The sequence below is a fragment of the Aotus nancymaae genome, unplaced genomic scaffold, assembly GCF_030222135.1.
Source record: "Aotus nancymaae isolate 86718 unplaced genomic scaffold, 86718_ANA_hifiasm-v0.15.2.pri h1tg000040l, whole genome shotgun sequence".
Classification (NCBI taxonomy): domain Eukaryota; kingdom Metazoa; phylum Chordata; class Mammalia; order Primates; family Aotidae; genus Aotus; species Aotus nancymaae.
In genome coordinates this window covers 114,302,737-114,420,404 of record NW_026988454.1, presented here as the reverse complement: position 1 = coordinate 114,420,404, position 117,668 = coordinate 114,302,737, and the positions used below count along the sequence as shown (strand labels likewise).

Here is a 117,668-nt window from a genome sequence, read left to right as displayed (position 1 = left end):
TTTGCTTATCAGTGTAAATTGGACATGTCCTTCAACGCCTGGACTGTCCCTGTATTCTCCATGAAGTGGTTCCCAACCAGCCCAGCCTCCATTAACTCCTCCCTTGTTGGGACTGACTACCTCAGCTATTAGTAGAGAAGATCTTGTACGTTTTTCATATTTATGTGTTTTCTTCTTCTAACTAGAAGTATGAGCTCTGGGAGTCTAGGGGTCATATTTTATGTAAATTGTTACATCCACAGATGCATGGCACACTGGGCATTTTGTATATACATTCTGACAGTGTGACTGATGAGGATGTGTTAGTGTAGGTTCATCAGTTGTAATAATGCATTACCTACTGCAAGATGTTGATAGTGGGGGAAGTTGTGTATGTGTGTGTGGGGGGGCGGGGTAGGGATATTTGGGAAATCTCTGTACTTTTGCCTCAATTTTGCTGTAAACCTAAACTGCTATATATGCTTTATTTTTTAGAGCAGTTTAGGTTTACAGCAGAATTGAGGCAAATGTACAGAGATTTATATATATATATATATATATATTTTAGACAGGGTCTTATTCTGTCACCCTGATTGGAATGCAGTGGCACAGTTTCCACTCACTATAGCCTCAATCTCCCGGGCTCAAGTGATCCTCCCACCTCAGCCTCCTGAGTGGCTGGGGCTACAGGTGTTCACAGACATGCCTAGCTGATGTTTTCTATTTTTCTTTTTTTAAGTAGAGACAAGGTCTCATTATGTCCCAGCCCCAAGCATTCCTCCTGCCTCGGCCTTCCAAAGTACTGAGATTACAGGTATGAGGCACTATGCCCAACTTATATTTTTTAAAAGATAGAATTTTCCCATCTGAGGACTAGACTTGAGTGGATTTTAAGAGGGGGAGTATTCAGCCCTCAGGGCATTCACAAACCTAGAATTAGAGAAAAATGGCATTCACTATTAGAGAAAAATAGTATTCACAGCAGCTGGGGACTTTCCCATCATTCCCTGGATACTTCCTAAAAGATCAAGACCAGCCAAGGAAACAAAATGAGGAAGGGAGAATGCTGGGATTAAAAAGATATGTCACTGACCATGTTGCTTTGTGAGAGTCTTTGTCCTTATATCAGTCAGTATAGGGTAGGTTATGCTGAGGTGACCAATAGCCCCCAAATCTCAGGGACTGAGAATAGTAAGAAGTAATCTTTTCCTATGGTCATCATGTGTTAGCAGGGAACTCTGCTCATCATGGTCACTCAGGGACCCAGTCTGGTGAAGTAACCACTATTCCGAATTGTCAGTCACCATGCAGAATTACTTGCATGGCCCCACAGACCACAAGGAGGTGAGGAATCATAATGTTACCTTGTGCTCGCAGGTGGGGACCAATAGGAACATCACCACCACAATCCTAGTTGGGAACCATACCACCATAGTCCTAGTGACCAGAAAGCCAGCCAGCCAGTACCAGAGCCCCAAGCATAGGCACTTGTGGTTTCCAAATCTTTAGGCTCAGACTGATTCGTAAGAACAAAGTAGCTACAGCCATGTATCACACATCCTGTGCTACCACCACAGTCTTGAATCCCTTGCCCAAGACAGGAGCGTTTGCTTTTTGTGAGAGTTTGTGTCTGTCACCTAGTGTGACTCATCCATTCTCCAGTGCTGTGCCCCTCCCACTGCAGGAGCTACTCCCATGCAGGACTTGTCTGTCAGGCTGCAGCACCCATGCACATGGGGCTGACTGCCTGTGGGAGCGCAGGGCGCCCAGCCTGACTGCCTCAGCCTGGGGAGCTGCCATTCGGTGCTAACTTGACTCTCATACGTACAAGAGGCCAGCCTGCTGATCTGTAGCAAGATATGACAGAGGAGAGCCACTAATGCCCACATCTCCAGCTGCCAGGGTGTGGGGCAAATTTGCCGGTGACTTTGGCCAGCCACAGTGAGTAGTCCCAGGTCCTCCTTCTCCTTTTAGTGACTTTCTTTGGAGAGGAATTTTAGAGATGAGCAGTCACTTATGAGTCTGTATTTGTGAGGCTTTGGTAATTTGAGTTTTAATAAACAACATATTTAGTCAATAAGTGAATTTATACAGTGAATAAGCTAATATATACAGTGAATAAGAAATTTGTTAACTTTGAGGCACTCTATAATATAATAATACCACAAGTCTGTACAAAAATATTTTTGTTTTCATTTATTCTTCTTTGTTCTTCTGTGCTCCACTAATTTTATCCAAAGATCAGAATACAGGAAGTGGGAATCTCTAATTAACTTTTTTTTTCTGATAATCTGCAAGTGACTAGGTGTAAATACAAGAGTTAATGAACATTCTTATCATTATTTTCCCTCATCAGAACTTGTAATGTTTCATCTACAGTTGTGGCTTATTATGACAGTGTCACTAGCCTCAAATCCTTCTTGAAACTGAGGAATATTTTCATACCTTCTCAAAAAGTCCTGCACCAATGACCAACCTGTGGCAATGAAAACTGTTGGCCTTACACATTCTTCTTCTCAGATGAGACTTTCTCAAGAGGATGGTAAACTTTGAGATTTCTCTCAGTTCTGAAGATTGTCTTCGTTGTGTTATTCTTTGTATTGTGGGGATGCAGCTACACTCCCCGTCTTTTATACTATTTCTTAAAAGAGTGTAATTGTTACTTTATTCTTTTCTTTTTTCTGAAAGATTCTGTCAGTATCTGTTGAACGTGAGTTTTAAAAGTTTAGTTTTGCTTAAAAATGTTTATCCTGGCCAGGCGCGGTGGCTCATGCCCGAAATCCCAGCAGTTTGGGAGGCTGAGGTGGCGGATTGCCTGAGGTCAGGAGTTCGAGACTAGTCTGGCTAACATGGTGAAACCCCCTCTCTACTAAAAATACAAAAAAATTAGCCGGGCGTGTTGGTGTGCACCTGTAATTCCAGCTACTCAGGAGGCTGAGGCAAGGGAATTGCTTGAACCAGGGAGGTAGAGGTTGCAGTGAGCCAAGATCACACCACTGCACTCCAGTCTGGGCAACAGAGGGAGACTCCATCTAAAAAAAAAAAAAAGTTTATCCTTTGGGATTTGACAAAATGTGTGTTTTTCCTTCTTTCTTCTTCTTCTTCCTTTTTTTTTCTAATAAGGCCCTACACATTGTGGCTGCAGTCATTTCTCAGATCTCATTTACTTCTACTCTAACCCCTCTTCTGTCCCCGATGCCCTGTGCTCTAATAATATGGGCCTCTTGCTTTTCCTTGCATGTATGCTCTTGGCTTCAGACCTTTGCATTGACTGTTTCTTCTGCCTGGAATTATCTTTCCCCAGTTATCTGCATAGTTTACTTAATTACCTTCTTCATGTTTTAGCTTATCCTGTTTAAAATTGCAACACTCCTACCTCCTTTCCCTCAACCTCCAGTATTCCTGTTCCCCTTCTCTGCTTTATTTCTTTCTTTCTTCCTGTAGGGCTTACCACCTTCTGACTTACTGCATTTTTACTTATTCAGAGATATTCTGGGCTCACTACAAGCAGGGACTGCCGACTCATTTATTGCTGTATTCTTAGGACCTAGAATAGTGCTTGGCAGACAGTAGATAATAATTACTTGCTGAATGAATTTAAGAAATTAACTAATCCTCTCTGGAACTGAGAGCTCTTTATTTTTATTTTTTAAATTTTATTTTATTATTTAAGTTCTGAGATACATGTGCAGAACAGGCAGGTTTGTTACATAGGTATACACATGCCATGGTGGTTTGCTATACCCATCAACCTGTAATCTACATTAGGTATTTCTCCTAATGCTATAACTCCCCTAGCTACCCACCTCCCAACAGGCCCTGGTATGTGATGGTCCCCTCCCTGTGTCCATGTGTTCTCATTGTTCAATTCCAAATTATGAGTGAGAACATGTAGTATTTGGTTTTCTGTTCCTGTGTTAGTTTGCTGAGAATGATAGTTTCCAGCTTCATTCATGTCCCTGCAAAGGACATGAACTCATCCTTTTTTATGGCTGCATAGTATTCCATGGTGTATATGTGCCACATTTTCTTTATCCAGCTTATCATTGATGGGCATTTGGGTTGGTTCCAAGTCTTTGTGATTGTGAACAGTGCCACAATAAACATACATGTACATTTATATAGTGGAATGATTCATAATCCTTTGTGTATATACCCAATAATGGGATTGCTGAGTCAAATGGTATTTCTGGTTCTAGATCCTTGAGGAATCACCACACTGTCTTCCACAATGGTTGAACTAATTTACACTCCCACCAACAGTGTAAAAGCATTCCTATTTCTCCACATCCTCTCCAGCATCTGTTGTTTCCTGACTTTATAATGATCGCCATTCTAACTGGTGTAAGATGGTATCTCATTATGGTTTTGATTTGTATTTCTCTAATGACCAGTGATGATGAGCTTTTTTTTCATGTTTGTGGGCTGTATAAATGTCTTCTTTTGAGAAGTGTCTGTTCATATCCTTTGCCCACTTGTTGATGGGATTGTTTGTTTTTTCTTGTAAATTTGATTGAGTTCCTTGTTAATTCTGGATATTAGCCCTTTGTCAGATGGATAGATTGCAAAAATTTTCTCCCATTCTGTAGGTTGCTTGTTCACTCTGATGATAGTTTCTTTTGCTGTGCACTTTTTAGTTTAATTAGGTCCCATTTGTCAATTAGGTCACTCTTTAGTTTAATTAGGTCCCATTTGTCAATTTTGGCTTTTGTTGCCATTGCTTTTGGTGTTTTAGTCATGAAATCTTTGCCCATGCCTATGTCCTGAATGGTATTGCTTAGGTTTTCTTCTAGGGTTTTTATGGTTTTAGGCCTTATGTTTAAGTCTTTAATCCATCTGGAGTTAATTTTTGTATAAGTTATAAGGAAGGGATTCAGTTTCAGTTTTCTGCCTATGGCTAGCCAGTTTTCCTAACACCATTTATTAAATAGGGAATCCTTTCCCCATTGCTTGTTTTTGTCAGGTTTGTCAAAGATCAGATGGTTGTAGAGGTATGATGTTATTTTTGAGGCCTTTGTTCTGTTCCATTGGTCTATATATCTGTTTCGGTACCAGTACCATGCTCTTTTGGTTACTGTAATCTTGTAGTGTAGTTTGAAGTCAAGTAGTGTGATATCTCCAGCTTTGTTCTTTTTGCTTAGAATTGTCTGGGCTATACAGGCTCTTTTTTGGTTCCATATGAAATATAAAGTAGTTTTTTCTAATTCTGTGAAAAAAATCAATGGTAGCTTGATGGGGATAGCATTGAATCTATAAATTACTTTGGGTAGTATGGCCATTTTCATGATATTGATTCTTTTTATCCATGAGCATGGAATGTTTTTCATTTGTTTGTGTCCTCTCTTATTTCCTTGAGCAGTGGTTTGTAGTTCTCCTTGAAGAGGTCCTTCACATCCCTTGTAAGTTGTGTTCCTAGGTATTTTATTCTCTTTGTGGCAATTGTCAATGGGAGTTCACTCATCATTTGGCTCTCTGTCTGTTATTGATTTATAGGAGTGCTTGTGATTTCGACACACTGATTCTGTATCCTGAGACTTTGCTGAAGTTGCTTATCAGCTTTGAGAGAATAGAGTTTTCTAAATATACAATCATGTCATCTGCAAAGAAAGACAATTTGACTTCCTCTCTTCTTATTTGAATATGCTTTATTTCTTTCCCTTGCCTGATTGCCCTGGCCAGAACTTCCATTACTATGTTGAAGTGGTGAGAGAGGGCATCCTTGTCTTGTACCTGTTTTCAAAGGGAATGCTTCTAGCTTTTGCCCATTCATTATGATATTGGCTGTGGGTTTGCCATAAATAGCCCTCATTATTTTGAGACATGTTCCATCAATACCTAGTTTATTGAGAGTTTTTAGCATGAAGGGCTGTTGAATTTTATTGAAGGCCTTTTCTGCATCCATTGAGATAATCTTGTGGTTTTTGTCATTGGTTCTGTTTATGTGATAGATTACATTTATTGATTTGGTATGTTGAACCAGCCTTGCATTCCAGGGATGAAGCTGACTTGATGGTGGTGGATAAGCTGGATTCGGTTTGCCAGTATCTTACTTAGGATTTTCACATCGATGTTTATCAGGGATAGTGGCCTGAAATTTCAGTCTATCTATTTTTGGATGATCTTTTCAAAAAACCAGCTCCTGGATTCATTAATTTTTTGGAAGGTCTTTCTTGTCTCTATCTCCTTCAGTTCTGCTCTGATCTTAGTTATTTCTTGTCTTCTGATAGCTTTTGAATTTGTTTGCTTTTGTGTCTCTAGTTGTTTTAATTGTGATATTAGAATGTCGATTTTAGGTCTTTCTTGCTTTCTCTTGTGGGCATTTAGTGCTATAAATTTCCCTCTAAACACTGTTTTGGCTGTGTCTCAGAGATCTGGTATGTTGTGTCTTTGTTCTCATTGGTTTCAAAGAACTTATTTATTTCTGCCTTAATTTCGTTATTTACTCAGTAGTCATTCAGGAGCACATTGTTCAGTTTCCATGTAGTTGTGCGGTTTTGAGTGAGTTTCTTAATCCCGAGTTCTAATTCGATTGCACTGTGGTCTGAGAGACTGTTTGTTATGATTTCCATTCTTTTGCTGAGGAGTGTTTTATTTCCAATTCTGTGGTCAGTTTTAGAATAAGTATGATGTGGTGCTGAGAATAATGCATATTCTGTCAATTTGGGGTGGAGAATTCTGTAAATGTCTATTAGGTCCCCTTGGTCCAGAGCTGAGTTCAAGACATGAATATCTTTGTTAATTTTCTGTCTCATTGATCTGTCCAATATTGACAGTGGGGTGTTAAAGACTCTCACTATTACTGTGTAGGAGTCTAAGTTTCTTCATAGGTCTCTAAGAACTTGCTTTATGAATCTGGGTGCTCCTGTATTGGGTGCATATATATTTAGGATAGTTAGCTCTTCTTGTTTCATTGATCCCTTTACCATTATGTAATGCCCTTTTCTGTCTTTTTTGATCTTTGTTGGTTTAAAGTCTGTTTTATTAAAGAGTACGATTGCAACTCCTGCTATTTTTTTTTTCCTTTCCATTCACTTGGTAAATATTCCTTCAACCCTTTGAGCCTATGTGTTTCTTTTCACATGAGATGGGTCTCCGGAATAGAGCATACCAATGGGTGTTGACTCTATCCAATTTGCCAGTCTGTGTCTTTTAATTGGGGCATTTAGCTCATTTACATTTAAGGTTAATATTGTTATGTGTGAATTTGATCCTGTCATTATGATGCTAGCTGGTTATTTTGCCCATTAGTTGATGCAGTTTCTTCATAGTATTGATGGTCTTTACAATTTGGTAAGTTTTTGCAGTGGCTGGTACCAGTTGTTCCTTTCCATGTTTAGTGCTTTCTTCAGGAGCTCTTGTAAGGCAGGCCTGGTGGTGACAAAATCTCTCAGCATTTGCTTGTCCATAAAGGATTTTATTTTTCCCTCGCTTATGAAACAGTTTGGCTGGATATGAAATTCTGGGTTGAAAATCCTTTTCTTTAAGAATGATGAATATTGGTCCCCTACTCTCCTCTAGCTTGTAGCGTTTCTGCAGAGAGATCTGCTGTGAGTCTGATATGGGCTTCCCTTTGTGGGTAATCCGAACTTCTCTCTGGCTGCCCTTAACATTTTTTAATTCATTTCAACCTTGGTGAATCTGGCAATTATGTGTCTTGGGGTTGCTCTTCTCGAGGATTAGCTTTGTGGTGTTCTCTGTATTTCCTGAATTTGAATGTTGGCCTGTCTTTCTAGGTTGGGGATATTGTCCTGGATAATATCGTGAAGTGTGTTTTCCAACTTGGTCTTGTTCTCCCTATCACTTTCAGGTACACTAACCACACGTAGGTTTGGTCTTTTCACATAGTCCCATATTTCTTGGAGGCTTTGTTTCTTTTCATTCTTTTTTCTTAATCTTGTCCTCACACTTTATTTCATTAAGTTGATCTTCAATCACTGACATCCTTTCTTCTGCTTGATTTGGCTACTGATTTCCCTTTTAAAGTGAACTTACAGATAAAAGAGAGAGGCTTGAATTTTTCTCATATTACTTTTGGTATATTACATTTCCTCTTTCAAAAGTCATTCATAGTCCTATAGTTTGGAAAAATTCACTTATTAGTAGCTCAAATAGGTAACTTCAAATATATTTCTGGGCAAGTGGTTAGCCTTAAAAGACCACAAAACTTGTTCTTTATGTCATTAAGGATGGTATCCTAAAATCATATAGCTACAATCCCATTCTAACAATATTTGCATAATACAGAGTTACAACAACATTATATGTTTTGGAAAAATGAATAGAAACTTGTAAACAGAAATCAGAACTCTTATTCACAGATAACAAGATCAAGGGACAGCACAAGGTGAGGTAACTGGTGGCTCTTTCTAAAATTGGACATGGGAGGAGAGCACAGGCGTTGTCAGTGGAAGTCATTTGCCCTGGGTTCAAGCATTAATGGGGTGCAGTTCCTATACAGAATAATATTTCTAAATATGTCTAAAAGGTAATAGAACAACTGAAAATCAGTCTTCTTTATCATCAGCACATTCTAGTAATTCTAATCCATGTCAGTGATATGGGTCAGTGATACGAGCAGTCCAGGCCCATGTCCACCTTCCCCTCTTGGTACTGCTGTTGTGTGTGTGATATTTGACTTAATTCACTAGTGGGAAACAGTCTACCTTAGGAGAGAGTGGCTACTTTCAAAAAACCATAGTTTAGCACATGGTCTATTAGTCCCATTATATTGGGAATTGATGGCTTCTGGGTTTGTTATGTTTATATATTTCTCTTAACATAAAAGCCATCTCTCAGGCCAGTAAAACCCCAGATTTTATTTTTATTTAGAGATGAGGCTATAGAAACTACTGCCTCTGCATATTATTCCTGAGTCTTTTGACGGCAATGAACAACTCCTTAACTAAAGCTCCAAAGGTGATTTTATTTTAATAATACTTGGAGATCTCATAGAACCCAGGGCATGAGACACAGGGGCCCGAGTGGCCTCAGGACTCTCTTTGTGATCTTTGCCCGTCTTGGTGCATCTGCTTCCTTTTGCTCTGTCCTTCTTTCTACAGTTGGGTTGTTCTCAATCACATATTAGTATCACCTAGGGTTTTTCCTCACTTCTGTATATTAATATCACCTGTAGAATTTAAAAGACCACTTATCCTAAATGTTAACAGCACAATCTAGGTGAAGGGATATGTAAGTGTCCACTGTTCTATTCTTTCAGTTTTTCAGTGGTAATTAAATTATTTAAGATAAAAAGTTTGGAGCAACTTATTAGTGTCTGAGCCTCACCCCCAGAAATTCTGACTTCAGTGGTTCTGAAGTGGGGCCCAGGCACTAGTGTATTTTAAAAGCTCCTCTGGGAATCCCAATGTATTACTGCCATGGATTGCTGGGTTTCTCAGCTTCTCTCGGCAAAGAGAGTGAGTCCCATCTCTTTTCTCTTGTCCAAATTTCAAAATTCCTAAGGTGGAGACGCATGGGTCCAGTTGGATCAGCTACCATCCCCTAATGCAGTCAGCTCTGGCCAGGTATAACATTCAGCTGGCTGCACACACAGGAAACATGTACAGGGTAAGCAGTTTCCAGATAGGCATGGATGGACTGAGGGGGTGGTTAGGGAAATAAAGGTAATAATGATAATAGGAGTCCAGTGTATTCCTCCAACAGAAATGCAAAGTGAGTCCTGAACTGCTGAATTTGAGAACATCTGGCTGTTGATAAGACAAAGCCATTGTTTATTATGATGGCTGTTTTTTCAAGTTATATCTATTTTAAAAGCATGAAATAACAGAGAATTGGTCTTTGTTAATTTGAAAGGTGTGTAGTGCAAAATACAAATTAAATATATTTGATAACAAAAACAAAATTCCTATCCATATTAGAGTAGGAACTTGTAAAAGTTGCTCTGCATTAGATGATGTATATTAGCAAATACTACGAAGGTCACTGCTGGCATAATGTTCTAGTTGTAGCAAGTATAAATTTTATCTCATAACACATCTGGTTTTTAAAATATCACATTTCCTCAAAGATTCTAAATCAGTTATAAATCAGTTAATAGGACGAGAACTCCCTACTGCCCTTTGATTTCCTACAAATAGTTTTGCAGGAAATTCCTCTTGGTGTTGTGTTTGGAGAGGCTATCTCCTGCCAAGGATCTGGTAAAAATTCTGAGAGTCTAAAGCAATCTCAAGTCATCATTGCAGCTGGAAGAGAGTGGCACTATCCCTTCTGTGCAAGCTTGGGCACAGAGAGATTTTATGCTGGTCTTTAATGCCTTGGCTCTAAAAGTTCAGTTCTCCCCACACATTGAGTCACCATGAATATCTTCTCACTTCTACAGGCGTGGGTGGTATAGGAGCTGATACCTAGGGAGTTTGTATAACCTCTTCCCTTTCTCATACAAGGAGGAAAACTCTTCTTCCTTGCCCCAAATCCCTGTTTTTTTTTTTTCCAGTATTTGGAACATCTCTTAGGCCAGGTGTTTATACAAGAACAAAAGCTTGGGTGGGAATTGAATTTTGGGTACTTAGGAATTTCTTCTTTGGTTGTGTATCACAAAAGCCTTTAATAATCCTTTGAGGTAGAGAGTTCAGGACTTAAAAAATAATGTTCAGAGAAGATACCTCTTCATTGGCCCATTCTTCTATAGCAATGAGACAGACAGACAGAAACACACACACACACACACACACACACACACACACACACACACACGACTTTAAGAGATGATCCAGATACTGGTATCCATGCCCATGCCCAGAGCTGTTCTGGAGGGCTGTGAATCGTGTACTTTGGTGAGGAGGAACTGCTAAGGAAAGACAGGAGAAGCCTAATGCTGATGCCAAATGCCCAAGTCATGACATGTTTTCAGCTGGTTTCTAAAGGAGAACTGGCTTGCTGTAGCAAGAACTGGGCTTTGGGAGACAGAAGTTCTATGAGTTCTGAAGGAATCAGAGCAAGAAGAGAGAAGGAAGAGCACAGAATGAAGGATGGGCAGTTTCCCATACCCCTGAGAAGTGGTGGAGACCAGGCCTGACCCAGGCAGAGAGTCTTTGGCCATTGAGAAAACAAAGAATCCATGCAATGTACGTGGACCTGGCTACCAGAAAGGAGAGTGGGACACAGTTATTCTGGTGTGGGCAAAGCAGGGCTGAGTACTGATGTCCAAAGGCCAGCAATGATTGTACATCTCGGCAGAAGCTACCACCATGGAGACTTCATCTATGGATGTCTTTCTCCTGATACCAGAATATCATCCCAGGAGAGAAAGAAAGAGGAAAGAAGGAGGAAATTCTGAATTGACCACAAGAGACCTAGTTTAAACTGAAAGTCTATGTGTTACCTTGCATGGGTTATAATGCAAAAAAAAAAAAAAAAAAAAAAAAGAAGAAGAAGAAATAAAGCAAAAACAAAAACAAACATTTGCATTCTTGCCTCGCTAGTTTCATGGCTGCTAGACACAGTCATGATCTGTGTGTACTTGCTTTAAGTTTAGACTTTAAGTATGGATTCTTATTTGGTTTATTCAAATGGCCATGCCTTCCTTCAACATGCTGGCTATGCCTCTGAAACGCAATCTTTTCCTGAGCCTCTGGGTCTCAGTTCTCCTTTAGTGCTGTTTTTCTGGAATCTCATGCCAGAAAAGCCATTTCAAAACTTCTTTGGTGCAAAACTCTGTTCCTGCTCAAGAACCAAACTGTAAACAAGTCACCCTTTGAATAGAAACACTGATACCTTGACCATTTTCTCATTTGTTTAGCTATCCAGAATGAGAGTAAAATACAGTATTTTCAAACACACCAAGATTAAGAGAGTTCTCAGCCACAGTTGTTCATTTAAAAAGTTGGAAAGGATGCATTCCAGCAAGAAGTAAAGCAAATACAGAGAAAAGAGATGTAATACTAGCAAGAATGTAAAAAGTAAGAACCAAAGGAGGAAATGCAGTTTCAATATGGCGAACTGCAAAGGATGGAAATATCTTTTGGTTTTAGGAGTTAGATAGCCCCTTATTTTCATATTGCTTTTCGCTCTTGAACATCCATTTGGGGGCATTTTAATCTCTTCATTTATAAAGTAATTAATGACAAATAGTGATTCATAATTCTCCTGTATCTATGTCTACTGAAAGAGACAGCGAGCATGCCCAACATGGGCTGGAGCTAAAATTCATAATAATCTGAAACTCCAACTTGCAAAATGATTTTAAAAGATCACTGATTGGGTGAGTATGCATATTTTAGTGTAATTGTTTAAGCCACTGAGGCAAGAGGTCCACATTTTTAATTCCTCTACTGCCATGTGATCAGAGTAGAGATGCTACCTAAAATTTCTCACTTCAATATCCTTATTTCATCAAAAAGGAAATAGTTATTACTCATCAATGAGCACAGTTATTATAGTTCATACTATGTAAACATTCAGATTTAAAGTTTTTAGAAACATCTGTAGGTCAGAAATCATTCTTTTGAGATGAACTGTTATAAGCTATCCATAACAACTTGTTATATATACAAATATATATTTGCATGTATTTTTAGAACTATTATGTATTTATGTTGGGCTTTCTCATTTCCAAGTCTTCACTCATGTGAATGATGTAATGCTGGGGTGCTTTTGCAGAAGTAGAAGGCATCATGGCACAATGTGTCCTGCAGTCGTGATAGCCACATGGCTTTTATAGAAAAAGCAAGATGACGTCTATTGAAATATGAACAATAGAAGTGCTTCAGGAAAAAATTTGCGTAATGAAAATACATATATCTCAAAACAAATATTTCAGGCTAACTGCTACCTAAATATCAGCTTAACTCTCTTATTTTTCTGTTTCCAGACTTGCTCCTACTTCTCTATTTCATCTCCTTATTAACAGCTTCAAAACAGTTTAAAAACATCAATATCATCATCTCTTTCTGCTACCTTTTCACATATGCTTCCCCCCCAAACCATTGTCTTTTTCTCCAAGCTTAATAATAGCCTCTGCTCTTCACTCCTCCCTCTTGCTCATTTGGACATCAGGTCCCATCATTTTTCTTCTTTCTATCCATCTCCCTGCCATTGCCTCGGTTTGGGTCCTTGTTATTTTTCACCTGGACTAAGGAATGGCTTCTTCACTGATGTCCCGGTTCTGGCATCTGCCTTCTGACTTACCCACTGCATTGTTGGCAAAATAATCTTTCTAAAATGAAATCTGATCATGTCATTAAAATACTTCTGCTGGATTACCTCAAATCTTCACTTTATATTGATACTTTGCTTCTATTGATGCCTCTTTACTTCAAACTCCTAATTAATTTATGAATTTTATGATGGTATTTGGACTTTTTAAGTGTTATCTTGATCTGTTATTTTATCTTTTCTTCTTTGAACTCATGTATAATAAAAAACATGCTCATATTTTCTTGTTCTGTATCTTAAACTAATTTTGAAGAATTTCCTTGTTATGTGTATGTGTATGTGCATATGTGTGTGATACTTTTATGTTGGGTTCATTGACACAAGCTCTGCTTCTTTGTTTTTCTTCAAAACACTTCTCTATAATATGTTCACATTGCAGGATGCATCTCCTTTTATCTTGCTCATGTGTAAATTACTCTGATGCACAGTAGGTGACTTCTTGACTCCTCTGTCTCCATATCTGACACTACTTCAATCTTTACCAGGATAAGGTTTTGAGGTCTGGTATTTTGTGCTCTATCTACTTTTCTGCAATATATGGGAAGAGCAGGAACAAGAGGAGCTCTGCAGCAGCACTGACACCTGGTATACTGGGCAAGCTCCCAGGAACAAATAGCCAGCATTCTCAACTCAATAGGATTTTCCTGAAAAATATTTAGCTGAAAAGAAGAAACTGAAGTGAATTTAATGAAGAGTTTTTTTTTTAATAAAGTTATAGGCAGGGCTAAAGGACCCAACAAGGCAAGCAACAGGATGCTGCAGGAGTGGAAAGCCATCGTGATCTGTAGGTGGGGGGTGGGGGGTGGGGTGTGGAGTGGGAGGGGGGCAGCCCAGAGGCAGGAATTACTAGAGCCAGGGGCCAACTGAGGCACGAGAGGGAATGCCTAACAGGAACTGCAGTCAGAGAAAAGCAGCCACTGCCAGGAATGTGACCATGCAGGGAGAGAGAATGAATACATCTCCTCATCTCTGTATCCTCCCACTCTCTAATCTCCTGCCAATGACTCCCATTGGAATATTCCAACTGGAAGCCAGAGTCAAGACAGTCTGCAGAAGCCAGCTTTTTGGAGCAGAGAGTAGGATGTGGAAGAACAGAGAATAACTCCAATGGGTGATAGGGGGCAAATGGGGGCAACCCACTCACCCGTGCTCAGCTCTCTGATATTGAGATTTTGTTAAATGCATGGGTTTACTCCATTTTTGTGGGCTGTATATGCCAATGGCAGATGTCTTAAGGTTCTGGGTTGTTTCTTTGACTCCAGGTATAGCCCTAGCGGCTTCATTTCTACCAGAAAGAGGCAGTTTCACTGTTCCCTCTCCCCACTTCACAATGTATCCCTAACATCCAATTCTCAAATCCATCAGTTAGATGTGGAAAAACAAACTAATTGTTGTATTTTGCTTCTTTCTAGATTTCTAGGTATTAGTGACATTTCTGAAGATTTTGTCTACTCTATAGTATGGTTATGGGGAACAGAAAAAGAGAATAAACTTTAGGATCTGTGCCCTGCTACTACAGTCTATTCCATTTCAGAATTTTTGATTTCTTTCCTTTAATAGTTTTGGATTGTCTCTTTTCTCATTTTCTTACAACTAAAGTGATTTCAATGTTTTGTTAGATGCTGAAAATTTTCTACAATTTATTTATGAGGTAGGTGAGAAATCCCACTAGTGTTTTTCTATGGATGAGCATCTGATAGACTGTTTTTCTTATTCATATAATAAAATAATATAATATAATAATATTTGATAATATGATACTGCTATCTCATACTAATATATTATCAAAGTACTTCATAAAGGTTTTTAAGGTTTGTATAATATTTATATAGATTTATAATAGTTTATTATCCACTTTATTATTGTTTATCATCTATACTGTTTCCATATTGTTTTTTGCTACTCTGTATACAACTGCCATCAGCAGCCTTATACCTTTTGCTTTTTTCTGTGCTTCAAGTTATTTTTATATGACACAGTCGTAGAAATACCGTAAGTGCCGTAAAAGTTTGGCTTTGCCTGGTTATTTAAAGTTCCTTACCCAGTTTTGTATATTTTCCTAGTTTCCTGGCAGCCTCTGACAGTCAGATGAAATTCTTTGGTTTTTTGGTGAGTCACAAGGTGGATGAGTCTCGGGCACACCTTCACCAAGTGCTGGACACAGATGCCAACTGTACATGCTCATCCTTATTAACTGTTTATGTTTCTGATGTGAGTCACCATCTGTTTCCTAGCATCACTTGAAACCTGCATGCATAAATGGAAGCGTCCAATGCAGAAGCTTAAGAGAAGCTGGCTAACCCTAACAGGAACCAATGAACATGATTTAAAGTTTTTGTTTGTTTGTTTGTTTTTTTCAGAGTCTCACTCTGTTTCCCAGGCTTTAGTGTAGTGGCATGATCTTGGCTCACTGAAACTTCCACTTCCTGAGCTCAAATGATCCTCCAGTCTCAGCCTCCTGAGTAGCTGGGATTGCAGGCGTGAGCCACCGTGCATGGCTATTTTTTGTATTTTTTATAGAGACAGAGTTTTGCCATGTTGTCCAGGCTGGTCTTGAACTCCTGAGCTCAAAATGATCCACCCACTTCCCCCTCCCAAAGTTCCGGAATTACAGGCATGAGCTACTGCACCCAGCCAATTTACAGTTTAAAAAAACTGGGATTCTGGAGGAAACTGAGGGCTTCCCCAAACATGAGTAGGTAGTTCTGGAACATGGAGAGTCAGGCTGATTGTCAAAAATTTGATCTACTGACCTGAGATAATGTATTTCCTACTGCTAGAGAGGCTGCCTCTAGAAAATCCCTGTTAAAATGTACACTTGGGATGATGAAAACCACATCTTTAGTCTTCTCCTTCCCCCTTCTTCTTATTTCTTCCATTTTTCCCTCTCCCTCCCCTTCCCCTTCTTCTTTTTCTTCCTTTTCCCCTTCCTTTTCCTTCTCTCCCCCTCCTCCTCTTCCTCCTTCTTCTTTTTTCTTCCTCCTCCCCCTGCCTTCCCTCCCCCTTCCCCTCCTCCTCCTCCTCTTCCTTCTTCTTATTCTTCTCTTCCCCCTCCCCTCCCCCTTAATGAAGAGTATTTTTTTTTTTTTTTTTTAAGCGAAGGTACAGGCAGGGCTAAAGGACCCAACAAGGCAAGCAACAGGGAGCTGCAGGAGTGGAAAGACATCGTGATCCATAGGCCTGAGGAGGCAGGATGCCAGAGAAGGGAATTACTCCCCCCTGCCCCCCTCCTCCCTCTTCCATTTCTCTCCCTCCTCCCATCCCCTCGCCCTCCCATCCTCCTCCCCTCCTCCCCTTCCTACTCCTCCTTCTTCCCCTCCCCTCCTCCCTTCCCCCTCTTCCCATCCCCCTTTCCTCCTCCCCCTCCTTCTCTCCTTTCCCCTTTCCCTCTTCTCTCTCTCCCCCTCCTCCCCCTCCTCCCCCTCCTCCCCCTCCTCCCATCTCTTTCCCCTCCTCCCATTCCCCTCCCCCTCCCCTCCTCCCATTCCCCTCCCCCTCCCCTCCTCCTCCTCCTCTTTCTCCTCCTCCTCCTTCTTCTTCTTCCTCTTCTACTTTTTGCTAGAGATGATGACCAGCCTTTTGCCTGTCCAATGAGGACAGACAGGAATACCTGGAAAGTATGATATAGTTAAAAGAGCCTTGAATCAGGAGTCAAAAGAGAATTTGATTCTTCCAATAACTTGAGGTATGACCTTGAGAAAACCACTTAACATTCGAATCACAAATTCCTCTTTGATGAAAGAGGAAAAATTATACCTTCTATGCCTACCTCACAAAACTATTTTGACATTAAGATGAAAGTTACACGAGCATAACTCATTTTACTGCACTTTGCTTTATTGCAATTTATAGATATTGCATTATTTTTATTTTTATTTTATTTTTTACAAATTAAAGGTTTGTGGTAACCTTGCATTGAGCATATATACTGGTGCCATTTTTCCAACAGTATGTGCTCACTTAGTGTCTCTGTGTCACATTTAGGTCATTCTTATATTTCAAACTTTTTCATATTATATCTGTTATGGTGATCGTTGAACAGTGATCATTTATGTTACTATTGTAATTGTTTTGGGGTGCCACAAACACCCATATTAGCTGGTGAACTTAAGATTGTGTGTATTCTGACTGCTCCACTGACCAGCTATCTCTCGCCCTATTTGAGGCCTCCCTATTCCCTGAGACACAACAGTATTAAAATTAGGCCAATTAATAACAGTCCTACCAGTTGGCTGGGTTCAAGTAAGAGAATCACAATCTCACCTTTGGGCTGTGTCAAGAAATAAGAGTCACAATCCCACCTGATGGCTCCGTATAGGCTGGAGAGACACAATCTTTCCTGTGACCCTTGTCCATGTATGAGTTTCACAATCTTACCTGTTGATTAGGTCCAGATATTAGAGTCAACATCTCTCCTGTTGGCTGGGTCCAGGGAAAGGAATAACAATCTCACCTTTGGTCTGGGTCCAGAAATGAGAATCACAGTCCCTCCTGTGAGACTGGTGTTACTGTGGGAACACTTCTAAGTGTGCATGTGAAAGGAAGAGTTGCTTGTCCCTCACTTTAAATCAAAAGCTAGAAAGAATTAACCTTAATGAGGAAGACATGTGGAAGCTGAGACAGGCTGAAAGCCAGTTAGCCAGCTTGTAGATGCTAAGAAAATGTTCTTGGAGGAAATTGAAAGTGACGCTCTAGTGAACACTTGAACGATAAGAATGCAAAACAGACTTACTGCTACAGGGAAAGTTTGAAAGATCTAGATAGATCAAACCAGCCACAACATTCCCTTAAACCAAAGCCTAATCCAGAGCAAGACTCTAACTCTCTTCAATTCTATGAAGGCTGGGAGAAGTGAGGAAGCTGCAAAAGAGAAATCTGAAGCTAGCAGAGGCTGGTTCATGAGGTTTAAGGAAAGAATCTATTTCCATAACATGAAAATGCAAGGTGAGGCAGCAAGTGCTGATAGAGAAGCTGCAGCCAGTTAGCCAGAAGATCTGGATGAAGGTGGCTACACTGAACAATGGATTTTCAATGGAGACAAAAGAGCCTTCTATTAAAGAAGATGACATCTTGGACTTTCATAGCTGAAGAGAATTCAGTAACTGGTCTCAAAACTTCAAAGGACAGGCTGACTCTCTTATTAATGCAGTTGATGACTTTGCATAGAAGCCAATGCTCATTTAGCATTCTGAAAATCCTAGGGCCCATAAGAATTATGCTAAATCTGCAATGCTTATGCTCTATAATTTTAATTCTATGGAATAACAAAACCTGGATGATAGCACATCTGTTTATAGCATGGTTTACCGAATATTTAAGCCCAGTGTTGAGATCTTCTGCTCAGATGAAAAGATTCCTTTCAAAATATTACAGCTCATAGCAATGAGTAATGCATTTGGTCACTCATAGAGCTCTGATGAAAATGTACAAGGAGATTAATGTTACTTTTATGCCTGCTAAGATAACATGCATTCTGTAGCTCATGAATTAAGGAGTCATTTTGACTTTAAAGTCTTATTATTTAATACATTTTGTAAGTCTATAGCTGCCATAGACAGTGGTTCCTCTGATAGATCTAGGCAAAGTAAATTGAAAATCTTCTTCAAAGTATTTGTCATTTTATCTTATTTTATTTGTGAGACAGAGTTTTGCTCTCGTTGCCCAGATTAGGTGCAATGGTGCGATCTGCCTCCCAAGTTCAAGTGATTCTCCTGCCTCAGCCTCCCAAGTAGCTGGGATTACAGGCACTCAAAGCCACACCCAGATTTTTTTTTTTTTTTTAAGTAGAGACAGCATTTCACCATGTTGGCCAGGCTGGTCTTGAACTCCTCACCTCTGGTGATCACCCACTTGGCCTCTCAAAGTGCTGGGATTACAGGTATGAGCCACTGCACCTGGTGGATTTGTCATTTTAGATGCCATTAAGAATATTCATGATTCGTGGGAGGATATCAAAATATCAACATTAATTGGAATTTGAAATAAGTTGATTCCAACCCTCATGAATGACTTTGAGGGTTTAAGACTTCAGGGAGGGAGATGGTAATGTAAATATGGTGAAACTAACAAGAGAGCTAGAATTAGAAGTGAAGCATGAAGATATGAGTGAATTGCTGCAACCCCATGAAAAACTTTAGTAGATGAGAAGTTGCTTCTTATGGATCAGAAAAGGAAGCAGTTTCTTAAGGTGGAATCTACTGCCAGTGAAGATGCTGTGAACATTGTCAAAGTGTCAACAAAGAATTTAGAATATTACATTATTAGTTGATAAAGCAACAGAAGGGTTTGAGAGGATTGATTCCAATTTTAGAAGAAGTTCTGCTATCAAACAACATAACATGCTACAGAGAACTCTTTAATGAAAAGAAGAGTCAATCAATGTGGCAAACATCATTGTGGTCATATTTTAAGAAATTGCTTTAGCCACCCCAATCTTTAGCAACCACCACTATGATCAATCAGCAGCCATCAACATTGAGGTAAGACTTTCCACCAGGAAAAAGATTAAGACATGCTGAAGGCTTAGATGATTGTTAACAATTTTTAGCAATAAAATATTTTTAAGGAAGGTATGTACTTTTTTTAGACATAATGCTATTGTTGCACACTTAATAGAGAACAGTATAGTGCACTCACAACTTTCACACTAGGAAACAAAAAAATTCTTTTGACTTGTTTTATTGCAATCTTACATTATTATGGTGGTCTGGAACTGAACATACAGTATCTCCTAGGTATGCCAGTATGTGAAAATGCTCTGAAAAACTTAAACCCTATTCAAAGATCAGCTCTTTCACCAAGATCGCACCACTGCACTCCAGCCTGGGTGACAGAACAAAACTGAGTCTCAAAAAAAAAAAAAAAAAAAAAACCAACCAAACAAACAAAAAAACCCCAAAGATCAGCTCTTTCTTATTTTAAACAAGCCATATGACATACTTAAAAAAAAAAAGTGACCAGGCACAATGGCTCACTCCTGTAATCCCAGCACTTTGGGAGGCCGAGGCGGGTGGATCACAAGGTCAGAAGATCAAGACCATCTGGCTAACACGGTGAAACCCCATCCCTACTAAAAATACAAAAAATTAGCTGGGCGTGGTGGTGCACACCTGTAGTACCAGCTACTTGCGAGGCTGAGGCAGGAGAATCGCTTGAATCTGGGAAGCGGAGGTTGCAGTGAGCTGAGATTGCGCCACTGCACTCCAGCCTGGGCGACAAGAGCGATACTCTGTCTCAAAAAAAAAAAAAAAAAGTTGCAGATCTGGGTTCCTAAAGAGTAAACAGACAACAACTGTTTGTTTTATTTTTCATTTCCCTTCCATAATGTCTGTATTCAGACAGTAGGGATGGACTGAAGGGAAAGCAGTGGGATGTTAATGACAGACACTGAGATCTTCCACCCCTGAGATCATCTGAAGTGAATACCCACCTTCTGTCTGGGAATTTCTACAGCACTTTGTGAAATCTCACTTGAAATCTCAGTAATTCATTACAAAGCCTAATTATGCAAGTAGCAGCCGCAGACTGTCAGCTTACCAAGCTGGTGATTGAAATCCTTCTGGTTGGCTGATAAAGTTCTGTCTGGAGTTTTATTTACCTTTTCGATTACTGTGATTTGTGACTTCTATTTTAATACTTTTTTCTTTTTTCTTAAGGCAGAGGAGTTTAAGTTGTAGAGTTTTAAAAATTTCTTTGCAAAATTGTCATAAAATTGCTTGTCTCCATTGCTCTGTGTATGCGTGTGTGTGTGTGTGTGTGTGTGTGTGTGTATTTTTCAGTCAAGCAAATGTTTTTTTTTCTAAAGGAGCCAAACACCAAACATGTTCCAGCCTGCAGCTCAGATGTTTTTCTTTTGCCTGGTTTGTCTTACGTTCAGGAGCTGGGCCTGTGGTCAGTCAACTGTATGGCTTTTAGGTAGAGAAATTCTGTATAGAAATAGGAATAGATATTCTGAAATGAAATTGCTAACAAAGATGAGACTCAATTTGTGGAATCTGTAATTCTGGAATGTTTTCTGTCATGCTGATTTGATTGGCTTTGATTCTTAGAGTCTTACCATCTCTAGGGCGAAAGCCCCAGTCCAAGTTCCCAGCCCCTTGGGTGTGCCTCAGATCTCTCATACTGTAAATTCCCAGAGCTATGAGGGGCTGCGGGAAGGAAGCCATCCTTGTTCTGGCTGTTAGGACATTGCTCAGACATAAGGGACTCATTTTTTGCTTGTTGAACAAACACGTAGATTAACATCTTAAGTACCTTCTTCAGTTTTGGAAAGCAGACAGCAGAGAATGGGTTGGAGGGTTCGAAATGTTATTTCTTTATAGATCCAGCCATCCTACTGGTATACTTTGCTGTTCCTCTTTTTGCTCCAACCTCCCTGCCTTTTTTTCAAAATAAGGGAGAGAGAAAACAGTTTCTTAATTTTTATTTAAAAAAAAAATTCTAATACTTTTATATTTGGCATTTTTCACCTTAGGACATTTCAGTACTAATGTAATTGCTTTATTTTTCTTAATACGAATAACATGAAGTGACTTATTTTTAGGTTGGATGTTCTTGACAGGTAAGCCTTTTCTGAGATAAATGTCTATAATAAAAGTTTTTAGCTTAGGATATGTGAAACCAACATTTCAAACATTTGTTTTAGAGGCAAGAGTTACACTCCAGCTACCCCTGATGACCTGGGAGAGGGAGGTCAGAACCACTAGACACCTGTGGCTTTTCAACAGAAAATGAGGACGGTGGCTGTGGCGGATGGGAGGTGGGTGGGACAAAGATTAGATTTGAGCTACTGTTTTGCCACTACACGCTTTTACTTCTTCTAAACTTTCTGTTTCATAGAACTGGAAAAAAAGCTAATGACTATGGTTTAATGTCAACAACTCTGAAAGAAAAATAGTTTTATTCAAGCCCAGATTAAAACATGCCACTTAAATTAAAGAGCAAACAATTTTATAGGCTGAGTTTTTTAAAAAGTCAACTTTAAGAAATGTTTCTTCTTAAAAGAAATTAGATAAGGCTAAAAAATACACTAAAAATTAAAATCACACTGTTGCTGAAACATGGGAAAAGATAGCATGTTAGAGTCGTGATCCTCAGTTATTTTATTACAAGGTAGATTTGAGAAGTAAAGAAAATGTTAGAAACTTCTGGACTCTGAGCAGGAGCATAACTATCAAAAAAGGCTATCCTGCAAAATATAATGAAAGTCGCTTCCACTGAGAACACAAAGCCCTCATTTGGACATAACAGAAATGTAATTTTAGTAATAATCAAAAGCATTTTTGATAAAAATTAATATTTAAAATGGAAAGCAAAATGACAATTTAGTAAACACATTTTCAACATATTACATTAAAATTTTAAGCAAACAGAATGCGTTTCATCCTGATTTGCAGAACTCAGCTGATCATACAACTTCCTTTATAAAAAATCTGCTTGAGTTTCTGAGCTGACTACTGCTAACATTATGAAAGTTTGTTGTCTGTATCATTCCCTAAATCATTTTTTAGATTTAGTTTTAGTTAAGAAAAAGAACATTCTGTATGATGAGAATTTTGAAAGATAAAATCAACTTGATTCAGAAAAACATGGAGTCTTAGGTTTCATGAGCGTTATGTCATCAAATTCGTCAATGGCTTTAATGTTTTCCAATTTTGATTATTTTGTCCAAAGCAGTAATTGCATTGGTGGTAATTCTGATAGGTCAGTTTGATGATTTTTATACCATAATTTTCATCTGTTTGAATAACTTAGGAATAAAGAATGAAAATATGGCTGGAAATTTTACTTGAAATTGTGTGTCCCCTCTGTGTTGCTACAAAATACATTTAAAGTGATGAGTAACAAAGTGGCCTCCTTGTGCAAGAACTACAAATGTTTGGACAGCTGTATTAATAATAGGCCGAGATAGGCAATATGAAATATTTTAAATAATCATTGGATTTCTGTGAAATTTTAGCTAGGCAAGTATTTCAATGGAGGAAACATGATCGGAAAATGCATTTTGCCAAGTCTTTAAAGTAATGACATTGTTTCCTGTGGAATTATGCATGATAGGGCTAGAGTTCTTCTTGGCTGAAAATGGTTAAATAGCAAATATAAACCATTGTGATTGCTTCTGGCCTTTGTTGATGACATTCAAGTCTTCTGAATCCTTTTATCTACAAGTGAAGAAACAGCAAATAGCTTTCAGGGATGATCTCAAGTGAAGATTAAAAAAATAACGTTATTATTAAAGTGTAATATTAATCTTCTTAGCTTAGGTGAGTCGTCTATAGAGCACAGACCCAGATGCAAATTATTAGCTCTTCTGACACACCACCCCTCCATCCTTCCTCCCTACCTTCCTCTTCCTTTACTGAATATACTGTGTGCCGACCATGTGTCAAGCACTGTTCTAGGTGTCAAGAAATAGCTTAGTTTTGATATCAGTTCTGGTAGAATTAACGATAAGAGACCATGTGCAAGATCAGTTTTGAAGAAATCACCGGTTATCTATGAACATGTAGCTCCAGAGTTAGGTGAGAATGAGGAATAATAGGCCAAACCTCTTCAAAAGATATTTCTAGGCTGAGTTTGCCCATAGGAACCCCAGCTCATCTTCTACTTTAGCCACCCACACATTTCTCAGCCCTGCCTAACCCAGAGACTGAACCATCATTCCTGATCCCTGAACACAGGCTGTTATTTATTGTATCCATTCAGGCAAGGTGAAATCTGGCAGGCAGTACCTACCTTTGGAGGGATTCCCATGTTAGGAGTGACATGCAAGCCAATAGCAGAGGGTGGGGAATATCTCAGCAATTGCCTGTGTCTCCCAATGCTTCCTGTGCTGTCACTACAGCCTCCTAGAGAATGAAGTCAATGGGAGGCCACAGGACACCACCTCTGGAGCAGAGAGATCTTAGTAGACAGCATGGAAGGCAGCCCAGTCTCACAGGTGAACTGACTGGGTCTGCAGTGGCATGGAACCTATGAAAGCTCCAGGTTGGAGACATTTTGCCTTTTTATTTATTTTTGTAGAAACAAGAAAGTCAGCTGTGTGGAAGACAATGACTCATACACTTGTGCTGTACTACTTGGTGTTTCTTTTGCCCACAGAGTCCTGTAGAACACTGTACCAGGTAAGAAAAGGGGAAGGGATGGAGGATGAACTGGTGGGGAAAGCAAATGGACAATAAAATCTGTCAGGTAATCAGCTCTTGGTCACCAGAGAGCTGAAGTGTAGAGAAGAGATGGTGATAGAGTGGCCCAGCCAGAAGCAATTGTAACTACAGCTAACCAAAACCCACTTTAGTCAATAGCTACACATTGTTTTTCTCTCAAAATTTTACCATGAGTTCCTGAGATGCAATGAGGCTCAAGTGATTTAAGAGTAACAAACACTTTGTTCTGTATCATCTGATAGTGAATGTTTCAGTTGCTTATAATCAGGGTGGTACCATTTCCTGGTGGCACTTGAAAATGTGGGGGTGGTAAGTGTTGTCACAATGACCAGGAGGTATTAGTGGCATTTAGAGGCAGGGTGTAGGAATGGTCTGGCAAAATGAAGCATTGTCCCATTCAAAATGGCAATAGCATCTCCTATAAGAAACCTGATAGTGAACACCATGAATGGGCTAGAAGGAGCAATGAGCAACTCAGGCAATAGTTAAGCAAGGTCTCACTGGGACGGAGTTTGTGGCAATGCACTGTTTTAAATTTTGTAGGACGGGGCCCTATGGCTCTTTCTGAAATATTTTCCCTCACACCATAAGTCATTTTAATTTCCCTGTTAGGTACTCATTAAAATAAGGTGTGGAGGAGCACTGAGAGAGAATACATGAGAACATTTTGAGCATCTTCTGAAGAGAGTACAATTATTTGACCACAAGTTCTGGAAGGGAGCTTTGAGATTGACTGGCGAAGCTCCACTCCCTTATTTTGCGGTTGGGGAGATGGAGACCCATGGTGTGGGACGTGATTTGCTTGAGGTACATACTTATTCAGTTACAGGGCCAAGGCCAGAACCCCTGTTTTCAGATTTTCAGCTCTTGATCTTTCCATTTTAATGTATGTCTTCTTAACAAGAGCTTCCTTAGGAAAAAACGACTTTGGAAGTTCCTTCCGAGAGTTTTTCAAATGATATTTACATTACCCTCAAGTTAGTTTGCCTTTGCTTAGAAATCTTCTCCATGGCTCCCCTTCCCTGCTAATACTAAACAGGTACCTGGTTTCTGGGAGAAGTTAGAAACTCTTGGAAAGACCATTTCCTGAAGACTATCCAACCCTACAGCTTGTTCCTATTTCCTCCTTTCATTGTGTTTCCACATTCACGCTTTTCTACAAGACAGAATGTGGACAGAAGGCAGAGCATGGGAGATTGGCCTTGTTTCTCTTGATCACTGGGATTTACCTTACTGGGAACATTCTATCCTTCTCTTCTCATTAGACAAGTTGCTGGGTGCTGAGCTGCTTATGCTGCTGGCTCCTGACCTGCCTATGCACCCAGGCAGCTCAGCAGGTTGAGCAGGTGGCAGGTTTGCAAGTACCTTTTTTTTCACCGTATTAGGTTGGGGACTGTTGATATCCAAAGCTAAAGTGATATATACTGGATGCTACACTAGAAATGAAATAACCAGAGGAGTATGTGATGTCCTTTGGCAATTTAGATGGGAAGAAATTAATCAGGTCCTTCCCTTAAGGAAGCAGAGTTTTCAGAACTCCAGGTAAACAGAATATCATGGCTTTCTGTCCACATACATGATAAATATAATGTGACTTGACTAGAGTTTGTTTAATGGACCAAGTATCATCCAGAGGTGTTGACTTATAACCGCATTTATCACAGTATATTGAAGACCATGGTCTTATCAAGGTGGGTTTTGAGTAGCTTGAGATGCCTGTATTTCCTTCCACTCATCCCCTCTGCCTGTTGCACTTGGACACAGGCTGGCTGTTTAGAAAAAGCAGTATTGTAAGAATTAGGAGAGCTAAGTTCTAGTCCTAGCTGTAAGAGGAATTTCCTGCATGGCCTTGTGCAAATCACCGCAATACCAAGTCTCATTTTCCTTAACTATAAAATAAGAGGGCTGGATTGGATGATTATAAAGTCTTGCAAAATTCTGAAACTATTATTTTAGTGTTCTTGTTTCGTGCAAGAACTTTAATTCTTCCACCTATAAAATAAGACTTGATTCTCTGGACTGTAAAATGAAAAGTCATCTTCTGTCAGTTGATTTCATGGATATGAATCCTCAGTGATACTTTCTTGACGTTGGAGAGACCTCAATAGCTTAATTCAGATTCTCCTCAAGTTCTTATTTGATAGAGAAAAGAGGGAATATTCAGCCTTGTTTCTTGATAACATATAGAGAAGTAAGGTTGTGATGAAGAACCCCATGAGTTGGCATGAACCCCAAGAGTTAGTCACAGAACTGCATCAGTGAATTTCCAATTTCTTCCTCAATGGCTTAGAACTTAGAACTCACGTTGGATTAATGGGGCCAAGGCTCTGCTCAGCCACTAGGAAACACTATTCTGGTGCAGAAACAAGAAAACTGTCTTTCTCTCTTTCCTCACACACACATACACACATGAACATATATGTCAGTATATATATGCATATTAAAATGTATAAATGCATACACACATATGTATAAGACACTGAACTAGCTACTTGGAGGAATATAACGAAGCACAATACACAGTCTATGTTCTTAAGGAACTTGTAATTTAATCAAGGAGTTAATATGTTTCTATAAAAAATATTAGATAGCAAAATGGCAGATCAGGTGAGAATACACTGAACATTGAATGTGTGTATGGCTGCATGGCCGATGATTCCTATAGGAGCCAGAAGAAAAGATGTATCATTATAGAACTGGATCAGGAAAGACCTCTTGAAAGGGGGAAACTTGAGCTTTGTATGTAATCGACATTCAGTAAGTTTATTTTCAGAATAATAACAGTAGTAAACTCTTAAATAGACTTATAGTATTCTTAGAGCCCACTCCTAGTGCTTTTCATAGATGAGCTCATTTATTCCTCATAAAAATGCTCTAGGGCAAGTATCATACAATTATAGCTCTGTAGTTCCTACTCTACTTTATGGAAGAGGGAAACTGAGGCTCAGGGAGATGAACTTTCCCAAGGTCTCAGATATTGATGTTGAGATTTGAACCCAGGTTGTCTGCTCCCGGAGTACATCCCTTGACCACTATGTGACACTTTCTCAGTGAAGGGTCAGGTGGTCTCGATGGATGGGACAAAGACGCGGTTCTAATCAGGAGTAACGGAGATCCTCACAGTATGGGGGAGCTAGGTTTTGGGGGAGTCCTAAGGAAAAAGAATACAATATTATAAATACAAAACTAAGGGGAAAGTGAACATTTATTTAGAATGAGAAAAGGAGTCATAACAAATTTCGAATTTAGAAATTCTGGATAGTATTATTTAGCATTTATTCAGTAATAAAACAATATTTTTATTAATGAGATGCCCACCTTTTAGTTCCTACATTTTTGACTGCATACTTGCATGATCTTATGATTTTTTTCTATAGAGAGAATAGAAATATTGTTTAGTCTTTCCTCTAGGATTATTGATTAAATTTGTTTCTTATTATTGGTAGTTTAGAAAAGTATCTTTCAGTTTCTAATTTATTATTAGTAATTTCATGTAAACATGACTGTTGTCAAATTTGGGAAAATTCTATCCAATTTATTTCACATATAAGCTGCAAGATATCAGGAAACTTAGAATTCTCTTGTTCTGTGAATAATTGTAAATGTTCTTAGAACTGATGTCACTTACGTGTTGATGTTCTCATTGTAATGCAGAAGTGACTGGAAACTACGTAAGTATATCCTACTAAATCCAAACTGAATGTATCCGCAGCGTAACTCGTCCACATTCCGTAAATAGATACAGCTTCTCTAGTGATACTCAAAATGAGGAAGAGTACGAAGGAGGCAGAATTGAAATGGTAAAAAATGATGATCTTAACAGATGACAGGCGGTTAAAACATTTTGCTTTTGAGAATTTAATAAAATATATGATCATGTGAACATGTGAGATGATCTGCTCATTAAGCATGAGAGGAGAGCAATATGCTCATTGCTAGATCCTCTCCCAGAGCTTTAAAAGGTCCTATATGAGTGAGGGACTTGAGGCTTAACCTTCATCAAGTTCCTGTTGAAACCACCTCTGCTTGTAACATGTTTCCTGGATAGAATATAGACCCTTCTTACTGGAGAGAGGAGCGCTCCTACTAAGTAGCAATGGGAGAGAAAGTGGTCCAGGCTGAAGGGAAAATGGGGTCATGGAGGGGCCATAACTCATGGACTCAGCATTGGGTGGGCTATTCTGATATCATAGTTAATTTAACTGTGGTTGTTTGTGACTAAAGTGAGCAGTTGGGCTGGCATATCAACAATTGATTTTGATATGAATTTTGATTTTCCCTTTCTAGGCTACCAGCAAAAGCAAGGAGAAGGTGCATGCCAGGCCACATGGTATGTTGGCAGCAGTTACTTATCACATGGAAGTTTTACTGTCCATCTATTGAAACAGAGGACCATTCTCAGCCCTCTGTCTTATGGCATGGCAAGTGGAATCCTTGATGACTTGCATGTGGACTCTGATTTTTTTTCCCTTCATATTAAATTGTATCTTTGTCTTTAGTTTTTTTCTTTTTGACTTTTATTTTATGTTTGGGGATACACATGCAGGTTTGTTACATTGGTAAATTGCATGTCACTGGGGTTTGGGGTACAAATGATCCCACCCAGGTAGTGAGCATAGTACCAGGTAGCAAATTGTACCTTTCACCCAAGCCCTGTTCCTCTCTCCTCCCAGCACCCTCTGCTCCATCCTTGTCTGAGAATTCTTTGCCGTAGATCCTTTGGATTGAGCCCATTCAAACTGGGCCAGTGGCTAGAACAGGTCTGAGAACTCATTGATGATGTGACTTATTATAGAGTTCCTGAGCTGAGAGGCCTTTTAGAGAACATTGGGAGCAGTTGATTCCAAACTAGAGCTGATCTGGGGAGCTTCAGGGGTCTGAAGAGGTATTTGGGGGTTCCTGGGAGGGCGTGAGTGACCTAGTGGACTGCATTGTGGGTTCGGCCCTCTCACTTCACCTGGGACAGTTCCACTTTTATCTATTTTATACACTAGAGTTCAGGATAAGATTTTGTTGGAAACAATAAAATTTTGTTGCTGAAATAGATGATGATCGCTGATCCATTTCAGTCTTCCTCCACTTTAGGAAGAAAAGACACTGATGTCTGCAGGATTTATGGGCTGTCACTGCAGTGACACCTTGGTGATTGGCCCAGTGGGCCCAGAGCCCAGACCTTCCCATCTAATATGGTCTCCTTTCATTTTCCCAGGTGTATGCGATGGTGTCTGTACAGATAACTCCCAATGCACTCAACCTTGCCCTCCAGATACTCAGGGAAATATGGGATTTTCATGCAGGAAAAAGACATGGCACAAGATCACTGACACCTGCCGGACTCTAAACGCCCTCAACATCTTTGAGGTAATATCTTCTCTTTTGCAATATGGATTCTAATGTGGGCTCTACGAGAACAGTGGAGCCTCCCATTAGCAGTGGGTATTGCCCTCAATAAGAGAGAGGATGAGCATGGGGCAGGGCAGCATGTAGGGATGATCGTAGGTGAATAGATAAGCACCCACTAGCCTTTCTATGCAAAAATCGCCTTCTAAACTTTGGGCATCTGAAAGTCTGTGCCCAGGGACTCCTGGCCATGTGAAGAAGCAGGCTGCAGGAGGGCCAGAAGGGGGTCCTCTAAAGCAAGGGTCAGCAAACTTCCGTAAAGTTCCAGAGAGAAATATTCTAGGCTTTGTGGGTCACATGGTCTCTGTTGTGCCTACTCAACTCTGCCATTGTAGCATGAAATCAGCTGTAGACAGTATTTAAATGAATGGGCTGGTTGCATTCCAGTAAAATCTTATTTACAAAACCCAGGCAAGCAGCCTGGGTCTATAGTTTGCCACCCCTGGTTCCCCTTAAAGTGTGGGGACCAGAGTCTGAATCTATGGGAGGAATTGTCTATTGTAGTTTTCAGTCTTAGTATTCTAGTTGATTCATCCAAATCTAGTTTCAAATTTCTATTTTTAAGATAGACTCATGTCTCATGATTTGCCCTTCATAAATATTACAAATAAGCTTAAATGGCACAAGATATTTCTATATATACAGGTTATCTGAAGTGATATGCTGAAGATAACAGTTGTTATTTGGGGAGAGGGGAGTTAAAGAGTAGGAAGATGGGAAGTAGGGACTTTTATTTGCTGGTTTGTACAACTTGGTATTGGTCAAGTTATTTGACAGCAGATATGACACTGAAAATGTAAAAGAGAAAAACACTATGTTAGGCTGTCCTAAGTTTTAGTAAAGGTATTTTTACATTTAACACAAAAATAAAAATTATAAAAAATTCTTTATTTTTGCCATATCTTAGGAGGATTTATATTCGGTTCAGCCATTTGCAGAGAATGTAAAAATAAATGTATATCATGGAAAGCCTGACACCATAACAGATATATTACTACAAAAGTGTCCCACAGATTTGTCCTGTGTAATTAAAAACATTCAGCAGTCTCCCCGGATACCAGGAAACATTGCCATAATTGTGCAGCTCTTACACAACATATCAACAGCAATATGGACAGGCGTTGATGAGGCAAAGATGCAGGTGAGTGTCCCTGAATACTTGGTAGGGCATTATCTCAGTGGGAAAGGAATACAGGTTAGTTGGAGTATTCTGTGAGCTTCTTAGGGACGAGAAACCATGTCTTTCACATCAGTATTTCTAATGTCTAGCAAAGCAAGTGTTCAATAAATCTTCATTAAAGAAAGGATGAATAAATGAACGGGAAAAGTAAACATATTTAATTAACAAATATTTATAGAGAGCAGCATTTACTTAGTACTGTAGTAAACGTTGGAGTATGATCTACCAATGTATCTTTTGGCTATGGAATACATTTAAGAAAAATTCTATGTTCTGGAGAAAGACTTTTCTTACTTTCATTTGTAAGTTAGCATAGGTTACTAAAATGGAAAATAATTGAATGCAAAGAAAACAGCCATACTTATCCACTGCAGATATGTGAAATAGAACTAGATCCATTTTGTTTGGTTTTGATCTTCAAAGCAAAGGATAGTAAAAGGTAGATTCAGACTCCAGGGTGAATTTCCAATTTAGTATGTTCTTGTACAACAGAGGTTAATCACATGATGGGTTCTCTGAGCAGAGTAAGCAAGTTGCTAGTCTTGCCTAGGTGTGATGTGGAGGGGATGATGAACATGAGCACGTGAAAGGCTACCCAGTGGGCTGGCTCACAAGAGGGCATTGCATAAATGGAGGAGGGCATGGTGAGGCAATTCCTTTGTAGCTCTATCATCTAAGTCAAACTTCAGTGTACCTGCAAGTCACCAGGGGAGTAAGATGCAGATTCTGATTCATTAAGTCTGGGTGTGGCCTAAGATTCTATATTGCTAAGAAGTTTCCAGAGTATGTCTCTGCTGCTGGTTTGAGGAGCACACTTTATAAAAGTGAGTGTTGAATGCGCTGGCAGTTTCAGAGAGTGGCTGAGTACTAATGCTGATTCTTCATTTGCAGAGTTACAGCACCATAGCCAACCATATTCTTAACAGCAAAAGCATCTCCAACTGGACTTTCATTCCTGACAGAAACAGCAGCTGTGTCCTGCTACACTCAGTCAACTCCTTTGCGAGAAGGCTGTACATAGATAAACATCCTGTTGACATATCAGATGTCTTCATTCATACTATGGGCACCACCATATCTGGAGATAACACTGAAAAAAATTTCACTTTTTCGATGAGAATTAATGATACCAGCAATGAAGTCACTGGGAGAGTGTTGATCAGTAGAGATGAGCTTCGGAAGGTGACTTCACCTTCTCAGGTCATCAGCATTGCATTTCCAACTATTGGGGCTATTTTGGAAGCCAGTCTTTTGGAAAATGTTACTGTAAATGGGCTTGTGCTGTCTGTCATTTTGCCCAAGGAACTTAAAAGAATCTCACTAATTTTTGATAAGATCAGCAAGTCAGAGGAGAGGAGGACACAGTGTGTTGGCTGGCACTCTGTGGAGAGCAGATGGGACCAGCAGGCCTGTAAAATGATTCAAGAAAACTCCCAGCAAGCTGTTTGCAAATGTAGGCCAAGCAAGTTGTTTACCTCTTTCTCAATTCTTATGTCACCTCATGTCTTAGAGAGTCTGATCCTGACTTACATCACATATGTAGGCCTAGGTATTTCTATTTGCAGCCTGATCCTTTGCTTGTCCATTGAGATCCTAGTCTGGAGCCAAGTGACGAAGACAGAGATCACCTATTTACGCCACGTGTGCATTGTTAACGTTGCGGCCACTTTGCTGATGGCTGATGTGTGGTTCATTGTGGCTTCCTTTCTTAGTGGTCCAGTGACACACCACAAGGGATGTGTGGCAGCAACATTTTTTGTTCATTTCTTTTACCTTTCTGTGTTTTTCTGGATGCTTGCCAAGGCGCTCCTTATCCTCTATGGAATCATGATTGTTTTCCATACCTTGCCCAAATCAGTCCTGGTGGCATCTCTGTTTTCACTGGGCTATGGATGCCCTTTGATCATTGCTGGTATCACGGTTGCTGCCACTGAACCTGGCAAAGGCTACCTACGACCTGAGGCCTGCTGGCTCAACTGGGACATGACCAGAGCCCTCCTGGCCTTCGTGGTCCCAGCTTTGGCCATCGTGGTAGTAAACCTGATCACAGTCACACTGGTGATTGTCAAGACCCAGCGAGCTGCCATTGGCAATTCCATGTTCCAGGAAGTGAGAGCCATTGTGAGAATCAGCAAGAACATTGCCATCCTCACACCACTTCTGGGACTGACCTGGGGATTTGGAGTAGCCACTGTCATCAATGACAGAACCCTGGCCTTCCACATTATCTTCTCTCTGCTCAATGCATTCCAGGTAAGTCCAAATGCTTCTGACCAAGTCCAAAATGAGAAAATTCATGAAGATGTTCTGTGATTAGGAGCTTGTGGCATTAGATTTCTATGTAAAAGCCAATATTTGGAATAGCATATAGAGTAGGGAATAAACTTTTGTTCCAGAAAGATGTGGATTTGGATCCTGATTCTTTCATTTACTAATAATGTGTAACATGATCTTGGACTATTTACTCAACTTTTTCAAGCCATATTTTTCTCATATATAAAATGAGTGCAATACTGTCCACATTATAGGGGTGTTTGGAAAGTGAAAATGGTGAATGGGAAAGCATCAAGTACTAAAATGATCTAAAGATCATAGACAGCCTAGTAATAGGCTGAGTTGTTATGGTTTAAAAATTAAGGAATAACATCTTCCCCAAAATTTAGGTATGTAACTGGAGGTACTAAAGTTTGGACATCTATTACATTTCCTTCCACTTAAAATTTTTAGCTACCATTGAATTTTTAGCTACAATTGGTAGCTAGAATTTTTAGCTACCAATTTTTCCTACCCTGGAGGCCAGGGGAGGGCACTGGGCAGTGCTGTGCTGGAGCTGCCTTGTACTGGGTCACAGGAGCTACCTATTATATTTTCAGGATTTTTCTGAGCTGGTTGTGAACACAGTCATCAGTAACAATTAAATCATATAGACTTGCAGTTAAACAAATTGGGTTAAAAGCAAAGGTGATGAATCCTCAGAACTCATCACTTCCTAATTATTTGTCTACCTTTCCTCTTGAGGTTCTTGCATCTATTGTGTCCGCATGGTGGAAACTTGGTACAATGATGTGCTACTGCCCATCTCTTCCTAAATCCATGCTCAGCGATGTCACAGGGCAAGATTTAAATAGGCCATGGTGGGTGTGATTATACAGATTGGCATGCACTACAAATGAGGAGAGCTTATTGCCATTTACTAGCATATCGCTGGATCAGGGAAACCTCTGTGTGAGGAGAGAGAGGAAACATGGATCTACTGAGATGGGAGACACAATTAACTGGGTGGAAAAAGCAGGAGAAGTGGAGTCTTAGGATAAGAAGAGATGGGGGCAGCAGAGGAGGCTGATGAAGCAGACAGAGGGGCGAGAATCTAAAACATATTGAGAGGCCTAGACTATTTTTTATAAGGAGTCTTATAAGAATGATAACTTTGTAACCTAATGGACCATGCCAACAGTCATATTTTTGTAGCAGATACAATAACAGATTTCAGTAATTACCTTGTAGGCTCAGAGTGTTACACAAAACAACCTCATAAAAGCTATATGGAGATTAGGGAGGAAGACTCTTGTAAAGAGTTCCTGGTTTTAGCCACAGGGGACTATCTGCACTGGTTTCGAAGCCCAACCATCCCCTTTTACTATGGAAGTTTTATAATGGAGTAAATTGCTGCCTCAACTGCCCACCTTGTCCATCCATAACTTCTGGTTGATATCCTACTCTTGTATTTACTGAGAGGAACTGTGGGCTGAGTGAGTTTTGGGGACCCTCTCATAGCTGCTTTGGTGGGAAAAAAATAAAGCACATATACCAAAACCTTGGAGAATACCTTTGAAATTTACCTGTCCAAACTGTGCTTTACCTACTGAAAGAAATGCAAAGAAGCTGCTACTGGTGAATTGTTTGTTAAGTACATTCTCTCTTCCCTTCTCAACCAGATACTAAACTTTATGACCAATTTTTTATCCAAATTTTCTGAAATATATTTTGCATAACTTTCTCTAAGGTGGCACAGGCCAATGAAAAGTGATACCAGTGGTGTATTTCCTGGTTACATATTTATGACTATGAAAGTGCAGGTTGCATAATAAAGAAATTAAACACATACATACACTCAAATGCAGTGACACCACATTTATTACTTATTTTGTGCGAAGCATTATACTTAATATTGCACAAGGCTGGCCGCTGTGGCTCACTCCTGTAATCCCAGCACTTTGGGAGGCCAAGGCGGGTGGATCACGAGGTCAAGAGATCGAGACCATCCTGGTCAACATGGTGAAACCCCGTCTCTACTAAAAATACAAAAAAATTAGCTGGGCACGGTGGCGCGTGCCTGTAATCCCAGCTACTCAGGAGGCTGAGGCAGGAGAATTGCCTGAACCCAGGAGGCGGAGGTTGCGGTGAGCCGAGATCGCGTCATTGCACTCCAGCCTGGGTAACAAGAGCGAAACCCCGTCTCTAAAAAAAAAAAAAAAAAAAAAAAAAAAATTGCACAAATATAGATAGACCAACCTCAAGGATTTAAAAATCTTATAAGGAGAGAAATTCCTCTTAGTTGTTTAGCCAAAGAATATTAGCCATTAGTGTATTTGTGGAAAAAAACATGCTGGAATTGTGGTTCCCAGATCTTTAAAAAATACAATTCCTGGGCCAATTTTATGGAGCACCTGAGTTAAAATGTATTCCTAGTACCAAAATCAGGCTAGACTATATTTATCCCAAGGGGTCTTATAAGAATGATAACTTTGTAACTTAATGGACCATGCCAACAATGATTTTTTTTGTAACAGATATAATAACAAATTTCAATACTTACCTTGTAGGCTCAGAGTGTTCCACAGAACAATCTCATAAAAGCGAAATGGAGATTAAGCTTTTGAGGGTTGGACTGGCTGAATAGAAAGGTGTATTTTAGTGTGTCTGGGGGACTGGATTAGCTGCATGGATGTACACTGGTCCCTGTAAGGTCCTCCACCATTCATCTGGGCTTTTACTTAATAGTGGTAGCAGTAGATTTTCTATGGTATTGTTCCCAGTGATGAATACCAGGTTGTAACATCTTTATGGTGCCAGTTGTATAAAACCCATGCACCTTAACAGCCATCTGGGTAGGTAAGAGTTCAAACTCACTTACGAAGTCAGAGCAACTTAGCAAGAGTATTCCTAAATAAAAGGTCATTATCTCATCTCCCTTTTCGGGTGAGCCATGTACCAAGTAACTGCACATTTAGGAGAGATATTGTCTAATGAATGTTGCTGTCTATCACATTTTGAATGCTGAATCTCAACTTCCTTTTCCTTAACTGAAAAATGGAACTACAACCTACCCTTCCTTCCTCAAGGGTTTTTTTTTTTTTTTTTTGCCAATGTATGTGAGAAAGAAGTAAAAACTTCAAATGGACTATAGGTATAGAGGAACAGCCTGTTTTGGGTTTTATATATTTTTTTGGTATGGAAAATAAAAGATATAAAAGCTAATTAATTCCTTCTATTCGTCACATTGGGAATACTTGTCAAGTGCTTAGAAATTCAATCTATTTAATGTTTATTAATTTTTTTGAGGATGTATACACTTGACTTTTCTTTGCAAGTTTTATAATGTTCTTTGTAGTGGATGAAAGAAGGAGGTTAAAGGTGTTATGGGAAGCTGAGCAACAGCTGTTTCTGCTCTTTTCTGTGGAAGCTTCTTCTCTTACTTACTGTTCAGGAACTGCAAGCCTGCAGTCCATTGCCTAACACTTCCTCTGACTCTTTCTTGGATCACTATATTCAGATGAGAGGCCCAGCTCCTGCTAAGTGCAAACACTTTTAATTTGCCAAACTTAAAAGGAAATTTAAAAAATATTCCTGTATGATGTAGGGACCTTGGTCTCTTTGGTTTACTGAGGTATCTCTACAGTGGCTGGCACATGGAAGACACTCATCAATATTTATTGAATGAATGAATGTAGGTGTTGTGATCTAAGAATGAAAAATTAAGAGATTTTATAAAATTGTTTTCTTTTTATCAAAATAAGAATTGATAACAACTGGGAGTATATATTATTATCATCATTATTTTGTAAATGGCTCTTCTTCCCTCTTCCTTGCTTCCCAGGGCTTCTTCATCCTAGTGTTTGGAACCATTCTGGATCCAAAGGTACTGAATATAAATTTTTCTTGTTGCTTTTCCTTTATTATCAGTTCTTGGCCATATAAAGGCTTCTAAAGGCTATTTATTGAAAAGCTTTCACCTCAATCATTTGTACAGATGCATGAAGCCTGCATCACTGCTGTTTACATTGCAAATGATATTGACCAGCTTTCAGGTTCTTATGGAAATAAATGTTTTATGTACATTAGTGGTGATTCTTAAAACAATTGTGGATATTACTATTTTCAATTTTACAGATGAGGAAACTGAGACTCAGAGTGAATAGCTTGCTCAAGATCACTACAGAAACCCACTCTGATTAGTTGAAGCAGAAAAAGAACTTACTAAATCTCACAATACTATCTTCGGGAGGGTCTCTTCGGCTTGGAGTTTTGGAGGCTCTACTCCAAGAATAGTTGCCAATGCACAGCACAGAAATGCTCCACAAGAGATACCATTGCTCTTCCCCACTTTGATGGGCACAGATAGCACAGCTCACCAGGCAGAGTTGCTGCTACTGCTGCCTGGGAGATCACCTCACCCTGCCTGACTGGTACACCAGCACCTGTATTTATACATAGTCATGTCTGATTGGCTGAGCTCAAGTCACATGGTAAGGTCTTACCTGCAAGTTTGGATAGAAGAGTGAGTTCCTATTTCTATCTTGAACAACATTGGAGTCAAGAAAAGGAACTCTTCAAATACAAATGAGTCTAGATAGATGATGAGTGTAGAAAACAAATAAAAACCAAGCAAATGAACAAACCCTCAAACATTTATTCAGGCTTCTAAGTTCACCCTCTTTCCATTGTACCATACTACCTTCTGGAAAAGGCAAAGCAAACAACCCTCTCAGATATAAATACAAATCCCTTCTGTCAATTAAAGTAAATAAATAAATAAAAATGAAAAGGAGCAATGCCAGGTTGGATTTACAAAACAAAACAAAAAACCAAACAAAAAACCCCAAACAAATAAAAGCATAATTCACTCCCTCCTCCAAACACCTCACCTTCACTGCAGAGTTTTTTGTTTGTTTACTTACCTGTTTTTTACTAAGAAGAACACCTGTATTCAGCTGGCAAGACTTAGAGAAAAGAGCATGTTAATTTTTTTTTTTTTGAGACAGGCTTTCACTCTGTTGCCCTGGCTGGAGTGCAGTGGCACCACTACAGCTCACTGCAACCTTAACCTCTTGGACTCAGGAGATCCTCCCAACACAGCCTTCGGAGTAGCTGAAATTACAGACACATGCTCCCACCCCCAGAGAATTTTTATAAGTTTTTATGGAGACAGGGTCTCCCTATGTTGCCCAGATTGTTCTCTAAGTCCTTGAGCTCAAGGGATATACCCACTTTGGCCTCCCAAAGTGCTGGGATTACAGGAATGAGCTACTGTGCTTAGCCTACCGCCTTAATAGTCTATCAGATTAATATTAAAGTTTTGTGAAAAGGTCAGGAGATTGAGACCATCCTGGCCAACATGGTGAAACCCTGTCTCTACTAAAAAATACAAAAAATTAGCTGGGTGTGGTGGCATGGGCCTGTAGTCCCAGCTACTCAGGAGGCTGATGCAGGGGAATCGCTTGAACCCGGGAGACGGAGGTTGCAGTGAGTTGAGATCATGCCACTATACTCCAGCCTGGGTGAATGAATGAGACTCCATTTAAAAAAAAAAGGTTTGTGAAAGAGGAATTTCACTATGGTCCTTTCATTGTCTTATGTGGATACCATATAAATCTAGTAAACATTATTCAGAGGAGAAAAAGTATTTGTCTTGGCATTTTTATGTTCTCAGTTGGGATGCAGAGAGAATAATGCTTTCTCTGCCTTCTGCATTAGTTTATGGCAAAGCACAAATGTAATTTTGAGGGTAAAAACACAAAGCACTTAAACTATTGCCCGGTCATCTGCCACAGGGCTCTGTTTCTATTATTCATAATACCACAGCTAATATCTGTTGCCAGAGTACCAGCAGCAGCATTTTTACTTAGTTTACCAGTGTTAGGTGAGATGTGCAAAGAACTCCAAGCCATGGAACCTTCTATCAAGATCAAAACCTCTTACCTTTACAATTATGATATAAAAGATAAATACTCAAAACTGTCACAGGCCCATACATGATTCATCGACCAAAAGTTGTATAAACCAGTAGTCTTCAAACTTTCAGGATTAGTAAACTACAGTGAGCATAGTCCCCAGATGTGTTCATTATTAACTTAAAAAGTGTTATGTACATTATGAAACCTAAGAGTAAAAAAAGGGTGAGTACAAAGAAATGTTAGTAGAAGTGCCAGTGTATCTTCACAAATCCCAATGGGCCCTTGAGTGCACCGTCCTCCAACCCTGAGGGGTAGTTTGAGGTCTGTGTATAACAAAGAATATGGCATCTGCAGGGAAGGGAGAAGGCACCCTGAGCTAAAGGACTTTGGCATATGTGAATTGTGAACGTAGAAATTTTACAAGGCCTTGGAAGGTGAATAGTAATTTGTATAGCAGAAAGGAAAAGAGAAAAGAAGAGGGGCCTGTATTCAGCAGATAAGACATAGAGAAAAGGACACGATGATCTAGTCAGGGAACATGAATTTCATGGACTATAGTTATATTTAATAGCACTTTTTTTTTTTTTTTTTAGATTGGGTGTTACTCTGTCACCAAGGCTGGAGTGCGGTGGTGAGATCTCAGCTCACTGCAACCTCCACCTCCTGGGTTCAAGCAATTGTCCAGCCTCAGCCTCTTGAGTAGCTGGGATTATAGGTGCCCATCACCATGCCTGGCTAATTTTTGTATTTTTAGTAGAGAGGGGATTTCACTATGTTGACCAGCCTGGTCTTGAACTCCTGACCTCAAGTGATTTACCTGCCTTGACCTCCCAAAGTGATGGGAGCACAGGACAGGAGCCACCATGCCCAGTTGTAGAGTACTTTTTTCCTCTAGAAAAGGTGGTTTGGAATAATCAACAAACTATGAGAAACAACTACTTAAGTGCGCCATAAAAATAATGCCAAAGCTATGTCAAGGAATCCTCAAACTTGTGGCAAACTATTTCTTAGCCATTGGGTTCATATTTAAGGCCCTGAAAATGAGTATCCTGTGCCACTTCCATCTCTCTTGTCTCTCCCCATCTTTCCACCTTTTTCAGGACTACTCCACCAGGTCACTGATCCCTCCATATCCCTCCAATAGAACCTAGCTGCTAACACACAGTACCTGGCCACAATATCTGCCAGGCCCAAGCATATGTATTATCTTCTTACAGTCTTTTAGTTCTTAACTTCTTTTGTTAAATATCCAGATAAGAGAAGCCTTAAAGGGTCGAGTAGCCGCTGCAAAATGGAGCTCCAGAGTATCAGAGGTAAAGTTTTCATATTCATTTTTGTATTTAAAAGTGTAACGAGATAACAGTCTTGGAGTTTCTGCCATGTAGATGTTGCTAACACTCTCTCATCTTAACACTCTGCAATGTGGATTTCCCAGAAGCACTGGGTGCCTCTTGAACAGTTCATTTCAAGACTTTCTGGAGTATGGGGGGCACATCCGAAGAGATGCAAGTAAACTTACATGAATTTAGAGGAGAGTGAGAAGATGGCAGGTGTTGGAGGGTGAACCTCAAACCACATAGTAGGAGAGCAGGTGATGAAAGTAATGAGAGAAGTCTTAGGTTCCCGTGACATCTCACTTGTTCTCTATGACTCCAATCAGTTGGCCCACATCCAACATGTACAAGCTCCAGGGAAACAAATTCTGATCTTACACAGAGAACTGCTCAAGAGGGGCCAGCTGCCATGGTGACTGAAGTGGTTTAAGTGGGCTTGGGGCCTGCTCTGGGTTGCTGTAGAGAAGACTCAGTCATTGGACAGCAGGCTGGACTATAACAAGGCCTCTAACTTATCTTCTATTCCTGTGACTTACAAACAAATTATTTTTATGAAAAGAATGAGAGCCATGAACTGTTTTGAGTGAGGGAAAAACTTGCTCAATTTTTAAAAAAAAATCTTTTAAATGGCAGCAAAAGGAGATTCAGGGTTGGCCCAAGGAATACACCTGCAACAAGTGAAGAGGTGATCTAAAGCCTCCGATGCCAATGTCTGATAGGGTCCACACCCCCCATCATGGACTGGGGCTTCAGGGGATCTGCATGGAGAGGGGCTAATTGATGGGGCTGGGCACCCTGTAGCCCTGAGAGCAGTGTTGCCCCATCCTTGTTCTTGCCTTTCTGTTCCCTCTCGTTGATTTCTTTAGCCTTCCTCTTCTCTTCTTTTTCTTCCCTTTCTTTTCCTATTCCCTTTTTCCTCACTCTTACCCAACCTTTGGTCTTGTTTTAAGTCTTTGGTCTCCATACCTGGGAGTCTGCTGGTTTCTCTGTACTCCTTTCAGCGTGAAAAAAAAAAAAGAGCCAAAGTTTAATGCAAACAGACATTAATAATGTCTAAAGCAATGGTTCTGAACTTGGGATACACATTAGAATCAACTGAGAAGCTTCAAAAAGTGGAGTTGCCTGGGTCACATCCCTGGAGATTCCCATTTGATTGGTCTGGAGTGTGGCTTGGATTTGGGGGTTTTAAAAGCTTCCCAGGTGATTCTAGTGTACAGTCAAGGTTGAGGGTCATTCATCTGAAGCCTTCCTGAAGTATCCTGGCATTGTAAATATTTGTGTCCAACCAGCATTCCCGATGTAAGTACTCTCCTCCTTCACTCTGGTCTGCCATGGTGCTCTCAAGAGAGAGGCCTGACTCTCTCAATCCCTTCCAATTTAGCTTTGCTGCTTTCCTTATGTGTTTTCAGGATTGATCCATTGAGGCTGTCATAGAGAAATTCTGCTCTTCAGTGTTATAAAATCATAGTCATTTCCTCCACTTCTCTTGGGTTTTATGTGATTGATAAATTAAAATAATATCCAGCATTTTATGAGTAGTTGTTGATTGTCTGAGTGTTTTTGATGCTGGCTGTACCTTAGAAACACCTAGGGAGCTTTAAAAATATACCACTTTCCAGGCCCCAACCAAGAAAAATTAAATCAGAAACTCTTGGAGGTAGGGCCTAAGCATTATTTTAAAGTGCCCCAGTGATTCTAATGTGCTGCCTGGGCTAACAATCACCAGCCTAGGTACTAGGTAAATTTATCCTAATTTCATGCAATTCCCCCTTCATTTCTTGCTCACTAATGTTAGACCACTGCCTGCAATGAGTTTTATCAACCCTGCTCAGAGGACAGAAGTAGGTGTTTCATCCATGCTCTTCTCTTCTGCGTTGTAGGCCTCTAATCCCTAGGGAGCAATCTTCTGTAGTCCAGATTCAATGCCCCTCCTCAGGCACCTGCTTGGGTAGTATCAGTCCTGCTCCCCAAACCCAGCATAATAAATTGCTTGTCTGTGTTCATTTCATATCTGATGTGATGAATTGGCTGTGTTTATGTGGTAGTAATTCTACCAGTGAGTTAATGTATTAACTCTTAGGCAACACATTCCTAAAACACAAAGACATCCTTTGGACACAGACGCATTGCAAGGGGATGACATTAATGCTGAGGATTTCAGCAGACCAGCTGAGAAGGAGCTATTTGAGAGCTTGGAGCCATTTTGCTGTCTTTCTCTCCATGCCACTCAATGCCTTCCCCACCATCCACCACCCTCCCAAATTAGGTGCTCCTTCAGTAGGCAGAGCCAGGCCAGGCCAAGGAGGAGGAGGATCTCTCACAGCAGTCTGTTCCCATATTGTCAGTGGTTCTGATATAAAGAAGGAGAGTAGAGAAATAAAGTGAAGGAATAAAAGGAATTGCTGTCAATCACAACTCCCCAGGTGCTTTGAATAATTGTGAAACAGACTAATAATTACATAGTTGGTCATTGGACAAGAGGCTGGACTATAACAGGGCCTCTAACTTATCTTCTATTCCTGTGACTTAGAAACAATTTATTTTTATGAGAAGAATGAGAGCCACGAACTGTTTTGAGTGAGGGAAAAACTGTTGCTCAATTTTTTTTTAAAAAAATTTTAAATGGCAGCAAAAGGAGATTCAGCGTTGGCCCAAGGAATACACCTGCAACAAGTGAAGAGGTGATCTAGAGATCACCTGTGGACCACCAATTGTGTAATTGAAAATAGACTAATAATGATACTTAATAAATGCAATTATACTTTGTCTCCAACAGAATATTTCTTCTGAATTCTCTTGTCATCCCACCAAAGGGCCAAGTTAACAAACCAGGCTGCATCCCTAATCTGGCAGGTGAGTGCAAAGCAAGGGGTTCCCATATATGTCACAGATGTGACATTTCTTGTAAAATTGCAACTTGATTAATTATAATTAGAAATGATTTCTCTTCATTAAAAGGATTCTCCTATACAGTCTATTCTCAGCTAGCTATGGTTGGAAATATGTTCAGACTTCAAATTCTTAGGCTACTGAATTGTTTTTGTCCCTGAATATCAAGCAGGCATGTCTGAAAATGCTTTTAAATTAGACTAGCTAAAAACTAAAAAAGATATCTAAAAGGTGTCTTTTAGATGGGAGTGAGCAGAGGTGCCTGTTCTACTTATCTGCTCCCACTCTTCAATCTTCTCTCTAGTTCTCTATCCCAGGACATCCTATATGATATCAGCAGTATCCCCAAATTTCCCACTGTGGCCCCTTCCTTTTCCCTAGCCTCAAAAGATTAAGGTATTATGATAAATAATATCTGTGAAAGGCCTCAGAGATGATGGAGAAGTTTATTTACATTTGAGATCTCAGAGAAAGAAAAAGATGTATAGAAAAACAGGTAGAGAAAGGAGCCACAGGGGGAAACAGAAATTCAGTCATAAAGACAGAGGGACATGGTGACTCATGACTAGAAGAGAGCCATCTAGATACAAAACATGTGTAGACAACGTCTTCCAATCTGGTGTCTCCACGTCCCTCTGGATCTAGAGAGAGAAGAGAGAGGGAGACAGAGGAACTCACATTGAGATATTCACATTTATAGGGAGACAGAGACAGAGAGATGCAGGGAGAGGGTAAGAAATGCATTGGGACACCCAGAGAAATGCAGGAAAAAAAACCCAAAGAGATTGACTCACAGAGACACATACAGAGTGACAGAGGCAGAACAGAGAAAGATGCACTCAGCGCTATGTAGAGAGGGCCTCCCACCCCTCATCCCAACACATCTAGGCTCCAGCAGCATTTGTGGCTTTCTACAGTAGTCCAGGGCCTTGTATTAAAAAAATGGGTCTTTTCCAAGAAGTGTTACAGTGAAAAGGAGGTGGTCCAGCTTAGAGAAAGACAAGGTGTGTAATTCAGCAGTTTTGGGCAACAGGAAAGACTATTCTCTGGATTCCAAGGTAGCTTAAATGGAGGAGACTCTTCATTGGCCATAAGGGACATACCCAAATGGGCTCATTGTTCAAGAGAGTAAGCTTATAATGCAGGTGTTGTAAAGCCTATGAGTCTTGCTGCTTGTACATTAAAGCTGTGATCTTCTGTTCTTGACAAGGTTGTATATTCCAGGAATGGCAGAACCCAAAGGAGAAATGTGCTCATTCCTGTCTTCTTGCCTCTGAAGAATATGTAGGAAGCTCACACACTATGGTGCTGATGGAGGAGGGCGTGATGTGCAGAAAGGATGAAAGGCTCCTCTGTCTAAGCTGTTCTGGGCTACTAAACATTTCTCGTCCATCAACTGTACATATCTACATATATGTCATGCTGGACAGCCGCAGTGAACAAAAAGACAAAGGAGGCCACAATTGTGGTTTTTGTTGGGGCCTCCATCTCTATGCTGTTGGTTCACATTTGTCTTCAGAAAGCAAGCTCTGGCTTATCTTGGCAAAGATGGCCTGGGATTTCAGCTGGCTGGATTCTCTGTGTGTTGCTGAAGGAGGAACACTCATGAATACTCACAAAGAGTTGGGCTGACTCTAAGTAGGTCATTGCTGATTTTTTTTTTCTCAAAAGGAATCCACTGCCAGTATATTCCACTTTTTCAAATTTAAATTGATTGGTCAACCTGGTTTGGGCTTAGATACAACTTCCTTGGCCATGAACCAAGGGGAAAAGCGTAGAACTTTTGAGACAGAGAGATGCCTGTTTTCGGTTAAGGAGATGGAAGGCTGGAGTCGTGAGTCAACGCTAATCAAGGACTGAGCCAGCGGTAGAAACCCAGGTCTGCTGACTCCCAGCCATGGACTTCCTCTTCAAGACCATGTAGCCACTGAAAGGCCTTCTGCCTACACTGACAACGTAAGCTCAATCCTCACCAACAATATGCTTTTTTGATACATGGATTTGGGGAGAAGAAATATCATGTTTCCAATTCAGAGCTCTAATTTTCTTAATTTGTATGTAAACAAATTCAACATTCAAACTAGGTGTTACCTGATAGAACAGTACTGCAGGTAGAAGCTCTTTGAGGAAAAAAAAAAAGCCTCTTTACAAAACAAGCACACAGATGACTGCAGCGGCATCTAACTAGCGGATAAAGGCAAAGGGGCAATGGGCAGCCTCTAATTATCCCAACAAGAAGTCAGTATTAATGATGTTTCATTACAAAGGAGAAAGTGAGACTTACTTTGTCACTGAGTGCAGTCTCTCCCTTCCTCCTCTTTCTTTCTTTCTTTTTTTCTTTTTCTTTCTTTCTTTCTCTCTCTCTTTCTTTCTTTCACAAATTATCTTCCTATAAGTAGGAAAGTTTGAGAAGACAAAAAGCATCAGTCCGAGGTTTAAAAAAATGCATCAACCTGGAGAAAGTCATTTTTCAAATGGCATTGCTCATCTTGGAACAACAAAAGCATCCTTCACAAAGTCAGAGAGTGGTTTTAATTTACCATTTACCAATATATCTGTACGGTTTCTTCAAGAGATGGGGTGATAGACATAGTTCTGTTTTTTTCTCAATGCAGAGACTTAGGTACAAAGAAATGTCACTTACCCAGATTCCATACATTGAAGTGAAAGTGGGATTTCATGAAGCAAAAATAGTTATAGGATGATAAATCTGGACAAATTATATTAAAGACTAACTCCAATTGCCTATTTCACAGATAACAGCTCTGAGCACTAGGGAGAGAGGGAGGGATCGGCCTAGCATTTGCTTTGTGCTTGAGCAATCACATCTAGTATGGAAGTACTCACTACTCAGGTGTACTCACTTCCTGAGATAGGATGGTGGGAAAGATACTCCACCTTTGCCTCATCATTAACCAAGAAAACTCAAGGTTGCAGAGAGAAAAACTCTGGAATTATTTGTGAATTCCTGGAAGAAGCTGTGCCCTCTGTCTTATAGTTCAAAGCCCACTCTACACCATCTTGAAAAATGTCAAGGAACTGCATGGATTAGGTTGACTCTGGATGGCCCTGGGTGGAGACACATTCAGTTTCCTGCTGACACCTCACCAAGAAAGTGACTTGGTCAGGTGACCCAAGGAGAAATTGGTACTGATAGTGTCAAGGCAGATTTGTAGGTATCAGACTTAATACATAATGATTCTTGGGAAAGCCATTTAAATTCCTTAGACTTTAATTGGATAAATGTAGGTAAAGTACTTAGAATAGTACTTGGCAAATAATAATTGCTCATTCAAATTCAAATGTTGGTTTTTTTTTTAATTAGAGTCCTTGAATACATGAACTCACCCACCCACACAAAAACACAAGCAAACATACAGCCATGACCCTGTGCATAAGTTTGACTGTAGATACCCTCATGGGAACTAGTTCACTGACTTCTGAATAAAAGAGTTAAGCAATTGATTTGTTCTGTTCAACATTAGGGGTATCAGCCAGAAGAATCTGTTGAACTTACCATTGAAAAATCCTTTCATTCAAGGTTACTGTGGTCATAATACACAGTTTCCTGGCCAGGAAAGAGGAGTACTTATCACAGGGCTCTGCTCAGTGCTTGTGTTTCTGAGCTCTCTCTCACTTTCTGCCTTCTTCAAGAAGTCTTCCCTGATTGGTCCAACCAGAAGTGCTGATTCTCCCCACCTGATTTCCTGTAATTTTATAATCTGTGCTCTTCACTTTATTTTTGCATTTACTATTATATTGTTTATTTCCTTTTGGTCTTTTTGTGTGCATATGTATATGTTTTGAGGGATGGGGTTACTCACTTTTGTTACTGTGTTACTCACTTTTGTATGCCCATAGTGCAGAGCATGGTGCCTTGTACATAGAATAAGTTCAGTAAATATGTGCAATAAAAAGTCCTTTGATTACACAACGGCTTGATATTGGCTTTTCTACTTCCCAAATGACCCAGTTCTTAAATACCAACCTAAATGGAACTGACCCATTTCCATGAACAGCACCTCCTTGACCTTCATTGCTGTAAAACCCATAACAAAACTGCCTCTTACCTCTCCTTATTGCACACATTTAGAACATACAAATAGCTAAACGGGGATTTGCTTTAGATCTTTGGGGAAGGAAGGCCTGTGAGTAGACAAAAGTAGAGTTGGGATGTGTAGGACTTTTAGGTAGTAAGCAGAATAATGCAAACTGCTCCCCTGTCCAAAGTCAAATTGTGTGTGTTCCCCACAAGTGGACACAGTGCTCTCTGTCTTAATTACCAACAGCCATGTAGTGGCTCAGTAAGAATTCCGTGTCCCGGTCATTAAAAAAATAAAGCAGAAATTTCTGGTGCTAAGTTAGGAATTAGATCACAATTTATAGATCAGTTTGTCAGCCAATTTTCTCCAAGTTCAACATCAGAACATGCAAAAAAAAAACAAAAAAACAACAAAAAAACACCACCTTTTAAAATCATCATCAGTAGTGGCATAATCTTACATTGTATCACCCTCATTCCAATTACCCCAGTGCAGCAGATGGAAGCAGACTCTCATGTGATCATCTGAGATAAGGATGAAGAACTGAAAGACAAACAAGTGACTCACTTTAATGGATTTGCTTCAGACAGGAGAAACCTGTAATTTCTCTTAGGCGTGCTTCATGGACCCATAGTGGAGTGAATCACAGACTTGCACAAGCCTTGAAACTGTGGGCAGCTTTACAGTTCTCAGACTGGCTTCTCACAACAAGTGGTCAGTTCTCACTGGGGCCTCTTGGACTTCCATTTCAAAAATGGAGAAGACAGATCACAGCCACTGACTGGGGACTGTGGGAGGTGCCACGTGATGGTGGGGCACCATGCTGGGGAGCTGAGCGCTGACCTTCCTGCTGGGTGATTCTCCACCTCTGGGCTGCTAGATCTACTTCCTGGATGTCGTGAGTACATGTCCCACACCAACACCACTTTCCTGTTGAAGAAAAGTTTTTTTTTGCACATACTCCAGAATGGGAGAAATGTGACTTACGATGGTATTTTCTGGAATGCTTGATTCTCCAGGAAACTTCCCTAACATGATTTAGAAATCGGCTAGCTCAGGTTGGAGTATTTCCTAAGCGTCTTTTACGTTTGTTTTTCTTTAAGAGTCATTCGTCAGGCTTTAATGGCTCATTCCTAGGAGTGAAAATGCAAAGTATCCTGTCAGGCAAATAAACTCACTGTCCCCTTGCTTGATAAATTTCAATACCTGTGTTTTAGATTGAATGTAAAGCTGGATGTTTCTTAAAAGCGTTCTTTATTAGTTTCTTCTTTTAGTGAGCCTAACAAAACTGTCATTATATCAATTCAAAAAACAATTTCTCCAGTTACTGCCAACACATTTTTGCAAAGGCATCGTCCCTTGTTTCAAGTGGCCAATTCTATGACATTTGAAGGTCTATATTCCTTATATTCTGAAGACAGTTGTGAGAGCTCGAAAGTGTTGCATCATTAGGTGCTGTTTCTTTGCTTGTTTGTTTTCAGTGTCAGCACTCTATGAGCTTTCTTCATAGAGCAGAGGCAATTGCTGGGCCTATCAATTTCCTTAAAATTATATAAGTATCAAGATAGTTCGTGAGATATCTGGATGTCTTCCAACTCTGAAATTATGTGATTCTTGAAACCTATCAGAATGGGAATCCAGATTCCAATTTTTAGAAAAGATACTGGGCTACAAACAGATCGGCTGGAAGCCATCTAAAACAGCCAAGGATGGGACATTTCTGATTTTAATAGTTCTTTTCTTTCTTTCCCCCAAGGCTCCATGTGAAGCATTTCATCCATGGCGAGGGAGAACTGCTAAGGGTGACTAAATAAATTTCAGGCCAGGAGATACTGGGTCTTAAAAACATAAACAACTCGTTTATTCATCTGATGTTATAATCAGAGTTCTAATTATGCTACTGCAGCAGAGAAAACAGTTATAGAATTAGGGGAACACACACACACACACACACACCCCAAAATGTGGGTCACTTAACTCTTAAGTTCCTCACCCTCTAGTTAACCTCTTTGAATTGGTTGTTCGCATCAGACAATGATCTGGCCTAGGAGTATGAGGCTAGTTGCCACCTTGAAGGCTGGCAAACAAGTGAGAATAGGTGCTTCCTTTCGCCTTGCGGTATAGTTCCTTTTGGAAAAGTATTTCCCTGATTTACAAATATTCTTGGCCACTCACCTTAGGGTGTTTTGAATGAACAAGTTTCAGAGATCACACCTTCCGACGCATTCCTTCTTGACTGACTACATTTACAGTTCGCAGCTGACCTTTTTTTATTTTCTTTGGGAGTCCCGATGTCAGGCCACAATTAGCGTGTTCAGTCAGGTAGAGACTACGCAGTCTGTGTGAGTCATCCCGTACAATTCCATCTAGTATGTTTCAGAAAGAAGCTCCAGTATCCGGACAGACTCACTGTAGTTTTAAGTTCTAACTCATTCAGAAATTCAGCTCCAGGTACAAGGAAGTTGGGACAAATAGGAGATGGTGTTCAAGAACAGCTGAGGTCATCTGGGTCTGCCCAGGGAAACAGGGTTTTATTAGTTCTGACTTACGGAGACAGTGTGGAAAGAGACACATGCTTTATCACGACACCCTCTTCTGCCATGGCAGACATCCCTAAGCTAGCGTGGTATTATTTTCTGCTCCATTCTTTTTCACGTTAGGCTCCAGGTAGTACAATAAAGAGGAGGTCTACAGTACGACTGGCATCCAGGAGCTTTTCTACTTAAGTCATCAGGTTCCAAAATTATCTAGAATTGCAAATGTACTCACCTGCCCCTCTGAGATGAAAAAGTTGCCTAATGATTTTAAAGCATAAACTTCAGATGCTGATGTCACTCTGCAGGGATCATTTCCTAATTCATTCACTTATCCAACAAATGTTTACCGAGTGTCTATTCTGTATCTTATCCTTTGCTGGGTAAGAAATATCCAGCTGAGAATAGAGAAATAATCAGGTGTTTACATTCTGACTAATGACAAGCTGACTTTTTTGTCTGTTTCACTAGGTGTGGCCTAATTTCTCAGGCTCTGAGGCGAAAAGCACAAATTGTGCTCTGTGTTGTGATTAGAATTTAGGCAGTGGTGTGAAAGGTGCAGATTGCTGTAAACTTGATGGAGAGGTAGATCCTTAGACGCATCCCCTCTGGGACAATCAGGTCTAGCTGCTGTTTTCCTATAAGCCTCTGAGGCCAGCAACTGTTATTTTCTTTGTAATGACCAGCAAATGTTCTCTTTTTCTATGTAATGACCATGTTAGAGCAGGGAGCCTGGCCTCCATTCAGCAGGCTTGAATTGCTTTTTAGGACTGTGTGAAAAACAAAGTTGAATGGTAGTGGGTAATTTACACTTTTATAATCATGCACAGAAAGACGTGGGTTATGGAAATGGAGGAGAAGGAACCTGGGACAAGATTTTTGCAGGTCCTGAGAAGCTGCCATTCGAAGTGGCTTAGTTGCTTTTATCTCTGAAATAAGTCATCTTGCAGACACCTTGGGAAGGAGATGTGGAGCTGCCCTTATTGGGTGACTAGTACAGAAATTGGAGGGAATTTATAAATGAGTGATAACTCTTTATTTACCTCCTTGCCACAGATAGCCTCAGGCAAGAGTGCTTTTGCTTATTGTTTTCTCTTCCACTTTTTAAGTCTTCGTTTCTGAATCTGTTCTCCTTCTTGTGGTCACCAAGCTTTGCTGTGAATGACTTAAAGAGCTCCTATGAATGCATTAGCACTGGGACGGGCATAGGGTAGATGGCTAGCAAATACATGTGAAGGCTAAGTCTGGATAGATTAATGTGTTTCCCTCCAAGATAGCATATTGTGATGGAATAGCAGCTTGAAATTCCCCAAAGCAATTCTGATTATCTACTTGTTTTTATTTTTTAATATTTTTTTGCAACAGAGTTTCCCTCTTGTTGCCTAGACTGGAGTGCAATGGTGCAATCTCAGCTCATGGCAACCTCCGCCTCCCAGGTTCAAGCAATTCTCCTGCCTCAGCCTCCCACATAGCTGGGATTATAGGCATGTGCCACCACGCCCGGCTAATTTTTTGTTATTTAGTAGAGATGGGGGTTTCACCATGTTGGTCAGGCTGGTCTCGAATTCCTGACCTCAGGTGATTCACCTGCCTCGGCCTCCCGAAGTGTTGGGATTACAGCTGTACGCCACCACACCTGGTCTAGCATTTCTGATTATCAAGTGAATTGGTAAAACCTAAGTGAAACACTCTTCTTACTACAAGAAATCTCAGAACCTTTGATATGTGTTTGTGCCTGTGTGTGTGTGTGTGTGTGTGTGTGTGTGTGTGTTGGGGGGAGTTGTAGCAGTGGTGGTACACATTGTTTCCCAAACTGATTTGATCATGAAACCCCTTTGTCTTTTATGAGACCAGTGTTCTACAGAAACCCATTTGAGGACACAAAGCCTTGGTCAAATACAGCAGACACCAAAGCCTCCATTGTTTGCCTACTAAAAGTAGAGCAGGCTGACTTCCCGAATTCAAAGAAAATTAGGTCAGTCTATACAAATGCCCTCAAGGTTAAATTTTTCTTCTGTTTCATTTCCTTTAATCTTTTTGTGCCTGCTACAAATGGTTGCAAACAAATGGTGGATAATTTGCATCAACCTCAAACACAAATATGCCTTCTTCCAGCATTATTCTGTCATGATTACTGCTTGTTGTTTTTGTTTCTCCTTACTGGGTACTAGGATCTTGATTTAAATGGTGACATCTTTTCCCAACAAAGCATTTTTATGCCACCATACACAGAGGGTTTATAAAGGTAGGGAATATAAGAGAACACACAATTTTGTTGAGAAACTGAACACAATGTAGAACCAGAAGTGAATAAGTGGAATAAAGGTAACTTAAGCAGAATATGCTTGGAACAAGTCTGGATTCTCCACATAGGATATGATCTAGCATTGGCTCCCCACTCTTTACTAGAAGCTGGTATGCCCTCACCTGGGTGAGTTAGCTTCTGTCAGGCTCTCGTGTGGAAGCTGTTTCTCCATGTACTGACCATGGTTTGCTTATATCCATCTGGACAATTCTCACTTTTCTTGTTACATTTAATTTAATATTTAGGTTTTGCATGCTTGCTCTTTTCTTTCCCTCATTCTTTCAGGAGACAACTCACTACATGTAGACATGTGCTAGGTGCAGGAGAGATGCTATATTTGTATTTACTGAAAATTTTCAGTTTGGAATGTTGAAAAACTCTAATTCTCTTTAATTATTAAGTCTTTATCAGTGGTAGATCTAAGGATGTGCATTTCCTCCATCCTTAGATCCTGTAAAAGACCAACCACAGATGAATTAGGAGGATAAATTATGCTGCCAAAGCCTTTTAAAAATTTTTAAATTTTCCGTTCTCAGAGCCCTTAAGCTCTTCTCTGCAGAGCACTCTGGCTTTTGGCTTTGGCCACATTTGAATTCTGACAGGAGGGATCCCATTCAACTCTTTCTGATGAGAAGAAAACCAACCAAATTAGGGCCAACCTGAAAATATTCATCAAATCCATCCCTGCCAATCAAACTGGGCTAAAATAAAAATGCTATGATTCCTCTTAGGTAATGTCACTGAATATTCTCCCCCAACATTTGTAATAACTAAAGGAAATTTACTATATAAATTACCATCCCAAATGGGATATAGTTACATATGGCAGACTACAATGACATGAATGGTCAAGTAGCAAATTAGTTAATCAAAACCCTCCAGCCAATTGTCCTCATTTCAAATTTGTGTATTCTATGATTATGTTTATTATTTCATATTACATATATATTTTCTGCTTTTATACATATATGAAATGTATCATTAATCAATATTGTTGCACAAAGAATGATTTACAAAAAATGCCATAGTTGTTGGGTCCTTTACTTCCTGACTTCCTGGACACATTCAGGAGCTGTGTGGAGTTGGAGGTCCTAGCATTAGTCGGAGAGATGTTTTAGACTTCATGAATGACATCACATTATTATGCCAAATGTCTGACTTTCTTTCAACAAGGTTAGCTTTAAGCAAAACTCCTATATTGAAGGTAATGGACAGTATACATGACCCATCTCCTGAAGCCTCAGACAGCAGGTGCTATTCCTTTTTTTTTTTTTTTTTGAGACAGAGTTTCACTCTTGTAGCCCAGGCTGGAGTGCAATGGCATGATCTTGGCTCACTGCAACCTCCACCTTCTGGGTTCAAGAAATTCTTCCTCAGCCTCCCGAGTAGCTGGGATTACGGGTGCCCTCCACCATGCCTGGCTAATTTTTGTAGTTTTAATAGAGATGGGGTTTCACCATGTTGACCAGGCTGGTCTAGAACTCCTGACCTCAGGTGATCCACTTGCCTCAGCCTCCCAAAGTGCTGGGATTACAGATGTGAGCTACTGAGCCTGGCAGCGTGTATTCTTTATAAATGCCTCCCTTCCTCTTGCCTTCACCCATTTTTAGTGCACATTTCAGACACTAATCTGAAATGTGGAGAGGAATTGGGTTTGGCTTCAGCAATGGTCCTATTATTTGGCCCTGAAAATAGGTTTCTTTTCTCCTTGACACATGTACTTCAGTATAATTGTGAAGATTAGCAAACGGAAAGGTTTAAAGTAAACACTTTAATGAGAGAAGTGAACAATCTTCAGCTTGATAATCAAAATGAATCTTATAGTCTGTATCTGTTTTTCAAACCGCAGGTTACAATCCATTAGAGGCTGGCGAATTAAACTTAGTGGGTGGCAACTAGTATTTGAGAGAATGTTAAATAGAATAGAGAAGAATATAAGATAAAAATATTGGACATATCAGAGTTCTTGCTTGTAGGTAGCAAGGATAAGTGTTTTTACATAAAAAATTGTAAATATAAAAATTATGGGTTTTTTTGGTTTTGTGTATAGACACTGATATACATACATAGATACATACCTATGTATGTCTATATATAATGAGTCATGAGATCTGTTTTTTATTATGTCATTTTCAAAAATTTTTGAACACCAAAGTCATATATGTGAAACATATGGATACTTTTAAAACAATTTATACTGGTTCTTCTGGTACTTTCTTTAGTGATGATCAGTTAAGCATCTATCCTAGAAAATATTCATATTGCAAATTGCTTAGTGTACCCATTCATCAATTTATGGCCTACCTGAGGACTTCTTTCCACCCACACTGTAAGATCATGAATCCCAACCCCTATCAAATCCATTAGCACACCTTGCCTGTAATGCTGCCATGCTCTCTTTCCCTTGCTCAGACTTGCTCTACAAGATGATGTTGTAAATAAAAATACTTTCCCCTCCATTCATTGGTTAGAAACTTTAAACTCAAAGATAGTTTGGAAGCATTTCTGTAAGTGCCTGTGGCTTATCATCTCAGCTGAAAGTTCACTGGGCGCATGAAAGTCCATCTTATGCTTGACTCTACCTAGAAAGGGTCTGATGTCAGATCAGTGAGTTCTGTCTGCTCCCTGGTCATCAATTGCCTCATGGACCTAGTTGGATCAGGGCCTAGTTCATCTCTACTAGATTATAAGAGAATTTATGTTTGCTAAGGGTAGTCTTTGCCTGGCTGTGTTCACTGAATGCAAATGTGTACATGATCCCTCCTCTCACTGTTAGTTTTACTTGTCTGTGTTACCCACCGAATATCCTTTATGGGAAAAACAGCATCTTTTATTTCTATATGCTCAGCATCTGGTACAATTTCTAGCAAATGAATGACGTTTGATAAATGTTGATTGATAGAAGGAATGATCATCTACATTTTATGAAACGGATGAAAAAATAGTCTCCATAAGGGTCAAATAGTTCATCATAGAGATAAGGTTATAGTACAGCTCTTGCTGTTTCTAAAATCAATGATCTTTTTATTTTGCTGCATCTGGACTTCCAGGAAAATCATTTTAAGGAAATTTATTACCAATAAAGGGTCTGAATTGCCACTATCCTGTATAAAAGTGTCATAGTAATGATCATGATGATGTTGATAAATCTCAACTGTTGTAAGGATATTTTCTTGGAGATTTGGTTTTGAAAGGTAGAACTCTCAGGAAAAAGGCAAGAACACAGGTATGGCAAAAGAACAGAGAGTTTTCTTCCCATGCATCTAGTTCCTCTGTATAGTAGTTTATCCATTTCTAAGAGGGAGTCTCAGAGCTTGCTCCAGTAGCAGATGATTGGGTTTATTAATTTCACTTTAAGTTACTTGTCTCCATATGCCTAGACAAGCAGTACACTATAGGATAGTGGTTCTCAACTGGGGAGGATTTTTCTTTCAAGGGCACATTTGACAACAAATGAGTGGGGAGTGAGTGCTACTGGCATCTATTGGGTAGAGGCCAAGGATGCTGCTAAACATCCTACAATTCACAAGACAGCCCTCAGCAGCAAAGAATTATCCAACCAAAAATGTCCACAGCACCATCACAGAGAAATCCTGTTATCGAGATTAAGAATGGCTGTCCAGCTGGACCATCTGTGTTGAACTCATGGCTCTACCACTTTTTATCTGAGTGATGTTGGGCTCATAGTTGCTTAACAATTTGTGCTTTACTTTCCCCATTGATAAAATGAAGATAGTAATAGTATCTTACATCATAGGATTAAATGAATTTATGCAAAGACTGTGCTTAGAACAGTTATTGGCAAATAGATATTCTTGATAAATATGACTTTTTTTTTTTTGAGATGGAGTCTTGCTCTATTGCCCAGGCTGGAGTACAGTGGTGCAATCTTGGATCACTGCAATCTCTGCCTCCCAGGTTCAAGCTATTCTCCTGCCTCAGCCTCCCTAATAGCTGGAATTACAGGTTCCCACCACCATACCCAGCTAATATTTGTATTTTTAGTAGAGATGGGGTTTCACCATATTGGCCAGGCTGGTCTCGAACTCCTGACCTCTTGATCCGCCTGCCTCAGCCTCCCAAAGTGCTGGGATTACAGGCATGAGCCACCACACCTGGCCGATAAATATGACTATTAAATAAATTTGCTAATTAAATAATAAGGAACGATGCTTTGGTGAAACTACATCTTCCTGGTTCTTCCATCATTCTATCTTATTCTGTTGAAAAGTTAACAGTAGAGAGAAATTATTTTCTTTTGTACATTTTAGCTGGCTTGAAAATAGATATTGGTGTGCTTTTCTAGGGCAGACTGCTTTGGTGTGAATATCTCAGAGTATCAGGCAGGTTCACTAAGGGGTTGGTTAGCCTGCTATGTATTGTGTTAGTTGTGTGAAGTTATCACCTTCAGGTGGGTATGCCTTCTTTCTCTATTGCAGGTGAAGATCCTCATGTATGAAAATGAAGTCCCAGGCAACCATGATTTGCTGCTTAATGTTCTTTCTGTCCACAGAATGTTCCTACTATAGATCCAAGATTCACATAAAAGTAAGTCTGATCTATTCCTATGTGATCCCAAGAGAAATCTCTCAGTTGTCCTCGATGTCAAGACTTCTGATAAATAACATGTCATTTTACATACATTTTCAAATGGTTACAACTTTACTCTTGCTGATAGTAACTTTCTAAAAAAAGGGAACAAAGAAAAGTTGACAGGTGGCAGGGACTTGCGTGGAGAGCGACGAATAATCACTTTGCAAGCCTCAGAGAATGTAGATAGACTGCTGCTGAGAGAAGAAAGTACTCGCCTGGCAGTTGAGCAATGAAGAGTCAGATCTTAACTTTGCTTCCCTGGTTGCACAAGTTGTTTCACTTTTCTGAGTCCCAATTTTCTTATCTATAAGATGAAGTTTTTAAAAGATATTATGTATAGTTCTTTATAGATATAATAGATCTGCGATTCTATTAGTGTGCCCTAGTGATTATTCCTAGTATCTACTCATTTCTGTCTTCTAAGGACCTACAGTATCTGTGGACCACATTAACTTCATTTCATCCTTATGGTTAATACAGGCAGAGAACAGATTAGTGGTATAATTCTCATAACTGTATTCTCCCTGGATGCTTAAACTTTTCAGAAGACGTAGCATTTCTACTGACTTCACCTAGAGAGGCCAGGTGACCACCGTTAAGGTTCTATCCCTCGTCGGAGAGCGGTGCATTCTCCCTGTGCTCTCATCCATGTTTCCTTCAGCACGTTCCCACAATACCAGCACATGGATGTGCTGTAGTTTTCTTTCTAGTCCTGAACACATTTTCTTCCCATATTCATAAGGAGCCTCTAAGCTGAGATGAGGGAGCAGAGTCCCACGGTAAAGAGGACCTTTGGGAATTTGTATTTTTCAGGCTGGAGATAAACTTCAAAGCCCTGAAGGGAAACCCAAGTCTGGAAGAATCCAAGGTATGTGGCTATAGAACAGTCTTCATCCATTTGAAGACAGGGAAGAATAAAGGAATGGCATTGATGTTGCAAGCTTGTCCCCAGGCCACAGGCTTTCCAACTGAATAGCAATCTCCAGAAAGTTCTTTATGTTTACCAGTAATAATAGATTTTGTTACATTTATACCATTACCAGTGGCATAGTCAATGAAGTGAGTTAGCAAATATTCACATGTGCTCTAGAATAGTAGACAAATGTACTGTTTTCAAATCCCAAAGAGGAATCCGTTCAAAGTAATAAGTTAACCGGAGGCAGAAAAGGAAAGAGGACAAGATTATTCCTTCCTTCATTCAAAGATATTTTCAGGGTGCTTAAATGTATGCAACACTCTGATGCTGAGAAGTCCATTAAAGCGCTGTAAGATGAACATGATGGTAACGAGACTGGCCACTCTCAAGAAGTGAGACGTGAACTAAGAGGGTACTCAATAGTAGTACTTCAGTGAAATCATGTGGTTCTCACTAACATAGTAGGGAATAACTGGATTCCGCAAAATCATGGCCAGGTGTAATTACATCCTTACACAGACGTGGAAGTGAGAAAGGAAAGCAGAGAGAAACGTAGCTAACATTTACTGGGCATTTAAGACAACATGGATCTAAGTGTTTTACAAGATGCTGTCTTATTCCATATTTGTAGAATTATGACATCGTGCCCAAACTATATGGAAGAAGAAACTGAGAACCACTCTGGTTAATGAACTTGCAAAATTTGATGTACATGGTAGATGTCAAGGAAAGATGCAAACCTTGTTTCTTTTCCCAGTGAATAGAGTCATCACAGAGCCGTCTAAGCCAGAAAAGTTGACTCTCAGGCAACTGGTCACTTCATTTTATTGATTTGAACACCCTAATAGCTCTCAGCATTATTTACTTTCCATTCCCCAGCTGCTATCGTAAGGCAGTTCTCCTGAGAATATTTCAATAGCCTCATTCTTCCTATCCAAAGTGAATTCACTCTGACCCATGGGTCATATTTAGCCTGCCACTAGTTTTGGTAAATAAAGTTTTATTGGAACACAGCCATGCCCATTCATTTACACATTGTCTTTGGCTGCTGTCACACTACAAAGGCAGGGTTGAGTAGTTGTGACAAAGACCCATATGGCTTGCAAATCTGAAAATATTTACTCGCTGGCGAGAGTTGTCATATTTAGCAAATAAAAATACAGAATGCCTGATTAAGTTTGAATTTCAGATAAACAATGAATAATATTGCATGGGTTATAAGACACTAGAAACTTATTTGTTGTTTATCTGAGCATGTACCGTCAATCATTATTTGCAGATTCTATATATACAAATTTGTCTACTTGCTGAAATTTATTTGTAATCCCTAAATCAGTACTCGCAATACTTTTCTGGTCATTCACAGACAGGCAGAGCGCAAAAACTTGAGTTGTCCAATGCATATGTTTTCAGCAGGGGCTGGACAAGGTGATGTTTTATCTTCTTGTTCTAGCTCTCCTACCATAAACAACTGTTCTTTTTTAGTCTACATAGCACCACAGTTTTTTGCATTTTTGTGCTTTTTGTTGGTGATTTTGCTGTTTAAAATAGCCCCCAAATGTAGTGCTGAAGTGCTGCCTAGTATTCCTAAGCCAGAGAAGGCTGGAATGTGCTTTATGGAGAAAATGCATATGTTAGATAGGCTTCATTCGGTTATGAGTTCTAGCGCTATTGGCCATGAGTTCAATGTTAATGAATCAACAATATATACCAAATAAGGTGTCTTTATATAGAAACACACAAAAAAACAAGGTCATATATTGATTAGTTGATGAAAATGTAAGCAGAAGCTTGCAGGACCCTAACCTTATATTACCCTAGGAGCAATTGTTCAGAACACTTAGTGTTCATGGTGACTTTATAGAACATAACTCCTGTGGATAATTGACATTTAACTGGGCTTCCCATATTTTATCTGGCAACTCCGTTTATGTGTTCCTTTACATAAAAGTTTACGGACTCCTGCTCTATGATATCATCAGTTATCTTTCAAAAACAATTCCAATCATGTTTTCTGGTAACTCCCACATTAGCACAGCATCCAAGACCCTGCATGAGTTAACCCCTGCTTTCCTTCCCACCCTTATCTCTTGCCACTCTCCCTTCAGGTGGTCTGGACTAGCCTTTCTGAATGATGCGAAATTCCCCTTTCCAAGTGCTGTTCACTCCGCTTGGACACCAGCTTCACAATCTACCTGGCAGCTCGTACTCATTGCTGTGGACCTAGTTCAATGTCACTTCCTCCAGGAAGCAATCCAAAAATCCCCATGATGAATTTGATGCAAGTGTCAGAGTATGGAAGTCCTAATTGAGCTCCTGTCTCTCTCTTTTTTCTTTTTAGATAAATGTCATGGACCTTGCATCTCTTCCTCCAACTGCAGCCAGCCCTGTGCTAAGGACTTTCATGGAGAAATAGGATTTACATGTAATCAAAAAGAGTGGCAAAAATCAACTGAAACATGTACAAGCCTTTCTGTGGAGAAACTCTTTCAGGTGATGCATTCACAAATTATTGGTGACAGAAGCCAATCCCCCAGGAGACAGTAGAGGCATATTTAATGTGATTTGTTCAGCATCTCAAAAGTCTTAGATCTGCACTTAGAAAAATCTACAGAGTGGGTTAAATTTGTTTCTTGTCCTTCTTTCTTTACGCAAACTCTCAGGTATTCACCCTCCTCTCCACATGCTTTCTATTTCTCCCACTAAGAAACTTTTCTAAAAAAAAAGTATGAAACTCGCACTATGGTGTATATGTTTGCTTAGAAGTTATGTTTTAGCTCTAAAAGTGGGTTTGTATGCTTCTTGTGATAATCAGTTAATCAACTAAATGTATCTAGGATCAAATTTATTTTGATACCTCTTTTTTTTTTTTGAGATGGGGTCTTGCTCTATTGCCAGGGTGGAGTGCAGTGGCATGATCAGTTCACTGTAACCTCTGCCTCCTGGGTTCAAGCAATTCTCCTGCTCAGCCTCCCGAGTAGCTGGGACTACAGGCGCGTACCACCACGCCCAGCTAATTTTTGTATTTTTAGTAGAGATGGGGTTTCACCATGTTGACCAGGATAGTTTTGATCTCTTGACCTATGATCCGCCTGCCTCGGCCTCCTAAAGTGCTGGGGTTACAGGCGTGAGCCACCGTGCCTGGCCTTGATATCTCTTTTTAATACATTCAATCTTGTGACCAAAAGAAAGGAGAGATGTGTGCTTGATCTAGAGGGAACAGAAATTAAATGCATACAACACATCCAGTTAAAGTTAAAGTCTCTTTTATATCCTTCCAGGTAGCAACCATTTCCTTCTACCTCCCCTGTAATCCCATGGAAGCACATGGATCTTTGCATCTCCTAAAATTTTAACAGTGGTTTTACAAAGGGATTGCAGCTGGCTTCTCTGTCACTTAGCATAGGTAATCACATAGAATTCCTTGCAACTATGGTCACACTCAAAAGTGAATGAAAAAAATAAATTATTGTTTTGCTTTATTCAAAGTCACATTCTGAATGATTTTAGGTAAAAGAAACAGAAAATGAGCAAATCACCTCTTCTAACGAGTAAACTCTAAACTCTGAAATTGTAATTCCTTAGCATTCTGTGTTTGACCTGCCAACCTCCAGAATCCACTTCCCAATGAAATTCCATGTGGCTCTTCTTTCCTTTCTGTGTAGAAAATTATCTTGTTAGAATACTTGAGTTAAAATCATTGTCCTGAAAGCAAATTCCAGTAGAAAAGGTCAATATCCTGGTCCCTGGTAATTTGGATGAAATCCCCTGCCTCTTTCTGATCCTGCTGTATCCTCTGCATCCCCCTCTGCATCAAAACCACTTTTTAGGACCCTTTGCTTCTCCATCTGTCTTCCCCATGTGGATTGTTTGTGCTTTAGCTCCTTTAGTCTGATACATGGTAGGCACTTACTCATTTTTTAATGAAACTACATTTATTTTAAACAGGACTCAAGTGTAGAATCTCGCCTTTCAGTAGCAGCACCGTCTATACCTCTGCACGTTCTAGACTTTCGAGCTCCTGAGACCATTGAGAGCGTAGCTCAAGGAATCCGCAAAAACTGTCCCCTTGATTATGCCTGCATCATTGATGTTGTGAAATCATCAGAAACAACATCTGGAAATATTGCATTTATAGTGGAGTTATTAAAAAATATTTCTACAGACTTGTCTGATAATGTTACTCAAGAGAAAATGAAGGTATTCTTTGTTAATCATTAAAAATGGATGTTTTTCTTAAAATTTGCATTTGAATAGTTTCAAATGTACTTTCCAGGGTAAAAATGACAATGACAGCAACCATCACAACAACAGCAGGCATTTCACTTCTGTTTTGGGTATTGATTCATTCTAGTTTATGGAAGTTTTCAAGTAGTTGAAACATGTGTAATACCTATCTTTGTATACACTTCATATTTTCAAGAGGAACATCAGAACGTAGTGAAGGTTGTGAGCAAGATGGAGTCTACACTAGTGTTTCTAAAATTATGTTCTCTAGATCAGGGGTCCCCAGCACTCGGGCAGTGGATTGATACCAGGCTGTGGCCTCTTAGGATCTTGGCTGCGCAGGAAGAGGTGAGCGCAGGGTGAGTGAACATTACTGCCTGAGCTCCGCCTCCTGTTGGATCAGCTGTGGCATTAGATTCTCACCTAAGCGTGGACCCTATTGTGAGCTGTGTATGAGAAGGATGTAGGTTGTTCTCCTCAGGAGAATCGAATGCCTGATGATCTAAGGTGGAACAGTTTCATCCTGAAACCATCCCCACCTCTGCCACCCTGGGTTCATGGAAAAATTGTCTTTCATGAAACTAGTCCCTAGTGCCAAAATGGTTGGGTACCACTGCTGTAGAATGTAACCATTCTGAGAAATGTTAATGGAGATTCCATTTTTAAAAGGGAGATCCGTAGCACGTCAGTTGTAGGAAGCTCTGAGTTAAATAAAGTTAAGCAAGTTTCCATATGGCAGAACTTTTCAGAGCCTTTAATGTCCTAATGAACTTCAGAATTCTTTATAAGGCAGGGGGAGATAGGGACATGGTATGCAGTCTTTCTCAAGCTTAGATTATCCTCAAACCTACCTCCAGTCTCTTCCACTAAACAGTCGTTAAAATTTCATGGGAAACTTGGGTTCTACACACTGCAGTTTGGAAGTGCTGCCCTGGCTGCAACAATAAAGCAGGTGAACCTTAGCTGTGACTTTTTTTTTCTGCATTATTTTAGTTTTCTTCCCTCTGTGTGGCCTTACTAATGTGGGATTCTAATACATAGGGAATTTGAAGAGAAATATGGCAAATAAGAATAGGTAACTTGATCTGTAGAAATTTCAGGTTTTAGAAATCAACTTTGTGCGACAGTGTGTAAATCCTGAGTATAATGTTCACCTTTCTCCATTACAGAGCTACAGTCAAGTGGCCAACCACATCCTCGACACGGCAGCCGTTTCAAATTGGGCTTTCATTCCCAACAAAAATGCCAGCTCGGATTTGTTGCAGTCAGTGAATTTGTTTGCCAGGCAACTCCACATCCACAACAAATCTGAGAACATTGTGAATGAACTCTTCATTCAGACAAAAGGGTTTCACCTCAACCATAATACCTCAGAGAAAAGCTTCAATTTCTCCATAAGCATGAACAGTACCACAGAAGATATCTTAGGAACGGTACAGATTCCCCGGCAAGAGCTAGGGAAACTGTGGCCAAATGCATCCCAAGCCATTAGCATAGCTTTCCCAACCTTGGGGTCTATCCTGAGAGAAGCCTACTCGCAAGATGTGAGTCTTCCCAGACGGGTAAATGGGCTGGTCCTATCAGTGGTTTTGCCAGAAGGGTTGCAAGAAATCGTACTCACCTTTGAAAAGATCAATAAAACCCGCCATGCCAGAGCCCAGTGTGTTGGCTGGCACTCCAAGAAAAGGAGATGGGATGAGAAAGCGTGCAAAATGACGCAGGATATCAGAAACAAAGTGAAATGCCGCTGTAACTACACCAGTGCGGTGATGTCTTTTTCCATTCTGATGTCCCCCACGTCGAAGACGGACGAAGTTCTGGAATACATCACCTGCATCGGGCTCAGCATCTCAATCCTAAGCTTGGTTCTTTGCCTGATCATTGAAGCCACAGTGTGGTCCCGGGTGGTTGTGACGGACATATCATACATGCGTCACGTGTGCATCGTGAATATAGCAGTGTCACTTCTGACTGCCAATGTGTGTTTTATCATAGGCTCTAACTTTAACAGTGAGGTCCAGGATTACAACGCGTGTGTTGCAGTGACGTTTTTCAGCCACTTTTTCTACCTCTCTCTGTTTTTCTGGATGCTCTTCAAAGCACTGCTCATCATTTATGGAATATTGGTCATTTTCCGTAGGATGATGAAGTCCCGAATGATGGTCATTGGCTTTGCCATTGGCTATGGGTGCCCATTGATCATTGCTGTCACCACAGTCGCTATCACAGAGCCAAAGAAAGGCTATGTGAGACTCGAGGCCTGTTGGCTTAACTGGGTCAGTACCAAAGCCCTTTTGGCATTTGCCATCCCGGCATTGGTCATTGTGGCTGTGAATCTCATCGTGGTTTTGGTTGTTGCTGTCAACACTCAGAGGCCCTCCATTGGCAGTTCCAAGTCTCAGGATGTGGCCATAATTATGAGGATCACCAAAAATGTTGCCATTCTCACCCCACTGCTGGGACTGACCTGGGGCTTTGGAATAGCCACTCTTATAGAAGACACTCCCTTGACGTTCCATATCATTTTTGCCTCGCTCAATGCTTTCCAGGTAAGTTCCAAGAGGGAGACTTTTCTGTGTTACTCTAGCTAGACCACACACACAAAAAAAGGCTATGATTTGAAATTATAGAACACACAATGTTCTTTCCACTTCCTCTTAAACCTGAGGGGTATTTGGCTAGGGCACCTCTGACTGTATTGATTGTCAAGTTGAATTTAGCTGACCAGGCAGGTTGGGTGGAAATCTCCTTCCTTCTTTCCTCACTGATCCATCTGTATCCCTTCTAAAGTTTCAATATTAGAAGGAGCTAGCCTTCGCTTGTAGGACTATGTGAGGCGATATGTTAATGCCTCAAAACAAGCACATTTTTTATCCTTTCTCCAGTGGTTTGGGAACTCAGTGAAATAACAGCCATTTTCTATATTATGAAGAGACAGGGCTTGCCATTCACTTTGGCTGTTAGCCAGTCAGGAGTTCTCATACCTCTTCCCTGCTAGTCCCTGTGAAATAAAAATAGTTATTTATAGAAACAGATCTTGCCATATGTTATCTAATCTCGGGAATACCACTTCTCTCTGGGCCTCAGCTTTCTCATCTGTAAAATGAAGACATGACTCTAGAATGATCTCTGTTGTCTTTTCCCATGCCAACATAATAGGTTTGGCAAGACAGTTCCTCTAAAATTGTTTTACTGCCTCTTGGCTACTAAGCTGATACTTTTGGGAAACTATCATTGACCAGACTACTTTTCATACCTATAAGTAATAGAAAATTTGGTGAGCCCATTTTCTCAATTATGCTTTTAATCAGAAAGTGGAAAATTAAATAAACTTTTACTGGGAGCCAGCCATGCTCATTTATTTACAGTTTTCCTTTGCTTCTGACCTACAACAGCAGGTTTGAATAGTTGCAGCAAAGACTATGTGGCCTAGAAAGCCTAAAATATTTACTATTTGGTTCTTTGCAGAAAAATGTTCCCAACAACTACTATTTTAAATAATGTAACTAATTAAACAACCAAGTATTCCTATTAACATGTCATTATTATTCTGTTTAAAAGCATGATACAAAACAGAAAGCAGACTTTAAAGAAATGCCAACTGTAATCAATTATATACTTACTCATAATTTTTTAATAACTATGGAGTACATTTTTTCTACTCTTTCTGTTGCATTGCTTAAAGTGAAATCTTTCACTTGAGGGATTTTTTTTTTAAATCAAATACTTTGGGACTTTTGATAAATTTCCCAACTCTTGAAGTTACTCTGGTGAGTAATGATCTTGTCCTTTCTTACTTTGCAGCTTAATTAAACCCCAGGACATTTTACTCTGTATTTCTTTTTCAGTTCATTTGTGTTTCTCTCTTCTTGATAGAAAGAAAAATACCCAATGCTTTTAGTCATATACATTTCTCTTTTCTCAGCAGGCTCTCCCTGTGAATTAACATCTAAAATTTTAATCTGATGGGTGTTTCTTCACCATGAATTATCCTTAGATTGAGAGTGAAAAGACCCTAGCCTTACAAATGTCTGTAGCATTCTCGTTCTTTTGTGCAAATTTTTTTTTCCCACCAGTTTAAAGAACTTGGCTATTTACTGACTTTTAACTCCAACTCAAAGTAGACTAGAATATAAATTTTGTTTTCTTAAGACACCCTCCATGATTGTTATTTTGGATTACAAGTTTCTGTCACATGTGACTGTCATCATGAGTAGAAAGAGCTACCTCAATATTTGGGAAGAAAGTAAAATAACTGCATAAGGCTGAAAACTATCCTACATCTACAGCCATCCAATAACTGTCAATAACCCTCCTGCATTCCTGTGCAGGTGACGATCCTCTTCCAAGGGTGGGGGAGACTCAAAGGAACACCGATCAGTGCATTTTTATCTGCATTAGTGGAAACTGAAGTTTCTAATGTCCAATAACTGCCCTAGGAGGAATCTAGAAGAGTGGTATGAAAATAACAGCTGAGATGTTGTTTGAAAAACCATCCCTCATGAGTCTGTTGAATTTTGCCACAGGGTTTTCTCATCCTGCTGTTTGGAACCATTATGGATCACAAGGTAATTTGAATTTGCCTCCTCCTTATATATGATTTTCAGGTGGCTGGGGGAAGCAGGAGGATGAAGCAGTTTTGATTGGAGAGCGTAGTCCAGGGGAGTTGAGTTTGTGAGGATGGTTCAGGGAATCAGCTGTGAAAAGGGGGAAAAAAAAACCAATATTTTGTCATTTCTTGCTCTTTATCAAGTCAACAGGAGGCTGTGTGTGAGTATTGCTGGAGAAAAGAATAGAAATCATAATCACAATTTTAGTCTTAATAGCAAATCTAATTATAACTACACCCTAGCTTTTATCCAAGTCTTGTTACTTGCCAGTCACTATACTAAGTCCTCTGATATTGCTTCTGCCAGGGTTACTGGCCTTAAAGTTTCAGGACAGGCATCAGCCCTGGTAATTTTGTTGTTTCTTCTGACATCTGTGAAGTACTTCTCACTGTCATTGCTTCTTTAGATAAGAGATGCTTTGAGGATGAGGATGTCTTCACTGCAAGGGAAATCGAGGGCAGCTGAGGTAAGCCTCCCCCTTTTAGTTTCAGCACCGGTGGGTCTGTGTTCTCATCGATTATGCAGAGACAAATACTGTATGTAGCACAGTACTCAGGATTTGTGAGCAAAGAGGATCAATAGGGTATACTTCATTCATTCATTTCTTCATTAGATAAATTCGAAGTATTCTGCTTAAACGGAAGGTCATCAGAATGTACACTTCAAGAGAATTTTTCATATTGGGTGCATTTCAGCTTGACATTTAAACCCATCAAGATGGGACCACACGAACTCAGCATCATAGATTTGTAAAATGTGAGAGCTGTGAAATGAGAGATGAGTTAGAAATGAGATTCTAGTCCAACCCATTCATTTTACAGGTATGGAAATCAAAGGCCAGAATACTTATGGGATGAGCACAAGGCCACTCAGCTAATCAGTAGCAGAATCACAATAGGGACCAATTGGTATTAAAATGTCTTTCCATTCTCCTTACTTGGGACTCTTTTGAGTACACCATACTCCCTTGGATTGAAGAATCTATGTATTTAGAGATCTTGAAGACTTTGGGCTGGCTATCAGTCTCTTAAGACACCAACTAAAATTGCTGATACTGCTTTATTAATTAAAAATTATTTGTTCAACCTACAGATTCACATTAGAAGCCCCTTCCTTAAAAACAAAAACGTTTTGGACACATTGAATAACTACCATTTACAGTTAGATAGTATTGAGTGTGACTTTTCATATCATAGTTTATTCTAAGATTGGCATTTTCTTCGTCTTTCAACTTATATTGAACTTGTATCTTATATTCAGTGGCATGTCATAGTTTAATTGAAAAGTCTTGTTTCTTTTTATTTTTTAGCAGAACATAAGAATAATGATGTGGCGTACACTTAGATTCAGTGAAATATGATAATTTAGTTCCATGTAGCTATGTCAATTTGGGTACTCCTTTTCATGTCTTCATTTTCACATGTTTCTCTCTAGAGAGGCGCATACATAAATATATGTACTGTTTGTCAATATCATTACTCATTATCACCACTGTTTTCTTTCCCCCACTTAGAATGCATCCCTAAGCCCAACCAATGGATCTAAATTAATGAATCGTCAAGGATGAAATGTGAGTATTCAAAATACAAAGAGAAAGTTCACTTGCAAGTTGTATCAGTCCACCAATGCCCCTTGTGACCACACTATTGCCTGTTATGTGATGCTGGAATGAGGTGGGAGAGGAACAGGGGGACATATTTTTGAGAGACTGGAAACATCTTTATTGTCTAGCATGTAAATAAAAATACGTATATCTTCTTTAAAACCTATGTCATCTCAGCTTACATGACCAAACCCTAAGCATACTTTAAATTTTCTGTCCTCAATGAGAGGATGCTGTCATTACACCTGCTGTCTACAGCGCTCACATACCTTAATTCTGTCTTGTCAGTGAGTAGTAACACTCATAATAGCCCCATTGTTTAAAAAGAACACTTGATTGATTGGGATCACAAAGCAACAGGTCTGTCTTTTCTAATGAAGTGGAACCCAGAATCATTCCTAAGAGGGTGTGGGTGGGAGCTCCAAATTAGCTACCTACTCATAGCCAACTCCTGAGACGTATTTCTACACAGGTGAAACCAGGGGAAAACACGCATTAGGCAGCCAGGAAGCAGGAGAATAAGTCACGAAATGGCAGCCAGAAGCCTGAGAGGTGCCGGGGGAATGTGGGCAGGGATGGTCAACCTTGGGAATGGTTTTGCTTGGAGAGTTTCATGGCCTTTCTGCATTGTTACAGACGAGTCTTAGACTTTCAGACAAAGTACCATTCGGCAGCGGCCACATCCTTTTCATATTTCTTTCCCTTTCTGAGTTACGGTCCACATATTGAGCAATGGGCCAAAACAAGGGGTTGAATCTCATGGAACCAGACACTCTGAGTTGGGAAAACTTTTAAGGGACATCCGTGTTACAGATCCTACAAATCGGATGCTGTGCTGGTATGGGACACTGACATACCATCCCAGGGAGAGGGAGAGAGAGGAGGAGGGCTCTGTCGTGTACATGGAGTGGCATGCGTGGGTGCTGGGAAAACACAGGCATGTTATCCTTAATAATTGCCCTCATATTTGGAATGTTATAGGAGAACTTTAAAAGGTGTACCCTTCCGCTCTGCCCATTTCCTAGCCTGTAAGCTTCCTCTGAGGTGAAACATCACTATAACGTTTCTTAATTTGCCACTAATAGAGAGGCAGTAATACTTCGGATAACCTATTAAAAACACCGCTGGCCTTTCAATTAAGGTTCTAATTAGACAACCACTTGCTTTAGGTTTATCAGACTGTCTCAGGTGGAGGAGGCCCTGCCTTTGGGGAATACTGTGTCCTGTCCAGGCTTTCAAGAGAAGAAGTGCATAGTGAGGGCCTTATCTCCAGGTGGCTGGCATCCTCGGTCGGCTGTAGTCTAAGTTGGAGAAACATAGTAGAAGGCGAGATCAGGAGCTACGCTACTTACTAGGGTTGGAGATGTACAGAGTCATCTGCCAGTATTAGAAGGAAGTCCAGGAAGGAGGTGGAATGCACTTACAATACTCCCTGGTGAAGTTTTCGTCACATAATTCTCTATCAACTTGCTCTATTTTTAAAGCTATATGAGGTATAAATTTTTTAAGCTGTAAGAGGCGAGGAACTGAGGATTGCATTCTTTTAGCATATCCCTTGCAGGTGGCTCTGTGCCTATTTAATTTTCTCGGTATTGGGGCCTATGCTTTTCACATCTGGGCATACATGGTATTAGAAGCACTCTGTAATCGCAGCCGGCCTCATGGTAGACCATGTTGCGTACTCAACAAAGATTACGGCACAGGGCTAAGACATTCACATTACATGATCCTCCAAAGTCCAGGGTGGAGGGTGGCAGCACCAGGGGAGTTTCTCAGCAGAGAGAGGGGCCCCACACACAGGGCTCGGGGCAAAACGCCAGGCACACTCAGGATGTTTGGTAAGCACCAGGAGTGGTGGTGGTCCAGGGCAGGGCTGAACCACGGAGGAAGGCAGTGTTCCAGACCTTCATCAAGAATACAGAATCGAAGGCTGACCTGGTCTCAGGAGGTAGGCAGAATTCCGAGAAACAGGTTGAGAGGTCAGAACTGGACTTGGAAGGAGAATTAAGTCTCCTCATATCCCAATGACTGCAGGTCAAAATTGTTCTTAGAAACAGGGTTGAGACAGGTCTGTCAGGTGGTCCCAGGGTCAGGGAAAGAGGACTGCAGAGGTGGAGAAACAGGGAAGTTTGCTTTGGGTATAGATTCTAGTTGGGGACCCCCCCCGCGGCAGGCAGGAGAGAGAGGGCCGCGGCATTCTGCTGGTGGTCACAGCTCCACAGCGCCCTCTGCTGTTCATTTCAAGGGCTGGACTTCAGTAGGACAAGCAGGCTGTTAGATTCCAGGGGCACCAAGAAAGCTTTGGATTCCTCCAGTGTCTTCCACATAATCTGTTTATGCCTGTTTAGTATTGGTCTACCATTAAAAGGTTACAGAGTTTTTCACTCCACAATAACAAATGAGACAGATTGAGCAAATACCTGGAGGGAAGCAACAGGTTTACAATGTAAATTCACAGAAGCAGAGCCATTCTAGAATCTAAGTTCAGACAGCAGAGGAGAGAAGGCACTGAGCACTGAGTTTAGGTTGGAAGGACCAGCCGAGGGAAGGTAAACCGCACCAAAAATTGCAGCTGGGAGAATCGCCTTTTTACTGTGTGACATTCAGGAAATTACTAATAACTCTGTGCTTCATTTCCTCTTCTGTAAAGCAGATTTAATGATAGTATATGCCTCCCTAGATAGTCTCAGGCTTAAATGAGCTAATACATTAAAAACCCAATGTGAGCTATTATTCTTGCTATTAATTGTGTTTCAACCACATTTCCCAGGCTGCCCCATTTCTCATGGACGTCCTGGGACCGAGAGGGGAGATCCAGGAGAAAGGGGATACAGAAAGCAGGCTGGAGTGAGGAGGAATGGTCATGCTTCCTTGAAAGACTTCCTCTTCTTGTCAGGAGTGACTCCCAAGCTCTCAGTCTGCTGAAGAAAAATTGAGGATTTCATTTGCTGACTGGGCTTTAAGAAGGGTGATTTATGGACCCCTTGATCCACCTGTGTCCTGCAAGATGCTGGCTTCTTGGTCAATCTTGGCTAGATTAAGAGTCAACCTGCAAGCCATTTTATGGTCTCCGTGGCCAGCTGGGGGCTGTGGCCCTGCTGGGGAGTCTGCTTTCACTCCTGAGGCCTGCTCTGTGGCTCCACGGCTCAGTCCTCAGTCCTCCATCACTCTGCGTGGATCCTAGGTGCTTTGGACAATGAGGGTTAGATCCAATTTCAGGGGTAGGGTTGGGGGTGGGAGTGGGAGTATGGGGTGGCAGGAGGAACATTGAGTCTGCTTTGGAGACAATTAAGTCATGGTATGTTTCCTGAATGGGGAACAGAAGAAAGTAAGAGAACTGTTTAATATGCTGATTATTTTAGTCTATTTTAGACCTTGAGTAAACTAATTTAGCTTCTAGGATCCAAGTTTCCTTATTTGTGAAACAGGAAAAAAAATTATTGTAGGTATTACTATTTGTGTGTTTGTGTCTACCTGCAGGGGTGTGTCTGTGTGTATGTGTGTCTTTCAAAAATGCTATAGACGATTCTGGTTATTTTAGATACAAAAATGAATATATGTACCTTTCCCAACTTGCTCATGTGTGAGTTCATTTAAGATGGACTTCTCCATTGGTGCCACACATTCTTGGATGCCAATGCTGCTATCAATCCACCTCGGTGCATTGCCCATTCCTACAGGAGGCCTGAGGATGCAATCCTGCCATGCGTTCACAGGGCGGGAACCTGGAAACCCTTAGCAAAGAGCACTAGTGTCTTTCAGAGGCGCTCAATGAAATTTCTATCACCAGTTTCGTTGTATAGTGAGGCATTCAGAAAGATTGAAGACAGGCATGTGCATGGGTAGAGCACTTTGTTCAAACTGGGGAAGTCGTAAAGCCAATTAGTGGTCACACTTTTTCACAAAACAACAGAACAACTGAATGAATATCTCTTTGCAGGGCTCCTCTCAAAACCTTTAGTATTGGTTTAGAAACAAGGTAAGATTTGGTTTCAAACCAAATGGTAATTATTTAAAGGGTGAAAATTCTCAATTGCAAATTTTTCTCCTCTCATAAAATGTTCATTGGGAAGATGTGAATTTAACTTTTAGATGTATCAGAGTTCCTGAGCATTAATTTATTGATCCATATTTCCTTCCTGACTCTTGCCACTATAAAAACAATTTTTATTTCTCTCGATCCAGAAATTCCTGAGCATTCCGTAATTCTAAGCCAAATAATTCCCTTTGGTTTAGTAGATTTACTTGGTACTGTAACAAGGCCAAATTTATAATTTGCATAGGCTAATACCATTTGGTCTTCCTTCTTTTCCATATTTTTCAAATCTTTCCATCTTTGTAGCACATAGTAAGAGAAATACAGTCCTAGGTGCAGTCAGTTCTGCAATAAGGCCACATAAGCATTTCCAAAAATTCCCTTGCTATGGAAAATTGGTGACAAAAACCACAGAGCTTATGGGAAAAATGGATTAGAGATAGATCGTGCCAAAACTTTGTCAGAGACACGTTAAAAAGATAACCGAATAAAAATTAGAGCACAGTTTTACTCATGCTAAATGGTCAAGTAATATATAAATACAATGATATATATGTGTATGTATGTGGAAGAAGGTTATTTGACATTGATAGAAAATTGTAACATCAGAAGTAATTTGGTGTAGTTTATAACACATGCAGTGAATTGAGAGAGCTGGTAGATGTTTGAAGTTTGTGTGTGCGTGTGTGTGTGTGTGCGCCTGCATGTTTTGTATACTCCTGCATTGCTTGGTTCATGTACATACAGTTTTCTGGTTTTACCTAATGTTTCTTGAAGATGGTCTCACATATCAGCAAATATGAAATTTGTGTTATGTTCAAATTATTCCCTAATACATCCATCCAGTTAGAACAAATTCTTGTTTTCAAAACAAACATTGTAGCAGAACTGACTGTATCTCATGGTGAACTTCCATAAAGAACAGTGAATTCTAGCACTGCAGCACATTAAAAATCACCTAGAAAGCTTCTAAAACCATGAAACCCCGAGCGCTACCCCCAGAGATTCCGATTCAATTAGTCTTTGAAAAGGCAGGGAAAGAAAACCTTTCTAGGTAGAAGAACAAAGAAAGAGAAACTTCTTGCTCAGTAAGTTTTATTCAGATGGTTACTGGTTTCTTACTATATGTGCCTACATTGAGGGGTACAAGTGGAGAAAATGAAGTCTCTCTTAGTGTCCTGCTTTGACCAAATATCTATCCACAGAAAAAGATGATATAAAACAACTTTATCCAATATTGAATTATTACACAAAGACGATGCAATGAATATATCAGAGAATTGAGGAACTGGATGGCGGTCTCAGAGAGAGTGGAACCTGAGCTGGGCCCAATGGCTGGAAAGGATTTGAACAGATGCTTATTTTAGGCCCAGAGGAGAGCATGAGTGCTTCAGAGAGGAAAGTAAAGAGTAAGGAAGGCACTCATGGGAGGCCATGCAGAGGGCAGCCTAACCAAGCGGTGGCCATGCTGGCCATAGAGGGAGAATACGTGAGATTCTGGAAGGCCTAGCAGAGCTGGTGGCGGTGACGGGGCTGGATCTGGCATGTGACGTAAAGATAATAAATACTACTTTCTGCACAGCTTTCTGTTTTGGAGAACAATGGTTAGCCCTATTCAGGAAACCAAAGACTCAGAGAAGTGCGGAGAGGATGATAGGGTGGAGTGAAGGGGCTATCTGTTAGGAAGGCACTGCCCAGGCTCTTGGAGGACTTTCTTGCTGTGATTACAGTAACCAGGCACGAACCCTAGGCAGAAATATCTCAGCTCTGAGCCACTCATTTGTAGGTAAATTTTCCCGCTATGGATTTCTCCCTCCTCGTAAATGTCACAAGTCAATGACTCAAGGGTTGTGGTTCAATTATAGCCCTCATATTAGTCCATTTTGCATTGCTATGAAGGAACACCCGAGACTGGGTAATTTATAAAGAAAAAAAGTTATTTGGCTCACGCTTCTGCGGGCTGTACAAGCATGGCGCCAGCATCTGCTGGGCTTCTCGTGAGACCTCAGGAAACTTGGCATAAGGGAAGGGGAGCAGGTGTGTCTCATGGTGAGAGTGGAAACAAGAGAGCGGAGGAGGCACCAGGTGTTTTTTAACAATCAGTTTTCATGTGAATTAATAGAGTGAGAATTCACTTATTACTATGGGGAGGGCACCAAGCTATTTGAGAGGGACCCATGCCAATGACTCAAACACCTCCTATTAGGGCCCACCTCCAATATTGAGGATCACATTTCAACCTGTGGTTTAGAGGGCACAACATCTCAACTATAACATTCTTTAAAAAGAAATCCATTTTTACCTGCCTACTGTGGCCAGGTAGTATTTTGTCATCTCTTTCTACCTTCCCACCCATTTCATTCATTCCACTGACAGAAGTGGCTGAAAGTTTGTATTGCAAATGAAAGGGACAGCTTTTACGTAAGTTTATTTTCACAATCCAGCTCTTCCAGAGATAGCAATCTGCCTGGGGAGTGAGAAATGGTTTTCACAGTTACAGGACCTTTGGGAAACAGTCAGTCACTGAGTGGCATCTCTGAAAGAGGCAACTGGAGGAGAGAACTCGTAGCCTGCCCAATTACCACAGCTTCCTCTGGAAGGGGGGCCTGTGAAGATTTAACAGCCCCCAGTGCAGGCAAAGAAAGGACTTTAGCCAATAAAACAAGTGAAGAATGTTGAAGCTCATCAAATGAGAAATAATCAGATATATGCAGAAGAGTACCACCGCCCTTCTGTAAGATCCAGATAGTTTAAGACGGTGGATAGAACCTTTTTTCAGACATATAAACGGGGTACAAAGGCCAGGGTGTAAAGACTATGAACATCTACACTTCTGGGTCTGGGGACTTTTGGAGAGAGTAGACTGGATTGGGGCTTGGCTCTGTGATGCCCTTCATACATAAGCAGTACAGGCCAATGGAAAGAAGCTAGGTTTTGGAGACAGTCAGGTGTGTCTGTCATTTCAATTCTGTCCTTCCCACATTCCAACAGGTGACTTGGGCAAGATATTTAGGCTCTTGGAGTCTACTGCTTTGCTTATCTATAAAATGATAATATGAAACATACCTTATGGTATGGTTTAGAGTGAAAAAGATGTCTATGAAAGCACCTGCCCTCATGTTTAATGCATGGTAGATACCTGAGAAATATTAGTCCCCCTTCCCCATCTCTTTATTTTTCTGGGGATGAGGGGATGGTGGCAGTACTAGAGAAGTGGAATCAAGGATTTACATATTAGGACTTTTATTAGGCTCAAGAGCAAGAGTTAGAAGAAACCTCCAAATGTCCTTCTAGTGCTTAGGCCTAGTTCAGGAGAGAAAAGGGGAGTGAGTTTAAGAGCAAAGATCTGCTTCAGGAAAAAAAAAAGACACACACACACACACACACACACACACACACATATATATATAAAATCTGGGTCTTGAACCTGGTTCGAGAGAGTGAACCTTATATGAGATAACATTAATTTTCAGAGGAACCAATTGTGGAGAAAACAAATTCCATTCCATTCTTGAATGACTTTAGTAACTTAATTCTTCAATACAAAGCAAGTTCTGGGGAAGATTAGTGGTAAAAGCTCTCTCTGAATGCTAAAATTCTAGCTGGAGTGATGTACCTACAGTTGTATTAAAATTAAGAAGATAAACCTCTGGGATAGGTAACATAACCCATGCCTCAGGACATTCAACATCTCTGTCTTGGCTTCTCTGAGATGATATTTAAAGCATGAGCCCTTCCCAAATGTGGTTATGGGATGAATTATGTCTCTTCCAAAATTTGTATGTAGAAGTTCTTATTCCCAGTACTTTAGAATGTGCTGACATTTGGAGATAGGGCTTCTAAAGAGGGAATTAAGTTAAAATGAAGCTGTTAGGGTGTACTCTTATCCAATTAACTGGTGTCCTTATAGGAAGAGGTTAGGAGACAGGTAAGGACAGGGGAAGTCCATGTGAAGACACAGGGAGAAAACAGCCATCTACAAGCCACGGAGTGAGACCTTAGGAGACGTCAACCCTGCCAACACCTTGATCTTGGACTTCCAGCCTCTAGAATTATGAGAGAATCAATTTATGGTTTTTGTTTCTATTGTTGTTGTTTTTTTTCTTTTCTTTTAGAGACGGAGTTTCGTTCTTGTCGCTCAGGCTGTAGTGCAACAGTGTGATCTCGGCCCACTGCAACCTCTGCCTCCTGGGTTCTGGGGATTCTCCTGCCTCAGCTTCTTGAGTAACTGAGACTACAGGCACCTGCCACCACACCTGGCTAATTTTTGTATTTTTAATAGAGATGAGGTTTCACTGTGTTGACCAAGCTGGTCTCAAACTCCTGACCTCAGATGATCTGCCTGCCTTGGCCTCCCAAAGTGCTGGGATTACAGGCGTGAGCCACTACTCCCAGACAATAAATTTATGTTTGAAGCTACCTAGTCTGTGGTACTTTGTATGGCAAACTTAGCAAGCTAATATACATGCCGTGAGATATTTTTAGATGAATGAAATGCTTCCTGAGAACGCATATTTATTTCTCAGAACGAAAGTTGTTTTATGGATACGATGCATTATTATCATTAAAAGTCTGCACGAACAAGCTTTGTATTCTCAGCTCTACTGTGGATTCTTTTATTTCCATTTTAAAAATAATATGCCATTAATAGGGAGGATTTTATTTTAGGCAAATCTAATCTAAATATTTGTTGAAGTTTGCTATTTGCAAAATGCATCAGAGCCGCTAGTATAGTATAGTAGATATAAAGACAAACATGATGCAGTGCTGTACTGCAAGGAGTTTGCTGGGAAATGGGCCATCCATTTATATTCTCAAAGCAACTATCTTGAAGAAACCAATTATAGTGGATGTGGTGAGGCACTGCCATGACCTTCCTTTCAGGATCAAGTCACTCGTTCCCCCAGCTGCCAGGAGCATTGCTGGCTGATGGCTCACAGCTGTTCTCAAGCTGCAAATAAAGACATACCCAAGACTGGGTAATTTATAAAGGAAAGAGGTTTAATTGGCTCACAATTCAGCCTGGCTGGAGAGGCCTCACAATCATGGCTGAAGGCAAATGAGGAGCAAAGGCACATCTTATGTAGTGGCAGGCAAGAGAGCTCGTGTACGTTTTATCCCTTTATAAAGCCAGTAGATCTCATGAGACTTATTTACCATCATGAGAATAGCACGGGAAAGACCCACCCCATGATTAAATTACCTCCCACTGGGTCCCTCCCACAACACATGGGAATTGTGAGAGCTACAATTCAAGATGAGATTTTGGTGGGGACACAGGTAAACCATATCACACCCTGAGCATTGTCCTCCAAGAACTAAAGTAAAATGCCTCTCCCTATATGGTCAATGTCAGTCAATCATTGCATGCAAGCTGTCAGCAATGATTGATTGACATTGACCATAAAGGCCTTGCTCAGTTTGGAACATTTCTGAAAGATCATCCAGCTCCAGAGCTTCTTGTGGAATCAGCAGAGGCCACTGTTGATTGCTTCACAGTTCAACTCTTCCTTTTTCCCCATTTGGCCAATTTCATTCCCCCACAGTTCTTCCCCAAAATACTTCCCAATAAACATTATGCAAGCAAACCTCCATTTCAGATTCTGCTCTCCAGGGAATGTGAACAAGGACACCATTCACAGAAAACTATTTTTATTGGTAAACTAATGATATTATTTGCTCAGAGTAAGTGGAAGTAATTGATAGTCTGAATGTTTTGCACAATAGACTGTATGTTGAAAATTTTCTGACATTTGAGAACATGTGATCTATGGAAGTAGGGCTTACTTCAAATAAAATAAGCCACATAACAGCCAAATAAATCTGGGATCCCAATATTTTGAGGTACTAAACCATTATTAGAGAACTGCCCATCAATGGCCTTGCAGGCTGCTGGAACTACATAAAAAGAAACATGTTCTGAGCTCTGAGAACACCTGAGTGCCACCAGTCATGTGACCTAGGGTAAGTCATAACTCTTCCGTCCACTTGTTTCTTCACCTGTCACCATGGACAGAGTGGAAAAGTTGGCTGCAATCAAGCCTGAATCTCCAAGTCTCTGATCTGCTGTTGTCACAAAGAAGAACTGCAGAGAGGATGTTTCCGTCATGTCTGTTTTTCACAAGGACTTCTTAGTGCAGCAATCTTCCTATGAGGAAGTCAGTCTTGGTGAACTGGGCTGGACCATGCACCTGGGTTCTACAAGGACACCTTTGTCTTTCTGGGGTAAGGTCACATGTCTTTCCTGGTTTCTTTCCTCTCTAATCTTCACCCTCTGTTTTTCAAAGAAAAGTGTTTCAAATATAAATGAATCTTTCTCTGTAGACACTGAAGCAGTGGCTTAAGCTGCAGACTCCTCAAGGTTTCCTGCTTAAGGTTTCCTACTGGAGTTTACTGGAGTTGCCTCTGAACCATGCTCTCTGTCTAGAATCTTCACCTTAGCCCTCACCTCTGCACTGTTATACTGAGGCCTTCTACTTACCAGCTCAGCTTTGCCCACTTTTGAGCCAATGCCAATAAGTTGGAAAGCATGCTCAGAGTTTCATGCACACAGTGATTGGGACCTGGGATCTGCTACCATCAACCTGGTTTAGGTGAGCTGAAGTTGAGCTCCGGGCTCTGGATGTCTTCAGCCTGTTGTTGTTCCCTTTATTTCCTGCATTGGCAGGGTCTGATTTACTAAACAGCTATCATGCTGTGGCTAGTGTCCTGATCTGAGTTGTACCTTACAGGACCAGAGCTCTCACACCTCCTCTGGGCAGCTTCATACTTGGATGCTGTCCCATGCCCTGGCTGGGCTTTGCTTCATTGGTCATCCCCTTGAGATCACTTGTCAACACCTACTCCTGGTCTGGCTGCTGTACGCTGTGAAGTTCCTAGACCCCCTAGGCAGTGCTCATGGCCCTGTCAAGCCCTGGCTACTCCGCCTCTCTGGACTCTGGGAGTTGGGTAGCTGCTCACTCCCCATAGGACCAGTCCTCTAGGCAAGTGGGCTCAGTCCAGCTTCCTCTCCATTCCCACAAGCTTGTTTTGCTGAAGTCTCAGAAAACTTCAAGGAAGAGCTACTTCTTTCTTCCAACCCCTAGCCTTGCCATCCCCTGCTGCTGCTATCCAGCCCTGTTGCCAAAGGAAGCTAAGTAGAGATGATCTTCACATAAAAAGTCCCCCACAATGGGGTTAAACAAACCAATTATTTCATTTATTGTTTAATGTTTTAATCAATGTGTATATAAGGGTCTCCAATATGTAATTATCCTGCTTAGACCCCAATCTCTGAAGAAATGTTTTCTCCAGTTAAGATCACTTCATCTTAAACTTCAGGATCAACCTTGCCTTAGGCTTTAGGACTGATTTTGACCTTAATCAGAAGGAAGTATGGGAAGTCTTTTTCATTATGAGCTGGGTGATTGTGTATCTGATTAAACTCCTTGCTTTTTAAAATCATGTGCCTCAGTTGTAATTGGGCTTCCACCATTCTCCTGGAACCAACTTTCCATATTGTACCAGCCCTAATAATGACACTGTACCATGTATTGAAGCACCTTCCTGATTTTAAGTCCATATAAATCTGGGCCTTCACCTTGCTCCAGTCTTTCCTTTTCCCATGGGACTCATTCCCAATCCCTTCCTGACTCGTGCAGGTGTCTGCTCCCAGACACCTTAATCACATACTCGCCCACTTACTAGGAAAATCTTCTTATCTCCTGCAGGAGCTCCTTGTTGCGCAATATTTGCTTGAAATGCCATCTATTTCCTATTGTGTATTTCAAAATACATTTATTGATGCAACGTTTATTGAGCATCTTCACTAGACTTTTAATTGTGAACAAAACCTGGTACCTGTCTTCCAAAGAGCTTGCAGTCTACAGAAGGAGAGAGACAAATATGAGGAGCAGATAACTGAAAAACATTATCTGAATTGGCAATTTATCTGCACAGGAATCCTGTGAGGGAGACGTTATTGTCTCCACTTTAATAGAAGTGGACAGTGAGGCTCAGATAGGTGAATTGGTTGGTCTGGGCCACACAAACGGAAAGAGGCAGAGTTAGGTTTAAAACTTTGCTGTACTACGCCTAACCTTGTGCAATGATGAATCTAAGTACACTTTGTCAATATACACAAAAACAGTCTGCCGAATTTCGATTGGAATTAAATCGAATTTGCAGACAGTTAATATCTTTGCAAGATTTAATTCATTAACATAGTTTATTTTTCCATCTTAGTCTTTTGGTCAATGAGTTTTCTTTAATTTCTCCACTTTTTGTAGTTTTCTGTGTGTCTTGTATATTTTTTCACTTTTAGGTATTTGCTGTTTTTTGACAGTTTTGTTATTTTAAAAGTATTAATTTTTAATTGTTTTTCTGTTATGTAGAAAAAAACCTTCATCTTTGTGTATTGCTCTTACGTCTAGCAGCCTTGCTAAATTTACTTATATTTTCTAATTGCTTATCTGGAGATCTTTCTATATATACAATCTAGGGTTAAATGAATAATGACAGCCGCTCTCTTTTGAATACTCACATCTTTATTTTTCTTGTCTTACTATTCTTACATCATTTAATTATCTGAATAAATAATGAATAATTAGGATGTCATAGGATATACTTTTCTCTAATTCCTTAAGTTTCTGTTTTCTTTACTAGAATAAAACTGAGACTTGTTCAGCAATGACCCTTAACTAGTCTACGCTCTGCTGTCGGACAGAGTTAGGAGTGCGTGCCACCAGAGTTGCTAAGAGTTGGATCTGTTTAGCTTTTGGAGAGCTTCCCTCTATGATTGATTTAGGAGTAAAGGTTCCATTCTTTTCTCCGTAACTCACAGAAGACATGTCTTGTTAGTATTGCCTTGTATTTATTTCTTTATGCACAAACAACACCTTAAAAACAAGAGAGAGAGAAAGAGAGAGAGAAAGAGACTGAGTTTGTTGAAAAGCTTTTCCAAGCCTTATCGTCCTGTTTTGCAGCTAATACTGCCATAATGCCTTGAGAACCTCTTTAGTGTCCCTACACTACTGTGAGGCTTATGATGTCACCGTAGGAACTAGAAATTAAGTCACGATTAACTTTGGATAAATGAAATCCTTCCTTTTTTCTTACGTTGAAGAGGCCAGCAATTATTCCTATGTGAGAGAGGCTCACAAAGTAGCACCCAGCTCCCAATTCAAAGAGCCATACAATTTGGTACCCATACTATTTAGTAAATATTCTACTTGAGCTTGTCTTTGGCTGAGTACCAAATGCTGATACCTTACCCCAAATGATCATCCTGATATTCACCCTTTAAGTTTTTCTTCTTGTATTTTTATTAGTGGAACAATTGTGGAGATGCGTAAGATTAAGATTCTTACACAGTATAAGTTGTATAATTCAGATTTTTAGATTTATGGTATTAGACATATACTAACCCAAATAACATCTTGATTCATGACTGCTATTTATTGCCATGAATATATGGGAAAAAATGCACATGAACACTTCTTTCCATGAGGAAGAGGGTAAAGGTTATAGATAGAAAATTAGGACTAGTGGCTGAGAATCAAAATTTAGGTTTTCTAACAAGCACAAAGGTTTCTCCAGTATATCGTTTTTCACCTAGTGCACCAATATGATTGCATAATTTTGAGCAAAAAATTAAGGTATATGGTTTAATAGTTCTTTTTATCTATTATATATCTGTATCTAGTAGACATACAGTTTCAAGCCATGTAATCATGTGTATGAAAAATAGAATTAAGAAAATCTCAGCTTAATTTTAAATCTTGCTTCATCTTTAGCAAAATTATGTATATATTATATACATGCATAATTGAGTCCATTCAAAATAAACTCGTTTTCTCTAGGCCAATTTCAATCAGTTCAAGATTTGTCCTCCTTACTCCCTCTTCCTCTTTTCTTCCTGAGATTCCGTTTATGTTCTAGGGGCTTCTATAATCTTGTGTGTCAGCAGAAAGGAGGTCTCAAATCTCGGGCTGCTGTATCTATGCAGGCATCTGCCCTGGCTCTGTACCATCTGGTCTTTGGAGATAGTCATCACTCTGTCCTTGCACCTGCTGAGATTTCTATGAATATATCTAGACAAATGGCTTGTTTTACTTTTTTCTCCTCCTCTCTTTCTCCTAACTTCCATGTCCTTTTCTCAGGTGTGTGGAGAGGATACGGGTGGCAGCTCATGTCTCTCTGAAGTCATGGGAAACAGAGTGAGGCTGCTTATCCCTCTCTGCCCCTAACAGCTCCTGCAGCTACTCTACACCCCCTGCCACTATAGTGTGTTGAATGTTTGTGGATTTGTCTGCCATCTTCCAAAATCCCAGGTAGGAGTGTGGACAAGTTTTCTTTTTTCTTGGTCTCCCAAACTTATAATCTGCTTTCTCCCTACACTCTGTGCCAACCTAGGATCTAACCCCAGAGCTCAGGACCTGTCTTAGCAAATAATTCACCAATATCACCTTCACCATAGCAAATAACTTTCCTTCTTCTCCATGTCTTCTCTCTCCACAGCCAGGAGAACCCTAACCTATTTTGTGAATGCAAAAACCCATCTTGAATCTGGAAAAAATTCTTCAAGTAACATTTTAGATATTTTTGTCTTGTTCACAGACTAAGGCTTTTAAAACTAAAAAGCTAGGAATCGGATGTTTGAGCCTGGTAATGATGGTAGCTGGAAGTGATGTCCACTTCATATCTATAAGCTCAAGTGGGGTTCAGGAGAAGGTCATGAAGTTAAATGAGATTTCTATATGTGAAACACATTCACACCTCACATTTGTCTGAATATCAGTTTATCTATCCCTCCCTCCATTCATCCATCCATCCATCCTTTGAATACTCTGGAAAAAATATTGATGCTGTTTGACTTCAGCATGTCAGGGCAAAGTATTAAAAAACCAAGACATGTTAAAATTCCCGAAACTTACGGTAGCAGTAGTAGACAAAGTAATGGCCCCCAAAGATAGACGTATCCTGAAACCCGAGATTATGTTAGGTTACGTGGCAAAGGAGAATGAAGGTTGCAGATGAAATTGAATTTGCTAATTAGCTGACTTTGATGGGGGGAAGATTGTCCTGGATTATCCAGGTGGCCCCAATATAATTACAAGTGCTCTTATAAGTGCAAGAGGGAGGCAAGAGAGATATAAAGATGCTTTGCTGCTGGCTTTGAGATTGGAGAAAGGGTCAGTGAGCCCAGGAATGCGGGTATCGAACCTGGAAACCATCATTCTCAGCAAACTGACACAAGAAGAGAATATCAAAAGCGGCATGTTCTCACTCATAGGTGAGTGTTAAACAATGGGAACACGTGGACACATGGAGGGGAGCATCACACACTGGGGTCTGTGGGGGAGAACTAGGGGAGGGACAGCAGGGAGTAGGGAGTTGGGGAGGGATAACACAGGGAGAAATGCCAGATATAGGTGATGGGAAGGAAGGCAGCAAACCACATTGCCATATATGTACCTATGCAACAATCTTGCATGTTCTTCACATGTACCCCAAAACCTAAAATGCAATAAAATATATATTAAAAAAAAAAAAGCTGGAAAAGGAAAGGAAAAGGATTCTTCCCTGGAGCATACAGAAGGAATGCAGCCCTGCTGACATCTTGGTTTTAGTCCAGTGAGGCCTGGACTAAATAATACACAATAATACATTGCACCTTACAACGATCACAATAATACATTGTGATATTTCAAGCCAATAAGTTTGTGATGATTTGTCACAGCACTGATAGATAACTAACACAGTAGCTGTAACTGTATAGTCATAAATAACGTATTAGGCAAATTAACTTAAAACTTGGCAGGAGGCTGAGGCAGGAGAATTGCCTGAACCCAGGAGGCGGAGGTTGTGGTGAGCCGAGATCGCGCCATTGCACTCCAGCCTGGGTAACAAGAGTGAAACTCCGTCTCAAAAAAAAAAAAAAAAAAAAAAAACTTGGCTAACAGGGTAGACACAATTGATTTTAACAAACACTTAGGTGCCACCTGGTGGTTGAAATCTTAGCGTGAGTGACAGCTGAAATGACATCTACCCAACCAGTAGAAGTGAAATGCTCCAAGCATGACACTAAACTTATTGTTTGTGGTTAAATAATTCAAAGAAAAAAAGGTGGAATGATTTATTTGGGTCACCAAATAATACAATGGAGAAAGAAGCTCAATGTGTAAACATTCAGGAATAAAGCATTTTATGGCAAGGACACATGACAGAAAACAAGAAGCCAGAGAGACCTGCTTAGGAATCATCATTTGCCAGTGAAGGTGGCTTGGGAGAACTTTCACTCCACCTAAACCTTACCTCACAAAGTCTATAAGATCCCATTCTCTCCATATTAGTTACAGACAATTACATTTTCTCAACCTCATATAAAGTATAATACAAATGTAGCATTATTTCATCAAGAAAGCACCCCTAATCCTCTCCTATAGAGAATCTGGACCTGTTGGTGCACACATGACCCATTCAAAAGTGCAAGATACCTCACACCCATTAGAATGGCTGCTGTGGAAGGAAAGGAAAATCTCGGGACCCCAAACTTACCTTGCAGAAGGGAAGAATTAAGTTTGGGAACTGAGTGGTACAAACCTGCCTCTTGTTTTGTTTCTAAATAGATAGCTGTAAAGATGGGAGGCCACATACATCCCCAGAGGGCCTCCCTCACAATTTGCTTACAAGGAAATTGTGGACTCCAAGATTTTTACTCTAAAACAGAAATTCTGTTGAATTTCACCCTGACGATGTATATCAACAGCTTATATTCATAGGTACGGGACAAGGACAGGATTGGAAGTCATCCTTCTGCTTGCCTGAGACAAATACATATTTGACTGCTTCTTCTACTCTATATTTACTTTATCTCATGTAGAAATGCAGATTCACTGAGCACAAGGCCACACAAATTTGTAGTTAACTGTTTCTCTAGCCCTTCTGTTCACATGTAAAATGTTAATTCAGTGAACAGCGATCAAAGCCTCGAAAGAATGCAACCGATTACCACGTTTATCTACTGTCCTTTTTTTTTCTTTCTCTTTCCTCTACTGCCTGCTCTTTCCCCATTAAATAATGAAGTCCCCAAACCTTCTTTGGTAAAAATATGGGCCACAGATTTGACTGCGGCTAGTGTCTCTTTTTCCCTTGTTCATCCTCAACCTTGGCAAAATAAATCTCAAAATTGATCGAGACTTGCCTCAGTCATTATTCTTTGATTTTACACCACTATAAAACAAAACATCAAATAACAAGTGTTGGCGAGAATACGGAGAAGTTGGAGCCCTTGTGCACTGTTGGTGGGATTGTAAAATGGTGTAATTGCTGTGAAAAACAGTATGGGAGTTCCTCAGTAAATTAAAAATAGGACATAAAACTACTATACGATCCAGTCATCCAACTTCTGGGTATGTATCTGAAAAAATTGAAAGTGGGGTCTCATAACAACTCTGTTTACGATAGGCAAGAGGTAGAAGCAGCAGACATGTATGGAATATTTTAGATATACATACATGTATATCCATATATAAATATGGAATATTATTCAACCTTACAGGGAAGGAAAACGTGTCACATGGTACAACATAGATGAAACTTGAGAACATTATCCTAAGTAAATTGAGCCAACCACAAGACACAAATACTGCATAATATCACTTATATGAGGTCTAGAAAGTAGTCAGATTCATAGAATGGCGGTTACCAGAGAAGGGGGGAAAAGGGGAATTGTTTAATGGATATATAGTTCCAGCACTAAAAGATGAAAAATTTGTGGAGATCTCTTTCACAACAATGTAAATATGCTTAACACTACTGAACTATACACTTAAATGTGGTTAAGATAATACATTTTATAATATATGTTTTTTACCATAATAAAATAAAATTCAGGGTAGTGCAGCATGCACAGGACGGCATAAAGGATGGTGAGTCCCCTCTTCTAATGGCCATATAGGCCTCTGGCTGAAGAGCCACGAACATTCCTGTCCACTGAACAGGCAAGGTGAAGGCTGTAGCATTTAGGGCCAACATCTATCTGTGAGCCTTCTTCAGCTGGTCCCAAGAGCTGCCTCTCTTTTGCAATTTTTATATGACATAACTATTAAAGAACAGCTTTAGCCTTTCATATTCTAACCTGATTTTCTGCCATTCATTGTAAACGTCCAATTCTCCCATCGGCCATGAGTCACTTCCTCCTGGTACAAAGATGTGTTCACATTATCCCCAGATCTTTCCATCATAATTTTTCAGATCATGTATAACTTTCTAAAATCTCGAAATATAGAACCTGAACTTAACCATGTAATCTATGTTTTACATGGTTAAAAAGTACACTTTTAGTGTACTTGAGCCAACTTAACTCTTTTAGGCCTTTCACCAGCCTGCAATATTCCTTATACTGACACTCTAGAAACATATTAAGCAGTGGTAAAGTGTGTGCATGAAATAAGACACCACAGGTTTGAATTCTAGTTCCACCATTTGCCTGCTGTGTGGCCTTGGATTCCCCAAATTAATTTAAGAACTGCCTGGTTGGTCCTTTGGATTCAGCTTTTATCCCCTACAGTTTAATTCTCAATACAATCGCCCGAGTGATGTCATAAAATTGATCCACATTTTGCCTTATGTTTGTGTTTTTGAAGTTGTGTTTAAAGAGATTCTTCCGTACCCCCCAGCCCGCAAAGACATTTCCCTAGATTGAGGTATTTATTCCATCTGCAAACGTGGCTTTCAACGGGAGAGATGTTTAGCAGGGTCTGGAGACATTTTGATTGCAAAAACTTGGGTCATGGGTGGGGTACTGTGCAGGGCAAAGAAAGAACAAGAATGGCGTTGTTAAGTAAAAAAAAAACAAGGAGCAAAGTTGTTGTATATAGTATAGAATATTTTGCATAAGAAAGAACAAAACTAGAGTAAACACATAGGTATTCGTTTATTAAAAATATATCCACAGGAAGAATAAAGCAGAAAGTGGTAAATGTGGTTACCACTAGGTGCAGGGCAAGGTGGGGGTGAGGCATAGGTTGTACTGAACACACATGTGTGTTAGTTTCCCATAGCACTATAAAAAATTGCAAAAATTGCCACAAATTTAGTGGCTTAAAGCAACACAAATTTATAAAATTACAGTTTTGGAGGTCAAAAGTTTAAAATGGGTCTCCCCAGGCTAAAATCCAAGTGTCAGGAGGGCTGTGTGAGTGGGGCTGTGTTCCTCTCTGGAGCTTCTGGGACAGAATATACTTGCTTCCCTTGTCCGGCTTCCAGAGGCAGCCCACATGCCTTGGCACTGCTCTGCCATCTTCAAAGCCAGTAAGGATGCACTGAGTCCTTCTCATGCTGAGTCATTTTGACCTCCTTTTCTGTAGTCAATCTTCCTCTATCTCACTCTTCTGAGTACCTTTTCTATTTTTCTTTTTTTTTTTTTCTTGAGATGGAGACTTGCTCTGTCGCCCTGACTGGAGTGCAGTGGTGCCCTCTCGGCTCGCTGCAACCTCCACTTCCTGGGTTCAAACAATTCTCCTGCCTCAGCCTCCCTCGTAGCTGGGATTACAGGTGTGTGCCACCACACCCAGCTAATTTTTGTATTTTTAGTAGAGATAGGGTTTCATCATATTGGCAAGGCTAGTCTTGAACCCCTGACCTTGTGATCTGCACTCCTCAGTCTCCCAAAGTGCTGGGATTATAGACGTGAGCCACCGCGCCCAGCCTCTACCTTTCAGGATTCTTATAATGACACTGGGCCCACCCAGATAATAAAAGATGACTTTTGCATGTCAAAATCCTTATTCACATCTATAAACTCTTTTTTCCAGGTAAGGTAACATATTCACAGATTCTAGGGAGTAAGACATGGACATCTTGCGGGCAGGGGCAAGGTTTGGTCACTTTTCTTCCTTCTACAGCATGGAAATGGTAATACAATGTTTTTACTTTTTAACCATGTAAAATGAACACATCAAGAAGAAATTAAACATGAAAGTTATATATTTCAAGAACATTTTATATGATTCTAAGGACTTAGGCCTCAATACAACATATGAGGCAGTGCTGTTACATGCAGGAAACTAAAGGCCTTTGCTATTTCATAACTTGTTCAAATAGTAAAGCCAGTTGGTAGCAGAATTATGATACAAACTCAGTTTGTTATAACTCCGGAATATCTCCCAAGGTCACTCAGCACTAGCATTTAAACACCTAACTGGTGTTTTTTCTATTACTCCATGGTTGACAACAGTCAGCTGTAATGGCCACCCAAGTCGAGTCTTTCCTTCACTTTGATCTGTTGTGTATATTAATAATAGTAAAATCTCCTGTATTGACAAACTGTTATGAAACGTCCTTTTCAAATTCTTTTAGAAGCTCATTGCAGCTGGGAAAAATTAATGAGCGACAATGTAAAACCTCCCATAGCTATGATCCAGTACCCAGGGGTCAGGGCTAGCTTCACAGAGGATCAGCTCTGGTAACAGGTAGAAAGCCAGAGTCATTGAACATAGATGTTGGTGGTGGGCAGCAGTGAGGGTGGGAGTCTGTGGAAGTTCTCTTCTGTTTGCTTCTATTTTCTCAGAGAAATAGAAAGAAAGATCATTGGCTGAGAATAAGAATGGGGGAGGAAGTGTGGGATTTGAGAGGGGAAGAGAATGTGTGTAATAGTCCTTTCGGAGAGTGGGGTGTCTTACGACTGCTGGGCAGTGTAAAGAGGCTGCTTGATTTGGTGGTCACAAGTTGAAATAGATTATAGGCAGAAAAGGTGCTGATTTGGATTTAACCAAGTTTGTGATTTGCCAAGGAAGCGGGAGCAAATGAAAGAGGGATAAGGACATAAAGGGTGCGTGGAATGGCTGACCACGGAGTTTCAGCTGCGTAAAGAGAGGAGTGAAACCAACAAGGAGCTGAGGAACAGTGAACAGTAAAGGGATTTAAAAAATAAATGAATTGTGGGTGTTAGTGGGGTGGAAAGACAGTTGGCATAAGGCATTAGAGGGAATGAGCTGCTGTTGGGAGGCAGCTGGCAGAGAGTGGGATGTGCACACTTGATGTTGTGAAGGGTGTGCAGCTCTGTAAAGGATGGTAATGATGAGGTCTCAGAGTCTGACCATGGGGGTGGTCCAGGCGTTAGAAGTCTCAGTTACATGTATATTGAAATGACTAAGGATTAGCACCAAAATAGTAAGAAGTGACAATGAACCAAGAGTTCCCATGGAAAATAAGGAGGCAGGACTTGGGGGCAGCAGATGACAGTTATAGTAAAATTCAGAATTGAAGGAAAGAAAACAGCCCAAAATCAGCAATGGAAGTTTCGAGCAGGCGAGGAGGACACTTACTCCCTTCCAGAACTGGGGGAAAATCAGCCACTGCTAGAGTGAGCTGCTGGGAATGAAATGTTGGAGTTAGCCAAGTTTGTGGTTTGCCAGGGAAGTGGGAGCAAATCAGAGAGGGATAAGTGCAGAAGGGTGCAGGCAAAGGATTGACCATGGAGTTTCAGCTGCGTAAGGCGGGGAGTGAAACCACCAAAAAGGGAAGGAGCAGTGGACAGCACCGGGGTTTAAGAATCAGTGAATCATCAGTGTCAGCGGGGTGGAAAGACTCCTGAGGACCTGATCTCTGATTTAACAACAAGAAAGTGAGAGAATATTCAGAGAAAAGATGACAATAAAGGGGATTTGTCCTCTATGATTTGCTAGGAATCCAACTAGCACAGTGGAAGGATCTCAGAATTAGGGGAAAGGTGGAAGAGATGGACAGAATGAGGATGAGCAGACCCTTACAATGTGGAGATGAGGGGTGGCCTCGAAGTTTGGGGCTTTTGAGGGGGATTTCATAAACAGGAATAAAGTGAATAATGTGGATCCAAAGGAGAGAGTGCGGTGAGGCTCTGACTAGAGGGAGCCAGAGAGGGTGAGTTTCTGGAACCCCGTCTTTACACTGATGCTGAGGGTAGGTAGGGTAGAAGGTCAACAGGAGGTATGTTCTTAGACCAAATATACTAGTTCTCTCCTCCTCTGCTGGGCAGTGGGGACTACCCCAGGGATGTCTGTTTCCATTGACCCCATTATTGATTTCTTGGGAGATCTCTGGAGAAGTAGTTTGGTTGCATCTGTCTTTAATGAGGAAGATGAGGATTGAAGGCATCATCTCGTTTCCACAACAGAAACGTATGAAATTCAAATAGCAAAACTCCAGGAAACAGTTGAGTTCCCTTAGAAAGGGCACAACGAACTGATGGCATCTACAGAAAAAGACAAATATTTGCATTACTGTCATAGGAAGCATTCAGAGGCACTGAGGACAATAGAATCGTGAGTTCTTTCAATAAATTGACGTTCATTACATATCTACCATGTGCCTAACACTGTTCAGGGTCCCACAGGACATGAAACAAGGCAGTGAAACACAGTCTGTGTCCTTCAAACAAGCTCAGTTAAAAAACAGTGGAAAGTATTAGATATAAAGCCAGTGCTGTCCCAAGGAACACAAGCTATGGTGGAAGCTGTTGACATCTATCTTCTATTGATCTAGAATTTGATTTTCGTAAAGCATCAGCAAATCAAAAGCCCAAAACCAAACCATAAACATGGAGGTTGATTTGTTTCTTTGTATTGTTTTCTTGTAGGCATTTTGGATTTTTAAATGTATTACTTTTTAAATGCAGATTACATGTTGCAACCAGAAATGCCAGTGTCCCGTAATGGAAGTTTTCTTTGCATACTTAAGAGGACCATATTGAGAATTGAGCATCTATGTTTTATATTTCATTTTATTGATTATTGGGAATAGCTGAGAAGTGATAGATCAAGGATTTAAGTTCGCTGATCCTAAAGCCCATATGACCATGTGATTTTGTCTCTTGTGTGATCATTTTATTTCCATCTAGGTCTTGCCCTGTCCTGCCATCTCTCTTGGTACCAGTTATACTTCTGAATCACTATCACTGATAGAGACTCGTGTGGATGGCTCATCCAGAAATGACTGCCCTATTTTAAGAACAAATTAAAAGTTGCCTCAGTTGGTGGTGTCTAACTCTTCAACTTAGAAGAGAGAAAATATTAATAGGAATCAACTCTGCTTATTTAACAGGTCAAGCTGGTCTCTGGTGTCCATGGGGACACTTCAGGAGAAGCCGATTAACACTGAGATGTGTGGAAACAGGATCAATAATTTTCAGTAACTGAGGAAGATTACCAGAAGCCAAGGTGGCCTTTAACAGAGACTGTGCCGCTCTGAGCCCAGGACTGTTGAGCACTTGGCAGGCAATGGAGAAAGTCTAATTGTGGCTGATGATGAGTCATTTTACACTATTGTGTCACACCTCCTTTCTCCATGTTCCATTTTAGGAACAGTATAGCTTTCCCAGCCAGAAATTGTCTAATTTAAACCCTGACTCTTACCTGTGTGAATCAAAATGACTCAGAAGGTGCAAATAAAATAACCCTGAGGAGTCAGTGGTTGTTTCATTTTTCTCATAGCTTCTCTTCTCAGAATTGAGGCCTGTATCTTCCAGGTGTATAGAAGAGACATGGGCTAGAGGACTGAATCTGGGCGTCAGGGAAAGAAGAAGTGTCCCAGGACTATAAGTTAGAGCATTTTTCCTGACATAAGGATATAGGGTATGTTATTTTAAGATTTACGGCCAAAGTCTTAACTATATGAAAAATAGTGATTTTTTAAAAGGAGAGAGAACTGCTGTTTTTTAAATACAATTAAAACATGGATAAACAAAGAAGGAGGGTGCATATATGTGTGTTCGCCTAAATATACATAAACATTCACACACACATATACATAGACATTTTAGTTCTGTATGTTCAACTTCTCTCCCCCATTCATTCTTATGCCTTTTAAGAAATAATCACAGCATAGATTCTAAAAGGAAGACTTAATTCACAGACACATGGCACATTGGCCTATGAAATGGGGAACAATTAGCACTAAGTATTTAGACAACTCACGAGTCATCATTTAATGCAACATCCAACAGATAATTGATTTGTGATAATGTTTGAATTTCCTAGAATAGGAAAATAATGTATATTTCTTATTTTTGTATAGTACTTTCTGGTTTTAAAGGTTTTTAAATACATATTAGCTCATTTGACCTCCCCAAACACTTTGTGTCGTAGCCAGAGTATGAATTTTTATTTCCAGTTTCTAGGTAAGATATTGGAAATACACACATCTTAAGTGCTGCACCCAGTAGCAAATGATCCTACAAATCACGTATGTTGACTCCTGATTTAATGACGAATAGAATATACAACACATGAGGCCAGGCACCGTGGCCCACGCCTGTAATCACAGAATTTTGGGAGGCCGAGGTGGACAGATCACCTGTGGTCAGGAGTTCGAGACCAGCCTGGCCAACATGATGAAACCCCATACCTACTAAAAAATACAAAAAAATTAGCTGGGTGTGGTGGCGGGCACCTGTAATCTCAGCTACTTGGGAGGCTGGGGCAGGAGAATCGCTCGAACTCAAGAAGGTGGAGGTTGCATTGAGCCGGGATCACGTCACTGCACTCCAGCCTGGGTGACAAGAAAGAATCTCCATCTTAAAAAAAAAAAAGGAAATATATAACAAATGATTCAAACTTTTCCACCATAGTATTAAGATCTCTGAAATGGTGAGAATTTAGAGGAAATAAATGGCTTCAATTTTCCAGAAAAGTTACATATGTAAAACATAATGTTGCTTGATTAATTAGGTATTACCATACTTAAAAAATATGTTGAAAGTTTTAAATGTGCAGATTATTTTTCTTCGTTTTTTTTTTTTTAGATTGGTGGTTTGCTGCTTTGTAAGGGGTCTCTTTCTTATTAATAATCCATTTTCATGTTGAATTGTGGCATGGGTTGCCAACATAGTGTAACACTTCTTTTTAATAATTGAATCATATATGCTCTTTATAGAAAATTTGGGAAATACACAAAGATATTGGTTTGAAAAATAAAAATTACTCACCATCTAGAGGAAAACCTCTTTATATATTTTGTTACATTTTCTATTAATTGTCATTTTATTCTTATTCAGGCATTAAAAATGCAATTGAGGATGTACTGCATGTGTAAGTTGATAATGTTTCATACATAATTTACATGCTGCATAATTTATGCAGCCACACCCTTATCAGTGGATATTTATGTTATTTTCATTTTTTGTTACCATAAATAGTACCAGGATGAGCATTGTGCAAGTTTATTATTGTTTATTTATAGTTGAGTCCTAGAAGTGGTATGACTGGGTCAAATGATGAACACGTTTTCGGTGTATTGACATATTTTGCCAATTTTTTCCAAGGAACTTACCACTAGCTGGTCAGAATGCCATATCATCCACTGTGGAATTGTGTGAGTGGAATTAGTGTTGACAGATGTATTGCTGCTGTAAAAAATGACCAGAAACTTAGGAGCTTCAATAAACATGAATGTATTATCTTACACTTTGGATGTCAGAAGTCCTAAAATCAAGGTGTTAGCAGGCTGCATTCCTTTTGGATGCTTTAGGGGAGAATTATTTCCTTGTTTTTTTCCAGTATCTGGAAACTACTTGCATTTCTTGGCTGTGGTCCCTTCCTTCATCTACAAAGTCAGCAGTATAGTATCTTCACATCTCTCTCTCGCTCTTTGAGCTCTTCTTCCATCAGCACGTTTTCTTCTCTCTCTGACCTGCCCGTCTCTATCTTTTAAAGAGCTTTGTGATTGTATTAGTTTTACCTGGATAATTCAGGATACTCTTCCCATCTCAATATCTCTAATCTAATGACATATGCAAAGTCTATTTTGCTGTGTAAGGTAATATATTCACAGGATCTGGGAATCAGAATATGGACGTATTTTGGAAGCTATTTTTCAGCTGACCACAATAGATAAAACATAATCTCAGTTTGTATCCTATCTTCATAACTTGCTAGTTCAGAAAAGATTTCATCAAAATTTTTTTTTATGGTTGAAGCAATAAAGCAGATGGAAATGTATTTATTGACCAGGTGCTGAGGATACCAAGACCCAGTGAGGTCATGAAACTTCTCCAAAGTCAAGTGGCTGAAAGGTGACAGGTCTGACTTTCAAGTTCATATTCTTTTCTGTTGTTTATTTATTTTTGGTTATATTATCTTCTATTTAAAAACTAATGCTATCAGTACTTACAAGGTATAAAAAGTCTCTGACTTTAGAAAGTCAGTCGCTAATTCTATAATGTCATTACTATTATAGAAATAGCTGTATTCATGTCAGTAATGTTGTGGGAGGGGGTCCAGGCATGCTGCTTCCCTGCAAGGCTTCAGTGACACCATAAGTGACACCACTGCTAGACTCAATATCAATATTTCAGCACATTTGTCTTTATAAATCATATAGCTTTCAAGGTTTGCTTACATTTAAACTTCTAGAAGAAATCTGTATTAGATTTTGAAATCAGATTTTAAAAACACATGGGCTTCATGTGTCAGGAACAGCAGTGTTTTATAAGCACTTTTCATGCCATTAGCTACTTCTGGGAAAGTGTGAGTCCATGTCTGTATGCATATGGAGCATCCTTTTAGAAAACCTTACAGAGATTTTAATAAGGGCAGTCAACCTACTCCTATCACCTCAGAGCATCAAAGACAAAAATTAATAGTTGGCCATGACTTTAAGCAAGATGTTTCAGAGAAAATATGTGAATAAAGATCACTAGCCATTTGAACCAGGTGAAATGATTAGGTTTTATATCTGACTCCATAGATCTGTGAATTGGGCAATTCTTGCTAAAACTAATTCATACTATTTATATTAACCTCATTATTCCATGCTCTGTTAACTCTTCTGCATATGATTTGCAGTTCCATCAGTTTACCTGTGATAACGGCTTATTCATTGAACTCTGGCCTGACTCTCCTCTGCACCTAACTCCAGACCTCAGTGGCGGTGACAAGTAAGAGATATGCTGGCCCACAGGCCACAGTGCTTACGCTCTTTCAGTGTAGGAGACCAGTGGCTGAACAATGCTCTCCGTAGCTTTCAAGTAGGTCTCCTATTTTCATGAATTAAAAAAAAAAATTAATGAATCGGAGAGGAGACACTAGCCATTACGTTGAGGATAACCATGTTCATTAAGTTGTAGGACATTTTGGTCATTGCACATGAAGATTCAAGTCATCCCAGCAACCTGGGTAAGAGGAAAAGAAATGAAGAATGATCAATTGAGAAACATAGCTACAGGTTATATTATAGGATCTTGACAGTGAAGAAGGTAGTAAATTCAATATTTTTAAATCTATTTTAAATGTTTTTCTTCATGAATGACTGTGCTATTCCACAAAGGATTTGAGACTGCTTGAAGGAAGAAGACAAAAACAACAACAACAAATTGAGACTAGAACAAATATCGGTAAAACAGTCAGGTCGGAGAGGGAAATTTGAAAACAGGAATCTATGTCCTTCACCATCCTGTAGTTTTGGGGAGCAAACCCACTTTGGAGAGAAGAAAAGTGTTCTGCGGTTCTTGCTACAAAGACTCTTGCAACATGTTTAATGGGAGTGCATTGCTGTGTGGAAGAGTTTACAGGTAATTCACTTTACCCTCCCTAGTAAGCCAATTTAGTCTTTACTCCCATAAATAAATATAGCTTTTTGAAGTCTTCTTGCTTATTATCCTTTTTACTTCTAATATTGAACTTTTTGATTACTGCAAGTGATTTTTTTTAGTGTCCAATTAAAAGTTTAGGCTACTAGGGACTTTTAGAGCACAGTTCTTCTAAATCAGTCAACTGGTGGACAATATTCACACATTCTTAGTCTTTGCGAAACAAGTACTGAACGTGCAAATATAAAGCAAAGTGCCAGTTTCTATAATGGCTTGTTTTCTATCTGATTTCTACATGTATTGAACCCAAATAACCTGAATGGCTCATTTTTTTCTCTCCTAAAAGTAGCCTCTATTTTATTTTCTTTTTAAAAAAGAATAAGAAAATAAATCCCTTTTGACTATCCACCAATTGTCCTGGTAATTAAGAAAAATGTGTTTTATCTATTTATGAATCTTGTTAATTTGATAATGGTGTTTTTACAAAGTAAATCCCATTATTATATTCCTGTAGTAGAAAGTTCTGGGTTTTGTGGGTAAATACTAAAATACAGAAATTCCACCATTGTGAATAAAAAATTAAGTTGAGTCTTAAAAAAGGTCTCATTGGAAAGTCAAATTACACTGTTACGCATCAAGCTATAGTGTCTATTTTTTTGTTATTCAGAAATACTAATAGAGCAAGACCTCATTTTTTTAAAGTAATAAAAAGTATGTTTTAAAAATTTTTAACCATTTTATTGACAATAATATCTAAAATAACCTAAGGTCCTTTCACATAGTATTTACTTATTTTTTATTTTTATTTTTACTTTTGAGATGGAGTTTCGCTCTTGTTGCCCAGGCTGGAGAGCAATGGTGCAATCTTAGCTCACTGCAAACCCTGCTTCCTGGTTCAAGCCATTCTCCTGCCTCAGCCTCCCGGAGTAGCTGGGATTATAGGCATGTGCCACCATGCCAGGCTAATTTTGTGTTTTTAGTATAGAGATGGGGTTTCTCCATGTTGATCATTCTGGTCTCGAACTCCTGACCTCAGGTGGTCTGCCTGCCCTGGCCTCCCGAAGTGCTGGGATTACAGGTGTGAGCCACTGCGCCTGGCCTATTTATTTTAAAATATATATATTGTTAACACATGTGTAGGTCTCTATATTATTGAGAGCTATATTTTTATGCAATATTTATTTCTTATATGTAGCTCTGTATTCATCACACTTGACATTTCAATTGTTTTGTAAGATAAATCCAGCTGACACATTTTTGTTTGCTTGAGTGTTATATTGACGTTGGCAAGAACGTACTTTGAGTAATTTCAGTTCTTCGAAAATTACTGAAACTAGGTTTAGGGACCAGCATATGATAAATTTTGACAAATGTTCCATGTGCACATAAAAATACGTATGTTCTGTAGTTATAGAGTACCTAGGTCACGTCGATTATTCTTGCTGTTCAAATCTTCTATATTAGTACAATCCAGTAGAAATATAATGCTAACTACATATGTAATTCTTATTTTAAAAATTTCTGGTAACCTGCATTACAAAGTAAAAAATAGCTAAAATTAATTTGTCATAAAATTATATGTGTTAAATAAAATTATATTTTATTTAGCACAGTACATCCAAAACATTTTCATTTCAAAGTATGATTAGTATAAAATCATTAATGAAAATTTTTTTCATATTTAGCCTTCAATATGTGATACATAATTTATATTTACAACACATCTCAATGCAGGTACTAAGTCTTTTTTTTTTTTTTTTTTTTTGAGACAGAATTTTGCTCTTGTTGCCCAGGCTGGAATGCAATGGCAGATGCTAAATTTTGACCTGTGTTTGGATCCCATAAAATTTCCTTTTGAAAAAGTAGATTCACAGGCTCACATATCCAGGTTGTTCCAACCAGTCTTAAATGTTTTAGTACCCGAATCAAGTGGCAAAAAAGTCATTTAAAAAAATTTACATCCATACTAAGAAAATCAATTTATCTGTTTTAAAAAACTTGATTTGACTTTGAAGGGAAAGCATATAATTTTCAAAAGTTAAGCAAAGTTAAGTAAATTTACTAAATTATTTTACGTTGTATCATAAAATAGAATTTATTGTAATAGAATCCTGTAAAATATATGAGTTACCATTCCACAAAGTAGAAATAAAGTCTGGTCAAAGAACTTATGCTTTAAATAATTAAACTTAAAACTGAAGGACAAGATAGGGTGTTCTTGTTCTAAAGGGTGTTCGTAAAATAAAAACAAGTAGAAAAATAACTCATAATAGTAGCTACACAAGCTACCATATACAAATTAATACCAATTTCAAAGGGGTATTCTGAAAATTGAAAAGCAATTTTAAATTTATCAGTATCAAGAAAGCCTTATTCAAATTTCCTGTAGTGTTTGTTACCAATTTACATATTTTCAAATCCAACTAAAATCTTCTATATATTGATTCATATTATGAAAATGTATGAAAATCATCATTATTGATTTGTAGTATAAAAAGATTTAGTGCCAATATAAATTCACATACTTGTCTAGTTAGATTACAATAGCTTTTTCTTTCCTTGGAACTTGAAAACATAGTGCCTTCATATGCAGTGTAATACCAGTCAGGAAACACAAATCAAACTACTGTTACTTTTTTCCTTTGATTATTGAATATTTGATAGAAATCCTTTAGTTTCTAAAATTTCGAGAATTGGATTTAACATTGCAATAAGTGTTTGTAAAACTTTCCCACAACTCAACCAACAACAACTGTCAAAGAACACAAGACAGTCACCTTGATTGTCTTTTATTTCTTTTAATTGTTCCACAAACTGATGATGATTCATAACATTTGCATTTGCATACTGAAGAATTTTACAGTATGCCAGACACTCTTTGTAGAGACTGTTTCAGAAAGATGAGTACAAATATTTTCAATATGTATCACATATTAGAATGAAGTAAGAGGAAAACTTGAGTCTGTGGTTTAAAATTCTAGTAAATCTAGAGTTTTGATTTAAAATAACTGAAGCACCATCTGTTGTGACAGAAACTATTTTTTGTGTTTAGTTAAAATTCTTCTTTGACAGATGTAAAAGACTAAAGAATATCCATCCCAAAAGTTCAAATTTTTAGGTTGGAAATTTACACCTTTTTTTTTTTTTTTGTAAACTGGAACATCCAAGACATTGTATGCCCGGAATATTAATTGGGCAGGGTCAGCTGTATGGTATGACTCAAGTAAAGCTAAAGAAAAGTACTTTCAATTTTTCAAACTTTCAGTTAATTGATCTTTGATATTTTTACAAAGGTTTTATAGTCTACGATCAATGGTTCAGTGGCTCAACCAAGGATATTTACAAGATTATCGAATGTAAAATACCTTTTTTACTTTCCTCTGAACTTTCTAACAAAATTTCTATTTCTAAAATTAGAATTTATTTTCTCATATCCCTATCTAAAAATGGTTTTCTATTTCTGCAAAATCCAAGCTGTTTTATAGATGAACTAAGTTATACTTTATAATTAAAAAACGAATCAATTTTATTATATTGTTTAACCCTTCAATGATCTTAGTTATAGACCTTCTTTTATCATTTTCTTAGAGATTAAAGTATTCATCCTAGATTTATTACAGTTCACTATGATATTAAAATATTCATCCTTGACTTACTGTAGTTCACCGTTAGTCACTATTTCTGCCACTTCCCGAACAATGTTAGCACCTTTATGATACTTTAACTTCGTTTACCTCCTTTTAGCTTTTTTTTGGTTCCCATTTTTGTCATATTTTAATATACTATATATTTTGTTTTGTTATTTTTATTTTTTTGTAGCAGTTGTTAACATTTAACAAACCTCCCTCCATGTGGCTTCACAGCACCAGGACACAAGCCCCACTCCAACACTCTGTAATCCTTTCCTCATCTCCTCTTCTGAAGAATTTGGTCTTCACAATGACAGGTTGCTTTGGGCTTTCCCTTTCCCAGAATTTGTATTAGTCTGATCACACCCCATCAATGGTGGGAGAGCCCCAGTCTTGTTTTTAGTAGCATTCCCCTGTGTCTGCTCACTGACCGAAGTCCACAATTTCGCGGGGTTGGCAGTTGAGCAGGAGCTCTGGTTCCTCTTTAAGTGGTAATTCTCATAACAACTTTTCCTAAGTAGCCTGGGTGCTATTTGTCAAAGCTGATCCTGTGGTGATACATACCACCCGAATTACTATTGCCTTCCGAGTGCTTCTGGTGCTTGCTGATGAGGCTGTGGCTGTGGCTCATGTGACCCCAAAGTTTCTGGGTCTTTCTCACTCTGGACGGCATGTTAGCAACTGAGACAACATACAGAGACACTGTATATTTTAAAGTCCACTAGGCATTTTTATTATTGTTTTATAAGACAAAATTTATTTAGCTTTAACCCCATATTTACCTTTTCCATTGCTTTTTATTCTTTCTTCAATGTCTGTGCTCTTCTCTATAATTATATTCCTTCTTAAAGAAAGAATGCCTTTCTGTATTTATATTTATGCAATTCTGTTGGCAAGAAATTATTACTGTTATTATTTTAAAAAGCTCTTTGTTTTCACTTATAAGTATATTTTTATTTGGAATAGAATTTTAGATTAGCTGGTATTTTATTTCATCACTTTGAAGACAAAACTTTACTTTCTAGCTTTCATGATTTCTGTTGAGACAGCACCTGTCATTATCACTTTCTTGCTGCTTTGAAAGTAAGGTGCCTTTTTTTCCTTTATCTGCTTTAAAGATTTTCTCCTTGTCTTTCTTTTTCCTATGATACACCTGGAAATTGATTGCTTTGACATTATTGGAGTTCATAATGATTCTTGAGTTTGTGGTTTGATATATTTCATTATTTTTGAAAACATTGGTCATTATATCTTCAAATATTGTTTTTGCCCCTTTTCTCTCTTGTCCTTTTCTGGAACCCTACATATATGTGTTAAGCTTAGACCTGGATAGTTTTTATGTACTGAAATTATAGGTAACTAATTTTCTCTTCAAGTGTGTCTAATTTGCTCTTTAACTTATTCATTGCATTTTAATTTTTTTAGTTACTGTATTTTTCGGTTTTAGAAATTCCGTTTCCATTCTTCTTCTTAACTCTAGTTTTCTGATGAAATTCTTTATCCTGTTGTTAAATTTTGAACATATAAATTATAGTTTATTTTAAATGCTGTTTATTAACTTCAATACTTGCATCCCCATGAGTTTATTTTTTATCATCTCTTCTATGTATTTTTCTCTTTTCTTGATACATATGCCTGGTAAGTTTTGATTGAATATCAGACATCATGTATGAAATAATGTACAGGCACTAGATGATTATATTCCTCCAGAGAAGACCAGATCACCTTAAATTAACCAGGGCCTAATAGATTTCTAATCTTGACTTCTGTCTGTTTAAAGACCTGATCTATTACCACTTCACTTTAATTTCTAGGGTGCAGTTCTTCAAGAGGTCTTAGGTAGCTTATCAGTATCCTTCCAAATAAGCAGACACTTAACTCTCTGTGTTCTCTGCTCAGCACAGTGAGATTGTGAATAGCCTTGCTTAGATGTTTAGCCTCTTAGCAGGTACTTATTGTTGACCCTAGGTACCAAGTTCACTTTTCCAAGCTTCCTTTCTGGACAAGATCTTGAACTTTTGAGTCCTAACTTTTTTGGAAGCTAAATTCCAAGTATGTCTTTATAGCTGCTGAGATTGCAAAAAGTTCTACTCAAATTTTCTCTAACTCTCCAGTTTTTGCTCAGTTTCTAAGCACTCCTGCCTACATTACTTATGAATTAGCAAATGCATTGAAGGCAAAAGCATTGAAAAATATCAGAATCACTTCAATGAATTTTCTTTCTATAATCTTAGCCTCTCAAACCAGTCTGCCTTGGCAGCATTTTGATAGCTTCATTCAAATTGGTTTTTTTTTTTTTTGTATTTTACAAACTTTTAAAGTTATTTTTGGTAGGAGAATTGGTTCTTATTGTAACTGAAAACAGAAGCCTTTCTAAGCCATAGAAATGTGCATTTATTGTGGATTTATCTTTCCTGATTACATTAAAAATGTATATTTGTTGTAGTAAACATGGAAGACCCAGAAATATTAAAAGAAATAGTACGTCTTCCAGAGATAATTATTTTAGTATTGATATATGCTATGGACTGAATGTTTGTATCCCCAAAATTCATATGTGGAACACCAACCCACAATGTGATTGTATTTAGAGTTGAGCCTTTGGGAGGTAATTAGGTTAGGAGGGGAGGGCCCTTTATGATGGGATTAGTGCCCTCATAAGAAGAGACACCAGCTGGGCGCGGTGGCTCACGCCTGTAATCCCAGCACTTTGGGAGGCCGAGGCGGGTGGATCACGAGGTCAAGAGATCGAGACCATCCTGGTCAACATGGTGAAACCCCGTCTCTACTAAAAATACAAAAAATTAGCTGGGCATGGTGGTGCATGCCTGTAATCCCAGCTATTCAGGAGGCTGAGGCAGGAGAATTGCCTGAACCCAGGAGGAGGAGGTTGCGGTGAGCCGAGATTGCGCCATTGCACTCCAGCCTGGGTAACAAGAGCAAAACTCCGTCTCAAAAAAAAAAAAAAAAAAAAAGAAGAGACACCAGAGAACTTGCTGTCTCTCTCTCCCCAGCATGTTAGGACATGGTGAAAAGGCAGCCATCTGCCAGTCAGGAAGAGGGCCCTCATAGAACCTGACCATGGTGGCACCCTGATCTTTGACTTCCAGCTGACTAAAACTATATATTTGAAGTTGACTAAATATATATGTTGGTGTCTAAAACTATATATATATTTAAAATTCATTATATATAAATTACATAAAATTATTTATTATATATACACATATAATACAACATAATATGCATTATAATGCACTACATATTAATATATTATAATTATATATTTTTTTGCTGCAAAAGATATAATTTTATTCTTCTTTATGACTGAGTAGTATTCCACGGTATAAATGTATAGCACATTTTCTTTTTTTAATTTTAATTTTATTTATTTATTTATTTATTTATTTAACTTCTGGTGTGCATGTGCAGATCTTGCAGGATTGTTACATAGGTATACACATGCCATGGTGGTTTGCTGTTTCCATCCCCCCATCACCTATATTCTAATACATATCAGCACTTATATAAATATGTAATATATAGTATTTATATACATAACTGTGTGTGTGTATATATATATATAGGATATATATACCATATACTATCATCTTTCTACTAACATGTTTACTTTTGTATATGTTCAAAAATTTCTAGAATAAAAAATGTGTATGTGCAAATATATATCTAAATTGTTTATATTTAGACATTTATCTAAAATATCTGCATATCCATATATATTGTCATATCTATTGTATACATATTTTGTTTTTGACTAAGTGAAATCGTATATATAATTTTTATATTCTGATTCATTGAAATTTAGCAATAAAATAAAACATCAAACATTTCCTTATGTCATTAAATATTTTTCTACTACATATTTTAATGCTATAAATGAAACCAACTAGATTTCTAACATATTATGATTTAATGTAATGCTATGATGAACATACATATGCATAATATTTTGTACATTTTTGGTATGGTTTGGCTGTGTCCCTACCCAAATCTCATCTTGAATTCCCACGTGTTGTGGGAGCAACACAGTGGGAGGTAATTGAATCATGGGGGCAGGTCTTTCCTGTACTGTTCTCGTGATCCTGAATAAGTCTCATAAGATCTGATGGAATTAAAAAGGGGAGTTTTCCTGAAGAAGTCCTCTTCTCTTGTCTGCTGCCATGTGGGACATGACTTTCACCTTCCACCATGATTGTGAGGCCTCCCCAGCCACGTGGAACTATGAGTCCAATATACCTCTTTCTTTTGTAAATTGCACAGTCTTGGGTATGTCTTTATCAGCAGCCTGAAAATGGACTAATGCAATTTTATATTGTTCCCTCATGATAGGTTCTTAGACATGGAGTTTACCAAGACAGGTAAACAATTTAGATCTATTTTTGCACACATACATTTTTTATTCTCAAAATTTCTGAACATATGTAAAAGTAAAAACGATAGTATAAAGAAACTTCAAGTACCTAGAATTGTTTACTAAGAGAGGTAAACAATTTAGATCTATATTTGCACTTACACATTTTTTATTCTAAAAATTTTTAAACATATGTAAAAGTAAAGATGATAGTATAAAGAACCTCCAAGTATCTAGAACCATTGTCACCATTTCAGCAAATTTTGAGATGGGGGTTTTACTGTGTTGCCCAGGCTGGTCTTGATCTTCTGGCCTAAAGCAATCCTCCCACCTCAACCTCCCAAATAGATGGGATTACAGGTGCAAGCCACTGTGCCCAGCCATTTCAGCAAGATTTTAAAAATGTGATTGGACCTCTAATTTCAACAATGAATAAACAATTCATTCCTTTCTATTAGGGAACTCAACTAGATATTAGGGCTTTTTTCTACTCCAAGTATTTGCCTTTTCAATTTCCTTTTTTTTTTTTTTTTTGAGATGGAGTCTCTCTCTGTCACCCAGGCTGGAGTGAAATGGCATGATCTTGGCTCACTGCAACCTCTGCCTCCTAGGTTCAAGTGATTCTCCTGCCTCAGCCCCCCGAGTAGCCAGGATTACAAGCACCTGCCATTATGCCTGGCTAATTTTTGTATTTTTGTAGAGATGGAGTTTCACCTGTTGGCCAGGCTGGTCTTGTACTCTTGACCTCAGGTGATCCACTCACCTCGGCCTCCCAAAGTGCTGGGATTACAGGCATGAGCCACTGCACCTGGCCTGCCTTTTCACAATCAGCAATGCATGGTAGCCTTGAACTTCCAGAAGTTCAGTTTATATCTGTATTACAGAGAGCCTCAAACAGCTCTGGGGCTAAATTTACATTGCTATATCAGGAATTGAACAACACAGCAGGACCTCAAGTATCTTGTTTTTCTTTGAGGGTCCCCAGAAAAGTTGGGAGAAGGGAGGATATAGAAATGGGACTTGGGCTCAAGGTCAAGTTATTGGAAATTAGAAAAATTAAGGCCCTGTATACACAGGGCAAGGGAAGACTTGTGCTCCTGGAAGAGTAGGGTCTCATTCTTGACCGGGGATTAGTCAAGGGATATGTATTTCTTTTTGAAGATTGGCTCAGGGTTTATAGAAGAAGACTACTGGGAAATGTCACTTTGAAAATTTCCAGACTCAGATTCGTAGGACTTGGGAACTGTCCTGAAATGAAAGAGAGGTAAACTTCAGAGTGAAGGGTTACCTTTTGAAGGCAAAAATTACTTAGAGTCTGAGTGATTTAAAACTGGCTGAATGAGCTACATCACCTGAGGGAACATTTGTTGCATGGAAGGTGAAGGACAGTGAGACTGTAACAAATGTGTCACTCATCAATGTCACAGACTGAAAGAGAGTGGAAGAGGAGTTGGAAATGGTAACAGTATTGGAGGAGATGCGTGTGGATGCAGACACTGGAAAAAGATGCTAAAGGATCCAAGGTAAACAGCAGCATTGGTGGGGGAAGTGGAAGTGGCATCAGGGTTACCTGTGCTCATGAAACTTATAGCTGAGGACATCGGGAGCGTGGAGGAAAAACACGACTCAAACCACCCATCTCTTGGTTTACAGCCTAGGTTCTTGATTTTTTCCAACAAACAGCTTAGCCTAAGAGAAAAAATTTTATTTTTGTTGTTACTCATTTTATTCCAGGTAACTTCAACTTATTTTCTTCCATGTAACATAAACATAATAACCCTCTACAAACTAGAATCATCTTACAAATTAACAAAGAAATTGCACTGCTAAATCACTCTTTTTAGTAGCTTTTCTCCCAGGGCAAAATAGTTACCCATAATCAGTTTAAATACGTGAGTGTGCATGTGTGTGTGTTTGTATGTGTGCGCGTTTGTGTTTGTTGAGATAGAGGAATAAGCATAGGGCATAAGATAAATGTTCAAGCAAAAAGTAAGGCAAACACAGGCTACAATCCAGAGGACAGTTGCAAAGCCTGGGAAAAACACCTCCAGCTGGGGAGGCTGAAAGGATTTCATGGAGGAGGTGGTTCTTAAATGAAACTTGAATGTTATATAAGATTATAACAAGAGTAATGGTAGAAAAACATTCCAGATGATTCTCACTTCCTACGGAAAACCTATGGGCCAATGAACTGAATATTTTATTGTTTCCTATTTATTGACATGCTTTTGTCCAGATTTAAAGTACATGTGGTAAAGCTTAGAAGGTGGAAAACAAATTTGAGGCCATATATAGCAAAAAACTTTCCATGTGAGGCTGGAAACACTGCAGTGCAGCAGGAACTGAGGAGTTAGCCAAGTAATTTTTAGAAAAATTGCTCTTTTTCTTATTTCTCTGAATAATAATCTAAAATCTCCACGTTTTTTTCTTTTTAATTTAAAAATCAATGTAGAAGACTGGAACATTTTGGGAAAAAAGAACAAGAAAAGAAAAAAAGAAGGCAGCCATAATTTGACCACCTGGAGTCAACCTTTTGCCATATTTTCTTCCACAAATATTGATTTACATTATTTGTTAAAGCATTTATAAAACTTTAAAGATTTAATTTGTATGTGTAATATTATATCATAAGCATTTCTTCATGCTATTTTACAGTTTTTATAAATATCGATTAATGGCCTCCAGTATTCCATGATATTGATGCACCATAGTTCAAGTCATCGCTTGGCTCCTGTTGGATTTATGTGTTACCTCCTCTTTATGGGGGGGTAGTGAGTCTGCAAAACAGATGAAGAAAGATCTTTGTGGTTTAGAATGATAGATAGATACAAAGGAAATTTAATCCTTATTAAATTTCCTTTGTATCTTACTGGTACTTTTTATTCTTTCAAAACTAAAATATAAATAAATTTATTAAAGGAGCTGTATAGAGCTTAGATGCTTAAGAACCCAGGTGCTTAATTAAATTGGATCCTCATTGAAACAATAGTTGTAATCAAACAGCGAATGCAATCGTAGGTTTTTAATGTATAAAAACCTTTTATAATGCCACAATGAAAGTAATAGTCCTGCTAAACTTTGATAAGTTACTTTAGGAAAAAACAGTTATTTGAGAATGAAGAAGGAACAGGGAAAAGTCAATACTTCCCAAGGTGATTACCCACATATAAGATGATGAGCTTCAGATTTCAACCTTTAAATGTACATTGGTGATGAGAATGAGTAATATTACTTTCCAGGAATGCCTCCTCTATGACATCATGCTAATAGCTAGCTCAGGGTTCTAAGCATTTTAAATTAAAGAAGCTGTTGGACAACAATTGTTAACTTTCATTTTTCACATTTAATGAATCAGAAAAATGCAATTGGAGTAAAGCTTTCATTTAAAACTTTATTAATGAATTAGATAAATGCAATTAGAGTAAAACTTTTATTGAAATCTAACTAGTCAGGTCCTCAAAGTTCTCATTATGGTCATGAATTTCTAATACACATGTAATATGTAGATGACAATGATAAAGCCTCAGAAATTAAGTTGAGTGGAAACAAAGACCCTAGTGTGTTGCTTAATATAAAAAGTTTAATTATAATTATTATTTACTCAAGGTGCATTTTTAGAATGCTTATTAGAAGGAAAGGTGAAGGAGTGACATGTACAAAGATAAGCAACCCATCATTTAAAAAGTATACAGTAGAATGAGGGCATAAGGGATTAAGTAAGATACAGTGACATACGTTTTATAATAGCTTGGTATAGAGAATTATGAGGACTGCAAAGACTGAGGAACTAATGATTCTCTATGTTGGAGTGGAATGGAAGGAAGGGAATGCTACAAATAGATGACATTTAGCTGATTTTTGAGGACAAAGAGAAGATAAGAAATCAGTTGCCTCATATGAAAAGACAAGGATAGCTTGTCTCTGACCAAAGGCATTCTAGTTGGACAACCAGTTGAGTCTTACGAGTCTATTAAGATATAGATAAATACATTTTGAAGGATTTTTTAAAATAAAAGAATTGCAATAAAAGAGATTGTCTTCCTTTAGTTAACCAGAAAATTAGTATAATTTTGTTAAGCACTGTGCTTTACAGATCAAATATCATTTATCATTCTCAGCTGCCTCATAACACAGGCATTATATTGTTATCCATATGGATCTTGGAGAGAAGAAGATAGAGTTTGAGTATCATCTTAAGATAACTCAGCCAGGACTGGTATTGGAACCTATGTTTTTGTCACAAGTGCATTCTCTTAACTGCTATTTGTTTTTTAACCATTTTGTTTTGTGAGGTTTTTCCAACACATCAGATTTATTATTAGCACGCAGACATGTGAGTGGATGCACATATACAACGACTTATCATAGCCTGACCACATGGATCACAGTTCATTTTGTACATATCTTTTGGGCTCATTCACTCTCATCACCCTCCTATTGAAATTTTGACAGAAAACTCTCCTATGAACTATTTTAAGCACTTGGTCTATATTACTCATTTAATCTTAAATAACTTCCTTAAAGGCATACAACTAGCAAGTAGTGGAGCTGGGATTTGAACCCAGAATATAAGATTCCAGGAGCTATGCTAATAATCACTACAGTATACTCTTATTTAAATATTAGCTATCCTTTAAATTCTCACATTTGAAATCATCTCACCTTAAGCAATCTCTGATGGTTTCAGGTTGAGCTCCCAAGAACCATACATATGGAACTCACTGGAATTTTCCTACCTTATTGTGTAAGGTGCCATACATATTAATTTTTCTGCTGTTATTGGACTAAAAGCCCATACAGCCACTAGAGGTGAACACCTATCTATGAGTGACATCATCACTAGCCACATCTCTCTTCAGTGTTTGTTACCTGGAAAATGCTCAATAAATATTTGTGAAATGGTTAGTTAAGACTGCAGTTGTAAAAATCAGTTATTTATAATTGCGTTGTCCTATAATACATTGATGCACGTAGGGTCCATCACAATATGCAGAGATATTGATCTTGACCCTAAGTATCTGAGTTTTTATTTTTAGGAGTTCTTTATTTTATTATATATAATAGATTATATATGTAATTATATATGTTTTATTTGATACATTTCAATTAATAAACTTTATTTCTTTAGAGCAGTTTTAGATTCACAGCAAGATTGAGTGGAAAGTACAGAAAGTTCTCATATGCACAACTTCCTCCACTATCAACATCCCACATGAGGGTGGTACATTTACAATTAATGAACCTACATTGCCACATTGTGATCATCCACATTTTATAGCATACATTAAGTCTTACTCTTGGTATTGTACAGTCTATGAGTTTTGATAAATGTGTAATGACATGTATCTATTATTATAGTATCATACAGAGTAGTTTCACTGTCCTAAAAATCCTCTGTGCCCCTCTTATTCATGTCTCCCTCCCTTAACCCCTAGCGATAACTAACATTTTTACTGTCTCCATGGTTTTCCCCTTTCCAAAGGGTCATATAGTTGGCATTATACAGTATATATAATAGAATATATATATAATATACTATACTATAATTAGTGTAATGAAAATGGCTTTCAGATTGGCTTTTTTCACTTAGTAATATGCATTTTAAGTTTCCTCCACATCTTTTCATGGCTTGATATCTCATTTTTTCAATGCCAAATAATATTCAGTTGGCTAGATGTACCACAGTTTATTTATTTATTCACCTACTAAGGGATGTCTTGTTTCCTTCCAAGTCTTGGCAATGATTAATAAACATTTGTGTACAGGTTTTTGTGTGAGCATAAGTTTTTAATTCATTTGGGAAAATACCAAGGAGCACAATGGCTAGATTGTATGGTAAAGTACATTTAGTTTTGTAAGAAACTGCCAAACTGTCTTCCAAAGTGGCTGTTGCCGTCACATCTTGCATATGCCTTTGATACCTCTAGTTTACGTCTGTGAATAAAAAAATTATTATAGTAAGAAAAAACACATAAAAGGGATTCATCAATTTTTAAGTGTACAGTCAGTATCACCAACTATATGCACGTAATTGTACAGCAAATCTCTAGAACTTACGCATCATGCATGACTAAAAGTTTATACCCATTGAACAGCAACTCCCCACTTCCTCCTTTCCTCAGCCCCTGGCAACCACATTCTATTTTCTCATTCTCTGAGTTTGACTACTTTAGATACATCAACAAAAGTTGAATCATACAGTATTTGTATTTAAACACCATTTGATCCAGTAATTTCACTTCTGGGTCTTTATCTGAAATAATTAAAAAAAGGATTTCAAAAGACATTTGCATTTCCATATTTATTAATTACAGCATTATTCACAATAGCCAAGAGGCGGAAAGAGCTTAAATGCCCATTGAAGGATGAATGTATAAATGAAATGTGGTATGTACACGCAATGGAATATTAATAAAGAAGAAGAAAATCCCATCAAATGGTACAACATGGTTAACCTTGAGGATATTATGCTACCTTTGTACTTTTAATCTTTTTTTCCAACGCTCTTCAGGCAGGGAGCCAGAAACCTAAGCTTGTTAGAACTGTGTGTAAGGTAAGAATAAGTAGGTGCATGGCTCTGATCTAACAGATTCTGTGATACACATATTTGCATCTATGTGTATGTGCTTAGGGACTTTTCTTGATTATTCCTGTTTTCAGTTTTCATTCTTTATAATGTACATTATTACTGTCAATATAAAGAATGTAACTAGAAAACAGAAAGAAACAAGAAATGTTTGAATAAACTGCATGGAATTCAACAATTTGTAAGAATGTTTATACAAAATTTGTGAATGAAATATACTGCTCAGACAGCATTAGGTGATGTCCACAGCTACTAGCTGACTGTCATATTTACGCCCTCAATTGGCAAGAGAGAGGTTGGGAAAAGTCTGCTCACTGTTAAAGGAAATTTTAAGGGTTGATAGATTTAGAAAATTCTGTCATTGTGTCATTATAGTATTATTTCATTGCATGGAAGTGTCACCTGAGGGGTTCACAAATTATATCTGAATGGAAATTTCAGTTGGTACTAAAATAACCATGTCTTAAAATATCATTTACGTTACCTTGCTCACTCTTCTCCCTGATTGCAATTCTTTGCTGAAGGGAAGTATTCCTGACTTTGCTCCCTGTAAATCTTCAGAGAGCCAATTTGATAAGAACTTTTAGAAATTTCCTTCAAAACAGACACCCACACAGTTCTTTTTCAAGTTTTTTTTTTTTTTTTTTGACGGACAAGATTTGTATGTCATTTAATCACTACATTTAGCATTTACACACTTACCAGAGAATTGCACTAAAACTCAAGAATGGGCCTAACACATGTCAGCTAGTTTTGATTCACTGTCTTCCTCACTGCTTAATTCTGGCAGGAATCTTTGCAGAGTGAAGGTGGATGGTTGACATGTCCCATTTGCAAGTGGTTTAGAAGCTCTTTTTTAGGATTGTTGGAGGGCATAAGTGGGCAGCCTTCTTCCTGCCCAACCACTCCCCACCATTGGGTCTTCAACTGATAAGCCAAGGTATTTCGTGGAATTTTATGGGATCTAAGCAGGAAATATTCACTTTTAATAAACTAAAAGATGGCTGTGATTGGCATGTTGATCTAGCATTAAAAAGCCTTGTGAATTTAGATTTTGCAACCCAAGCTGTTTCCTTACTCATACTTACAAGTTAAACATCTCTATTAGGCAAATATAGTCTCTCCTTCCCTCCCTCCCTTCCTCTCTCTCTCTCTCTCTATATATATATGTAATATATATTATATAGATATCTCTATATATTATATATATATTAGAGGTTTATTTTCTTAAAAATTAATTTATTAAAAATGTTGTAATTGACAAATATTTTACATATTTGTTGTGTACATCATGTCATTTTGAAATACGTATACATTGTGCACTGGCTAAATCTAGCTAATCAACATGTGTACTATCCTCACATTTTTTTTTTGTGGTGAGAACACTTAAAATCTATTCCATTAGCAGTTTTCAAGAACACAAAACATTGTTATTAAATTTAGGTGCCACACTATTCAGTAAATATCTTGAACTTATTTCTCCTGTCTAATTGAAATTTTAAATTTTTTGACTAACATCTCCCCAACTCCCCTGCTCCTAACCTCTGGTAACCAACATTCTATTCTCTACTTCTATGAGATCAACTTTTTTAGATTCCACATATAAGTGAGATCATTCTGCAGTTTTCTTTCTATGTCTGTCTTACTTCACTGAATATAATGTCTTTTAGGTTTATCCATGTTGTCTCAAATGACAGAATTTTCTTCTTTTTTAAGGCTGAAGAGTATTCCCTTGTGTATGTGAACTACATTTTTAAAATCCATTTATTCATTAATATATTTTCCCCTTTCTATGTTCCCACATAATCTTGAACTTCTCCTTTGTAAAACTTGCAACTGCTTTTTAAATGTGTGTCTCTTCTGCCTGACAGAAAAATTAACTAATTAATTAGGATGTAGACCACGTCTTTTGCTCAACAATCATGTTCTTAGGGCCAAGCACAGTATTGGAAGCATACTCAAAATGTACTCAGTACTCATTTGTTGAATGAAGGAAGTAGAAGAGTTCCATGCTAGCATTGTAACCAGTAGGCAAGGTCTTGATTAAGACTGACATTGCTGAGGTCCTGAACAATGAGACTTCATAGTGTGTCATTCCTTATGGGAAAAAAAAAAGAGTAAGAATTTGTTGCTTTTATCTCTTCTTTCTTCTAAATTCTTCAGATCATTTGTTATGATGCTTTTCTTCTGATCTTTCAATATAGCTTTTTGTTATAAGATCTTTGTTAATCCCTGGGCTCCAGATTTGATAAAGAAATTTTCTTGTCCATTCTTTTTTTCTTAATCTTCTCTGTTACTTTGATTTACCACCAGTGACACTTGAGGATATGACTGTAAGTCAATGCTACTTCCTTGGGCCTTTGCATATAAATGTGAATATCAGAAAAGAAAAAGAATTGCTCCTTCTTTTAGATAAGGGAATAATCATTGTAAACATCAATTTCAATGAATTTCTTTCCACACAGGAAGCACAAATACTGTGCATCAACTAAACTGAAATACTGGACATGTCACTTGAGCTGCAACTAATAATATATCTAGTTGTTTTTTAACCCCCAGAATGTTAGCCTGTGTCTATACTCCCTCAGTCCATAGTTTCAAAGGGCTGCTCTGTGTTGGCTGGGAACAAACTTGAACTTATCTAAATCATTTTGAGCTCTGTATAAGAATTACTCTGAACTTTACTGCCCCATTACAAATTATTTGGTAAAGAAATTAGTGCAAACTTTAAGTTTTATCATAGTCAACTATTTTTAAATTTTTATTATTTTTGCTCCTTTCTCTGCCTGGAAGTTTCATATTCCAAATATCTTTCAGGCTTGTCCTCTCACTTTCTTCATATTCTGCTCCAATGTCACTTTTATAGTGAATCCTTCCCTGGCCACTTTGAATAAAACGATAACTCTATACCATCACCTTAGCATGGGGCTAGGGTGATGGTATAGAGTTATTGTTTTATTCAAATGCTATTCTCTTTCTTGTGCTCTATTTTTCTCCATTATACTATCTATGACCATTTGACTTTCTACATATTTATCTGTCCATTTGTTCATTCTCTGAGTGCCAGGTACACTGCAGGTGCTATTATGGTTTGAATGTTGAACTCCATACTCATGTTGAAATGGAATTGCCATTGTGATGGTGTAAAGAGGTGAGACCTTGAAGAGGGTATTAGGCCATGAGAGCTCCACTCTCATGAGTGGATTAATGCTATCATTGTGGAAGGGGGTTAGTTATCATGGAAGTTTGGTTCTCTTTTTCTCTGTCTTGCATGCTCTTGCCCTCTTTTGCCCTTCTTGCTACGTGATATCTTCTGCCATGTAATGACACAACAAGGAGGCCCTCACCAGATGTGACTCCTTGATCATTGACTTACTCAATTCCAGAACCGTGAGACAAATAAACTTCTGTTGTTCAAAACTTACTCAGTCTGTAGTATTCTGTTATAGCAGCAGACGTGGACTAAGAAAAGTGCTTGATTAATATTGTTAAATGAATGCATGCATTAATAAATGGTTAATTTGATATACATTTAGTAACATGACAACAATCATTAACATGTTGCATGGTATTTAGACATGAATGATAAGTAATTGCAAAAATGTATAACAATTAGTATTACTTCTAAGTAGATGAACAAAACATTATGGGAGAGAGGCTAATGGAGGAGAGGGAGGCTGAATACAGTGAAGCAATACTGGCTTTGAAGCCTTTATAAAGATACTTAGATTCTTAACAAAGAGGTTTCCTCAGTCCCTGTGTTTGGGCAGTCAGAGTAAGCACCCAGGACTAGAGTCTGGGGCTGGTGTGACTCAGTGCAGGCAGTTTTGCACAGCTGGGTGAGATTATTTCTCTTTCACTATGGTTGAGAAATGGAGTTCCTAGCTCAGCCTCCGCAAGGAAAGCTGATGCGCAAAATGAATTAGGAGAATGACAAATCCTTTTCTCTTGCAGAAGAGATAACTGAGGGCCTTGGCCTTTTGTTCATCTTTAAAATAGGTATTTGCTTCCACCACATTTGGAGACATTTTTATTTTCTGTTACTGGCTTATTGGTAGGTACTTAACTGTAGTTAAATAAATTTTGTGTTTGTATTTTTACTGTTGTATCCTCAGCACCCAGCAGATTTTCTGGCTCACAGTGGATACATTGACTTCTTTCCTGTTTTTTTTTTTTTTTTTTTTGGGACAGGATCTTGCTCTGTCACCCAGGTTAGAGTGCAGTGGCAGGTGAACAGGGCTCACTGCAGACTTGACCTCCTAGGCTCAAGCAATTCTCCCACCTCAGCCTCCCAAGTAGCTGAGATTACAGGTGTGTGCCACCATATCAAGCTAATTTATATATATATATTATATTATGATATATAATTACATATTATATATACATATATGTGTGTATATACACATACACATATATACACACAAACACACACATACATATGTAATCCCAGCACTTTGGTAGGCCAAGGCAGGTGGATGGGTTGAGCCCAGCCTGGGCAATATGGCAAAACCTCATCTCTACCAAATTATATATATATAATATATGTATACATATACATGCATATATACATAGCATATTTTATATATACTATTTACATATATGTATACATATACATATCCTATATACATATACACACATATGTATATGTATATAGTATATATGTAAAATTTGGTAGAGATGAGGCAAAACTTCATATATATATTTACAAACATGGCATGTATATATATACATAAATGTATATATGTGTATATATATACACAACCATGTTTGTAAATTTCCTGAGGCCTTCTCAGCCATGCTTCCTGTACAACTTGCAGAACTGTGAGTCAATCAAACTTCTTCTCTTTATAAATTATCTAGTATCAGGTCATTCTTTTTTTTTTTTTTTTTTTTTTTTCTGGAGACGGAGTTTCGCTCTTGTTACCCAGGCTGGAGTGCAATGGCGCGATCTCGGCTCACCGCAACCTCCGCCTCCTGGGTTCAGGCAATTCTCCTGCCTCAGCCTCCTGAGTAGCTGGGATTACAGGCACACGCCACCATGCCCAGCTAATTTTTTGTATTTTTAGTAGAGACGGGGTTTCACCATGTTGACAAGGATGGTCTCGATCTCTTGACCTCGTGAACCACCCGCCTCGGCCTCCCAAAGTGCTGGGATTACAGGCGTGAGCCACCGCGCCCGGCCCAGGTCATTCTTTATAGCAATGTGAGAACAGACTAATACAATTCTCAAGCTGGGTTTTGTAGGGCAAGTCTAGCAAGAAATTAAGGACATCAGAAATCTTTGAAGCTGTTGAGTGACTGACTAAAGCAACATACCTTGAGGTTCCAAGATATTAATATATAAAAAGGGAAAGCAAATTGAAGATAAAAGGAGGTGATCAATTAAGATAAAACAGAGATTCAGGCATGATAGCACTTGAGTGTCATGGAAGAATAGGACATTGTGGCCAGTGGGTGTGATAATTAGAATTTATTGTTTCATAGGTGGAGCAGTACAAGGTTATGTACAAGATAGGGCATGGCCATAGAAGTGAATTGTTGAAATAAAGTTCACTGGAGTTGAAAATGTCAATGACCTTGGGGTAAAATTATTTACTTAATAAGTAGTATAATTAATTCTGGCACTTGGGTCTGCTAAAGCCACAGTCAGAGATATAATTTTATGGCAAGCACGTATTCATGACCTGGCTGGACATTAGTAGAGAATCCACATGCAAGTTAAAAAAGGCAATGTTCTTTGCTCTATTTCCTCCTGACTCCACCCCCACCCCAATTATTTAAGGAGCTTTTACTTTTCTCATTTAAGCAACTTTTTTTTGAGAACAGTAATTTTTGAACTTTTTTTTTTAAAAAGAAATCACATAACTTTCAAGAAAGATAAATCTGTTCTCCAGATTGAAACTTTTGAAAGAACATTATCTTATTTCTATTATAGTTGGAGGGTAAGTGTATGAATGGGAGATGAGCTGAGGTATGACTTACAGTGAGACTTTCAAAAACTGGGGGATCATGTGACCTGAAAAGCACAATTCTACTGTTGGTGGGATAGGATAGTTAAAACTGAGATTATATTGGAAAAGCTAGGAATGTTTTTGTGGGGCTGTTCTGAAATAATCTTATCTTTTAGGAGCCTTTCCTAAAGTAATTGTCTTCATTGACTCATTACATTTTTTTCTCTAACATAAATATAATGTCTCTTCTCCATGAATATCATTATTTGAAGTAATGCTATGTGTTGATTAAAGTCTTGTTCATTGATGTAGTCAACAAATGTATAATGAAATAGTACTAAGAGCTAAATAGTGTGACCTTGTGCAAGCTAACTTAACCTCTCTAAACCTAATAAAAGTGTATGTGCATTTCTGTTTGACAGTCAACCTCACCTGATCACTAATTTTCTTTATGGTTGCAAACATTCACAACACAAATAAATAATACATGTTTGAGATGCTGGATATGCTAATTACTCTGATCTGATCGCTCTACATTATCTGTATTGAAACATGACTAAGTACCCCATGAAAGGTACGATTATTAGATGTGACTTAAGCCAGCAATAATAACCATAACTTACTTCACAGTATTATTGCTGTGAAGCTGAAATGAAACAATGCATGTAAAACCCTAAGCACAGTGCCAGTGACAAGGATTCAACGTCATTCAATGCTAGACATGACAGCATGTGACTTTGGCTTAATGCCAAAGAACGAAAACCACATTTTCAATCCTGACAAACCTTTAGGGTTGTAAACCAGGCTAGGACAAATGCTAACTTTTATGTTTAAAAAGAAAATTATGTGTGAGTTTTCTTTTTCTATTTTAGTCATTTCTGAAGCAGTTATATTAAGTAATTAAGGATAATATGTCTTGATTAAAAAATATTCTAAGATCAGAAATAAATAATAAAGGCTTTAGGATTTAATTCTTAATTATTTAAAGATTAATCTGAGACTTTTAAATTTGAAAAGAAAAAAAGCAAGCATACGGTGTCTTAAAGTACAGTCAGCAGACAACATTATTCTTGTTTCTGATCAATATAAGGGCCAAATAGCTGCTGCTGGTTTTTTAATCACCGATAAGCGAAGCTTCCAAAAATTGCATCTCTCCTCATAATTCAATAAGATGAGATTGCTTTTTCCAAAGATATGATTGGTCCTTTAGCCAAAGGGGTGGAGAGAGCAGGAAAGTCTAGAAAATGAATACCTTTCACTTGATAATGTTCAAAATCAGCCGAAGCACAAAGTAACTAGAATATTGCTCTGGAAGGAACCAATAGGAAGACGCGGCAAGACCGGAGCAGACCCAGCTAGAAGCCCAGGGAAAGAGACTTCCCCTGGCAGGCCCTTAAATCGGTGAGTTTTAACAAGGGGCTAAA

General features: G+C 39.0%; 2 protein-coding genes across 5 annotated transcripts; both read left to right on the top strand.

Moving 5' to 3' along the window:
• Positions 1-1,836: 1,836 nt before the first annotated feature.
• On the top strand, positions 1,837-47,264 carry LOC105709646 (putative adhesion G protein-coupled receptor F2P). 3 transcript variants are annotated; one of them, XM_012441646.3, is made up of 10 exons: positions 1,837-1,920; positions 24,175-24,275; positions 28,605-28,647; positions 29,527-29,678; positions 30,625-30,858; positions 31,789-33,150; positions 36,995-37,036; positions 40,325-40,384; positions 43,182-43,258; positions 44,519-47,264. In XM_012441646.3, the coding sequence occupies exons 2-9, from the start codon at positions 24,204-24,206 to the stop codon at positions 43,227-43,229; spliced, it is 2,013 nt and encodes a 670-aa protein (XP_012297069.2). In that variant the 5' UTR covers positions 1,837-1,920; positions 24,175-24,203; the 3' UTR covers positions 43,230-43,258; positions 44,519-47,264. The 3 variants fall into 3 exon arrangements, with proteins under 3 accessions (XP_012297069.2, XP_012297067.2, XP_012297068.2); XM_012441644.3 differs by having other exon boundaries at positions 44,505-47,264; XM_012441645.3 differs by lacking the exon at positions 1,837-1,920 and adding an exon at positions 15,279-15,363 and having other exon boundaries at positions 44,505-47,264.
• Positions 47,265-48,019: 755 nt separating this feature from the next.
• Positions 48,020-71,693, top strand: ADGRF4 (adhesion G protein-coupled receptor F4). Of its 2 annotated transcripts, none has more exons than XM_012441523.3 (10): positions 48,020-48,147; positions 56,616-56,724; positions 57,583-57,637; positions 60,027-60,178; positions 61,634-61,885; positions 63,082-64,461; positions 66,439-66,480; positions 66,929-66,988; positions 68,036-68,092; positions 70,896-71,693. In XM_012441523.3, exons 2-9 carry the CDS (start codon positions 56,632-56,634, stop codon positions 68,087-68,089), a joined length of 2,088 nt encoding a protein of 695 aa, XP_012296946.2. In that variant the 5' UTR covers positions 48,020-48,147; positions 56,616-56,631; the 3' UTR covers positions 68,090-68,092; positions 70,896-71,693. The 2 variants fall into 2 exon arrangements, with proteins under 2 accessions (XP_012296946.2, XP_012296945.2); XM_012441522.3 differs by having other exon boundaries at positions 48,020-48,235.
• Positions 71,694-117,668: the final 45,975 nt, after the last annotated feature.

What these genes read in the sequence shown, in the direction of transcription:
- LOC105709646 (XM_012441646.3), top strand. Translation starts at nt 24,204, where the DNA reads ATGACTCATACACTTGTGCTGTACTACTTGGTGTTTCTTTTGCCCACA. An exon ending in TTGATGAGGCAAAGATGCAG is followed by an intron (nt 30,859 to 31,788) that starts GTGAGTGTCCCT and finishes CTTCATTTGCAG; the next exon opens with AGTTACAGCACCATAGCCAA. An exon ending in GAACCATTCTGGATCCAAAG is followed by an intron (nt 37,037 to 40,324) that starts GTACTGAATATA and finishes TTAAATATCCAG; the next exon opens with ATAAGAGAAGCCTTAAAGGG.
- ADGRF4 (XM_012441523.3), top strand. Translation starts at nt 56,632, where the DNA reads ATGAAAATGAAGTCCCAGGCAACCATGATTTGCTGCTTAATGTTCTTT. An exon ending in GATCCAAGATTCACATAAAA is followed by an intron (nt 56,725 to 57,582) that starts GTAAGTCTGATC and finishes TGTATTTTTCAG; the next exon opens with GCTGGAGATAAACTTCAAAG. An exon ending in CCTCGCTCAATGCTTTCCAG is followed by an intron (nt 64,462 to 66,438) that starts GTAAGTTCCAAG and finishes ATTTTGCCACAG; the next exon opens with GGTTTTCTCATCCTGCTGTT.